The sequence below is a fragment of the Mustelus asterias genome, chromosome 3, assembly GCF_964213995.1.
Source record: "Mustelus asterias chromosome 3, sMusAst1.hap1.1, whole genome shotgun sequence".
In the NCBI taxonomy this organism is placed as follows: domain Eukaryota; kingdom Metazoa; phylum Chordata; class Chondrichthyes; order Carcharhiniformes; family Triakidae; genus Mustelus; species Mustelus asterias.
The window spans coordinates 23,534,792-23,678,970 of record NC_135803.1 but is presented as its reverse complement, the minus strand read 5'-3'; the positions used below and the strand labels follow the sequence as shown (position 1 = coordinate 23,678,970).

Below are 144,179 nucleotides of genomic sequence, written 5' to 3'. Positions count from 1 at the left end.
CGATGGATCTGTTCTGGAACCCGGGACCTTCCTGATTTGTACGGATCAGTGACACAGGGTAGGATCTTCTGATCCCGCCAGCGGGAGGAAGCTTGGCAGGCGGGGGGGGTGAAAAATGAGTTTCCCGACAGCAGAATAAACTTCAGCGATTATATTCTCTGTGCTCTAAAGGCAGGTTAAAGGTGGTAGACCTTCCCAACAAACAATGTCAGGAAGCCTTTTTGCATGTACTGGCATGGCATGTATGCTCATTAAAAGGCCACCTCACCACAGTTAAGCACCACCTCCAAATTAAGTTCCCCGCCAGTGAAAAAATTAGAACGTTCGCATTTACAACAGCACAGCTGAGACCAAAACGTTGTCTGATTTCAAGAAATTAGATATAGCTCTTGGGGCTAAAGGGGTCAAGGGATTTGGGAGGGATCCGGATATTGAATTTGATGATCAGCCATGATCAAAATGAATGGCTCGAAGGGATGAATGGCCTACTCCTGCTTCTAGTTTCAATGTTTCTATAACAGGCGTGCACCCGGCACTGCAGACTCTCTTCCATGTGTAATGGTGAGTTGCTGTCCTTAATAGGCAGCATCTGTAAATGCCAGCATATGCATGAGACTGGGTGGTGGCAGTGCTGTTGGCAGGGAAGAGTGGAACAGTTGCTGGGCAAAGGTGGAAGGGATAGTGCGCACTGTGCCGGTGACCTTTAGATTAGGACCTTTGACCCTATGAGGTTGTGGTGAACCACTGTTACTACATGTATGTGCCTGGACACACCCATGCTGCACCTGGCCCGAGACTCCTCCCTTTCCACCTGAGACACCTCCCTTTCCACCCAGGGTGGGGTATAAAGGTGATGGTCCCCCCTCCTCGCCTCAGTCTAGACCAGGTCAGCTACAAGGGTGTGCTCCTGTTCTCTGTGAATAATAGCCTATTATTTTCCCTCACTCACAGGAGTCTTCGTGTCGTAATTGATAGTGCATCAGAGGCAACGTAGGGGACAGCGGTTTCCTGCTTGCCAGGGCCATAAGAAATGGCGATGTCCTGGTGGGCTGCTTATTTAATGATCTGAACAGTGCAAGACTGTGTGCAGTCGGCCATTTCTCCCCATCCTCCCCAAACCCCTCCCCCCCCCCCCCCCCCCACTGCCCCCCTCCCCCCCACAACAGAAATCACTCCTACCCTCACACCTGCCACGAAACCTAGACTCCAGAACGGAAGATCCCATAGTTGAAAGTGACGCTGTCTTCTTACTGAACCATCAGGCAAGTAGAGATTATTCAGGCAACATGTGGCTCCATCACAATACTCCAGCTGCTGACCTCCTTCGCCATCTGTAACTATGGGTGGGATTTTCTGGCCACGCTCGCCCCAAAACCCGAAAATCCCACCCAAGGTCGACGGACCGTTGCATGGTCCGCCCCTCCACCCACTACGATTCCCGTGGCGGGCAGGATCCCTTGTCTTTGTGGTGACAGTAACAGGTTCCCGCTTGCCATTGCTTGCAAAAAAAATGCCTCCGCACTGCTCCTAACGGCAGCCAGCTAATCATCAAGTAAGATAGTGTTGAATGGTCTTTTGTATTTTAACTTTTTGTATTTTACAATTTTGTCTTTTAAAAAGCATTTAGACAGATGGGTACAGAGGGATAAGGGCCAAATGCGGACAACTGGGACTAGCTTAGTGGTTAAAAAAAAAGGGCGGCTTGAACAAGTTGGGCCAAAGGGCCTGTTTCCATGCTGTAATCCTCCATGACTCTATGGTAGCACAGCCTCTGACCCTCAAAGGTTTTCAGTTGTTTAAAGTTAAAGTTTATTTACCAGTGTCACAAGTAGGATTACATTAACACTGCAATGACGTTACTGTGAAAGTCCCCTCGTCGCCACACTCCAGCGCCTGTTCGGGTACACTGAGGGAGAATTTAGCATGGCCAATGCACCTTACCAGCACATCTTTCGGAAAGACGGAAGGAAACTGGAGCACCCAGAGGAAACCCACATAGACACGGGGAGGACGTGCAGACTCCACACAGCCAGTGACCCAAGCCGGGAATGGAAACCTGGTCCCTGGCGCTGTGAGGCAGCAGTACTAACCACTGTGCCACCGTGTCGCCCTGGTACTCGCACATCGGACAATGCTGGCTAATTCAATTGCCATCCTCCCTCAGAAAGACAGCAAGCAGAATGTCAGTTTGATAATGGGGATCTCTGTCCTTCAAATAGGTGTTTGGAGACAGGGGTCTCCCTACACCAGAGTTGCACCTGCCACGTGTTCTGACAGCGAGCCAGTGTCACACATGTTCATGAGCTTTCTGCCATGGTTCAGGTGACCAGCTCCTTCCCACACCCGATTCCCAACTTCTTCTGGATCCGCAAACCGATTTATCAATTGCAGGACCAAAATCCAGCCCAATGTTTCAGACAAAATGAAGGCGCTATATGTATGATGCCTCTAACGTAGCAAGGCAAATGTCCAGCGTCAATTCCCAACCATTCACAAGAAAGCTTGGCCTCAGTCTTTCCCCTGGATACCAATAGAGGGTCATTGTTTATCATGTAGTTGTTTACACTTTGTCACTTCCTGGTTGTTTTTAGTGCCAGTTTCCTTTCCATTGCCACAGCGAGCTGTTTCTTATCTGGTTACACACATGGGCCCCAGTAATAACATTAGCTGCCAGGAGTTTGTAATAAGGATCAGCAGTCTGCTGGAACACTGGCCACACTAAATATTAAGCAATGTGAAAAATTAAATCAGAAGGAAAATGAACTGCTCAAGGAAGTTAATAATCCAACAATAAGTTACCACAGTTTTTGAGGATGTAATAAATCTCAGGCTTTAAATAACAGACACAAATTTCCAAGGTCAAACTTGATTTAATAAGCTGAAACGAATTTGCGTAGTAATTTAATGAATAAAATTTTTTGCATCATTTTATTTATAGAAACAAATGTAAAAATAGACAGAAGGAAAATTGAATTAGTACAATCCAGTTTTAGAAAATGTGAGCTTTTGCCGTTAACCAATTGCTAAATCGTCGCACTAAATCTGTCCAGCAACTTTTATCGTGAGCAATGAACATTTTTTACGCTCCCCGTCCTCGATAACACAGGCTACTCAGACAGAAAACCACCATCTGCACCCACAATGACCCAAAGCAATGTTGCTTCTGCAATGTGTAGACTCTGCCCTTTTTAAATTGAAACAATAAAACAAGGGTCTGAGTGATTTAGTCAGTTAGCTCTTTGTTTTTCCACCTCTGGGACCTGGGCTCAAATCCAGCTCAGATCAGTAGGCTGAAAGGCTCTTTCTATCTGCTCTAAGAGTCCTGAATGATATGAGTTCACCTCGGCAGTTTCAACCCAATCCAGCACAAAACCACCTAGAATTCTCCATTCATCTGTGCAAAGTCAGTCATTTCACTTAAAAGCATCATTAGAATGGTTTGTGCGGTAAATGGAAATAGTTTGAGATATGCCAACACCGGCTCTTTAGAATGAATGATCCTGTAGTTTGTCTTTATTAGCACAAAATATTGCCAATGAAATGGTGACGATTGGCTAAAATACTAGTTTATTTATTAGTGTCTCGAGTAGGCTTACATTAACACTGCAGTGAAGTTACTGCAAAAATCCCCTAGTCGCCACACTCCGGTGCCTGTTCGGGTACACTGAGGGAGAATTTAGCATGGCAAATGCATCTAACCAGCATGCCTTTCAGACTGTGGCAGGAAACCCAAGCACCCGCAGGAAACCCATGCAGACATAGGGAGAATATGCAAACTCCACACAGACAGCGCTGGGAATTGAACCCGGGTCCGGCGCTGTGAGGCAGCAGTGCTAAACCACTTTGCCAACAAATAGCTATTAAGAGACCTTGGAGCTAAATTTGTTCTGTTCAATTTTACTGGATTTACGATTTAATAGTTTCAATTTAAAATGTTACACAGAGATTTTTCTTGTTTATTTTCACAATAGTACAAATTTTAGGTTTCCCTGTAGGATGTCATTACCTTTTCACTTCAAGAAAATGCTGACAACTTGCTAAGATGCAGCATCTAATCGAGGCAGTAGGAATCATGAAGGTATCACATAGAAAGTTTATCTTTCCGCTCTGAGAGGATTCTACTGGATCTGTGCAGTGTGTTTCAGATGCTGACCTTTTGGAACATCACAGACACAAATTCACACCTCAAAATCCTTCTGTGACAAAACTAAAGGTTTATTCATTAGTGTCACAAGTAGGCTTACATCAACACTGCAATGAAGTTGCTGTGTAAATCCCCTAGTCGCCACACTCCGACACCTGTTTGGGCACACTGAGGGAGAATTTAGCATGGCCAATGCTCCTAACTACCACGTTCTGAAAGAACGTGGAAGGAAACCAGAGCACCCAAAGGAAACCCACACAGACACGGGGAGAATGTACAAACTCCACACAGACAGTGACCCGAGGCTGGAATTGAACCCGGGTCCCTGGCACTATGAGGCAGCAGTGCTAACCACTGTGCCACCTTCACATGATACATCTGTGAGTATCATAAACTGTGGTGGTTCAGTCGACCCAGGATATAAGATGACACCATTTCTCCATCTTGAAAAATCTTGTTTTTGTAAATACTGGGCGTATAAGCCCACCCCCTACCTGTCAAAGCCAAAACGTAGTCATTAGTACTCAGCCTCAATTTTTCACCTCAAAAATGAAAGTTTTAGTTGTTCCTAAACAACAAGTACAAGGAATCAAAGAGGTGCTGCAAAAATATTGTGAAGATGTGTGGGGAGTTTAAGACATGCCCACTCTTTGTGTCAGATACCGATGGCATTTCAATATAGCGACCACCCACATCAGTGGTTCAATTTTATACACATCGTGTAAGTTGACCCCATTTTTGGAGCTATTTTGCGAGGCTTCAAATGTTGACTTATAGGCAGGCAATTCAGGAGTGGGAAGAATGACAATTCCACATTATAATTATTAGAGAAACTACTTCTCACTACACTTATATGCACGAGTTTCTGTATATGTGCATATTATATGTGTGTATGTACATAGATGTGAGTGTGCGTGTGTGGGTGTGAATACAGAGCACCAAAGAGTTCACTCCAGGTAAAATTTAAAACTTCCCTTCATGGGGTGAGTCAGAGCACGAGTATTCCTCCAGTACCATATGTAAATGCTGCCCAGTTGACCTCTTTTTCATACCTGTATCTCCCCTCCTCTCCTCTGGAACAATCATTTCCTTTCGCCCGTCCCTCCATTTACATTGGATCTGATGAAAGTCACAGGGTTATTTGAGTTTGAATCATTTCCTGCTAACAGCAGCCTATTGGTGAGGCCCAGTCTTTGAAATCAACTGGGGTTCTCCTTAGCACTCCCAGATGTGTCATCTGCTCACTCGGCCACTTTTGCAACCAGGGTCTAAACTTCACACCCAAGTCTTTTAGTTATAGAGGTTTACAGCTTGGAAACAGGCCCTTTGGCCCAACTTGTCCATGCCGCCCATTTACCGTTAAGCTAGTCCCAATTGCCTGCGTTTAGCCCATACCCCTCTATACCAATCTTACCCATGTAACTGTCAAATCAAATCAAATCAAATCAAAGTCTAAATGCTTTTAAAAAGACAAAATTGTACCCGTCTCTACTACTACCTCTGGTAGCTTGTTCCAGAAACTCACCACCCTCTGTGTGAAAAAATTGTCCCTTTGGACCCTTTTATCATCTCTCACCTCTCATGCCCTCTAGTTTTAGACTCCCCTACCTTTGGCAAAAGATGTTGACTATCTACCCTATCTATGCCCTTCATTATATTATAGACCTCTATAAGGTCTAAGCCTAAGCCTCCTATGCTCCAGGGAAAAAAGTTCCAGTCTATCCAGCCTCTCCTTATAACTCAAACCATCAAGTCCTGGTATCCTCCTGGTAAATCTTTTCTGCACTCTTTCTCGTTTAATAATATCCTTTCTGTAATAGGGTGAGCAGAACAGTATTCCAAGTATGGCCTTACCAATGTCTTGTACAACTTCAACAAGACGTCCCAACTCCTGTATTCAATGTTCTGACCAATGAAACCAAGCATGCTGAATGCCTTCTTCACCACCCTGTCCACCTGTGCTTCCACTTTCAAGGAGCTATGAACCTGTACCCCTGCACATGTATTATTTCAATCTCTCTGACAACGGATTGACATTAAAAAAAAAGATAAACTTTGATCTGATCTATAAAATTGTTTTATCCCAGGATATGATAAGAGTGATCAGGCAGGATCAGAGTTGCTTTGTTCAACTGGGAACATTCATATCATTGACATAAAATAAATCTAACATAAAGCTGTCCTATTTTGGTGGGTCACTTTGAATAGGATCATTTCCCTTGTATTGTCTCCCACAGCCCATGGCAGAACCTTCCACCCTGAACCGAAGGTTGCCAGCTCTGGTTGAACGCATTCCTGGAGATCTCATCGTGTAACTTCCAATCCCCAAGAGTCCTGCCCTCACACTCCTATTATCAATCACCTAAAATGTCCATTTTACCCTTTCCCCTACCAATTGGAAAACAAACATAGAACATAGAATAGTACAGCACAGGGGCAGGCCCTTCGGCCCCCAATGCTGTGCCAAATATGATGCCAATTTGAGCTAATCCCTTCTGCCTGCCCTTGGTCTATATCCCTCTATTCCTTGCATATTCATATGCATATCTAAAAGCCCCTTAGACGCCCCTATCGTATCTGCCTGCACCACCATCCCTAGCAGCATGTTCCAGACACCTACCACTCTCTGTGTAAAAAACTTACCCCTCACATCTCCTTTGAACTTTCCCCCTCTCACCTAAAGTGCATGCCCTTAAGTATTAGGCATTTCACTTCCTGATTTGCTGATTCTTCACTGACTGTTCAAAATGTCATTTTTTAAAAAACAATATCCAACATTTTTACAGCCAATAAACGAACTGTGACAAAAATTGATCCTCTGTTCCTGGCTGTTTTAATGCTTCTATGATATTCCTCCTGGCTTACTCACTGCACTGTTCCCGAGATGAGGGGAATGTGAATCTCCAGATAAAGCTTCAGTTTGGCTGTTGAGATCAATATTTTGATTAAGATTGTTAATTCAAGAATCCAACCCTCCAGCACCCTCACTCCCCTAAACCTTCCATTAAAAATCAACAAAACGCTTCCTGAATATTATATTAAGTGCTCCTACTGTCTTATTCTATTATTGGTCAATGTGTGCAGACTGTAATGGATTCCCATTCTCTTTTTGAACTGTTTTCCTGCCCTTTTATGTCCCTCTTTTATTTGCAAGCACTTTGAAACCAAATGAATCTCACCAACTTCCCTTGTTCCAGCGATAGAGCGTAATTTTAAGTTATTTAATTTTAAATATATTTCTTTACATGTTTCAGAACTTTAGTTTCAAATCCTGAAGTGTTGCATTCAGATAACAATGTTAAAGAAAAAGTAATGTAAGTTCCTTAGTTATTAATCCTGAACTTGTCTCAGTGTGTGGCCTTTAAAATTAGTTATCTTGATGGAAGGATGAATAATGTTTAATAAATTCTCTTTTCAGTTCTGTTTTCTGTACATCAAACAGCAATAAACAAGCAATGTTTTTAGGAATGTGTAGCCTATTACTGGAGCTATTGCCTCTGATATGTTAGCTAATGGGGATTGCAGACTGGAAGGTAACAGTTAAGTAAGCAGTGCCCTGATAAACCTGTAATAAAATCACAATAAGGATGTGATATGTTAACATACAGCAAGGTTAGTTTGTTGGAATTAGAGGCGGGATTTTATGACCTCATTCATCCCAAAACTGTAAAATCCCGCCGGAAGTCAATGGACCTTTCCGTAGTCCGCCCCCTTGCCTGCTCCAATTCCCGTGGCGGGCCAGTAAAATTCCGGCCATTATTTTCTCTCAGGATGTAGGCAATGCGAGGAAAGCAGGGTTTATTAAATATTTTTAATCACCCCAAGAAGGTGATGATGGACCTTCTTGAATTGCTACAGTCTTGGCAGTGATGATCCTCCCATTATATCCTGGTGAGAGAGGAAAGATTTGAAAGGGGCCTGAGGGGCAACTTTTTCACACAGAAGGTGGTGCATTTATGGAATAAGCTGCCTGAGGAGGTGGTAGAGGCGGGTACAATTACAACATTTAAAAGACAGGTGCATGGATAGGAAACATTTAGAGGGGTATGGGCCAAACATAGGCAAATGGGACTAGTTTAGTTGAGGAAACCTGGTTGGCATGGAGGACTATATTTCCATGCTATATATCTTGGACTTTATGAAGCAGAGGATTCCAGGACTTTAATACAGTCACATCCAGTTGTGAACAGCGGTTGACAATTAAACAACTAATCAGAGAAGGAGGCCCCTCCACAAACATTCCCAAACACAAAGATAGGGGGGAGGAGTCCAACACATCAGTGCAAAAGATGGCCCTGAAGCAATTGCAACCACCTTCAGCCAGAAGTGTTGAGTGGATGATCCACCTTGGCTTCCTCTTGAGGCCCCCAACATCATGGCCGTACCCTCAGCCCCTGGACATGCTGTCAAATATGAAACTATCTGGAGATGACCAAGACCCAGTGCCAGCAGATGGTCACTGACATCTATACCCTCATCGCCAAAGACCTTGCACCTCACAGCACTGCTCACTATGCCCTCCCAGTAGCTTTCAAAGTTACTGTGGCCTTGAACTTCTTTGCTGCTGGGTCCTTCCAAGGATCATCTGCAGATCATAGTGGCATCTCAAAAACACCTTCATCTCACCAATCCCGTTGCCAGATCTGGAGAGCGCATTCATGGAATAACAGAAATGACTTCACCAAGACAGAGGGTTTCGCTTCCTTCATTGGCTTACCCCACGGTGCACCCACATGGTCATCAAGGCACCTTGCAAATGGCCAGTGAGGTCCATCAACAGGAAGGGCTTTCACTCGTTCAATGGAGTAACCAAGTTTCATTATGTATTCTTGGCTGAGAGCCCATTAGAATATTAGAACGCTAGAACCGCTGCTCCCCAAAGGAAACATGCTTTGATTGACAGATCAGGTGCTCTGATCTGTGCGGGTCCATTTCACAATGTTTGTTTACACGTGTTAAGTGGTTTCAAGGGTTTCTAGTTTTTGAGATTTCAAAGAATCTGAATGATTTGCATTTTTATTAGCTTGTACTTCAGCTTATTTTCCAATAGGAGAAACTTCTCAATTAATGACTTTTTTCAAGGGTTTTTTAATATATTCTACTTTACTCAGCAGGATTCATTAATTCTGGATAATGTACAATGGTTCAATGGAGAGAGAAGTACTAGAAGTGCCATAGCTTGACATTGAGGGCATGAGGGAGTGGAAGGAAAAAGATGGACATCGCTGCATAAGGAACCTGAGGAGTGGGTAGAGAAACATGGGGGGGATGAAGGGCCATAGTGGGTGGGTGGACAAGCAAAGATTCATGAAGGGCTGTGGGATACTTGGAAGAGCAGAGGTTAGAATGGGGCATTCAGGGTGGTTAGGGTGTAACTTGGCAAAGGGGCATGAGGGGAATGTTTTAAACTTTCAAAAGGTCGCTGCTTGCAGACTTGGGTTCTTGACTCCTCTCAGAGTCAATGAACCACGACTGTTTAAAAATCTGGACCGACTCCATGCAAATGGAGGAGGAGTGAGAGATACCTATGTCTGCAGTGAAGATGGCCAGTTCAGGGGTGCAGGACGTGGGCTTCTGACAGAAAACAGCTGCGACCTTTAAATGTCTCCCGAAAATCATAGAGTCTTTAATGGGGTCAGGTCTCCTCAAATGGTGGCCCACCCACCATTTCTAAAGGGTTCCCGAGATGACTCGGTGAAAATCCAGGCCTAAATGTATCCACACTTCAGCTGAACCACCTCTGTCCCCACTAGCTCTGTGAACAGGATATCTGTCTCCACATCCATTAAGGGCTTCCCTATGCAGTAATCTGAACTCCAACGAGCTTCCCCGCGGAGAGCAGGGTCCAATATCAGAACCAGTTTCTGTTTCCTGCCTGATTGGTAAAAAATCAACCCAGACTATTAGAAGCTCCAAGAGACAGAGGCCCTGCTGAGAAAAGAGACACACTATCAAAGCTTTTCATGTTGTCGTCATCAGGACAAAGAGGCAAGGTAAAGGGAACAACAATTTTTACTGCAAGTGGACTCTGATTGGTAGAGGCGTTGCCATGGAGAATGCAGCAGAAAACAGTTAACTGTTAATTGCCAGCTTCTGTTTCAAATTCAAACTAGGCAGGTTGACTCTGATTGGTCAAGGCATTGCCATGGGGAATGAACCAGGGAAAGGCTGTTCCTGAAGCTTCTGTTTAGTTGGAAAAAGTATAATGTGTGGACGTACTCCTTCCCTCTGCAAAGGAGAGGGCCCCGTGTGTGAATATATCTGGCTTCTAGAATGTACAAGTGAGCCATACTGTGAGCCTGACTGACAATCTTAAATTGTTTTTCACTGTAATCCTTAGCACAATCAGGATTGTTTAGCAAATGTTGTCCAATCAGAGTCCAGTTGCCAATCAATTAGCACTCTCTTCTCATGAAATATAAATTGTTGTTTCCTTTACTGTTGGTTTATCTTGAGAAGCTGCCCTGATGAGTGCAAGATGAAAAGCTTTGATAGCATGTCCCTTTTTTCAGTAATACTCAAGTTCTATACTACCAAATCATAGAAACTCTACAGTGCAGAAGGAGGCCATTCGGCCCATCGAGTCTGCACCGATCACAATCCCACCCAGGCCCTACCCCCATATCCACCTGCTAATCCCTCTAACCTACACATCTCAGGACACTCAGGGGCAATTTTAGCATAGCCAAACAACCTAATCCACACATCTTTGGACTGTGGGAGGAAACCAGAGCACCCGGAGGAAACCCACGCAGACACGAGGAGAATGTGCAAACTCCACACAGACAGTGACACAAGCCAGGAATCGAACCCAGGTCCCTGGAGCTGTGAAGCAGCAGTGCTAACCACTGTGCTACCGTGCTGTCCTTAATGACTTATTAACTTAGGGAATAGTAAAAGGGGAGAGATTGATAGGTCAGGGGAAATAATTAATTGAGTGATGTTAAAGCCAATGTTAAGTCCAATGTTCAATGATGACAAATTGAATTCAATCCTTTATCCTGGTGCTCCAAGACATGTATATATTATCTCCCCTGTACAATAATAAAGTCAATATAGGATTTTATAGTGTAATAGGCTGTTTGCAGATAGTTGCCTCCCTATATGTGATTCTAGATCATGTGGTACCAGTGGCTTAATTAACTGCTGAGCTCAGCATGGAATTTCACCTGCTTACAACAACACAGACTTACTGGTGTGGCACCAAATTCAGAGCACACGGTAGGATAGAGTATAAAGGAAGAAATAAAGGGAGCTTGTCAGAAAGGAATAGCATTAATCATAGAAGATTTTAACTTGCTGATAGAGTGAAAACATCAGGGCGGCACGGTAGCACAGTGGTTAGCACTGCTGCTTCACAGCTCCAGGGACCTGGGTTCGATTCCCGGCTTGGGTCACTGTCTGTGTGGAGTTTGCACATTCTCCTCGTGTCTGCTTGGGTTTCCTCCGGGTGCTCCTGTTTCCTCCCACAGTCCAAAGATGTGTGGGTTAGGTTGATTGGCCATGCTAAAATTGCCCCTTAGTGTCCTGAGATGTGTAGGTTAGAGGGATTAGCGGGTAAATATGTAGGGATATGGGCGTAGGGCCTGGGTGGGATTGTGGTCGGTGCAGACTCGATGGGCCGAATGGCCTCCTTCTGCACTGTAGGGTTTCTATCTATGATCAGCTGGTCAAAGGTGGCATAGATGAGGATGATGTGGCGATGCCGGCGTTGGACTAGGGTAAGCACAGTAATTCACGGGCATTCAGCCTCTGATCTTCGGGTAAGCGTTCTCCAAGGCAGCCTTCACGATACACAACAACGCAGAATCACTGAGCAGAAACTAATAGCCAAGTTCCGCACACATGAGGACGGCCTCAACCGTTCATGTCACACTATCTGTAACCCCCACGACTTGCCTGGGCTTGCAAAATCTCGCTAACTGTCCTGGCTGGAGACAATACATACTTCTTTAACCTGTGCTTAACCCTCTCTCCACTCACATTGTCTGTACCTTTATGACTTGATTACCTGTAAAAACTCGCATTCCAACCATTATCTTGTAAATTGAGTTTGTGTCTATATATGCCCTGTTTGTGAACACAACTCTCACTCACCTGATGAAGGGGCAGTGCTCCAAAAGCTGGTGCTACCAAATAAACCTGTTGGACTTAAACCTGGTGCTGCGAGACTCCTTACTATAGATGAGGATATCATAGAATGTTTTGGGATAGTAAGAAGTGACTTAATTGCAGCCTTTGCGATCCTGAGGGGTCTTGACAAGATGTTTTCTCTTGAGGAAGAATCTGGAACTAGCAATCATGATTTAAAAATAAATGTCACTCATTTAAGGCAGATATGGGGAGAATTTTTTTTTCCCCAGAGGGTGATGAGTCTTTGGAACTCTTTCCTCGAAAAGCAGTGGAAACAGAGTCCTTGAATATTTTGAAGGCAGAGCTGGATAAATCCTTGGGGAACAAGGGGGTGGAAGGTGATCGGGGGTAGGCAGGAATGTGGGGTTGCGGTTACAATCAGATCAGCCATGTTCTTATTGAATGACAGAACAGGCTTGAGGGGCCGAGTGGCCTACTCCTGCTCCTAATTCATGTGTCCGTATGTAACACATGGATCTCTCCAACCTAAATGTTTTTCTATCTGGAACTTATTCTTTCTCTGAGGCTCCATCATTTACTCATTACAGCTGCGTGCACATTGCAGGTACTTTACCTTTTCTGATGGACTGTTATGGTTCTGTCGGCAGTGAGCCCAGAACAAAAGCCAATTTATTTTTGGATAGTTAAATCCAATTGATAAATGGAAAGAAATGTTAAACTAATTTATTTGTAATCTAATTTGGCAAACAAGTTTTTTGTGGCAGTAAAGGTTTTGCAAGTATCCTGGAATTCCCTGACATCTGGTGTAAACATACATTTCATTAATCACAAAATACTGGAAAGGTATATTACCCACTAACTACTGGGGATCTGGCGTCCCATTAGCTAGTGATTAATAAGAAGTCGGACTCTAACAGAACAAAGAATCGTTAATATTAGCACGAAATGTACATATTGGCAAAGAATGGAAGAACATCAGTAGAAAGTGCAAACATAATACAAGTTCATTACCTCAAATCCGGCTATCTGAAAACCGGCAGTGTCCAAACACCGGACATTTTTTTAGGCAGCTATGTAAGAATTTTAAGTGCTATTAAGTGAGTGAGGAAACTGACTGGCTTGTTCAGGGAGTCACTGCATTGGCGTAGCGGCATGCCAGGGCGTTATCCGCTTTGCGCGTTGTCCCTTGACCTCAACCAACCCAGCTCAGAAAAGTTTGGGAGTTGCCTTTCCCTGCACAACTTCCATCTCCAGTGTTTCTCTAGCGCTCCAGTGACCCGAAATTACCGCAATTTTAATTTGAGGCCTTACCAAAGCACTATCCAGCTTCAGTGTGACTGCCTTAGACTTTATCTCATTGCAGCACAGTTATTGTGAAATGCCTGCAGACCTATTTCCAGTTGTATCCTGCTTGTTATAGCTCCTGCCCTGACCAAGTATGCAAGAAAGTACAAAGGGTTGTGAATATAGCCCAGTCCATCACGCAAACCAGCCTCCTATCCATTGACTCCGTCTACACATCCTGCTATCTCGGAAAAGCAGCTAGCAAAATCAAGGACCCCATGCACCCAGACATTCTCTCTTCCACCTACTTCTGTCAGGATAAAGATAAAAAATTCTGAGGTCACGTACCAACCGGCTCAAGAACAGCTTCTTCCCTGCTGCTTTCAGACTTTTGAATGGACCTACCTTGCATTAAGTTGATCTTTCTCTACACCCCAGCTATGACTGTAACACTACATTCTGCAGTCTCTCCTTTCCTTCTCCCCCTATGTACTCTATGAACGGTATGCTTGTCTGTTTTGCGTGCAAGAAACAATACTTTTTACTGTATACCAATACATGTGACAATAATAAATCAAATCAAATTAAAAACCGGCAAGATCCAAAATCCAGAGCACACAGAGTCCTGAAGTTGCCAGGTTTGAGACACTCTAGTTCTACTCTGAGGATTCCTAATGGTCCAAATAAGGAGAAATACAAAAAGTTAGAAAAAAGAAACAAATAAACAATTTTCACCAACTAAAATAAAAGTAAATTACTGTGGATGCTGGAATCAGAACTCTGAACAAGAGTAATCCAGACTCGAAACGTTGGCTCTATTCTCTCTCCACAGATGCTGTCAGACATTTTCTGTTTTTTTCACTGACTAAGACCTAGTTGTTGATGATGAATTGTTGCAGTTTAACTATCAAGTGTGACTCTTTCACTCTGGGTGAGACTTGGTGTTAATAGATTTACCCAAAGGGGAAGATGCTTGAACCATGACTTTGAGCTAAGCAAACAGCACAGAGGGATATAGTGCCTGGGATTATGGATGCAGTGGTCATTGGTTGGTGGTCATCGAGTCATAGAGATTTACAGTACGGAAACAGGCTCTTCAGCCCAACACGTCCATCTTTTCTGCACTGTTTCTAGTTTAATAATATCCTTTCTATAATAGGGCGATCAGAACTGTACACAGTATTCCAAGTGTGGCCTTACCAATGTCTTGTACAACTTCAACAAGGCGTCCCATCTCCTGTATTCAATGTATTCAATGTTATTCTGAAATGTCACTGAATGTCACAAATATCACGAACCCATTCTGAAATGTAGCAGGAGATAGTGGAGGAAGGGAACTGCAGTATCATCAAGGGCAGAGCAAGTTCACAATTGGCAGTAGATATTGCATCTAACAGTAGGTGCGCCTGGGCATGGTGAAGGAGTGGTGAATAAGGAACACAGTGCCATCAGGGAGCATGTGGCTTGGGTACACTATCTAATCCAGAAAGATTTGTAACTATCAGGTGCCCTGCATGACCAGTGACAGCACAGATCATTGCCCTGAGTTTTTGTAACAGAGAATCACTTCAAGATCCAGAGAGGGCAACACAGGAGGCAACTGAGTTAATTGTTTGACTTTTTTTTTATTAGTGTCAGAAGCAGGCTTACATAACACTGCAATGAAGTTACTGTGAAAATCCCCTGGAAGCTACACTCCGGTGCGTGTTCGGGTACACTGAGGAAGAATTTTTAGCATGGCCAATCCACCTAACCAGCACGTCTTTCGTACTATGGGAGGAAACCGGAGCACCCGGAAGAAACCCGCGGAGACACAGGGAGAACATGCAAACTCTGCATAGACCCAAGCCGGGAATTGAACCCAGGTCCCTGGTGCTGTGAGGCAGCAGTGCTAACAATTGTGCCACCATGCCAACTTTGGAATATTTCCTGCACAAAGTATATTAGATTTCAAAGTATGTAATTTTTAAAATTGGTTTTCAGTTTTAATAACTTGTTTAGCATGATTTGCCTCTTGTATGCCATTATAACCTCTGTTTTATAGATATTTATGCCTTTTTTTATACTTTCCTTTAAGGTGTGCAGTTTCATCTGGAGCACTCAGTGAGTTCCTCTGAGCAGCTGGCACAGTGCTGTGAGTGGTTAGAGTACTCATCGTTCTTCCAATGATCGATTGCCATACCTCTAAGCATATTTGGGGATTATTTTGCCACAAGGAATCTATTCCTGATGTTCTATTATGGAGATTTTTGGTACTTGTAGAATTCACTCTGTTCAATCGTTCTCTGATGACTCCAAACTCTGCGATCCCACTAATATCACACAATCCAAAACCACATTAGCAAAATTCTGACATTTATTCTCTGGCTTCTTCACCGTTTGAGAAGGGGTCAATATTGGATAAATAATTTTACATTACTACATATCAGATTGTATTCTAAAGTGACGCTACTTAAAAAATTGTTATTTTCAAACATGCCTCTTGTTTTTTTTAAGGAAAGTTTGACCCTTCAGTTACTTTTTAGTAACTGTGGTCCAGCAATGTAAAACAAACACTTTTAAGTGGCATTTTTAAAATTTGTTCATGGGGTGTAGGTGTCATTGGTAAGACCCACATTTATTGTCAATTCCTGATCGCCCTTGAGAAGGTTGCAGTGAGGTGACATTTTGAATTATTGCAGTTGTAGGTACATCCACAGTGCTATTTATTGTGTTTTGTACCTCAGAGATACGCAGAGGTGACATTTACCAGGCTCTGTGTGTGCACAAGAGATTTATTACATTGTTTTAAATGTGTCCACTTTCTCATTGAGTAATCCCACCATTAACATTGTAGTTATGTTCCTGGCAATTGCAACTTTAAATGAACCAATGTTAAGCAAATCAAATTTTCCCATTACGACCTATGGAAAAGCTGCAATTAGGTTTAGTAGGACCATTCTCATCAGAAAAAAAACATTAAAACCCAACCATGTGGGCGGCACAGGGACCCAGGTTCGATTCCTGGCTTGGGTCACTGTGTGGAGTTTGCACGTTCTCCCTGTGTCTATGTGGGTTTCTTCCGGGTGCTCCGGTTTCCTCCCACAGTCTGAAAGACATGCTGGTTAGGTGCATTGGCCATGCTAAATTCTCCCCCAGTGTACCCAAACAGGTGCCAGAGTGTGGTGACCAGGGGAATTTCACAGTAACTTCACTACAGTGTTAATGTAAGTCTACTTGTGACTAATAAATAAACTTACAATTTTAAACAACCCTCCCACTCCCCAACCCTCTCACTTGCTGACCCTCCCACTCACTGTCCCTCCCACTCCCTGCCCCTCCCACTCCCCAACGCTCACATTCCCCAACCAGCCTCCCATCCATTGACTCTGTCTACACTTCCCGCTGCCTCGGCAAAGCAGCCAGCATAATTAAGGACCCCACGCACCCGGGACATTCCACCTTATTCTTTCGGGAAAAAGATACAAAAGTCTGAGGTCACGTACCAACTGACTCAAGAACAATTCTTCCCTGCTGCTGTCAGACTTTTGAATGGACTTAACTTGCATTAAGTTGATCTTTCTCTACACCCCAGCTTTGACTGAAACACTACATTCTGCACTCTCTCATTTCCTTCTCTATGAAAGGTATGCTTTGTCTGTATAGCGCGCAAGAAACAATACTTTTCACTGTATACTAATACATGTGACAATAATAAATCAAATCAAAATCAAATTTTAAAAAATCACTCCCTGACCCTCCCACTCGCTGACCCTCCCACTCACTGACCCTCCCACTCACTGACCCTCCCACTAACTGACCCTCCCATTCACTGACCCTCCCACTCGCTGACCCTCCCACTCACTGACCCTCCCACTCACTGACCCTCCCACTCACTGACCCTCCCACTCACTGACCCTCCCACTCTGACCCTCTCACTCACTGACCCTCCCACTCACTGACCCTCCTGATCCTCTCACATGCCTCCTCTTGTTCTTCCTGGACCTCTTGCTCACTTTCTCTCTCCTGACTGCCTCCCTCCTGCTCTCTGCTTTCCCCCTCAGTCTGACGAGTTGCTCCCTTGCTTCCTTTCTCTCACTGCCATTTTCTCAAGCCCTTTCTCGCAGTAAAGCTCTGAAAGGGAAGTAACAAGTGAACGATGGAAGCTGTGAGTGTGAGGAATAGTGAGTGCGAGGGTTGGGGAGTGCGAGGGTCAGTGAGTGGGAGGGACAGTGAGTGGAAGGGTCAGTGAGTGGGAGGGTCAGCGAGTGGGAGGGTCAGTGAGTGGGAGGGTCAGTGAGTGGGAGGGTCAGTGAGTGGGAGGGTCAGTGAGTGAAGGGTCAGTGAGTGGAAGGGTCAGTGAGTGGGAGGGTCAGCGAATGGGAGGGTCAGTGAGTGAAGGGTCAGTGAGTGGGAGGGTCAGAGTGGGAGGGTCAGTGAGTGGGAGGGTCAGTGAGTGGGAGGGTCAGTGAGTGGGAGGGTCAGTGAGTGGGAGGATCAGTGAGTGGGAGGGTCAGTGAATGGGGGGGTCGGTGAGTGGGAGGGTCAGTGAGTGGGAGGGTCAGTGTGTGGGAGGGTCAGGGAGTGGGAGGGTCAGTGAGTGGGAGGGTCAGGGAGTGGGAGGGTCAGTGAGTGGGAGGGTCAGTGAATGGGGGGGTCGGTGAGTGGGAGGGTCAGTGAGTGGGAGGGTCAGTGAGTGGGAGGGTCAGTGAGTGGGAGGGTCAGTGAGTGGGAGGGTCAGTGAGTGGGAGGGTCAGTGAGTGAAGGGTCAGTGAGTGGAAGGGTCAGTGAGTGGGAGGGTCAGCGAATGGGAGGGTCAGTGAGTGAAGGGTCAGTGAGTGGGAAGGTCAGAGTGGGAGGGTCAGTGAGTGGGAGGGTCAGTGAGTGGGAGGGTCAGTGAGTGGGAGGATCAGTGAGTGGGAGGGTCAGTGAATGGGGGGGTCGGTGAGTGGGAGGGTCAGTGAGTGGGAGGGTCAGTGTGTGGGAGGGTCAGGGAGTGGGAGGGTCAGTGAGTGGGAGGGTCAGGGAGTGGGAGGGTTGGTGAGTGGGAGGGTCAGTGAGTGGGAGGGTCAGCAAGTGGAAGAGTCAGCGAGTGGGAGGGTCAGTGAGTGGGAGGGTCAGCAAGTGGGAAAGTCAGCGAGTGGGAGGGTCAGTGAGTGGGAGGGTCAGGGAGTGGGAGGGTCAGTGAGTGGGAGGGTCAGTGAATGGGGGGGTCGGTGAGTGGGAGGGTCAGTGAGTGGGAGGGTCAGGGAGTGGGAGGGTCAGTGAGTGGGAGGGTCAGTGAGTGAAGGGTCAGTGAGTGGGAGGGTTGGTGAGTGGGAGGGTCAGTGAGTGGGAGGGTCAGTGAGTGGGAGGGTCAGCAAGTGGGAGAGTCTGTCCCAAAATGGCACTGATCAAGGCACACACTACATCAACCCAGCATGAAATGATGCCTCCCAGCCCTGTATACCACTGCAGTAAATTGGAACAACTTAAAATGGTGCAATTAAAAACGGGGGCTTACTGTACTTACTGCTGTTTCAGTTCTGCTGTAGTCACAGCACAGTAAGTCTCACAACACCAGGTTAAAGTCACAGCACACAGCACAGTGAGAAGTCAACACTGAACAATTGAACAGGGCACTGTTAGGGAGTCCCAGGATTTGAATTTCTGTTTTTACGTTAGAGATTGGAACAGCACTGGCAGAAAGGGAGGAGTAATAATTCTCATGAAGTTCTTGCACTGGGGAGAATGGTGCCCGACACTGGAGTTGTCAGGTGGAGAGTGCAACACTCTTCTAAACCTCCAATTGATTTGACGAAACATTATTCTCCTTTCCAGCAGTTTGATTATTAAACAAATCTCCACCTTCCCCGCCCCTCCCTGTCCAATCAATCCAAAAAACTGAGCTCCAATTCCGGATTTTGGGATTCCTGGAAATGAAACAATCATTACATAACCTGTAAAAAATCCAGCCAAGACTTTGCTCAGAGTGTGTAACTAAATTAGGGAAGTAAAATGCTGTGAAATACCCATAAAATACTTTGCAGGTTGATGAATATTCCAAAAATGTTATAAATGCATTGAAACTCAACAGTCTCACTTTAGCAATAGAACCTTTAGTTCGGATTCTCCAGTGTATCTCTGAGTACAGGAATGATCTGGTTAGCTTTTCTTACCGTTCCTGGCTTGGGTCACTGTCTGTGCAGAATCTGCACAGAGTCTGTGCGGAGTTCTCCCCTTCTCTGTGTGGGTTCCTCCGGGTGCTCCGGTTTCCTCCCATAGTCCGAAAGATGTGCTGGTTAGGTGCATTGGCCATGCTAAATTCTCCCTCAGTGTACGCGAACAGGCGCCGGAGTGTGACAACTAGGAGACTTTCACAGTAACTCCATTGCAGTGTTAATGCAAGCCTACTTGTGACACAAATAAATCAACTTTATACTTTAAACACATTGCTTGCATAGTAAGCCTGTTAGCTATTCATCTTATAGAACACAACTGAAAAGTTACCTGTACAATGGGTTTTGGTGAGACAGAGGGTTTTTTTAATATACTGTAGGCTAAAGATGTGGATGATTCATAGTGAGTAACCTGACAACACCCATCTTCAGTCCATCTGCCTCATTCCCCCTCCAGAATCAACGCTTTGCTTCCCACTCAATCCCGACAACTTTGTCCTCTCCCATTCCACCAACACTTCCTGGAGGGCATACCGTCAACCAGGAACACCATATTGTGGGAATTCTGATTGGCTTCTGCTCTGTATGACTGCTGTGAGCATTGCTTTCCAATCTTGAAGTTCTGAAACTATGTAATGAGGTTCACAACAGTAGCTGAGATTTCTTGCTGGTTATAATCTCTTCAGATAGATTCTGGAGTTAAGGAAAGAATTTCCTTTTGGGTAGATGTTAGCCTGACCTGCACTCAGGTCCAGCCTTGACGCAGTGCCAGCAATGAGCCCATGAACCAAGTGGTCCGAAGATCGATCGAGTTTGGTCCTCAGGCCTCACCTGTGATCTGCAGCTTGTTCCAGCAGTTTCTTTCCCATGATTCAGTTGTGGTCTAACTATGGGGTACACAAATGGGAGTCATTATGAAACCCCCCACCCTCACACACACACCCAATGAAATTATACACAGTAAGATGATAAAAACAAATGTGAGATAAGATAAGAAATCCCTAGAACGCAAAATGTCTGACAAAATAACACATAATCACTTTTCAGCTTTGAAACATCACTGGTGAACTCTTTTGCTGATGCAGTGCATGATGCCATATTGAGCCTGCCATACATTGCAGCCTTGAAACACACTCCAGATGACGTATTATCATAGAATCCCTACAGTGCAGGATGAGGCCATTTGGCCCATCAGGCCTGCACCAACAACAATTCCATCCAGGCCCTATCCCCGTAACCTCACATATTTACCCCTGGACATTAAGGGTCAGCTTAGCATGGCCAATGCACCTAACCTGCACATCTTTGGACTGTGGGAGGAAACCGGAGCACCTGGAGGAAACCCATACAAGACACGGGGAAAATGTGCGAACTCCACACACGAGTAACCTGAGGCTGGAATTGAACCCCGGTCCCTGGCGATGTGAGGAGGCAATGCTAGCCACTGTGCCACCGTGCTGCCCCTTCAATCCAAAGGGTTCTTTTAACCAGAGCAGTAGCAAGTCATTTAAATGTAGAATTGATGATCCAGGTATTACACTCATCACATTGTTTTGCAAGTAAGTCAAGGTTTGTATATATAGGCATGTCAGTTTGTACAGTTGTAAACCTTTGTACTGAAAAAATATTTATATCCATCTTCACGTCAAGTGGTCATTGTTTTGTGATGATGCTTTTGGTTAAGCTGCTGATACTCTTTGTAGCGGCTCGTACATGAATAGTACCCACTAGGGCAAGATACCAGAGATTGAATGCTTGGTTGTGGAACAGAACATCAGTGTGAGGCGTAGGGAACAAAGTGAAGAAAATACAAGATTTATTTTGAAAGGATACAGGGGAATTGCAATTACTCTATGAATAGACGTGAGGAATGATAGAATTTTGGTCTGCTGATATACTGAATGGGAAAAATATGCAAATTTCCTTAAGTCACTCAAATCACTCTAAATATTAAATTATTGCGGTAATTTTGGGTACATTGGATTACCACATTAATTAGGCTCAGGCCCAGCCTGTTATTTCAAAAAAAAAATCCATGGAACAGAATTGGAAACAAACAGACAGAATGCTGCCAAGTCTGTAAAGAGCTGTTGAACAGTTGGGATGTATCTGCAAGCAACTGGAGATATCTCTGTTCTTAAAAGCCTCTTCATCCTCCAGAGCTTCTGAATGATGTTGCCAGTGGGACTGGTGCAGTATAATCAGCAACTATAAAACTTCCGTCACAAAACTGGGAGTTTTCCATGTTGAATGTGGATGGGGATCACTCTTAGCATCGATCACCACTTTGCGGAGAAGACCCCAAAGGACTTGCAGGGTCAGTAGATTTTTGTCCACCTGCTTTCTGCATGTTATCATAGAATCATAGGATCCCTACAGCGCAGGAGGAGGCCATTCGGCCCATCGAGTCTGCACTGCCCAAAATCCCACCCGGGCCCTATTCCTGTAACCCCACATATTTACCCTGCTAATCCCCCTGACACTGAGGGTCAATTTACCGTGGCCGATCAACTTAACCCACGCACCTTTGGACTGTGGGAGGAAACCAGAGCACCCGGAGGAAACCCACGCAGACACGGGGAGAATGTGCAAACTCCACACAGACTGTGACCTGAGGCCAGAATTGAACCCGGGTCCCTGACGCTGTGCCACCGTACCACCCCATTATTCTTGTTTATATTTTGTGGCGGCACGGCGGTTGGCACTGCTGCCTCACAGCGCCAGGGACCCCAGTTCAATTCCGGTTTCGGGTCACTGTCTGTGTGGAGTTTGCACATTCTCCCCGTGTCTGCGTGGGTTTCCTTCAGGTGCTCCAGTTTCCTCCCACCATCCAATGATGTGCCGTTTAGGTGGATTGGCCATGGAAAATTGCCCCTTAGTGTCCTCCTAGGTTAGGAGGATTAGTTACATAAAAAAACATAGAAACATAGAAAATAGGTGCAGCAGTCAGCCATTTGGTATTTCAAGCCTGCAGCACCATTCAATGTGATCATGGTTGATCATGCACTTTCAGTATCCCACTTCCACTTTGTCCCCATACCCTTTGATCCCTTTAGCCACAAGGGCCATGTCATGATAAATGTGCACGGATAGGAAGGTGTGCCTGGGTAGGAGCCAGTGCAGACTCGATGGGCCAAAAGGCCTCCTTCTGCACTGTAGGGATTCTATGAGTCTTGTACTTACGTACTATTTAATGAGAGCTGTCCACAAAAAAGCATGGAGGCACAATCCGGCCAATTATGCCAGGCATGCGCTCATTGTAGGAGTATTCCGCCAACCTCACCAAAGTCTGAGGGGGTCAGGCAGAGAAGCCCATTAGAGCAAACCTTCAGCAGGATAGACTGAATATGTGCTACCTCCACACAGGAGAGCTCAGATACGCCTGTATTCAATGTCGGTGCTGGGAAAGGCAGTAGGGAGTCCCCACTTTGGGAAAGTGGTCACTGGTGCCAAGAATAACCCCTGTCTGCAACTCCAATCAAGGCCACTGGAAGATCCTGTGTAAGGCCAGGAGCAAGCGTATCTGGTTCCAGCACGATTTCTGGCTCTTCCACTGGACTCAGCAAGGTCTTGGCGGTATAGTCCGCCAGAGCAGCTGTGTTAATTCGGGGCCAGCAATCTCGATGATGATAGAGCTACTTTGGTAGCTGACCCTGTTTTATTGGAAATTAGAGTCAAACATTCGGAGAAATGTGTCTGTATTTTCAGAGAGTGCAAGGAAAGGGGTCAGTTTTTGCAATTGGACTCTCACACAAATAAATGGTAACCACTGTCTTCCAGTCTGAATTAAGAGGGTCACGTAGAGAAATGGAAGAACGTCTCTCTCTTTGATCTGATAGCTGCAGACAAAGCTTGGCCTAGGAAACAAGAGAAAGGAATAATGTTTAGGTCTGATCAGATAACTTCAGTAAATCTGCTTCTCCACAAGAGCGTAGCTTATTACTCCATCCTAGCATTGATTGTAGACTAATAATTGTGGCCAGATCATAGAATCCTTACAGGAGACCATTCACCCCATTGAGTCTGCACCAAACACAATCCCACCCAGGCCCTACCCCCGTAACACCACATATTTAGCCTGCTAATCCCCCCTGACACTAGGGTCAATTTAGCATGGCCAAGCCACCTAATCTGCACATCTTTGGACTGTGGGAGGAAACCGGAGCACCCAGAGGAAACCCACACAGGGAACATGCAGACTCCACACAGACAGTGACCCGAGGCCAGAATCGAACCCGGGTCCCTGGTGCTGTGAGGCAGCAGTGCTAACTACTGTGCCACCGTGCCACCCCAATTTTGTTTTTCTTTTATTGTCCCTGGAAAACAGAGGCAAATGGAATTCAGTTTCTTATATTCTACTTGGAATTTTTTATAAAGCTGTAAGCCAGTAGAGGCAATTAAAATCAATCATTCATAAAGTATTTTGCACTGTGCATTAGCATTTCTGATCTTTAGCTGAAAAACAAGGCCCATTATTCCTACATGTAACATATCAGATAGAGTTTGTCACTTATAATTTCAAAATAATTCACTTATCTTAATCTACATTATAATGGCCTAGGATGTTATTAAACTGGAAAGGGTGCCATAAAGATTTACAAGGATGTTACCAGAACTGGAAGGTTTGAATTACAAGGAGAGGCTGGATAGGCTGGGACTTTTTCCCCTGGAGCATAGGAGGTGAGGGGTGACCTTATAGAGGTTAATAAAATCATGAGGGGCATAGATAAGGTGAATAGCCAAGGTCTTTTCCCTGGAGCAGGGGAGTCCAAAACTAGAGGGCATAGGTTTAAGGTGAGAGGGGAAAGATTTAAAAGGGACCTGAGGGGCAACTTTTTTCACAGAGAGGGTAGTGCATGTATGGAATGAGCTGCCAGAGGAGGTGGCAAAGGTGGGTATAATTATAATGTTTAAAAGATATTTGGACAGGTGCATGGATAGGAAATGTTTAGAGGGATATGGGCCAAGCACAGGCAAATGGGACTAGTTTGGTTTAGGAAACCTGGTCGGCATGGACAAATTGGGCCGAAGGGCCTGTTTCCGTGCTATAAATCTCTATAAATCTCTATGACTCTCTATGAAACCTGAGTAAAAAGTGATTGAAAGTAGATAGAAAGCATTAAGGCTCTTTTCATCTATTTTTAGCATTGCCTTGGTCACAAGAACACACAAAAGATAGAAGCAAGACTAGACCACATGACTCGTTCTGCCTGCTCCACCTTTGAATAGGATCGTGACTGATCTTCGATGCCACTTACACGCCCACTCATCATATCCTTTGATTCCCAGAGAGGCATAAAATCCGTCTATCACAGCCTTCAGTATGGTCAACAAAGGAACATTCGCAATACTCCAGGGTAGAACATTCCAAAGATTCACAATCCTTCGAGTGAAGAAATCTCTCCTCATCTCAGTCCTAAAAGAGCGATTCCTCATCCTGAGACTGTGCCAATGTTCTAGATTCCCCAGTCAATGGAAACAATTTTATTACTACTTTCTATACATGTTGCTATATTTCCTCTGGCACAAAACACTTGAAACTAACAAACCTCTTGTGATTCAACTCCTCAAAAGCCTTCTGAACATCCAATGATAATATTACCGACTCCATCCCCTTTATCTAATCAATTTGCTCTTCTCAAGTTTCTATTAAATTTGTCAAACAAAACTTGCCTTTTACAAATCTGTCCTGGCCCAGAACATACTTTGAACTAACTATTATCCTCTCCCTTCTTGAAAAATGCATTAAGGTGGCCACTTTCCAATCCCGGATGAAGAAGTAAGGATAATTGAGCATTGTGGTCAGTTTCTTCTATCACCTCCTGGCTTCACTCAGAAGATAAGAGTGAACGCTGTCAAGGATCACTAACTTGCCCATTTCGAAGTTCTCTTAAAGCTTTCAAAACTAATCCCTTTACCGTCAGCCTATAGGTTAGTCCAGATCTCCTCCAGTGCATCCACGTCCTCACTTTGACCATAATTTACTGCAAAATATCCATTCAATATTTTGGTTGTTCCTCCATCTTATGAAAGTACTATCTTTTTAGGTACTTTTTATAGGCTGATAAAACCCTGATGGAATCATAAGCCAGAATCTTGTCCTTGTGCTCGGTCCTGTGAATGGGGCTGGAAGCAACCCCACTCTGGCAGTTTTCAGAACCTGGGGCCGCATTTTATTGGCAGCAGGCAACAAATTGGGAGCAGTAGCCACTGCTGGGCCTGTACCTGGAAGAAAAGAATGTCATGGAAGGAGGGAAGGATCTGGGGCACCAAGGTCATCCAGGGTTGGCAAGGGGTTGGGAGGAGGGGGCTGGGCGAGGTATTGGTGAGGGCACATGGCACCATTGGGCACCACTGGAAGGCCACCTGGCAGTTTCCCCACATGGCAGAAGTCCTAGCCGCTGTTGGCAAAATATCAGTGGTGAGTGGGGGAACGGGAGAGGGGGCGGGGACTGCCCATTGATTGGCCCTTTAAATGGCTCAATCGACCCCCAAGCTGGCCATCCACCCTATCTCTATAAAATGATACGACTGCAGGGAGATGACAGACATAACATCTTCTGATTTCCCACGCCATTTTACAAGATCTCCCCACCTCCCCCCGCCCCCCCCCCCCCCGCACCCACCCACCTCCCCTTCCCCCCCCTTCCCCCCCCCCCCCCCCCCCCCCCCCCCCCCGCCCTCCAGGCCCAGGATCACAGAATGATGTAGTACAGAAGGATGCCATTCAGCCCATTATGACTGTGGCAGCTCTTTGAAGGAGCTCTCCAATTAATCCCACTCCTCTGCTCTGTGTCCAGATTCTTGAAAATCATTTCACTTATCAAAGTTCCTTTTGGAAGTTGTGATTGAATCTGCTTCTTTCAGGCATTGCGTTCCAGATCACAACAGCCTGCTGTGTAAGAAAATGTTTCCTCATGTCACCTCTGGTTCTTGCGCCAATTACCTTCATTCTGTGTCCTCTGCTTACTGACCCTCCTGCAAGTGGAAACAGTTACTCTTTATTTATTCTATCAAAACCAATAATGATTTTAAACACCTCTAATTAAACCTCCCTTAATCTTCTCTGCTCTGAGGAGAGCAACTCAGTGTGTCCACGTATTGAATTCCTGCACCCCTAGTAGATCCAAGTAAATCTCCCTTGCAAACCATCTGAGGCTTTGACATCTCCCAGATATCTAGTATTGAATGTAGCACCACAGTGGGGGCTGAACCACTATAAAAGTTTAGAACAACTTATTTTCTTTTGTACCCTATGCCTTTGTTTATAAAGCCAAGGATCTCATATCTCTTTATAATGGCCTCCTCAACCTCTCTTGCCACTTTCAAGAATTTGTGTACCTATACCCTCTGTTCCTGCACCCCATTTAATATTGCAGCACGGTGGCACAGTGGTTGGCACTGCTGCCTCATATGCCAGGGACCCAGGTTCAATTCCTGCTTTGGGTGAAAGTCTGTGTGGAGTTTGCACGTTCTCCCCGGGTCTGCGTGGGGTTCCTCCGGGTGCTCCGGTTTCCCCACACAGTCCAAAGATGTGCAAGTTAGGTGGATTGGCCATGCTAAATTGCCCCTTAGTGTCCCAAGATGTGTAGGTTAGTAGGGTTTTGGAGATAGGTAAGATGCTTTATTGGAAAATCGGTGCACACTCGATGGGCCAAATGGCCTCCTTCTGCATTGTACAGATTCTATGAACAATACTGTTTACAGGCTAGGGGGCAATGTGTGCAGTGGTGGCCCACAGGTATTAGTGTTGGGACCGCTGCTCTTCTTGATATATATTAATGATCTAGCACACATGGCATCATTTTAGAGTTTGCAGATGATATCAAATTCAGAAATGTAATAACCAGTGAGAAGGATAGTGACAGACTTCAGGGAGAGTTGGACAGACTGATGAAATGGACAGAAACATGGAAGATAAAATCTACTGCGGAGAAGTGTGAAGTGATCATTTGTGGTATGGAGAATGAGAGGGAATATAAACTACATCATAGAATCAAAGAATTCCCACAGTGCAGAAGGAGACCATTCGGCCCATTGAGTCTACACTGACCCTCTGACAGAGCATCCTATCCAGGCCCTACTCCTGTAACCCCACGTATTTACCCCACACATCCTGGGACACTAAGGGTCACTACACAGTGCAAGGACACTACATTCTGCACCCTCTCCTTTCCTTCACCCCTATGTATCTATGGATGGTACACTTTATCTGTACGGCGCGCAAGAAACCATACTTTTCATTGTATACCAATATGTGTGACAATAATAAATCAAATCAATTTAGCATGGCCAATCCACCTAGCCTGCACATCTTTCGGACTGTTGGAGGAAACTGGAACACCCTGAGGAAACCCATGCAGACATGGGGAGAATGTGCAAACTCCACACAGTCACCAAAGTTCGGAATTGAACCTGAATCCCTGGCGCTATGAGGCAACACTGCTAACCACTGTGTCACTGTGCCACCCTTCATCCAGCACTACTCCCTGCCTTTTTTAGCTCATTCCATATCCACTCTGCCGCTGTCCTGTGTGCCATCGGCTTCAGTTTTTCTAGACACTCCATTATGCAGTATTTTAAATGCCTTTTATAAGTTATCAACCATATTATCCTTATCAATCCTCTCTGTTATTTCACCAAATAACTTGATTAAGTTAATTAAACTTAAGTTAAGTTAGTTATAACTGTAGAGGACATGGTTAAAAATACCTTTCTTAAAGGCACAGTACCATCACAAAATGGATTGCATTTTTGTTACATGCACCGAAGAGGAGAAGAAACTGAAGACTATGATTTCCATGTTCCAGGAGCACCATTCCTATTTCGTTCTGTTAGGTCCAACTTTAGCTTTTTTAAAGTTCTTTTTATTTTTAGTCTCCCCATCTATCTCATCTTTAGTGTACTGTAGCCAGTAATGCACACCATTTCCCTTCTTATTTCTTAATTGTATCCATATGGATTCTGTCTTTGTGCAATCCCCTAGGACGCACTTGCATTCTAGCACTATGATAGAATCTTTCACTAAAGCTGCTGCCCCTCCTTTCCCCCACCGCTCCCACACCCCCCTTCTCGCCCAAAAATGTTATAAACAGGAATATTAAGTTCCCTGTTCTATCCAAACAAAAACCTGTTATAGCTACTACATCACATCTGTCCATAGTTATTAATGCTCCTCATGCTCCCATGTTGTTTTGAATGCATTGTGCATGCCACTCAATACTGATTCCAGTTTGTCAGAGTGATTCTTATTCCTGGTTTTCCACTCTTTTTTAGCTATTCCCTGTCCCTTTTACAACATTTCGATCTCCTACTGCTGCAAAGCCTGCTTCTTTCTCTTCAGCTGTTGCTAGCATTTCCACACCATTTATTTAACTGGACCTTCTGTTCCAATAATATGCTTGAATCTACTCTCCCTCAAAAGGTTCAAACAGGATGACATGGTGGCACAGTGGTTAGCACTGCTGCCTCACAATGCCAGGGACCTGGGTTCAATTTCCAGCTTGGGTCACTGTCTGTGTGGAGTTTGCACGTTCTCCCCGTGTCTGTGTGGGTTTTCTCCGGGTGCTCCGGTTTCCTCCCAGAATCCAAAGATGTGGGGGTTAGGTGGATTGGTCATGGTATTGTCCCTTAGTGTCAGGGAGACGAGCTAGGGTAAATGCATGGGGCTACGGGGATAAGGCCTGGGCGATATTGTGCAGACTTGATAGGCCGAATGGCCTCCTTCTGCACTGTAGGGATTCTGTGATTTTAAACTTTTCCCAACCCTTGACATTTTTGAGGTTTTTTTTCTGTACTATGAGAAGGTTCACTGGAGTGAAGTCAAAGTGAAGTGAAACTGTAACTGTACATTCACAAACAGATTTTTAAAAAATTCATTCGTGGGACATGGACGTTGCTGGCTGGGCCAGCATTTATTGCCCATCCCTAGTTACCTGAAGGCAGTTGAGAGTCCACCACATTGCTGTGGCTCTGGAGGCCAGACCAAGGTAAGGACAACAGATTTCCTTCCCTACATTAGTGACCCAGATGGGTTTTTCCAACAATCGAAAATGGTCATCAGTAGATTCTTAATTCCAGATTTTAAAAAAAATTGAATTCAAATTCCACCATGGATTTGAACCCAGGTCCCCAGAACATTAGCTGAGTTTCTAGATTAAAAGTCTGGCGATAATACCACGAGGCCATCGCCTCCTCTTGGATCTCTGAAATCTCTGATCCCATATGCCCCGCCACTTCCCCCAACGAGAACGGAGAATTTGCCGCTCAACCAGATCTCCATTCACAGCAGCGGGACTGGAAAATCCCAGCCGTGGGCGTGGTCGCAGAATTCTGGCCAATGAGACAGCTTCATGATTCATTAGCAGCATCATCGGAACACAGTGATAATTAGTCCACCATTTGGAAGATTGGGGAGGTGCATGTGACCCCACATGTGAGAGATTACAGCATACAGTTGATGTGACATGGCGCCTTTAATGTTATGCCATCATATATTGAGATATTAATGATTTAGATGAGGGAACTAAATGGAACATCTCAAAGTTTGCAGATGATACCAAATTGGGTGGGAGGGTGAACTGTGACGAGGATGCAGGGATCCTTCAGAATGATCTGGACACGTTGGGTGAGTGGGCTAATCAATGGCAGATGCAGTATAATTTGTATAAGTGTGAGGTTATTCACTTTGGAAGCAAAAACAAGAAGGCAGATTACTACCTGAATGGCTGTAAATTGGAAGAGGGGAGTGTGCAGTGGGACTTGGGTGTCCTTGTGCAACAGTCACTGAAGGTAAGCATGCAGGTGCAGCAGGCAGTAAAGAAGGCAAATGGCATGTGAGAGGTTTTGAGTACAGGAGCAGGGATGTGTTGTTGAAATTATACAGGGCCTTGGTGAGGCCACACCTCGAGTATTGTGTGCAGTTTTGGTCTCCTTTTCTGAGGAAGGATGTTCTTGCTCTCGAGGGAGTGCAGCGACGGTTTACCAGGCTGATTCCGGGGATGGCGGGACTGATGTATGAGGAGAGAGTGACTTGGTTAGGATTGTTTTCGCTGGAGTTCAGACAAATGAGGGGGGATCTCATAGAGACTTATAAAATTCTACCAGGACTAAACAGGGTAGATGCAGGATGTTCCCAATGGTGGGGGAGTCCAGAACCAGGGATCACAGTCTGAGGATTCAGGGTAGACCATTTAGGACGGAGGTGAGGAGACATTTCTTCACCCAAAGAGTGGTGAGCCTGTGGAATTCATTACCACAGGAAATAGTTGATGCCAAAACATTGAATTTATTCAAAAGGCGGCTGGATGTAGCACTTGGGGCAAATGAGATCAAAGGTTATGGGGAAGAAGTAGGATTAGGCTATTGAGTTGGATGATCAGCCATGATCATACTGAACGGCCGAGCAGGCTCAAAGGGCCAAATGGCTTCCTCCTGCTCCTATCTTCTATGTTTCTATACTGGGTGAGACTGCGGATAGTTGGGAACCTGTCTCGGGGGCAGGGGATTCATATGGTGTTCGTGGAAGTGGAAATGACTAGGGTTGGGAAGCATTTTCCGATCGGGGCCATTGTGATCTCCTGGACTCGTTTCGATCGCCTCAGGGGGTCGGAGAGGAATTTCCCAGATTTTTGTTTCCCCATATTGGCCCTGGGGTTTTTCACTCTGGGTTTTCGCCTCTCCCTGGAGATCACATGGTCTGGAATGGGGGGGTGGGGGTAAGTTAATAGGTTGTAATGAACAAAGCATCGTAGCTGTGAGGGACAGCTCGGTGGATAGGATATTGGTATGTAGATAGGCTGGAAAATTGGGTGGGGATCCTGGATTCAGGATTCAATCCTGGACCGGGGAGCGGCGCGGGCTTGGAGGGCCGAAGGGCCTGTTCCTGTGCTGTATTGTTCTTTGTTCTTTGTTCTTTGGGCAGTAAATGGCATACTCTCACTCCTTAGATAAAGGTAAACTGTGAGAGACACAGATGGACATTCTTATGGAAGAGACCAGTCCTGTTGGACTGATAGAATATCTGGAGCATATCCAAATCTTTTAACAATAACCAAAAACATTCAGAGAGATTTAACATATATTTTTATTTTGTTGTAAATACATTAAGCACATTCTAAAATTAACATTCAAAACATGACGGGACAAAGTTGGTCTTCAGGAAGTAGCAAGCCTGTTTTACACCCATGAAAGTCAATGGAAAAGAAAACCATGCAGGATGTAAAATGGGTTACCAATTCACAATTGGATACTTTGTGCTTGCGGCAAAGACCAATTTCACCCCTGACGTAATACTGCTGTAATAAACCTGCAAACAGTGACAAAAATGAACATCTTGATGTTGTACTTCAAACCATTCTTGAGCAGCAACACCAAGACTAACCCTCTTGTTCTTATAACACACACTGTGCCTTGTGTTGATGACAATTTTCGCTGTTGGCACTCATTTACTTTCAACTCACTACACATTTTACATTCAGATGAATGGCCTTTACAGTTTATACCAATTAACTGGCTCCTTCACTGCCTGAGAAGCATTAAAGAGTCATTATAGCAGGAACATTCTGAATACTTGGTGTATATTTATATATATATATATTGTTTGAACCTCTCGGTTACTGTGGAGTAAAGGAGACATGAGTTCTTCATTAAGTAATTTTATTTCTTTAATCCAACTTCACACACATTTCTCCACCAACAAAATAGTGCCGCTTGTGATGCCTTTCTATATCAGTGACTTCTCTTGAATAATTGACATCAAATTAAGACTTAACTGGAAGGCCTGTTAAGCCATTCCTAACATATATGTGTGTATATATATTACTGCTCCCAAAATAATTTTCTCAGGAATTGCCCATTTAAAGAGTCAAAGATGACTAAGCTGGAAAACAAGCACAGGGTTTGCGATGGATCATTATATCTTATCCACTCAGTGTGAAGCAGGCAGCCAGACAACGTAATGGGTATTAAAGGTGCTGCCACTTCAGCAAAGGGGATCAAAATCCTGAGAAGTTAGCATGATGGAAAAGAAACTTGCACAACTTAAATCCAGCCTGCGCTCTCACGTGGGCTGTACTGAGGCTGGAGTTGGTGGGGGGAGTTCCTGTACAAGTCACTCTGACATTGAAAAAAATTGAGTAATGGCACAATGTGGGAGAAAACATGCTCCAAAGTCTGCACTGGAGGCCAGAGGGTGAAATGACATAAAAGTTCCACTGCCAAGGATTTGGACAAGCATTTCCAAGGATTTGAATGAGCAATTCCATGGATTCGCATGAGCATTTCCATGGACAGACTACAGGAAAAGCGTATGCACAGTGAAATGTTTGATCTTGACAGGCCTGCCAGAAAGCATGCATGCAACATTAAGGATCATGGAGGAGTCTGACACCAACTTTGCCCAAGGCTTTACACAGAGCTTGAAGCCCATGGGTGGCACAGTGGTTAGCACTGCTGCCTCAGAGCGCCAGGGACCTGGGTTCGATTTCAGCCTTGGGTGACTGTCTGTGTGGAGTTTGTTCTCCCCATGTTTGTATGGGTTTCCTCCGGGTGCTCCAGTTTCCTGCCACAATCCAAAGATGTGCAGGTTAGGTGGATTGGCCATGCTAAATTGACACTTGGTGTCTTAAGATGTGTAGGTTTGGGGGATTACCAGGGTAAATACGTGGGGTTACAGGGATGGAGCCTGGATAAGATGCTCTGTTGGAGAGTTTGTGCAGACTCAATGGGCTGAATGGCCACTGTAAGAATTCTTTAGTTCCAGCATGGTAATGGTAGCCAACGCAATTGGCACACTCGACCCAACCATGATGGAGCATCTGATGGCCAATGCCTCAGCTTCCATTGCAGCACAAGTAGCAGCCATCCAATGGCTGGGTGCTCAATATTCTGTCAGTCAATCTTAGACTACTGCCATCACAGCTGCAGATACCACCATTGAAAGGGACTTATAGGCTGAACAACAATCTGTCCTCCAAAACATTGCTAGGATTGCTGAGGTGCCGCTCTGTGAAAGTGGCAGTAACAGCATGGGACACAACCTAGCACTTTCTCTCAGAATGATGGAATTCATCCTTTCGTCACTGCTCCTTCACTGGTGCTCCTGCTGATGCCGTATATACAAGTCAGAGCTTTCTGGCAGGGTTCTGGCGAAGGGTCACCCAGACTCGAAACGTTGGCTCTATTCTCTCTCCAGTGATGCTGTCAGACTTGCTGAGATTTTCCAGCGTTTTCTGTTTATGTTTCAGATTCCAGCATCTGCAGTATTTTACCTCTTCGCTGAGTTGTTTGCCATTCAAGAGCTTGAACATCTGGATATGGGAAAACAAGGGCAGAAAGTATGGATACAAAATCAGAAACAGAACATTGAAATGGATAAAATTCTGACAGGGCTGGACAGACTGGATGCAGGGATGATGTTTCCTTGCTGGTTGGGAGGTCTAGAACTAGGGTCAAGGCCTCAGAATGTGGGATAGGCCATTTAGGACTGAGATTAGGAGAAATTTCTACACACAGTAGAACCTGTGGAATTCTCTACCACAGAAGGTTGGAGACGCCAAGTCACTGAATATATTTAAGAAGGAAAGAGATTTCTCATCTCAAGGGATATGGGGAGAGTGTGGAGGAATGGTGTTGGGATAGAGGATCAGCAATGATCAGACTGAATGGGGGAGCAGGTTTAAAGGGTTGAATGGCCTATTCCTGCTTCGATTTCTTGTGTTCTTGTGATACTACCTAAGAGGTGGAATACTCTGACGCTGTGCAGATTTAGAATTACTTTGCACCACTCAAAAAACATAATAGGCGAGATTCTCTAGCCTTCCAGCCCCGTGTTTACCACAGGCGGGAGGTGGCGCTTTGTTTGCTAGCGGCAGGATTCCCTTCGATGTCACTCCCACACCGACAGGAAACTCATGGGCAGGACTGCACTGCTGGCGGGACCGTAGAATCCCGCCAGCATGAACGGCCAGAGAATTCTGGCCAATAGCTTGATACCACATGAGAGTTGGAACTCTTTGGTACAATTAGGTGATGGAAAACTTTGTTATCAGATGGGCAATAGCATCAATTGAAATCTTCCTAATGATGAAGAATTCTGCTCGGGTAAAAAGTGAAAAGTTATCTCTTCTTATTGATGAGTCGATGATGAGGGCTCTGCAATTCCAAACTAATTTAAGAGTGAGAGGAAAAGTCTGGAAACACATTTTTCATACAATGGGTTGTAGGAACATTGACTACTTTGCCACAGGGACTAGTTCAGCAAAACGCTTTGTACCATTTAAAGGAATATTTGATAGCTATTTCAAGGAGGGGATGAAGTCTTAGGACAGTGGGGCAGTGGGATTAGATTAGGATTACTCGAGCAAAGAACAGGTACAATGAGCCAAATAAGCTGCTTGTGTTCTATAACCCTCTCCAACTTTACTGAACACATGGTACATCATGGTGCACAGTATTCTATGCATTTTGATATTCCCCTGATATTATCTCATGGTTTCCACTCCCTGCCAAGTTAGTTTAAAGCCTTCCCACTGACACGAGCAAATTGCCCTTGCAAGGAACTCAGTCCTGCCTCTATTTAGGTGCAACCCACCTGGCCTTTCAGGACCCATCTTCCCCAAATGTTCCAGGAATCTAAAGCCCTCCCTTTATTCTAATACCTTATTTTACTTTTAGTTGGCTTTAATGCTTTGTTTTATTTTAATGATTGTCTGTATCTGTGTTATGAATTATAATCATTTGTTTTATTCATATTGTCCCACAATTCAACACTGGCTTCAATGGTGACTTTTCAATAAACAATCTATCTTTTAAGTTTGTTTATTAGTGTCACAAGTAGGCTTACATTAACACTGCAATGAAGTTACGTGAAAATCCTCCAATCGCCACACTCTGGCGCCTGTTTGGGTGCACTGAGGGAGAATTTAGCATGGCCAAAACACCTAATCAGCACGCATTTCAGACTGTGGGAGAAAACCGGAGCACCCGGAGGAAACCCACGCAGACACAGGGAGAATGTGCCGACTCCGCACAGACAGTGACCCAAGCCAGGAATCGAACCCAGGTCCCTGGCCCTGTGAGGCAGCAGTGCTAACCACTGTGCCACTGTGCCATAATCTATCTAATAAAGATTTAAAGTGGTTTGAAAAAGAAGCAAATATAATGAGAGAAAAAACTTTCTTCACACAACGAGTGGTTCGGGTCTGGAATGCACTGCCTGGAAGTATGGTGGAGGCAGGTTCAATAGTGGCATTCAAACAAAGAACAAAGAACAAAGAAAATTACAGCATGGGAACAGGCCCTTCGGCCCTCCAAACCTGCACCGACCATGCTGCCCGACTTAACTAAAACCTCCTACCCTTCCAGGGACCCTGTCCTCTATTCCCATCCTATTCATGTACTTGTCAAGACGCCCCTTAAAAGTCACTACCGTATCCGCTTCCACTACCTCCCCCGGCAACGAGTTCTAGGCACCCAGTACTCTCTGTGTAAAAAAATCTGCCTCGTACATCTCCTTTAAACCTTTCCCGTTGCACCTTAAACCTATGCCCCCTAGTAATTGACTCTTCCACCCTGGGCAAAAGCTTCTGACAATCCATTCTGTCCATGCCTCTCATAATCTTGTAGAGTTCTATCAGGTCACCCCTCAACCTCCGTCGCTCAAGTGAGAACAAACCAAGTTTCTCCAACCTCTCCTCATAGCTAATGCCCTCCATACCAGGCAACATCCTGGTAAATCTCTTCTGTACCCTCTCCAAAGCCTCCACATCCTTCTGGTAGTGTGGCGACCAGAATTGAACACTATATTCCAAGTGCGGCCTAACTAAGGTTCTATAAAGCTGCAACATGATTTGCCAATTTTTAAACTCAACACCCCAGCCGATGAAGGCAAGCATGCCGTATGCCTTCTTGACTACCTTCTCCACCTGCATTGCCACTTTCAGTGACCTGTGTACCTGTACACCCAGATCCCTTTGCCTAACAATACTCTTAAGGGTTCTGCCATTTACTGTATATTTCCTGTCTGTATTAAACCTTCCAAAATGCATTACCTCACATTTGTCCGGATTAAACTCCATCTGCCATCTCTGCGCCCAAGTCTCCAACTGATCTATATCCTGCTGTATCCTCTGATGTTCCTCATCGTTATCCACAAATCCACCAACCTTTGTGTCGTCCACAAACTTACTAATCAATCCAGTTACATTTTCCTCCAAATCATTTATATATATTACAAACAGCAAAGGTCCCAGCACTGATCCCTGAGGAACACCACTTGTCACAGCCCTCCATTCAGAAACGCACCCTTCCACTGCTACCCTCTGTCTTCTTTAACCAATGATGTGGAGGCGTTGGACTGGGGTAATTACAGTAAGAAATCTCACAACACCAGGTTAAAGTCCAACAGGTTTATTTTCGTGGCTTGTGCTACCAAATAAGCCTGTTGGACTTTAAACTGGTGTTGTGAGATTTCTTACTACGTTCTTTGACTGAGCCAGTTCTGTATCCACCTTGCCAGCTCACCTCTGGTCCCATGCGACTCAATGCGATTCGAGAGGCATTAGTTGGTTACTTGAATGAAACTAATGTGCAGGGGTACGGGGAACAGGTAGGGGAATGGCACTAAGTCACAAAACTTGTTTGGGGAGCCAGTGCAGACCTGATGGGCTGAATGGCCTCCTTCTGCACCATAACAATTCTGTGATTTATTTTTATGCTGGTTATAATTAATATGCTGCATTCGATCTATAAATGGTATTCTCCTGAACATAATTTTTATTTATTATCCAGCTGAAACAGAGCTACAATAGTTTTATATGTATACTCACTACTACACTGTACCTTGCTCTAATATGGTGTGTATCCTAATTAACATTATCATCCTGCATAATTACTATAATAGTGTCTAACTAAAATTAGCTTATACTGTACTCTAGCTTGCAAATATTGAAACCTGTGTGTAATTAACATTGTACATTACAATGGTTACAGTTATTACATTGCATCCTGTCTATTAAAACGAAACCTGAACCATAATTAATTTAGTTTCTAATTTAAATTATTATGCCAAGTCCTTATCATTACATAATTATCATATTTAAATGGAACTCTTTTCTTGACCTGGAGAGAGTGGTGGATGTCTGACACAGAGAAAAGGATTTCAGAATGTTAGAAAGTTTTGGAAGTGAAGTTGCAATTTAAGAATCATCTTAACCAGTATCCGTACTGCTCACAGGCTGTGTGTAAGTTACACTGTCGTGAGCTTTCTCACTGCTGTTAATCACCTGATGCAAATGAATAATCACAAGAAAAGCTTCCATGAAAGATAAACTCTATCCAATTTGGATAAACGGAAAGGTAATGGAGCTACACTTCCAGGAATTAGAATTCCTGCCATTTTTCCATGATTTTTTTACTGCAGTTGCGGAAGCAGATCTCGAGGATATCTGTGGTAATCTTTCCCAGGGATCAGTTAGTAATATCCACCGCTGATTCATTTAACACCACAGATGATGTTGGACTGGTGCAGAGGAGATTTACAAGGATGTTGCCTGGATTGAGTGGCATGCCTTATGAGGATAGGCTGAGGGAGCTCGGTCTTTTCTCCTTGGAGAGACGTAGGATGAGAGGAGACTGATGTGCGTCTGGTAAATAGACAAAGCTGATGTTGCCAGAAACAGAAGGCTTTTATTCGCTAAAAAAGGAACGATGTGGAACAGACAATAAACAGACAATACTGAGCATGTGGACCTCCCGACTGAAGGCCGGAGGGGGAGGGCTGCAGCCTTTATACCCTGAGGGCGGAGCCTCCAGTTAAAGGTGCAGCCGAATTAAAGGTGTCAGGGAGTGTCTCATATATGAACAGTAGTGGCAACAATATATACAGCTGAACCGTGCCAAAGGCACGACAGTGGTTTACCACAGAGACCTAATAGAGGTATACAAGATGTTGAGAGGCATAGATCGAGTGGACTCTTGGAGGCTTTTTCCCAGGATGGAAATGGCTGATACGAGAGGACACAGGCTTAAAGTGCTGGGGGTAGGGACAGGGGAAATGTTCGGGGGAAGTTTTTCACACAGAGGGTGGTGGGCGAGTGGAATCGGCTGCCGTCAGTGGTGGTGGAGGCAAACTCAATAGGGCCTTTTAAGAGACTCCTGGATGAGTACATGGGACTTAATAGGATGGAGGGTTATAGGTAGGCCTAAAAGGTAGGGATATGTTCGGCACAACTTGTGGGGCTGAAGGGCCTGTTTTATGCTGTAGTTTATCTATGTTTCTATGTTTCTATGATCATTTAGTGATCCAAAGACTGGAGCCAAGGTCTTTCATCATTTCTCTCTCTGCTCTCCCAGTTCAATAATGGACTGTCGATTCTTTATTGCCTGGTTTGTGTTGTCATCAAAGATCCAGTTTTCTCAGTCTCTCTTCATAGGACAACGCTCTGATCCCAGGAACCAATCTAACGAACCTTTGCTGTACTGCCTCCAATGCAAATATGTCCTTTCTCTAGTGTGGAGGTCAAAACTGCACACAGTACTCCAGATAGGGGCTGGAATTTTACCTGCCTGTCCGCCACGTGAACCAGAGCGGGCAAGGGGCGGAGCAAGGGAAGGTTCATACGGGATTTTACGGTTTCAGGACGAGTGAAGCCAGAAAATCCTGCCCATGGTCTTTTGAAAACCCTGTACAACCTTATCAAAAGTTTGTTATTCCTGTACTCTAATCCCCTTGCAATAAAGGTTAACATGTCATTTACCTTCCTAATTGCTTGCTGTATCTGTCTGATAACATCTTGTGTTCCTTGTACCAGCGCACCTGAGTGTCTTTGAACATCAACACTTACAAAGTTCCCATCATATAAAAAATATTCAGCTTTTTTAACCAAAGTGAATAACTTCGCACTTACCTTCATTATACTCCTACTGCTATCTTGTTACCCACTCACTTAACCTATCTACATCTCATCCCAGCCTCTCTGAGGCATCCTCGTAATTAATCTTTGCATCTAGATTTGTATAATCTACAAATGCAAGATAGATGGCAATACAGAGAATAGTCTAAGTCATTAATATAGATCATACGTTGTTGAAGCCCCAGCACTGACCCTTGTGGCACTCCAGTATTCACTACTTGCCAAACTGAAAATTCCCATCTATGCCCACTCTCTGCTTCCTATCTCTTAACCAATCCTCTATCCATGCTAAGATATTGCCTCCAACTCCATGCACACATTTCTTGCCTATTAAACTTTTATGTGGCAGCTTGCTGAAAGTCTGAAATTCAGCTATATTACATCTACTGGTTCCTCATTGTCTACCTTAGAATCATAGAAACCCTACAGTACAGAAAGAGGCCATTCTTACTAATTCTTACCTTACTAGTTACATCAGCAAAATCTCCAATAAATTTGTTCAACACCATTTCCCTTTAGGAAAACCATGTTGACACGTTCTGGTCATTCCATACATTCCAAAATGTGCTGTTAACACTTCCTTAATATTCCAACTTTGAAAATGTTTGGCCCCAAGTTAACCTGTCATACAGGTCTTCAATCCGGGGCATGGAGTATCTGTCAAGATTAGAAAGCCTAGTGACCGTAAGCCTAGAGTCTCCACAAAGTCGGGTCGACTAATCCGGCTTAAGGACAGGAACAACAGGTGCAGCCCACTCTGCAAATCGTACGGGTGTTATTATGCCCAACTTTTCCAGGCGTTCCAGTTGCAACTCTACTTTTCCCAACAGGGAATACGGAACTGGTCTCAGTCTAAAATACTTTGGTGTAGCACTGGGGTCAGCATAGATCTTAGCTTTGGATCCCTTTATTTTTCCAAGCCCTTCCTTGAAAACTTTGCCGTACTTATTGATGACTTTGTGCAATCCTACCCTCATCACCAATGTAATAATCTTATCGAGGCCAGTCTGAACGCCTGGAAAAACTGGGCATAATATTTACAATGTGCTCAAAATGCCACTCAGTGGCTGCAGTGGACAGGTCAGCCCCAAAGTCTTTCAACAGCTGGCCTGAGTGGAGACAGCTGGTTTTAAACCACCCCCCCCCCCCCCCCCCACCCCCCGCTTCCCTGTTGCTCCTTTCCTATTGGAGAGCCTCCACTCGCCTCATAGGGGAGTTTGTATTTTTTGAAGCCCAGCGGGAGATCCACTGACAATCCCTCGTGGCCATCATAACAATCAGGAAACCTGGAAGCAAATGCTAAACCCACGACTCAGTTAAAGAGCCATGGCAAAGCCAGTTTCTTTGGCAGCTTGGGTTACTCACCCACAAATGTGGAGATGCCGGCGTTAACTCACCCACAGCCAGCCTCCCCACTGAATGCGACTCAGTCGAAACAAAATCTTGCCCAATACAACCGGGCTGATTAGCGTTAACTATTCCTTCCTAGCTTTACTGTACCACACCTATAATTAACAGTATACTACACTATGACCATAATTAGTATAACAAGGCTATAATTAATATTATGTTGGTGTTTCCCTATAATTACTCGACTGTACATACCCATTATTAATGGAATAATGTACCTTATCTATAATATAATACCCAGGCAATGATTGTTTTGCCATGTGTGCCACTTAAAGTCCTTGTAGAATAGAAAACGTCAATAATAATATCTCCTCAATGCTGCTTACTAGATGACCATATAGTATTTTTGAGTGAAGCATAGTTATCCTTCTTCATCCCCCACCCCCCCCAAGTTACGATTGACCATCTATGATATAATTTAGCCAAGATAGATTAACTCATCCTGTTTGGGAAAGGCACAGGACAATTTGAGAATTAAACTAAATGTTTCTTTTATTTCTTCAAACATTTTCTTTCCTTTATCCTCTCCAGAAGAGTTTGATTCTTGGTGGGTGACAATTTCTCACCCAAATGCCCTGTATTTGTGTATCAGCCTTGACCATGAAGGTTGACTGCTTATTTAACCACTGGATTATCTTGCAAACCTGGCCATCTCCTCACCTGATACCTCCACTCATCTCCATCAGGCTTCGCTAGATAATGTTTGGGAGCAGGTAGTTTCATCTGCTCCCTAACCCAGGCTCACTACAGTTAAATAAACTGGTTTAATTGTAACCATGGCTGAAAGTAGCTGAGTTAATCATAGAATCCCTACAGTGCAGAAGGAGGCCATTCAGCCCATTGGGTCTGCACCGACAACAATCACACTAAGCCCTATCCCCGTAACCCCAATTATTTACCCAGGTAATCCCTCTAACCTACACATCCTGGGACACAAAGGGGCAATTTAGCATGGTCAATGGGGAGGAAACTGGAGCACCCGGAGGAAGCCCACACAGACACAGGGAGAACGTGCAAACTCCACACAGACAGTGACCCACGGCCAGGAATTGAACCCAGGTCCCTGGAGCTGTGAGGCAGCAGTGCTAACCACTGTGCCACTGTGCCACCCCATTGGTGCTGCTAACCAAGAACAATCCAGGAATCAAAACCAGAGCCTGCTGGATCTGTGTTGCTTGATGCATCACTGAGTGCATGTGTGAAATCATCAAGAGAATTGTTAAACTAACTGATTTCATATGTCCTACATCTACCAATCTGAGAGGGGGGCAGTCTGACAAATCTTATCAAGCCCCATTCTTACAACTGGCATTTGGAAGCAAAGATGTTTTTCCCTCTTGGTTGATGTGTGTGTCTGGTGTGTGTTTATGTGTGTATGCATGTCTTTGTATATGTTTGTACATATGTGTGTGTACAGTGCGTGTTTGTGTGTGCCACTGTCTCCCCATATATGTGTATGTGTGTACAGTGTGCATGTATGTGTGTGTTTGTATGTGTCTGTGTGTGTTTGTATGTGTGTGTATATGTTTGTATGTGTCTGTGTGTGTTTGTATGTGTGTGTATATGTTTGTGTATATGTTGGGGTGTACACGTGTACATGTATGTGTGCATATGCAGAGGTGGGGGGTGTTAGTGTGTAAATGTTTGTATATATGGCATGGGGGTGTATGTATATATATTGGTATGGATGTGTGTGTATGTTTGTGTGTGTATATGTTTGTGCGTGTATATGTTTGTGTATGTGTGTATATATTTTTGTGTGTGTTTATGTTTGTCTATATATATGTTTGTGTGTGTATATGTTTGTGTATGTGTGTATATATTTTTGTGTGTGTTTATGTTTGTCTATATATATGTTTGTGTGTGTATATGTGTGTGTTTAGGTGTGTGGTTGAATGGTATAATGGAGATATCGGAGCATACTCTGTCCCTGTAATACAGCTGTAGATTAGGTGCAGATATTATTGAATGCTTAAGGTCTGAGGCCCTGAATCCTCACTGAGATGAAAGGTTGTGCATTCAACTCCTACTCCAGAGACTTGAGCACAAAAATCCAGGCTGGCACTCCAATATAGTAGAGTCATAAAGGTTTACAGCATGGGAACAGGCCTTTTGGCCCAACTTGTCCATGACGCCCCAGTGCAGTACAGTACTGAGAGAATACTTTACTGCATTATTGTTAATGCCTCCTATTAGATGAGAATTTAAACTGGGGCCCTGTCTTCTCTCTTGGGCAGATGCTAAAGATCCCAGGACACCATTTTGTGCTGGTGGATATCTATCCCTCAATAACCACCATTAAAACAGATTATCTGGTCATTAGCTCATTGTTGCTTGCAGAAGCTTACTTTGTGCAAATTGGTTGCTGTGTTCCTGACAGCGGGCTTGAAGCAGCCAAATCAGAGACCGTCCCTGAGAAAATGGCTCACCCTGTCTCTCGCTCAGGGCAAGGGCGAGTATCGAAGCTCCTTTGGACTCGATGTCAGAGTTCCGAAGACGATGGGAAAATGCTGCTCTTGAACTGCAAAGAATTTGCCCAGACAAACCAATCATATTTACTCCCATCGCCGGCTTCCCAATCACTGGCTTCCCCGATTTGTTCAGGTAAATACGACCAAAAAACAGGCAGGAAATTCTCCCCTTTTCCCACCCGTTGGGCACTTTGTTATGTTTTGGGAGAATCCTGGCCAATTTTGCCCTCAGAAGAGAAGCCCAAATGAAAAAGTGGCACTGAAGCTATTACTGTTCATGTTACCATTCCCTGATTCATTCCCTAGAAGCCCCCGGTCGCCGGCTTCCCGACCACCGACACCTCCCCCCGCCAATCACTGGCTGACCGGATTCCCCCCGCTCCCCCCCCTCCCCCCACCACCCAGCCCCGACCACCATCCACCCCACCAATGGCCAGCACCAATCACTCCCTCCTCCACCGATCCCACTTGTAGAGTGGCAGCGGGTCCCCACCATCACCAATCACCCCAATAGGCCCCATCCCCAGCATGCCCCACCCCCTCTGGCCCCACCCTCTTTGCACTGCCTGGTGGGCAGTGCCACTGTGCCCAGTGAGCAGTGCCAGTGTGTTCCTTGGGCAGTGCCAGGGTGCCAGGCCTCAATGGCCTCTGTCTACACCAGCGGAGTGAGGATGCCTGTGGGAACCAGCCCCAGTGGCGGGGGAGATGTTATCAATTTCCATATCATAATCAGCTCTGTGCCGAATTCCAGCGTGGAGCTGATTGCACGAGAAAAAAGGGCCTTGGAGACTCGCGATCGGCCGGATGCCGGTCACAAATCTTGTGTGAGGCTGATGTCCCCGGCCTGCTGTGCTATTGGAGCAGTGCAGCAGGCTGGGAGAATCCTGGCCATGCGTTTAAGATTTGTTGCGGTTGCAGCAGAGAGATCATAACCGTGAAACTCTCCTGCACCTGTAGCTGAGACTACAACACGAATTTGTATTTATATAGCACCTTTGACGTTTAAACTGTTCCAAGGCACTTCATAGAACTGCTATCAAATAAACATTTGGCACTGAGTTTTAAGTTGGCGGTCTTGGTGATTGGATGTGGTTGGAAGCTCATCTCAGGGTTAAGTATGACTCTAAAGTTAAATACAGTCTGGTCCAGCTTCAGTTGGCAGTGAGAGGGATGGAATCAGTGCCTAGGGTGCAGAGATTGTGACAGGGACTGAAAACAACAATGGCTTTGGTCTTCCAAATATTGAGTTGGAGGAAATGTTGGCTGTTCCAGTGCTGGAAGTTGGATAAGCAGTCTGACAGTTCAGTGATAGAAGAGGGGTGAAAAGTCAAAGCAGATTTATTTCCATGACATAGTGCTGCCCGGCAGTTCAGAGGGTAATGTGTTGCACAGAGAATAGGAGCATGAATAAGCCATTCAACCCTTCAAGCCTGCTCCGCCATTCAGTATGATCATGGCTGATGATCCAACTCAATAACGCGTTCCCACTTTCCCCCCCATATCCTTTGATCCCTCTTGCCCCAACAGCTATATCTAACTCCTTCTTGAAAACATTTATCCACATCATACAGCACCTGCCATGCATTTGCCCACTCACTCAACGTAACCAAACCACACTGACGCATCTCTGCATCCTCCTCACAGCTCACCCTCCCACCCAGCTTTGTGTCATCTGCAACTTGTTGACTGGGCCACCACGGAACCAAATTGAACAGAAAGCTTTAAACTTGAATGTTGGTCTAATTATCTAATCTCAGGCTCAGACACAGGAAAAGATACAATTGACTTCATTGTCACATGGCCAAGAAAGGAAAACATTAAGCCAGCGTTTCCTATTCCTGATGTAATCTAATAATAATTTGAAAGCCCGAGCTTGACTATTCCACTTCCTGTTCCTAGATCAAGAATAGCACAACAAAGCACTGAAAGCTCAGTGTACATCTCAGAAAACCAGCCCCTGCTGCATTATCTGGAACTTGTGTTGCTGACATTCCCAGCCGTTATTCAACATAAAGAATGGGACTTTATAGAATCTTGCAATCTTACAGAACAGAGGAGATCATTTGGTCCATCATACCTGTGCTGGGTCATTGAAGGAGCACTCCAATAAGACATAGGAACAGGAGTAGGCCATTCGGCCCATCGAGTCTGCTCCACGATTCAATGGGGTCATGACTGATCTGAATCCTCAACTCAACTTTCCCTCCTTATCCCCATAACCCTTGATTCCCTTACTGATTAAAAATCTCAGCCTTGAACATACTTAATAACCTAGTCTCTATAGTCCTGTGTGGTAAAGAAATCCACAGAATCACTACCCTCTAAGAGAAGATGATGTGAAGTTGCTGGCGTTGGACTGGGGTAGCCACAGTAAGAAGTCTCACAACACCAGGTTAAAGTCCAACAAGTCTATTTGGTAGCACAAACTTTCGGAGCGCTGCTCTTTCATCAGGTGAGTGCAAGATTTGTTTCACAAACAGGGCATATATAGACACAAACTCAATTACAAGATAATGGTTGGAATGCGAGTCTTAACAGGTGATCAAGTCTTTACAGGTGCAGACACTGCAAGTGGAGAGAGTGTTAAGCACAGGTTAAAGAGGTGTGAATTGTCTCAAGCCAGGACAGTTAGTGAGATTTTGTAAGTGCAGGCAAGTCGTGGGGGTTACAGATAGTGTGACATGAACCCAAGATCCCGGTTGAGGCCGTCCTCATGTGTGCGGAACTTGGCTATCAGTTTCTGCTCGGCGATTCTGCGTTGTCGTGTATCGTAAAGGCCACCTTGGAGAACGCTTACCCAAAGATCAAAGGCTGAATGCCCTTGACTGCTGAAGTGTTCCCCGACAGGAAGGGGATACTCCTGCCTGGTGATTGTCAAGCGGTGTCCATTCATCCATTGTCGTAGGGTCTGCATGGTCTCCCCAATGCACCATGCCTCGGGTCATCCTTTCCTACAGTATCTCAGGTAGACAACGTTGGCCGAGTCACAAGAGTATGTACCGTGTACCTGGTGGATGGTGTTCCCACGTGAACATCATCTGTTCCCCTGTTTGTGAAACAAATCCTGCACTCACCTGATGAAGGAGCAGCGATTCGAAAGCTCGTGCTACCAAATAAACCTGTTGGACTTTAACCTGGTGTTGTGAGACTACTTACTGTGCCTCTGAGAGAAGAAATTCCTCTTCATCTTTGTCTTAAATGGGCGACCCCTTACTCTGAGATTATGCCCTCTGGTTCTAGACTCTCCCACTAAGGGAAACAACCTCTCAGCATCTACGCTGTCAAACCCCTTGAGAATCTGAAATGTCTCAATAAGGTCACCTCTCATTCTTCCAAACTCCAATGAGTACAGGTCCAACCTACCCAACCTCTCCTCATAAGAAAATCCCTCCATACCCAGGATCAACGTAGTGATCCTTCTCTGGACTAGCTCCAATGCCAGTATATCTTTCCTTAGATAAATTCTGATGGGACTGGACAGGTTAGATGCAGAAAGAATGCTCCCGATGTTGGGGAAGTCCAGAACAGGGGTCACAGTCTAAGAATAAGGGGTAAGCCATTCAGGACTGAGATCAGGAAGAGTTCTTCACTCAGAGAGTTGTGAACCTGTGGAATTCTCTACCACAGAAAGCTGTTGGGGCCAGTTCATTAGATATGTTCAAGAGGGAGCTGGAAGTGGCCCTTGTGGCTAAAAGGATCAAGGGGTATGGAGAGAAAGCGGGAGTGGGATATTGAAAGTGCATGAACAGCCATGATCATATTGAATGGTGGTGCAGGCTTGTAGGGCTGAATGGCCTACTCCAGCACTATTTTCTTTGTTTCTATAAGGTGACCAAAACTGGTCACAGTTTTCCCCATACTCCTGCAATGGGACTTGTGAAAGGCACTGGAAACAACCAACTCTGGTGAAACTGTACTTGAGTGCCAACAGTGCATTCAGAGGGTAAAAAAATTAATAGGTTGGATCTTCTGGTCATGATAGCAGTGAATGCTGGGTAGTTTGAGGCTATTGAGTGCCACAACAGCATAGCAACATAGGGCGGGAAACTTTCTCCTGTGTCTAACCTCACTACAACTGGGATATTGTAGGGGAAACCTCAACCCGTATCCGCCCTCAACTGGGATTGTCACAACTTTACCCTGTCTCTAAATTCCCCTAGATGACGAATGTCATCCAGACTTGAAACATTGGCTCTATTCTCTCTCCACAGATGCTGTCGACCTGCTGAGATTTTCTAGCATTTTCTGTTCTTGTTTCAGATTCCAGCATCCGCAGTATTTTGCTTTTATTTTATTTTGTATCTTACCTGGGTATATGGCGGAGATCTTTACACCCTATGTAACCAATGCTGAATCTGTCAATATAGAAGGTGCTTAATCCTTTATCTAACCTCTAAACCCAGAACTATAAGGGAACTTTACTCTGTATTTAACCATTGCTGAATCTACAAATAGCAATTTATGCTTGAATCTGGAGGTTGCAGTGAATGGGCTATGGATGAATCCATGTGTAATAAGTCCTCAGATGCAGAAGTCCCTTCACCAAAATCCCTTCATTTACATGTCTGACAACAGCATACAGAGTGCTTTCAGTTAGCAGTCTACACTCGGAGTCCCAGAGGAACTGACACGCCTGGATAAGTACAAAGCAAGAGGCTCCTTGATTGGCCCATCAATTTGGAGGGAGTTCATATTCTAACAGGCCCACCTCAATTGCCTGATTAAAGACATTACACCATGCACTCACTAGAACCTGTCAGTGAGTAAACATAGGCTGATTCCCCTGCACTTACTCCAGTGTTTATGAGGATATATTTATGCTCCAAGGAGACATGGAGATGTCTCAGGAACTCCGCCATTTAAATCAACAAGAGTGTAAAAACACTCTCCCTCTCCAGGCAACTGCCCTCCCCCACCCCCCGCCCCCCATGTTCCCCCAGAACATCCCCCCAACCCCGCAAACCTGCTGCTCTCCACTCCTGCTCTTCAGTCCTGCTGATAATGGAGAACAGCCAGGGGGCCATGATGCCAGTAGGGTGGAGTGGGAAGCCGTGGATTCAGGAAGGGGAGCGGAGATGTGGGTGCTGTGGTTGGGAGGTGGGGCAGTTGGAGGTGGGCCTGCAGAGCCAGGGCGGGAATCAGGGGGGGAAGTTGGGGAGGGGGGTTGGACTGCAATTATCGCTAAATCAAAAGAAGATAGGAGGACCACTCGCCAAAGGTCTGAAGGTGGGCCATTCAGTCAGAGACTGTTATTGAGCTGAAGGCAGACCCCAAGAACCTGTCTTCTGTTCATGGCATCGGAAGAGGACTATGCCTCACTGCTGGGTCACTCCGGTAATCTCTCCAATGGATCTGTGTGTCGAGGGGAGAGGCAAATTCACTCTGCAGCCTGAGTCCAGGGTAGGTCATCGTTTTTTACGCAGTCTGTGGCATAGCCTCTGCTTCACTACTAACCTCAAGATCCGAGCCACTAAAACCATCACTGCCCCAGTCTACCAGCCAGATCCTTAGACAACACCTTCCAAACCCACAACCACTTCCATCTAGAAGGACAAGGGCAGCAGATAGATGGGAACACCGCCATCTGAAAGTTCCCCTCCAAGCCACTCACCATCCTGACTTGGAAATATATTGCTGTTCCTTCACGTTCGCCTGGTCAACATCCTGGAATTCCCTCCCTAATGGTATTGTGGGTCAACCCACAGCACATGGGCTGCAGCGATTCAAGAAGGCAGCTCACCACCACCTTCTCAAGGGCAACTAGGGATGGGCAATAAATGCTGGCCAGCCAGCGACGCCCATGTCCCACGAGTGAATAAAAAGAAACTGGGGCTTTTGGGAGTAAGTCCCTGGAGGGGCAGTTTCCCAAAGATCCATTTTCCTGGGATTTCTACAGCTTTTCAATCAAGGCAGAATCCCCCCTTGTTATCCGCACTTTGCTTGCTGAACTGCGCTTGGGTATTGCGATCTGAAACCCTTACAATGCACAACTGTGTTTAATGTTTTTCATGCACCACTTATTTTGAGACTGAGGCCCCTAATGCTTGTTTCTACCTTCCCTAATCAAACTGTGCTGACTGCTGCGCTGAACCCTTGACCCAGATCCCACTAGCCTGGATCTGATTGCAGTACAGCAGAATTCCAATGATGTCACTGAAGGAACATTCAATCCTCCAGAGACTGAGCTTATGAACTGAACCTCTGGAGGTTGTAAATGTCACACTCCAAGTTAGTGCTGGCTTTCACATGCCACAGGGTTATACAGTTCATGCCTGGAGCTGGTTGAACATCCCAAAATGGAGTTGGGAGTGTTACAGAAATAACTGGAAAAATCTTGTTACAGCAGGTGCCTAAAATGGGCCCCATTCACAAATGAAAGCAATCGCTGTGTGTACATAATATTTCTGTTTGGTGTACACTCCTGTTCAATACATATTCCTGTTTAGTGTGTGTGACCTTTCAGCATGTATAATTCTGCTTGTTTGCAGTACGCACTTTTGTAACATTAGAAATCTTCCTATGTTTCTGCAAGTGGCCTGATTCGGTTTGTGGATGGCCTTAATGCATAAGGACCTCATTTGTATTTCCCAATGTTCCCTCCTCATCTGCTAAACATTCACATTGGTTTGTTGTCTGGTGATATGAGCATTTTTCACACCTAACCTTGCCTGGCAGCTCTGGCAAGCAATGCAATATGAGGCATGTCATAACATATTTTTTAAAAATCATTCACAAGTTGCAATTTTCTCTGTTGAGATCATTGCCCATCTCTGTACAACGGAGCGGCTTGCTGCATTTCAGAGGGCAGTTTCTTTTTATTCATTCGTGCGATGTGGATGTCGGGGGTTGGCCAGTATTTAGTGCCCATCCCTCATTGCCCTTGAGCTGTGTGGTGAGCTAGGCCATTTCAGAAGTCAGTTGAGAGCCAACCACGTTGGGTGGCACGGTGGCACAGTGGTTAGCACTGCTGTCTCACAGCTCCAGGGACCCGGGTTCGATTCCTGGCTTGGGTCACTGTCTGTGCGGAGCCTGCACGTTCTCCCTGTGTCTGCGTGGGTTTCCTCCGGGTGCTCTGGTTTCCTCCCACAGTCCAAAAGATGTGTTGGTTGGGTACATTGGCCATGCTAAATTCTCCCTCAGTGTACCCAAACAGGCGTCAGAGTGTGACGACTAGAGGATTTTCACAGTAACTTCATTGCACTGTTAATGTAAGCCTACTTGTGACACGAGTAAATAAACTTTAAAATTTGCTGTGGCTCTGGAGTCACATGTAGACTAGACCATGTAAGGACAGCAGACTTCCTGTCCTAAAGGACGTTAGTGAACCAGATGTTTTTTTCCTGACAATAATTTCATGGTCATCTGTCAATTCTTATTTCCAGATATTTTTTATTGAATTCGAATTCCACCACCTGCCGTGGCAGGATTCGAACCCAGGTGTCCAGAACATTAGCTGAATTTCTAGATTAGTAGTCGAGCTATAATACCACTGGGCCATCACCTCCCCCTAAGAGCCAGGCATGTTGCTGATGGTCTGGAATCACGTAGATGATAAACTGGATAAGGACAGCAGATTTCCTTCCCTTAATGACATCTGTGAACCAAATGCATTTTATAACAATCCCCCAGTTTTGTTTTGCTTATATCTGATACCAGTTTTTTAAAATTCCAGATTTAATTAATTTACCTCAGAAAAATTCCTCGGCCTCCTTGGTGGGGTTTTAACTGAATCGCTATTCCAGAAACGTAACGACCACATCACCATACACTTAAACTGAGCCCCTCCACACCTCAAGGTGAACATACTTCCACCAGCAATTTAAACAAGGAGGCCAGAAATTCTCTGTTTGCAACTTTTCTTTGCTAGATTCTTGATTAACAAGATGGGTGGGTGGAGGAGGGGGGAGTTTATTTGGGGGGCGGGGTGGCGGAGGGGTTAGGTGACTAATGGACTGTGGTAAAGACCCATCTGGTTCACTAATGAACCAAATAGTGCACCAAATTTGCACCTCATTATGCCAACATCTTCATGCACAGGTTCGAACAAGACTTCTTCACCGCACGGGACCTTCAACCGATGCTATACACTAGATACATCGATGACATTTTCTTCCTTTGGACTCATGGTGAACAATCACTGAAACAACTCTATGATGACATCAACAAGTTCCATCCCACCATCAGGCTCACCATAGACTACTCTCCGGAATCGGTTGCATTCTTGGACACGCGCATCTCCATTAAGGACGGTCACCTCAGCACCTCACTGTACCGCAAACCCACGGATAACCTCACGATGCTCCACTTCTCCAGCTTCCACCCTAAACACGTTAAAGAAGCCATCCCCTACGGACAAGCCCTCCGTATACACAGGATCTGCTCGGATGAGGAGGATCGCAACAGACACCTCCAGACGCTGAAAGATGCCCTCATAAGAACAGGATATGGCGCTAGACTCATTGATCAACAGTTCCAACGTGCCACAGCGAAAAACCGCACCGACCTCCTCAGAAGACAAACACGGGACACAGTGGACAGAGTACCCTTCGTCGTCCAGTACTTCCCCGGAGCGGAGAAGCTACGGCATCTCCTCCGGAGCCTTCAACATGTCATTGATGAAGACGAACATCTCGCCAAGGCCATCCCCACACCCCCACTTCTTGCCTTCAAACAACCGCACAACCTCAAACAGACCATTGTCCGCAGCAAACTACCCAGCCTTCAGGAGAACAGTGACCAAGACACCACACAACCCTGCCACAGCAACCTCTGCAAGACGTGCCGGATCATCGACACAGATGCCATCATCTCACGTGAGAACACCATCCACCAGGTACACGGTACATACTCTTGCAACTCGGCCAACGTTGTCTACCTGATACGCTGCAAGAAAGGATGTCCCGAGGCATGGTACATTGGGGAAACTATGCAGACGCTGCGACAACGGATGAATGAACACCGCTCGACAATCACCAGGCAAGACTGTTCTCTTCCTGTTGGGGAGCACTTCAGCGGTCACGGGCATTCGGCCTCTGATATTCGGGTAAGCGTTCTCCAAGGCGGCCTTCGCGACACACGACAGCGCAGAGTCGCTGAGCAGAAACTGATAGCCAAGTTCCGCACACACAAGGACGGCCTCAACCGGGATATTGGGTTCATGTCACAATATTTGTAACTCCCACAGTTGCGTGGACCTGCAGAGTTTCACTGGCTGTCTTGTCTGGAGACAATACACATCTTTTTAGCCTGTCTTGATGCTCTCTCCACTCCCATTGTTTTGTTTCTTAAAGACTGGATTAGTTGTAAGTATTCGCATTCCAACCATTATTCATGTAAATTGAGTCTGTGTCTTTATAAATTCTGTTTGTGAACAGAATTCCCACTCACCTGAAGAAGGGGCTCAGAGCCTCGAAAGCTTGTGTGGCTTTTGCTACCAAATAAACCTGTTGGACTTTAACCTGGTGTTGTTAAACTTCTTACTGTGTTTACCCCAGTCCAACGCCGGCATCTCCACATCATCACTAATGTCACTCAGCTCACCACCACCTTTTCAAGGACAATTAGGAATGTGCAATAAATGCTGCCTTTGCAATCTTTTCTGTGTCTGAATAAACAAAAAACCCGTTTCCTTAAAAAAAAACATTCTTTACCTCTCACTTTGAAGATGCTATTTTACAATTGTGGTTGGGGAATTTGTGACTCATCCATTTGAAAAGTGGTCCTTCAACCAAAAATGTTCACGAATTAAAAATGCCTTAAGATATATCTCATTAAACAATAAATCTTGTCTCTAACCCTGTGTGAAGGAAAGTACAAAATGTCTGCACCTAGTTCTTGATGAATAACAAAAATCTGGTTTCAACCTTTCCCTCCACTCACCCCATTTCCACATTCCCTCTCTTTTAGTTATCCAATTCCTCCTCCTCCTCTTCCCCATTCCTCCCTCTTTTCTCCCCTCACACTCGCAGAGACTCAGCACGATGTTAACACTCACCAGAGCAGGAATTTAAATGGAATAATTCTCAGCACCGATATTCCATTTGATTGCTGCTCTTGACTGTGTCAGGAGAGTGAAAACTAGAACACCCAGCAGGCCAATGACGGACTGTCCCATGGTGGCTAAATCAAGAAGGACCCTGAAGGTTCTGGAAGAAGTCAGTATTCAACAACAGCAACAACTTGCACCTACTGTGGCGGGCTTCCCGCTGGCAGAAGCAGCTCGCCATTGGCTGGCGACGGGATCAAGATTGGGTGGCACGGTGGCACTGTGGTTAGCACTGCAGCCTCATAGCACCAGGGACCCGGGTTCGATTCCCGGCTTGGGTAACTGTCTGTGCAGAGTTTGCACGTTCTCCCCGTGTCTGCATGGGTTTCCTCTGGGTGCTCCGGTTTCCTCCCACAGTCCAAAAGATGCGCTGGTTAGGTGGATTGGCCATGCTAAATTCTCCCTCAGTGTACCCGAACAGGCGCCAGAGTGTGGCGACTAGGGGATTTTCACAGTAACTTCATTGCAGTGTTAATGTAAGCCTACTTGTGACAAATAAACTTTAACTTTATCTTCCAGTCCCGCCGACGTCAATGGCATTTTGTGTTGTTTTTTGTGTGTGCCACTGGGTAACCAGCTGTGGGGAGTTGCCATCGGTGGTACCAGATGATCCTGCTGGTGGGCAGGCTGGAAAATTCAGCCCAGTGTCTGATTCACCGAAGCATTGTGAAACAAAATGAGACTCCGGGCCACAGAAGGGGATATTGGAACAATTTGAATGAGCTGGGTCAAGGAGGTACGTCTTAAGGCAGAGAGGTACAGGAGGTAAATTCCAGAGCTTAAGGTGGCAGTTAAAGGCACAGTTACAAATGATAGAGCAATGAGAATCAGGGGTGCACAAGAGGCCACAACTAGGCAAGTGTAAAGATCTTGGAGGATTGCACAACTGGAGGAGCTTACAGAGTTAGGGAGCTGCAAGCATTTGAAAACAAGCGTATTACTGATCAAAAGCCAATGTTGGTCAACAGGCAGAGGGGTGGTGGGCGAATTGGACAGGGTGAAAGCTGAGGTTTATGTACGATGCACAATGGGAGGAAGCCATGAGGATTGAAATAGCCAAGTCTAGAGGGAAGAAAGGCATGAGTGGGTGTTTCAGTGGCAGGCAAGCTACTGAGAAGGGAAAGAGTATAAGGTGCACAAATAACCAGAGAAAGTTTTTTTATTACTGTCGCAAGTAGGCAGGGCGGCACGGTAGCACAGTGGTTAGCACTGCTGCTTCACAGCTCCAGGGGCCTGGGTTCGATTCCTGGCTTAGGTCACTGTCTGTGTGGAGTTTGCACATTCTCCTCATGTCTGAGTGGGTTTCCTCCGGGTGCTCCGGTTTCCTCCCACAGTCCAAAGATGTGCGGGTTAGGCTGATTGGCCATGCTAAAAATTGCCCCTTCGAGTCCTGAGTTGTGTAGGTTAGAGGGATTAGCGGGTAAATATGTGGGGGTAGGGCCTGGGTGGGATTTTGGTCGGTGCAGACTCAATGGGCCGAATGGCCTCCTTCTGCACTGTCGGGTTTCTAGGCTTACATTAACACTGCAATGAAGTTACTGTGAAAATTCCTAGTCACCACACTCCGACACCTATTTGGAAAACACGAAGAGAGAATTTAGCACGGCCAATGCACCTAACCAGCACCCGGAGGAAACCCACGCAGACACGGGGAGAACGTGTAGACTCCGCACAGACAGTGACCCAAGTTGGGAATCGAACCCTGGTGCCTGACACTATGAGGCAGCAGTGCTAACCACTGTGCCACCGTGCCACCCATAAAGGTTACTGATTATGTAACTGGGCTAGTAATCCAGAGGTGGATAGAGGGTGAGAGTTTATCACAGCATCACATGACAAATGCTGACATTACACTCAGAGAACACTTGGTAAATTGTGATCCAGAACTCAGAAAATAGCCATGAGAGCCATTGAATATAAAAACCCACTATACTCCATTAAACAGGGAAGGCAGTGGCGCAGTGGTATTGTCACTGGACCAGCGACCCAGAGCAAGATCTGGGGACCCAGGTTTGAATCCCACATGGCAGATAGTGAAATTTGAATTTAATAAAAATCTGGAATTAAGAATCTACTGATGACTATGAAACCATTGTCGATTGTTGTAAAAACCCATCTGGTTCACTAACGTCCTTTAGGAAAGGAAATCTGCCATCCTTACCTGGTCTGACCTACATGCGACTCCAGACCCACAGCAATGTGGTTGACTCTCAAACATCTTCTGAAATGGAGGGCAGTTAGGCTCGAGCAATACATTCTGACCCAGCCAGGTAACATCCCATAAAAGGAAATTTTTAAAAACAGCCTTGAGTTAGGGAATGGAACATTGTCCATGATTTTCTCCTTAGAACATGACCAACAACCCTTTTGGGCGGGATGGGGCAAAACGGAGTAGGGATGGGAGCGCACCAGAAAAGTCCTCCTTTTCTCATCGAGTATCTTCTCTCAAAATTATTTTTATTTGTAACTACTGATGGTTCATATTACTCTTCTGGCCCAGACAGCATAAATCAAACACTTAGAAGCGCTTAATGCAGATGTGTTATTGCAAATATAAATTATCACATTCCATATCTACTCTACGACAGCGTGTTTTAGATCTAATTTTTTTTAAAAAGTCTAACTAATTAAATAATTAAAGAAAAACAGTTCAATACTGGATTGGAATGTTTGCACAGGAAGCAAGCCTGTTACTGTTGGAGCTTTTGTGATTTTCTCAAAAATGTTGGTAGCCAAAATAAAACATAACCATCTCTGTGATCGGGCACTAGAGTTCAGGCACCAGCAAACAATATTGGAGAAAGAGTTTGATAGTGTCAGTGGGGCCCATGGCAGAGTCTCTTTGGCTGCAATTATTTTTGGTGAACAACAGGGTTGCCATCGCGAGGTCATGTTTACTATTGAAAGGAAACTCTCAGATTATTCACATGACTGATTGCAGAGGTCGTTGGGTGGTTCACACTTGTGTAGGAACAGGAAGACAGTTATTAGAGCCAATTGTTTTCCTGAATACCATTATAACTGAGTAGCAGAGGAAATATTATAGTTTGGCCTTTGTCCAGGAGCCTGGGGCTGGAGTCTATTTAGAACACTAAGTAGGAAGAGCTCTTGCAGCGATCAGGCTTTATTTAAAATTTCATTTATTCTTCATTTTGGAGGTTATTTTCACCTTGTTCCCTTGGATCTTTATCATATGTGCACTACCAAAGCCTCTATGGCTTCCCTCTAGCACTGCGTTGAGGTGGACAGGAGCCATATATAATTGTATTGATATTCTAGATTTAATAGAAATTCACCTCATAGACAATGACTAAACGTTAGAATCTACCATTTCCTACATTACAACAGTGACTGCATTAGGGGATTTTCACAGTAACTTCATTGCAGTGTTAATGTAAGCCTACTTGTGACACTAATAATGAAAGTGAAAAAAAAGTACTTCATTGGATGTAAGACATTTCTGTCCTGAGGTCATGGAAGGTGCCATATAAATATAACTCTCCTTTTGCTTTTAGCAGTGCCTATTTTCACCACTGGCCTGAATGAAAGTGAGCTACGATTTATCACACTGGAGTCTTTCTCCTACTCCTTTAGCATCTTCTCCTCCTTTATGCACGTCATTTCATTTCAGTCCTCTGCTCTCTCCTTTAAAATGCTTGTTCTCTATAGGCAGGCCAAATCTGGCCCTTTCTTTTTGAGATATCCTACAACCTTTCCTCCCTCAGACTATGCGCTGAGTGGATTATCATCCGCTGTGAATCCAGTCTGCATTTCAACTCCCTTGACCGACCCTCATGTCCTCCCTAAACCTCTCCATCCATATTCAAGGTCAGTTTCCCAACCTCACCATTTCCTGTGGCCTCTCTACTCCCATTGTCTCAATTCCTCAGTCTCCACAAAGCCTACTGCATTTAGTATTTGCCCCTGAAAAATCACTGCCAAGTTCCTGCCAAATGCGCTTTGAAATGCTGAACTACTTAACCTGTGGTCTTCCATTCAGCGTGGTACAGAGCAGCACCATTCCACCCAATGAATCTATGCAGGCTCTCTGTAGAACAACCCAATCGATCCAGCTGGGATCTTGGGCTTCATAAATAGAGTTATTCACCGGAATTCTACCGCTCCGCCCATCCTGGAATTGGAGCGGGCTAAGGACGGACAATGGAAATGCCTGTTGACCTCGGGCAGGATTTTCCAGTCTCGCTCGAACGAGGCCATAAAATTCCGCCCATTGAGTACAAAAGCAGGAATATAATGTTGACCCTTTATAGCACACTTGTTAGAGCACAACTAACATATCGTGTCCAGTTCTAATCACCACACTTAGGTTGCTGTTGATTTTCTCAACCATTCCTTCACCTTGCCTCAAACTTTGATGGCTCAGTAAAATTTTGAGGCGGGGGGGGAAGCTTCTGATACCCCTTCAAGCTCAAAAGTTGGCTAAAATGGAGTATTGAGCTGATAGACTGATTTACTCTGCAGTAAATGAAATAATTATTAGTGGAAGCGAGTGAGGAAGAGAAAAATCCTTTACCTGTAGGAGAGACTGCAAGCTCTGCCATTCTCTCTCTTGCAGCTAATGTCCTCCTTCCATTCCTCCGAGGTGTCCCCTAGCAAAATGCCCAAGATCAAGCACTTATCTTTCTCCTGGGGATTCCTATAAGGAATCCAATAATATGCAGCAGAGTACAAAGAATTTCCGGAAAGAGTTGAAACCTGTGCTAGAAATGGCCATCCAGAGCGCTATCAAGAGGGGTGGTTGCCGCTTACATTTATCATTGAGTATCTTTAAGACATAGATAGGTAGGTTCTTGGTCAATAAGGGGATTAAGGGTTACGGGGAGAAGGCAGGAGAATGGGGGGGAGAATCACATCAGCTATGATTGAATGGCAGAGCAGATGCGATGGGCTGAATGGCCTAATTCAGCTCCTATATCTTATGGTCTTATCATATTGTCTTTTATTGCTCATCAACAAGGCTGCCTGGCATTTCAATGGACAGCACACATCCTAATGTCCATTCCTAACAGTAACCAGCTGGGAGTAAACAAATGGTTGTGGAGGATTTCAAGAGCTACAAAATAGTATTTCACCTTTTACTGTTCACTTGCTCTTGGAGCTTTGAAGAGAGCACTTTTGAAACTTACTGGGAGACATTCTGGACTAGACTGGGGAACAAAAGAGCTGTCGGCCTCCGATTAGCCTCTGATGGGTGATTTTTCCCTCCTGTGCATCCTTGATCCCGGAGAAGGCCGACCAGTGGCCACTTAACAGCGGTGGACCTTCCCGAAGGAGGCAACATGGGTCTCTCATCAGCTCTCCATGCTGCCAGCAGGTGAAACCCCTCCATTTCCATAAAATCCCCCCATAATGTTCAACAAAGAAGTTCTTCTAATCAGCACCTGAGTGCACAACTTGCAGGTGTCTGCTTTAGCCTCTCCAGGCCAGGTTAGATGGTGGTGACAAAATTCATAATGCTAAAGTGCAAAGGGACTTGGGAGTCCTAGTCCAGGATTCTCTAAAGGTAAACTTGCAGGTTGAGTCCGTAATTAAGAAAGCAAATGTAATGTTGTCATTTATCTCAAGAGGCTTGGAATACAAAAGCAGGGATGTACTTCTGAGGCTTTATAAAGCACTGGTTAGGCCCCATTTGGAGTACTGTGAGCAATTTTGGGCCCCACACCTCAGGAAGGACATACTGGCACTGGAGCGGGTCCAGCGGAGATTCACACGGATGATCCCAGGAATGGTAGGCCTGACATACGATGAACGTCTGAGGATCGTGGGATTATATTCATTGGAGTTTAGGAGGTTGAGGGGAGATCTGATAGAAACTTACAAGATAATGAACGGCTTAGATAGGATGGACGTAGGGAAGTTGTTTCCATTAACAGGGGAGACTAGGACGCGGGGGCACAGCCTTAGAATAAAAGGGAGTCACTTTAGAACAGAGATGAGGAGAAATTTCTTCAGCCAGAGAGTGGTGGGTCTGTGGAATTCATTGCCACAGAGGGCTGTGGAGGCCGAGACGTTGAGCGTCTTCAAGACAGAAATTGATAAATTCTTGATTTCTCGAGGAATTAAGGGCTATGGGGAGAGAGCGGGTAAATGGAGTTGAAATCAACCATGATTGAATGGTGGAGTGGACTCGATGGGCCGAATGGCCTTACTTCCGCTCCTATGTCTTATGGTCTTATGGTCTTATGGTCGTTAACAATGATGACCAAAACTGTGCTGAAACCCTTCTTCAAAAAGACAAGTCTCATTAACACCCATTTAGTGCCTATTTTCACTCCTTCTCCAAAACAGCTCCCTTATTATCACAACAACATTTTATAGCACTTTAACAAAATGAAATGTCCCAAATGTCGTCTCAGGAGCATTCTGAAAAAGTATGGGGCTGAGCAACATAAGGTTAGGTCAGATTTGGTCAAAGAGATACGTTTCAAGGAGTGTCTTAAAGGAGGAAAGTGAAGTGTGAGGTTGGGGGAGAGAATTTCAAAGCTTGGTGTCTAGGCAACTGAAGACAAGCGCCTCCAATGGAGGAGCGAATATAATTTAGAACGCAGAAGAGGCCAGAATTGTTTGAGTTATAAGGAAAGGCTGGATAGACTGGGACTTTTTCCCTGCAGCATAGGAGGTTTAGGGGTGATCTTATAGAGGTCTATAAAATAATAAGGGGCATAGATAAGGTAGTCAACATATTTTCCCAAAGGTAGGGGAGTCTAAAACTAGAGGGCATAGATTTAAGGTGAGAGCGGAGACTTACAAAAGAATCTAGAGAGGCAATTTTTTCACATAGAGGGTGGTGAGTATCTGGAACGAGCTGCCAGAGGTAGTAGTAGAGGCGCGTACAATTTTGTCTTTTAAAAAGTATTTAGACAGTTATGTGGGTAAGATGGATAGAGGGATATGGGCCAAATGCAGGCAACTGCGACGAGCTTAGTGGTAAAAATTGGGCGGCATGGACAAGTTTGGTCCAAGGGCCTGTTTCCATGCTGTAAAACTCTAATTGGAGGGGTGCGGATATCTCAGAGGATTGAGGAGATTACAGAGATGGTGAGGGGGTGATGCCATGGAGGGATTTAAAATCAAGGCTAAGAATATTAAAATCAAGGATGAGGATGTTAAAATCAAGACCTTGCTTGAATGGGTGCTAATGTAGGTCAGCGAGCACAGGGGTGATAAAGAGACGGAATTTGCAGCGAGTTAACCAACAGGCAGCCATGTTGTGGATGACCCCCAGTTTACAGAGGGTAGAATATGGGAGGCCACTCCAGCAGGACTGTGTTGGAATAACCTAACGCAGGGGAAATGAAAGCACGAAAGGATGGCCTCAGCAACAGATGAGCTGAAACAAAGGCGAGGTCAAGGTAGAGGTAGAAATAGGCATTGGTAGTGATGGCACCAATATGAGGTCAGAAGCTTATCTCTGGATCAAATCTGACAGCAAGGTTGCGAACAGACTGGCTTAATCTCAGACTGTTGCCAGGGAATCGGCAGCTAGTGAACAGAGTTTATGGAAAGGACAGAAGTAATAACTTAAACCCAATACTCAATCAGAGGAAATCTTAGCTCGTTCAGTAGTGGATGTCAGATTAGTAGCCTGATAATTTGGTGGAGGAGATGAGAGAGGTGGTGGTGAGGGAGAGCTGGGTGTCATCAGCGTACATGTGAAAACTAACCACCATGCATTTGGATGATGTCGCTAAGGCTCAGCATGTTGTTGAGAAATAGGATAAATAAGAGAAACAGGGACATGAAAAGTAACAGTGCAGAAGCAGGAAGAGAAGCCATTGCAAGTGATTCTTCTCAAGGGCAATAAGGGTGCATGAGCATAAAAATAGGCCAAATAGCGATGCCAATAACCCATGATTTTTTTTTTAATTCTCTGACTGCAACTCTGGTTAGTGATTCTCCCATCCTGATCATCCCTCAGTGTAAGTCTCCTGTGCAATCTTTGCCTTCGTTCCCTCAAACTGAAGACACCCAGAATTGAACATAGCTTGGCACACAGCTGGTATAACCATCCAATACTAGACCTAGCTGGAACACAGTAAGACCAGTTGTAGTTTCAATGCAGGGCAGAACCCAGGTTAAACTTCTGTTTTTACAGTTCAGGCACACACCAACTGTGCCACTGAGCCATCGGGGACACTTCTGTCTGGCCTTAACACCTCTCCAGTGAATTATCTTAGAACTGTCTGAAAGGGGGGAGAAAACTACACTTGTGCTGCTATTATGCTACCAATAAATAAAAACAGCTTCCTAACTGGTTAGTTAGCCAGTTTCGAAAAAGGAAACTCCTTTTTGAGCCATGCACAGTCAGTGCCTCTGATTTAAAGTGCTCATATGTAACAACAGAGAGATTATATGGACTTGGAAAATGCATCTGTGTAATCAAAGTTTAAGCAGGGTTTCCTATGCACACAGAAATCCTTGCACATCTGGGAAATCTGATGTAAACTTTTACAACATCTCTGTTGTTACAATGGTGAGTTTGCTAATATGCAAAATATACTCCTTTAAATATATGATTATGTAAGTAGTTCTGTCATCATAGGAGTGATGCAATGTCACGTGAAAGAAACTTATAAAATTCTAACAGTGTTCGACAGGTAGATTCAGAATGAAGGATAAGGGGTAAACCTTTTAGGACTGAGGTGAGGAGAAATCTCTTCACCCAGAGATTGTGTGGAATTCACTACCACAGAATGTAGTTGAGGCCAAAACGTTGTGTAATTTCAAGAAGAAATTAGATATAGTTTTTGGGGCTAAAGGAATCAAGGGATATTGTGGGGGGGTGGGGGGAGGTGCTGGATCAGATATTCAATTTGATGATCAGCCACGATCATAATGAATGGTGGAGCAGGCTTGAAGGGCCGAATGGCCTACTCCTGCTTCTATTTTCTATGATGCGTCAGCCATCATCATGTCTGTGCGGAGTCTGCATGTTCTCCCCATGTCCACGTGGGTTTCCTCCGGGTGCTCCGGTTTCCTCCCACAGCCCGAAGACACGCTGGTTAGCTGTATTGGCCATGCTAAATTCTCCCTCAGTGTATCCGAACGGATGCTGGAGTGTGGCGACTAGGGGATTTTCACAGTAACTTCATTGCAGTGTTAATGTAAGCCTACTTGTGACACTAATAAATAAACATAAATATCAGGCAGTCCGCACAGCGAGAAGCACAGTACGAATTATTGAAAGAGAATTGGAGATATATTTGAAAAGAAAAATGTTGCAGGGTTAAAATAATACAGCCTATTCCTCAAGCATTGTTTGTACTCATCTAGAACAAGATAATCAACAGCTCTCAGCTGGTGCAGAACCTAGGGTACGGGTGACATCCTAAACTGGTTGCCATTCACCAGAGTTAGAAACAAAAGCTGTCTTCATTAAATAAAAATAAAAAGTGCTGGAAATGCTTGCAGGCTGGGTAGCATCTGTGGAGAGAAACAGAGTTAATGTTTCAGTTCGATGAGGGGGGAAGGTCCCGATGTCCGTGGGGGGAGGGTCCCGATGTCCGTGGGGGGAGGGAGGGGATCTCCTCTTGCACTCTGAGATAGGGGCAGCCTTGTGAAACGGCGCCCGAGTGCTCTGAAGCCAGGCTAACTGACGTGCTTAGGCCCCAGTTCCACTCAGTACCGGGGCGAAACCCCCAACACTCCAAAAACATGACTGAATGTGGGAGGATTGCAGTGCGGAGCGTGCCTGAGAGACCGGCACAAATCACTCCATAATTCTCACCATTATGACACTTTGGCCGGAATGTTACAGCCATTCACACCAGCGGGATTTTTCCATTTCCGTCACAGTGAACGGAGATTTGGCTGGGCTCCAAATTCTCCGATCTCGCTGCAGTGGGAGCGTGGTGTGAACGGCCGGGAAGATCGCACCCTTTTTTAGGGAGAATTCCACCCCTTGTGTGCACATAGGTACGTCAATGAACTCCACAAGGCCTTTGTGTTACTGAAGCTTTTTATTTATGCAGCTTTGAACATCCTTTAAAACCAAGATTTACAATACTGAGCAGCAGATGAGTGTCTTCTGCCTGGTGATGGACTGTAGGGAGGAAATATTTTTAAAAAACCTCAGGAGGACAATGCCCTTTCGAACTGGACTGAAATGACCTGGCATAGTTACATTCCAAAGACATTTATTTTTGCATGCTTATGGGAAAAAATTGTTTTTATGAATTTTTGGTTTACCTCATTATATGTTATTTTTGGGATGCCAAGTGTTCGACCCTCAATCTGGCCAAAAATAATATGGACTAGGTTCGCAGCACAGCTCAGAACATTTCAAAATATTCACCCATGCAGGCTGATTAAATGATAGGCAAGAGAAAACGATCTAGATATTTAATATTGTGTTCCCTCTTATGATTCTAGTAGTATTATACAAAGATGGCATGCCTTATCTCTGTATTTCCTACATTGCAACAGTGCCTACATTTCAAAAGTACTTAATTGGTTGCAAAGTTTGGGGGCAGCTGGAGATCAAGAAAGGCACAAAAAAAAGCAAGTCTTTATGCAGCTTATGTGGCCCAATCATGTCTGGTCTTAGAATCCCTACCCAGGCCCTATCCCCATAACCCCATGCATTTACCCTAGCTAGTCCCTCTGACACTAAGGGGCAATTTAGCATGGCCAATCCACCTAACACGCACATCTTTGGTCTGTGGGAGGAAACCGGAGCACACGGAGGAAAGCCACGCAGACACGGGGAGAATCTGCAAACTCCACACAGACAGTGACCGAAAGCGGGAATCGAACCCGGGTCCCTGGCGCTGTGAGACAGCAGTGCTAACCACTGTGTCATCGTGTCGCCCGTGATGATTTCCTTTTTCTTTCAGCATCAAGCCCCTGGTAATAGTTGAGTGTAGCATACTTAGGCATAGAGCTAAGACCCCTCTATTCTCCCCCCAAATAGGGCTCTGTAAATCATAGACCTGGATTTTGCGATTAAAATAATAGTAAGGTTATTGAAACACATACATGTAAATGAGGCAGCAACTTTCAGTGGCAGCACATGCACATTTATAGCTAGAAATCAGGACATTTGTGTTAGAGATCCTCTGTTTCTCCAAAAGCTGCACCATACTGGTATCCAGCTGAGAGACACATTCAAACACATGATAAACATAAGTAAACTCATAAGAAAATGTTAATGTTCGTCTATTCCAATGTAAGTAATTATTTTAGTAGTATAATAATTCATAATATTTGCCAAGCAACCCCTCTGACACGGTAAATTAATATTTACAAGTGTGGAATGTCATTCCTTCAGATTTTAATTATCGATGGCAGATTTTAAAAGAGAAAGTTTTGACATTTTTAGCACTTTTATTTTCTATCTCCCCCTCTCAATTCCATCGTTCAGTCACTCTCTTCATTTCACTTTATGTTCATGATTTGGCATTGAGTTCATTGTCCCAACTGGCACTTCCTGCTTCAGACTCATAGAATCCCTACAGTGCAGACGGAAGCCATTTGGCCCATCAAGCCTGCAACGTCATAAATCCCAGCCTGGCCCTATCCCTGTAACCCCACATATTTACCCTACACATCCCCCAACACTAAAGGGCAAATTTGCATGGCCAGTTAACCTAACTCACGCATCTTTGAACTGTGGGAGGAAACCGGAGCACCCAGAGGAAACCTATGTATCACTAACCAGTTACGCTTATTCAATCTGATTAGCAAAGGAGATACACTTGCTTGCCCAGACTCGATTTCCTCCGGGGGCTCCGGTTTCCTCCCACAATCCGAAAAATGTGCTGGTTAGGTGGATTGGCCACACTAAATTCTCCCTCAGTGTACCCAAACAGGCGACTAGGGGACTTTCACAGTAACTTCATTGCAGTGCTAATGTAAGCCTACTAATAAATTAACTTTAACTAAAGGGAAACACTAATTTAATCAGTCAGCAACATTGAAAGAAGGGATCAACAAAGAAATACTTTTAATTAGGCTGAAACTCAAGGACTCATGAGCTATAATGATAGCTTATAACAGTGATATATTGCACTGTCTTGTTACATTATGTGATTATAATAGCAATAGGCGGGGACATAACGTGCACATAGTTTTCTCATTCTTGAAATACTGATAGACATGGTGGATGCCAGGCATATCTTCATCAGGAGAGAGGGCTCACTTCACCCTCAATCAAACACGCTAGATATTGCAGGTGAACTGTGCATATGGCAAATCTGATTGGTATTATGTTAAGGATTTCGATCAAGTGAAACGATGAGAACGTCACTGCGTTGGTGACATCTGTAAGTGCCTGTGATTGACTTTCAAACCCAGGTTAGTGCCATCTTTGCAACGAGAATTACTGCTTCCTGATGTCACAAAGCATTGAGCCCTGAAAGTACATCATTGCTGTGTGATCCATGTTGTCACGGTGCAAAGTATTGCATTGTCTGCAATGGGGAATGATCAAGAAAAAGGATTTTCTCCTGTGAAAACACATTCAATAGTTAAATATCTGAAATAAGAACAGAAAACAAAGAAGCCAGATGGCACTTAGAAAGAGAAATACAGGTTATTACAATGCGGATAAGTACCTCACCAGAACAGAAAAAAATAGGGATGGCACTGTTGTCTCACAGTGCCAAAGACCTGGATTCAATTCCCGGCTTGGGTCACTGTCTGTGCGGAGTCTGCACATTCTCCCCGTGTCTGCGTGGGTTTCCTTCGGGTGCTCCGGTTTCCTCCCACAGTCTGAAAGACGTGCTGGTTAGGCGCATTGGCCATGCTAAATTCTCCTGCAGTGTATCCAAACAGGCGCCGGAGTGTGGCGACTAGGGGATTTTCACAGTAACTTCATTGCAGTGTTAACGTAAGCCTACTTGTGACACTGATAAATAAACAAAAAGTAGATGTCCACTTTAGAAAGTAAATTGTTATATTTAATTCGTCTCTGGCTCTTTATGTTTCCATCCTCTCATTAAGATATCAATATAATGGGGACAAAAACTAAAGGGAAGGAAGAAAGTAAAGGAATGCACCACCTCATTTTTTTTTTCCTTTTAGCTTTGATTCAGTTCCTGGGAATTCAAGGGCCAGAATGAACAAATGGGTAAGTCAAAGTAGCAGCTTAATGCAGTGTTCAAACTTCCGCAACATCTATTTCAAAATTAACTTGATTTTAAGAGATAGGTGTAATATAAATCATTGTGTACCATAGACACAGATCTGCCTTGATAACAATGGTAAAGCTAATAACTGTTACTACGGATAAAACCAGACAGTAATTTCTGTATCAGCACATGCAAATATAAAACATGCAATTCAGGAAGTTGCTTTCATAGATCTGAACTTTTCCCTAAGTTGTGCTGTAAACAATCCTCGTCTATAGACTCAGCACTGATAAACGGTGTGAACATGAGAACATTAGAAGTTTAGTTTTAAGGTTTATTTATTGTCACAAGTAGGCTTTCATTAACACTGCAATGAAGTTACAGTGAAAATCCCCTGGTCGCCACACTCTGGCACCTTTTCGGCTAAACTGAGGGAGAATTTAGCATGACCAATGCACCTAACTAGCACGTCTTTCAGACTGTGGGAGGAAACCGGAGCACCCAGAGGAAACCCGCACAGACACGGGGAGAATGTCCAGACTCCACACAGACAGTGATCCAAGCTGGGAATCGAACCCAGGTCCCTGGAGCTGTGAGACAGCAGTATTGTGCTACCGTGAAACAGGAGCAGAAAAAGATCAGATACCCCATTGAGCCTGCTCTGCCATTCAATGTAATCATGGCTGATCTTCAATTTAAACTCCACTTTCCTGCCTGCTCCCCACGTTCTTTGATTCCCTGACAGACCAATAAAATCTGTCTATCTCAGCCTTAAATATATTCAATGATGGAACCGCCACAACTCTTTTTGTGAAGACCATTTGGCCTCCTTCTGTACTGTAGGGATTCTATGATTCTCTGAAGTTGCAGAACTAAGCAAATAGTTACCCGCTTAACACTTAAAAGGTTAGGGTTAGTACAGTGAAAAATAAAGATTTGCATTTATGTAGCAACTTTCATGATCACCAGATTCCAAGTGCTTTGGAACCGATGAAGTGGTCACTGCTGTAATGTAAAGAGTAAATATTTTTAACAGCATAAGTGGTAATTACTGCCAAACTATATCTCTGGCCCAGAAAATATAATTTTATAAATGTGATATCTCATTCCCTCAGAACGTAATTAGTGTTGGAGCTTTTTGAAAAAAAATACACTGTTGTGACTTTTTCTGTCTCTTTTATCTTGCTTTCTTGATGTCATCTTTATTTCTCAATCTTTATTTTACTTTCTGCGCATGATTTAAATCTAATTTATTTTTTCCTTATTTAGACTTTGTGTCTCTCAATGGAGAATTATTAATCTGATTGGTTGAAGTACCATGGTGTTTCTTGTCCTGCTCACACACAACTCAGTTCCCTATAGAGGGCGGCACATTGTATCTGATGCCAGTTAGATTCCATGCAAAAGTTCATGGCGACACGATGGGTAGCTGTCAGCATTGTGAACGTCAACTGCAAAATCAAGGCTGGATTATTTTGAGTGGGGACTAAGTACATTGTTAGATTCTGAAGCAAAATCTTATGAATTTTTCACTGAAAAGTTAAATGCAGTATGCCCTTCAGAACTGCCAATCTTCTTTATTCTTTTCTAAGATAAATATACACATGACTTGACCTATTATTTGCTAAAGAATAAATCATGTTACCAACATTTTTTAAAGAATATTGCACAATCTAATTTTTGGGAATAAATTTGTACTTGCTTTGCAATCTGCTTATTTTTGTCTAACCAGGTTTTACTAAAGCTGATATTAAACTAAGAATCTTTTCTAAAACATGTATTTTCTTTTCCTTTTCCAATACTCAAATAAAAGTCCTGTTTACATTATTTGACTGGCACCGAGTTGCACTTTGTAGCTAGTTTGTTAGCTCCAGGATTAGATTTTACAATACTGTGTAGAGGTAGGGAGAACATCAAAAGCTGTTCCTACAGCATCTATTTACACAATGTTAATCATTTGTTCTACACTAACTCATAGCTCATTTCCCCTTTGTGCTACTCTTTGGTATTTACTGTCAGTCTACTTAACCAATGAATCTTTTTGTAAAACTTAACCAGATCAAGCACACTCTGATAATATGTGTGATTTACTGATATCAATTTCACAACATTGAATTAAACTTAGTAATCACAAAATTCTGGAGTATTGTGGGGAGAGGATGAGTAGCACAACGGGAATAGAGGGTAGGAATTTGGAGCAGAATTTGTTTCTACTTGAATTGTTACTTAAATTCGTCCAAACAGACATACAAACAAACAAATTAAGAGCAAGACGAGGTCACTCGAACCTACTCCGCCATTCAATAAGATCATAGCTGATCAGATTGTCACCTCCTGTCTACCCTTGATAACATCACTTCTCGGCCTTTTGGCTAAGATCAAGTGTAGCATCGATATGCCGTGCTTGGTTCAAGTCTTTAGGTTACATTTTAGCTTCATTTGAAGCAATTTTTAAAAGCGGCATCTCGGCCTTTTGGCTAAGATGCAAATGAGGTCAAGCCTTGGAGGAGGAGCTATGCCTACTCCAATCAGCTTGGATCATGTAGATCAAGCCCAAGACAGGAGGTGAGAACCCTGTCTTGTCAGCTTGGATCGGGAATGTCTCAACTTGTTGAGACTCTGAATTGGACTTGATTTGATTGAATTGGAATAAAAATACAAAAAAGCAACCCCTGATAACCTTTCACCTCCTTGGGGGGGAATCTAATGGAGGGTATGTCATCAACTCACTCCCCCTGACCCTGTCATAACATAGAAACATAGAAGATAGGAGCAGGAGGAGGCCATTTGGCCGTTCGAACCTGCTTTGCCATTCATCACGATCATGGCTGATTGTCCAACTCAATAGCCTAATCCTGCTTTTTCCCCATAGCCTTTGATCCCATTCACCCCAAGTGCTATATCCAGCCGCTCTTGAATAGATTCAATGTTTTGGCATCAACTACTTCCTGTGGGAATGAATTCCACAGGATCACCACTCTGGGTGAAGAAATGTCTCCTCACCTCCATCCTAAATGGTCTACCCTGAATCCTCAGACTGTGACCCCTGTTTCTGGACTCCCCCACCATCGGGAACATCCTCCCTGCATCTATCCTGTCTAGTCCTGTTAGAATTTTATAAGTCTCCATGAAATCCCCCCCTCATTCATCTGAACTCCAGCGAAAACAATCCTAACCTAGTCAATCTCTCCTCATACATCAGTCATACATCATGATACTTGGAAACAGGACTGGCAGAATACCAGACCACCTATTGTACTATCAGTGGTTGGTACGCCTACGTGAGACAGGCTGACTGCCACACTGGGTCTGTAGGTTACCCCTGCAATGTTGTATCAAGCCATCAATTGGTCTTAGAGAGTTGGTTGCGGGCAACATATTAAGGGAGCAACATTCAATTAAATATTGCATCCAGCATGGATAAACCACTCAACTGCTGGACAAGTTGGCACTGATTCTATAGGTATCCCAGCAGCACCATTAAAGGGAGAGGCGCCCAACTTCAACAAGTCAAATGATGCTATCTCTGGGTTTCAGGTAGTGCAAAGGTCATGTTGCATTTCTCCAAGGCTTCCGTAGTTTTGACTTGAATGGGGTTACCTTTCTGGAACTGGTGACCTGGGTGATCTTTAACCTCTCTAACTCATGTGTGCTGAGCGAATTGCTCTTGGTACTTTTCCAGCTGAGATGAGCTGACTCACAGCTACCAGGCACTGGATCTGGCTCATTCCTGGTTTTTGTGACTCATTTACTCAATGGAGAAAGCAGCTAAGTTGTTTGAAATCGCATTTCCTACATCTAGAATTATGGCTTGTGTTGGCTCCGATAGGGGAGCTACCTGCCTCGACTCTCCTCTTTTTCCCACTGTAGTAATCTTGTCATCCTACCACCGAGGCAGTCAACGCAGCAACCCCAACCGCCCCATCCTACTCCCTCGTCGAGCTGATCAGTAGATCCAACTGAAGGGTAATCTTCCGAACCTCCTTCCTCTCCAACATACTCCTCCCACCACAGATTCTCTAAACTCTCCCTGCCCCTCTCTGCATCTCCTTCCAGAATGTCCGTTCACAAACACAGCCCTTACAATCCAGGATTTTATTGTGGATTAAAGCATCAAACATCATCGCCTTGATAGGAACAAAGGGTGGTGACACCTTCCTAACTGAAGTAAACTCCCCAACTCATATTCACAACCAATCCCTCCAGCACGTCATCTTACACAGCCTCACTAGTCCCATACTATCAATCACAGGGAAGGCCATCTCTGAGCATTATTTTGTACTGTCCTCTACCCACATCCTGCTTCCCTCCCAACGCTATTTCCTTCAATATACGCCCCTGGAAAAATATTTCCCCAATTCGCTCGCAGCTACATTTTCAGAATCCCGATTGTGCAGCCTTTGGCACTCCATTCACCGTAACATTTCTGTAGCCCCCTATCTGTTCATCAACACTCTCGCCTTCACCTTCAAAGCCCATGTCTCCCTTAAAACCATTATTCTTTCTCACACTGGCTAATCCCACAGTAAAGGTTAGGCTGATTGGCTATGCTAAATTGGCATTAGTGTCAGGGGGATTAATAGGGTAAATATGTGGGGTTATAGGGATAGGGCCTGGGTGGGATTGTTATCGGCGCAGGCTCGATGGGCCAAATGGCCTCCTGTTGCACTGTACGGATTCTATAAATTTCCAATTTCTGCTCCCTCAAACCCAATGGGTGCCAACTTGAATGCAAATGACAGGCAACTGGTTTTGCAATACTCCACAAGATCTGGCTGTACCACGAAGTATTACCACATTCTGCTCCTATCTGCCAAAACTACTCATTATTCCAGGCTCATCATTCCATGGGCAAAGGGTTGGCTGTGAATATGGTTGGGGGGTTTATATCGAGGGAGAGATTAAGGGAGGGTAAGAGGGCAAAGGTAACCAGCCTGGCATCTTCCCTATATTGCAAACCATCTTCTTAAAACTCCTCTCCTCCACTCTCACCTCTAACATGTGCAAGGAACTCATGGACTTCTTGGTCACTTAAGATTTGGGACCATTCAATCAGCTGCCTATGTAATTTCCCTTCCCTTACTTCCCCCCTTGGTCCATTGAACCAAACTTCCTCCAAACTTGCCCCCTGCCTTGCACTCGTGTATCCTTTTCTAGTTTCCCCCCAATCTTTCCTTGTGCCCTCTCTAAGCTTCGCTTGTCCATGGGGCTTGGCTCCTGCTCACGACCCCATTTCCATCAAATACTGACCAACCTGCCCCTCTTCCTAGGGGTGGCACGTGGCACAGCGGTTAGCACTGCTGCCTCACAGATGCAGGTTCCCGGGTTCAATTCCGGCCTCGGATGACTGTGTGTGGAGTTTGCACAATCTCCCCGTGTCTGCGTGGGTTTCCTCCGGGCGCTCTGGTTTCCTCCCACAATCCACAGTCCCACAGATGTGCAGGTTAGGTTGATTGGCTGTGCTAAATTGACCCTAGTGTTCGGGGATTAACAGGGTAAATGTGTGGGGTTGCGGGAATAGGCCCTGGATGGGGTTGTGGTCGGTGCAGACTCGATGGGCCAAATGGCCTCCTTCTGTACTGTAGGGATTCTGTGATCCCTGGCTCCCTACTAGATGATATTATTAATGGTTCTCTCCTGCAATTTCTGTCTGTGAAAAGTACTGACCCCTCTCCAAACTCCCCGAGTGTGTTGTTGATTTTCAAATGCATGCCCATCTTTCCTGGAACTCCATGTTGAACTCCTTCAATCAGGTTTCTGCCCTGCCACAGAACAAGAACAGCTCTTATCAAAGTCACAAAGACATCCTGTGTGACTGTGACAAAGATAAACTATCTTTTCTCATTCTTCTTGACCTGTCTGCTGCCTTTGACATGGTTAACCACTCCATTGCTGTCCAGCTGGGTGGGACTGGCTGCATTCTTATTTATAAAGTTGGAGCCAGAGAATCACTTGCAATGGCTTCTCTTCCTGCTCCTGCAGTTACTAAAATGCCTTGCCCTCCAAAAATATATCCTTGGCCCCCTTCTCATCTACTTGAAGGGAAGGCAATGGGCTTAGTGGTATTATCACTAGCCTATTAATCCAGAAATTCAGTGAATGTTCTGGGGACCTGGGTTCGAATCCCACCACAGCAGATGATGGAATTTGAATTTAATAAAAAATCTGGTATTATGAATCTACTGATGACTATGAAACCGTTCCAATTGTCGGAAAAACCCATCTGGTTCACTAATGTCCTTCAAGGAAGTAAATCTGCTGTCCTACATGTGACTCCAGAGCCACAACAATGTGGTTGACTCTCAACAAGGTCACCATTGCTCTAAACTTGCCGAGATCCTTCTACATACCAGCAGGTGATGAGCCAACATTTTCCAGTGCACAGTCGCTCAATGCATCCAAGGGCAGATAGAGGTCCTGCACTGCAGGAAAGGAGACGTCATCATCTTCTCTCTAAACAGAGAGAAGAGGGAGGTTTAGGAACTAGGCTTTGTCAAGGTAACAGAATTCCCAATAGTGCAGGGAGCCACTGACTACATATGTGACTCTGTGAGCCCACATGTAAATGGGGATACATATTGGAACCACAAAAGATTGCAATCCATTAACATGCAGTTGCTTTGCGACCATCATGTCAATGAATGCTTTCTATCCTGACAGCAGCCACAATGCCTTAATACTGGGGCTGTCTGCCATTCCTGTCATCTTCAGGCCACAGAGGCTGTTTGCTTGGAGACAAGAGATACTCTTTATACAAAAGGTTCACTGCTCCCCCTCTCCACTTGGCTCATCAAGGACAACATCAAACTTTCTCTACAGGGAGCTAGTAAACCCTTTCCCCCAGGCCTGGCTGCAGCCCACTCTTGCCTGGCGTCTTAACACATGTATATCCTGACCCTACACCGACTTCTAAGGTATGTGCACAGTCAGTGCCCGAAATGGTAGTTGCAAGTGTTAGATCAAGTGAAGGTGCTTTCTCATTGGAGGTGTGGTGGAGCTTTCACCCAGCTTCCTAAAGGTGTAATGGCTGGTAAGGTGTGAAAGTGTGTGTGTCTGAAAGCTAAAATGCAAAAGGGAAAGGGCCTTGTGTTGAGGTGCAAAGCAAGAGAACCATACTCCGCGGCTTGTACATTACCATGTCATGCAAGAGAGAGAATGCCAGTATGTTGCACTGTGTTTGGGAGCTGAAGCAACGAGAAGTGGGTTTGAGGCTGCCATCACTGGGAGGAGTGTGAGAAGCTGAAGCAACGAGAAGTGGGTTTGAGGCTGCCATCACTGGGAGGAGTGTGAGAATGGGGTGGTGCACCTGAATGTTCAGGCTGAAACTTACTGTTGATGGGACTCTGGTGCATCGGGCAGCATAAGACGGTGGTGCAACAGGCAGAAGTTGTCATTTGAAAATGCAGTTACTGACCTTGACTACCCACGTGATCATTGAACTCATCACAACACTGCTGGTAGCTACCTGGGACTGGATTCTGGGAGTTGACCTCCATGCCTCCACCACCCTGGAACTTGGTCTCTTTTCTGCTGGTCCAAGGTCTCCAGTGCTGCATCAAAGAACTTCAGCATCCTCTCTCGTCTGTTGTTCTTAAGTGTCCTTCTCCTCACAACCACTTCCACGACAAGCAGTTAGCAGCAGCTTCCATCTAAAGAGTGTAGATCCCCTTAAAAATGGGTGAGATACCTTAAAGATGTGTTAGCCATGCACCAGCTGGGCACCCTATTGAGTATGCAGACCAGAGTGTTTACTTGGCTAAACACTACAATCATGGAAATGACACAGCAGCACAAAGTTTGCAAGCTGTCTGCCTCAATGTAATTGCGTATGGGTTAATTGCGAATTGTGACTCTAGCACCCACCAAAGGGAGAAAGTTTTTAGCTTATAAACTTCAATTAGTACCTAATGGGTTAAAATGCTAATATGTGAACAATTTCACATTGGGACAAATTTCCATCTCAGATTCGACACCTTACATTTGTACCAATCGAAAGCAAGTTTCTCATGCTCGAGTAACACAAGGTTTTGGCTTTTGTGTATAAATTTCACATTTTCAAGTTGCTTCTGACAATCATAGTGCAATACTTGCGATGATGTTTGTCTGATGCTATGTTGGCAATAATGGCATTTTTGCATTATTGTAGTTCCATTAATTCCCAACATAATTGTTGCACAGTTGATGCCAGTAACAAGCTTATGTTTTTAGATTTTCAACTATTCAGGATAAATGATGGATTTCAATTTTTTCCCCCAAGTCAGCTGCTTTTAAACCTTAATCGCTGGGTTGGATTCAGCGTGTCCCTGTTTTGACATTATAGCCAGGCAAGGTGTCCTGGGACGGCTCAGCATGCTCTTTCTCTTGTTTAGATTTGAAATATCTTTAATACTAACCTTTGTATCTATTGTTCTGTAGGTCAGCTTGCTGGAGGTAGGCTTAAAAATTGCCAGACCTGATATGTGCATTCTGAGACCAGGCTGCTGCTTTTTAGAATCAGCCCAGAGAAAGATGACACAGATCATTATCATGGTAGCAGAGAGGTATACAGACACTGATTTAAGGTTGCTTCCAAAATCTGATTCAAAATGTAAAATCACCTTAAGACGCACATTGACCTTCAAATGATCAATTGCTGCCAAATAGTTGGAACTGGGAAACAGCAGCTGCAGAAGAGATTCATCAAAAGCAAAGAAGGGAGAGAGCAGCATTGGCAGAAGACCTATAACCAGGTCACTTGTTCTGAGCCATAAAATAACTTTAAAAGGAGCATTTCGTCTTTAAATTAGGAGACATAAGAATCATTCACAAGAGTGAATACTTATAGTTACTGTTGGTTTAGTTCCTGATTCAATTTTATCACTTTGATTTTTGCGGGGTTTGGAAAATGCGAACAATGATAGCTTTCATGCAGAATATTGAGCACTTTACAGCTTTTTAATCTGATTCCTTATTTACAGTTAATTAACGGTTTAGTGTTCTGTACCTTTTTAATTCAATTTCCATAAAGCAATATTTTGAATCCACAAAGGCATTCATCAAACTCCAGGCCACTTAAATAATGATTTTAAAAATTAGTTGCTGAAAGACAAATGGAACAGGCTTTTGAGAAATAGTCAGGTTTGGGTTAAGTGGCAAGTAACATTTGTGCCACACACAGGGTTCAATGACATCTCCAACGAGATCATCAAAGCATTTTCCTTTGAAAGTCAATGGCATTACCACTGCTGAATCCCCAACCATACTGTATTGTGGTTTTCTATCAAGTTAGAAACCACCTGCCCCATGCTCATTATGCTTTAGACTCTCATAGCTAGCAGAGAAGCAGTCAAGCTCTAAAGATGGAAGCATTAAATGTGGAAAGTCCAAACAACCTGCAGCATAGATTGGTTAGATATAAAAACTTGTGTGTCACTGTTTCATTTTTGTTTTCATAATGAAGTTGCACATTAGAAAAAATGTGTTGGCCCTGTGTAACTCAACAGGAAGGCTGCACAATTCAACTTCAAGCTTCACCAATGCCTGCTGGCAGTACTGTTCAATACCGTTAACCACAGTGCTAATGTCCACAGGGAGACTTAACCAGTGACCATAATCTCTGATGTCCCTACAACTCAACACTACATGGTTTGTATCATCCGTCAATCATGCCAAGCATGTTAACATTTCAAGCCTTTCAGTTAAAATGGGCAATGTGGGCTCTTTTCAGAGAAAGTGCCCAGAATGCACAATCTCCTTCTGCATAATTATATGCCCCATTGACAGTGTGCAATTAGTCTTAACAACATTTCAAATTGTTTTTTTTGTGTCTGATCTGTAAATACCAGTTTGGGCAGATGCCCTCCAACCTGCCCAAAGTGTTCCTTCTGCAAAAATAGAAGCATTTTCAGTTTCTCCAGGGGAAGAGATGAATGAGAAGAATGACTGGATGCCACCCAATTTCACCAATCATTGGCCTATTCCAATATCATAAACTCTGCTTTTCATTGTTACTTAATTATGGTCCCACCAGATAATTTATTGAAATGTAATTAAAAGTTTATTTATTAGTCACAAGTAAGGCTTACATTAACACTGCAATGAAGTTACTGTGAAATTCCCCTGGAATTTTGGCGCCTGTTCGGGTCAATGCACCTAACCAGCACGTCTTTCAGAATGTGGGAGAAAATGTGGGAATTAAAATGTGGGATTAAAACTCCAAAATAAAAAAAAGGCCTCAGATTTTGAAATCCAAAGATGTACGGGTTAGGTTGATTGGCTATGCTAAAATTGCCCTTAGTGCCCTGAGATGCGTAGGTTAGAGGGATTAGTGGGTAAAATATGTAGGGATGTGGGGGTAGGGCCTAGGTGGGATTGTGGTCGGTGCAGACTCGATGGGCCGATTGGCCTCTTTCTGTACTGTAGGGTTTCTTTGATTTTATGATTTAGAAGGCAAAAGGAATCTAGTGTCCATTCTCTTAAAATGATAGCATGCCTTAACATCTGGTCACCTTGGAGGTATTTCGAACAGCTTTTGTACCTTACAGATGTGACACAACGAGACTACCCAAAAACCACTCAGCAGATTTTCCATAATCTGACTTCTGGATTTTCTGGGGTAAAAAAAGAGGAGGAAGAGGAGGAAAACACAATTTTTAAAAAATGTACTGCAGCTGAATCCCAATAGCATGGTTTGCTTACAGTCTGGTACATGGAGATGTTTAGCTGTTAACAGTCTGTTCTTTGAATGTCACCACTCAGGCAGACCTATGGCAGGTGATCTTATTTGTTCAGGTTAATTCGAAGCTAATTTTTATTTTTAAAGTTTATTTATTATTGTCACAAGTAGGCTTACATTAACACTGCAATGAAGTTACTGTGAAAATCCCCTAGTCGCCGCACTCCGGCACCTGTTCGGGTACACTGAGGGAGAATTTAGCATGGCCAATGCACCTAACCAGCATGTCTTTCGGACTGTGGGAGAAAACCGGAGCACCTGGAGGAAAGCCACACAGAAATGGGGAGAATATGCAAACTCCACACAGACAGTGACCCAAGCCAGGGATCGAATCCAGGTACCTGGCACTGAGAGGCAGCAGTGCTAACCACTGTGCCACCATGTCCCCATATTGTTGCTGCAAGTTTCACTCATTTGCTTCTCTTAGGCTCTTCATTATTTTAATAACTTCTTCAGAATATTCCTCGGGTCATGAAATGAACAAATTCCTCCTATAGAATTTATTTTTAAAAAGAGATTGTGATTCGTTGCCGTTTTATACGGGAAGACATCTGGGGGACAGACTGACAAAACTTTTACATAACTTGTTGTTTTGGCACTTTTAGTTTAAATCTCAATCTTAAACGACGCCTACAAATGTGAAATTCAGGGACCAGACATCAAATTTACAAGGAGTGCAGTCAAATGACTGGGTGGGAGACGATCACAGATGAACTGGTAGTACGTATTACCATGATAGCCAAAAGTAAAACTCAAAATAATCCATTATACCACAAAGAGCTTGATACATACATAAAATCCTACAATGCCCAAGAACAAGGATATATGCCTCCAGCAATACAGTGAAACAAAAACCGTTAACAATTGGGCCTGGTCCCTTAACAATTTGTAACGGAGCATTTTTGCAATCTTTGCAGATAATTGCACCATGTAAATATTTGAATTGAAATATTCCTTCTTATAAACCTTTTGTAATATAGGCGAGTGGGCCAAAATGAGGCAGATGGAGTTTAACATGGTAAGTGTGAGATTATCCATTTTGGGCGAGAAAACAGAAAGGCAATTTATTATCTAAATGGAGAGAAAATTCAGAGTGCTTTAGTGCAGAGCAATCTGGGTGTCCTCATGCATGAATTGCAGAAAACTAGTATACAGGTAATAAGTAAGGCAAATGGAATTTGGGCAATTATTGCAAAAGGAATAGGGTATAAAAGTGGAGAAGAGCTGCTACAACCGTACAAGGCATTAGTAAGAACGCACCTGGAATATTGTGCACAGTTTTGCACCCTTTACTTGAGGAGTAATGTAGTTGCATTAGAGGCAGTTCAGAGGTGGTTCACAAGTTTGATTCCAATGAGGAGATGTTTGTCTTATGAAGAGAGATTGAGCAGTTTAGGCCCATACTCTCTAGAGTTTAGAAGAATGAGGGGAAATCTAATTGAGGTATACAAGATGCTAAACGGGATTGATACAGTATATATAGAGACGATATTTCCTCTTGTGGGGCAACCTATAATGGGAGGTCATAGTTTTAGGATAAGGAATAGCAGATTTAAAACAGAGATAAGGAGAAGTTGCTTCTCTCAAAGAATCATGAATCTGTGGAATTCGCTATCTCAAGAGTGCAGTGTATGCCAGGACATTGAGTAAATTCGAGGAGATAGACAGATTATTAATTAGTAATGGGTTGAAGATTTATGAAGAACGGGCAGGCAAGTGGAGTTAAGGCTGAGACCAGATCAACGATGATCATACCTAATGGCAGAGCAGGCTCAAGGGGCTGAACTGCCTACTCCTAGTTTTATGTTCAGACACACTTCCCTTTTTGTTACTGGAGGTAACTATTTTTTGTAACTTACAACAAACTTATGAATGAAACTGTGAATGCGTTTTGTGAGCAGGACTAAGGATATAGTCTACCATTTAATCAAATCACCAGAGGTAAAAATGCAATCATTTTCTAATTTATTACTTACAGGGACAAGGGGTTCAGTCTCCAGAAATTAAAACACAACATTGTCCATTCCGGGGCACGTTATGTATGTATACATTGTCCAGGTACATTATATATACACAAAGAAAAGGAAGACTAAATTTGATTGTTTCTGACTAAGTCTCAAATTTCATTGACATTCATTAAGTACCATGTACAGTAATGTCAGCATCCCCTGACTGCAGTATATCTCACATAAAATGGAAGAGTATAAAATTGTGAAATCAACTCAAGACAGGAGGGCTGCATTACTAGTACTATAACCATATTGGTGAAGAGGACTATAAACCAAAGCCTGCACTTCGGGATTATGCTATGTATAAACAACAGCTTTTATCCAAGAATAGAAACATAATCCATTCTTACTGCGCATATTCACAAGTTTTAAACAAAAATTTCCCTGTTTATAACAGAACTGGAAATTTACTTCTGGACACATCAATAATGAATGTGCATCAGAAAAAAAATTACATTTTCAGTTCAAAAAGTATCAATATAAAGGAAGCAAAAAATGTTAAATATTATTCTGTATTTTTCAAACATTAGCAACTTTTTAAAAATCAATACTTCTATACTTAATAATTTACAGTGAAAACCTTAATTTTTTCAGCAGCACGTGAAAGTCAAGGTTAATGCTTGTGTGTTTCCAGTCCAGGTTAGGCATCTGAATTGCATTGCTGGCAGTCTTTCCATTTCTGTTTACGGAGATTGTTGAAGTAGAATGTGCTGATGAGGGAAGAGAGGCAGATTCGCTGTAGTGCATGTGTCACAGCGCACACTGTGCGCCTCACAGACATATACATGGGCGAAAATGCAATCCAGTCAGAAAATTATGTCCTGAGGTTTCTTGCAGCTAACTGGAGTGATTTTGATCTGTCGTACCATTCTTTATGTGAAAAGAGCATGAGGTCCTAGTTGTACTGTACAAATTATTGAAAGCCCAGGTACTCATCAAGTCCGTGCAAAGCTTGCCGAGGATTAAGGAGATGTCATTCTGAAATGCAAACAGAAAAACAAATCAAATTAGGATGTTTTCATGTCAAAAAAAAAATCAGAATATGCAACACCGCCAACTTCTGTATAAACAAAAGCGAAACACTGCTTGTGGTAGAAATCTGAAATAAAAGCAGAAATTGCTGTATATACTCAACATCTCAGGCAATATCTATGGAGAGATGAACAATAGTCTATCTGATGTTACAAGCCCTGCCGAGTATTTCCAGCATTTTCTGCTTTTATAAGTTATATATAACCAAAGTTATGCACATTCTACAGGAAGCTGAAACACTGACCGAACGAAAAAGTGAAATATTTTTAACCTTGCCTTTCAAGAGCCAATATTATTAGCAAATGAAGTCACTAATTTATTTTTATCAGGCTTTCCAAGCTACTGTACATTAAGTACACAACTGCATTTTCATAACAGTACTTAAGAAATAGGAGGACTGGGCCATTCAATAGGATTGTGGCTGACCTATGTCCTTAATTCTAATTTTCTGCCCAAAGCAAGCCCTGTGCAGCACAGCTTCTGAGTCTCACCCACAGCACTCCTGAACCTCCCTCTCGCACCCCCCCCCCCCCTTCCCCACTCTCTCATTCCCTCTCGCCCCCTTTCCTGGTCTCTCTCACTGTCCATCTCTCCCCTTCCTAACTGTCCCTCCCACTCTGTCTCTGCATCGCTCTTCCTCCTTTCCCAGTGTCTCGGTCACTACCTGACTAACAGTGGCAGTTTCCCATCCCTGCCTGCACTCCTGCTCTTGAATCGCACACCTCACTTTCTCCCCAAAGCTTGGGCTTTGGATGACTGGCGGCAGCATCAGCCTCAGAATATGATGGTAGTTGGCCCAGTATGCAGCACGAGGTGGGGGTGGGGAGGTAGAGTGCAGATGACTTATAATTGAAAATGGCAACATCGAACAAAAAAGGCTAAAACAGTAAAGGACATTAAAGAACAATGTCGTAAGTGGGGTAACTTATAGTGAGGATATACAGTTATAGCATGCAGTGTTTTTGATCCTGGTACCCTTCAAGGATTAATCAGAACCACATAGACACAGGAAGTGATTAACATGCAATTATCCTTCAGCAATTGAACGAACAGGAAAACATGGATCCTGCGATCCCATAATGCACTGGCTTGCAAAGTACAGCAAGTCAGACAAGGCATACAATACATAATATATTCCCCCAGCCTGAAAATGTCTGCTTAACAAAACATATTCTGACTCAAGACTCAGGAGGTCTTCTTTGCTCCTGGGACATCTGGTGCTTTTAGAGGAATGCTCACTGGAGACTGATGACAATTTAAGACTTGTAGCTGAATCTGAAGTTGTGTCTAATGCTGAAGATGCAATAACTTCAACTAGACTGAGGTGAGGCTGGAGTCGGCATTCCTTGACTTGGAGATCACTGGAAGTGATGAAATCAGGCTCTTCCATTAGAGGTGTATCCTTACATGGTGCTCGACTTGGCAACAGTTCGTCATCATGTCTCCACCAGGTGAGATCATCTGCTGTTTGAACAGTGGATGAAACAAATCCTGTCTAAGCAATCACAGCAGCAGGAACCCATTTAGTTCCGGTAGCATAATGATGAGCTGGATCCTCTTGTCCTGAACAGAATATTCTTGGCTTTGATCTTTGCGCTCTTCGTTCCACTTGGTCGTGCTGATGATCTTGCACAATCCGTCATGTTTTTGTAGGTTTCAACAGATCAAAGCAAGTTCCCAGTTGCCGGTCCATTAGTAGGAATGCTGGAGATGCTTTAGTTGTAGCATGTGGCATGTTTCTGTATGCTTGTGTGGCTTTTGCTACCAAATAAACCTGTTGGACTTTAACCTGGTGTTGTTAAACTTCTTACTATGTTTCTGTATGCCAGCAGAAACATGTCCAGAAGCCCTCGAATTGAGGAACGTCCTTATAATGCCCTTAAAGCATGTTTCATGGTTTGAACAAATTTCTCTGCTACTCTATAGTTGGATGGGTGGTATGGTGCTGAGGTGATGTGATGAATTCCATTACTCCATCTCAAACTCCTGAGACACAAATTGAGGTCCATTGACTGTCACAAATTCTTCTGATAACCCATGATGAGTGAACACTGCTCTTAGCCTTTGAATTGTCCTCAGCACTGAGGACATCACAGAAACTTCTGGCCATTTGCAAAAGCATCCATAACCACCATAAACATTGCTACTTCAAATGGACCAGCAAGACTGACGTGGACGCACTGCCAAGAGTTTTCCAGCCAATCCCATGGATGGAGGGATTGAACCATGTTTCTCACATTCTGACAAAGAACAGATCTTCCTTGGCTTCAATGTATTAGTCCAGGCCAGGCTAATGGAAGTAGCTTCTTGAGACTTCCTTCATGTGAACTACTCGAGTATCTCGAATGCAGTTGGTCCAACACTGGTTCCCTCAACATTGGTGGAATAACTCATGACCCAAAGCAAGTATCCTGAAGTGACTGTTAACCTCCATTTTTCTGGAAACATAAGGATGAAGGTCAGGTGACACTTGGAAGTCCAGGGAAGAGTTGCCATGCATCACAAAGTCCATTACTTTGAACAATGTTGGGTCCATTCAAATGGCCTTCTTGATTTGGACTGAAGTGATGGGTGTGTTCTCCACGTGTGCAACGTAGATGATGCTTTTTTGAGCAGTGTCCCTATGGCTGACTGGTAGGGGCAGCCTCAAAAGACCATCGGCAATGCCATGCAAGGAAGATTTTTGGTATTTGTTGTCGTGTATGAGCATTCAACATCAATGCCCAACGTTACATCCTACTTGTATCCCTTCGTTAGCTACATGCGTGTGGACCCAATATTGAGGTGAGTGGTCACTGGTCAGTCAGGAGCGTGAATTTTTACCCGAACAGGTACAGGTGAAATTTCCAGATTCTGAAAATGATCCCCATTGCTTCACCTTCTACTTATGTACATCAGCTCTCGGCTTTCCTTATAAAGTCCATTTAGCGAATGCCTTAGGCCTCTCCACACCAGAGGGCACGTTTGAGCCCTAACTTCACAATTTGCGAGTTGTAGAGCATTTCAGGATCCTGGTGGACTAACAGTCCAATCGGGACCAGCTTTCTTTCACCAGTAATTTCTTTTTCCTAACTCTTTTCTGTTATTTTTTTTGAGTGTCCCTGGGATTTTTTTTAATAACTTAAAGCAACAGCACGCCTGATGGCTCAGTAGATTTAAAAATAAAAGAAAAATGACAGTTGCAGTTCTTTACAAATTATACTGCAGTTTCATTTTAGTTTTAAAGGCTGTAGATTTCCTTTTGCTCCAAACTCTGCAGATCCCTGCATTTCACTGCTGGCCCTTTTCTACTGTGCAGTACAAATCCAACATGTGGTTCAATTGAAAAATTAAGTTTCGTTACTTTAGTTTCACTTTGAGTGGCATTACCACAAAGGTTTGTTCTGTTTTGGTCCTGGTATCCTTCAAGGATTAATCAATACCATGTAGACACAGGTGATTAACACGGCAACTATCTTTTATTGCTTTAGCAATCAAACTAAGAAAACATGGATCCTGTGATCCCATAATGCACTGGCTTGCAAAATATGGCAAGCCAGGCAAGACATACATTAATTTGACTTGCATGCTGTTATGTATTCAGCTCCACTTTCCACTTAAAAACAGAACTGAATGATCAACAATGGATATTGATCATTTTCCACTATCAAGAAACCAGAATTTATTCCTATCACTGTAAACTGTGGCAATAATGAAAGCAAAGCAAAAACCTCAGTCGTGACTCAGTTGCACTTTGTTTCTGAATCAGAAGGTTGTAGGCTCAAGTCCCACCCCAGAGCTCGAGTACAAAACAAATTTTTACGGCTGACACTTCAGTGCAGTACTAAGGAAGCTGTATTATCAGAGATACCATTTATCCAATGGAATATTAAACTGAGATTCCATCTGCCCTCAGATGGATATAAAAGGTCCCATGGCACTGTTTCAAGGTGTGGGGATGCCTGCGTTGGACTGTTTCAAGGAGCAGGGGAGTTACCTCCAGTGTCTAGCCAGTATATATCCCTCAATCAACATCACAAAAACATTATCTGTTCATTATTACATTGTAGAACCTTGCGTGAACAAATTGGCGGCTGTGTTCCTTTTATTACAAGAGTGACTATACTTCAAAAGTACTTAATTAGCTGGGAAGGACTTTGAGACTTCTGATGTTGCAAAGGCACCACGTATGTGCAAGTCTACCTTCCTTTTATTCTGACTGCAACTTCAGATCTCTTCCAGAACTGCGGTTCTCAGACCCAATAGAGTAATACTGGTCAAAAATAATTAGATCACCAGTGCACATGTGGGGCTTTATGAATTATTTTGCTCTGGGCTAGGTCTTTTGCTACTACTAAAGACAAATGCAAAAGTTTGACAATGTCAGAAAGCAGAGGCTGGAGGTAGCTATGAATATTTCTGATCCTATTTCCACCCTGTTTTTCTATTTCATTACACCTTTGCTATTGGGCTCATTTTATCAGCAGGCGATGGAACTCAGTGCAGAGCAGTTCTGAAAAGTTGCTCTATAATACAAATGAGTCTGTAGAATGAAAGAGTTTAACTAGGGTCAATAGTTATTTTAGCAGCCAAATCAGGTTGTGTCATTTCAATAATGTACCTAATTACATATAATTATAGTACTCAGGAAGGAAAGCAAATTAAATGGCAGTCAGATGCAATTTCTCAGGACGAGCCAAGACAGAATATTTACTAGAGTTTGCTTTTCCATCGGCACCTGACAACCATTATGCAGCAACTAATTTTTCAATATACAAACTGTCAAATGCAGTAGAAATAATGAGGGAAAAATGTACATGGACATCTCGATGAGGCCATACAAGATATATGCTGTCTCTTGCTAATGTTGAACAAATGGTCTTTATCCCACCACAGCACCTTTACAAAAGCTTCAAATAGTTAAGGGCATAAAAGGAGTGTTTGGAGGGAAGAGCCTGGATTGGTCCATCTAAGAAATTCAAAAATGTGGAAAGAAGGTATCTAGTGGGTCACAATGTTAATTGATCTGTTGAGGACAAAGGTACAATTGACACCAGAAATTGAAGAATAAACAGGAATAAATTGTGTATTCCGATAATATTGAGTGTGCAGCAACTTTCTGTATGATTTTGCATTGTTCACAAGATTTTCTTCAGAACACCATGGACTGCATAGTAGAGTCAGGTTTATGTAAAAGTCAGTACAGTTCACCAGAATAAAGAATACAGGATTCCAAAATATTTGGTCAAAAATCAAAGAATATGCTTGTGCATGAGAATTTTTAAAAACTTATAAAACTGTGCAAAAAGAATGATACTTTATTGTAAGAAGAGGAGAAACGTGACTGTTAGACTGAAGCACAACTACAAATACACTTTTGAATGTAAGATTCAAAGATGAAAGCAATGGGCAGCACGGTGGCACAGTGATTAGCACTGCTGCCTCACAGCGTCAGGGACCCGGGTTTGATTCCCGGCTTGGGTCAGTGTGTGTGGGGAGTTTGCACATTCTCCCCGTGTCTGCGTGGGTTTCCTCCAGGTGCTCCGGTTTCCTCCCACAGCCCAAAGATGTGCAGGTTCGGTGAACTGACCATGCCAAATTCTCCCTCAGTGTACCCAAACCAGCGCCGGAATGTGGCGACAAGGGGATTATCACAGTAACTTCATTGCAGTGTTCATGTAAGACTACTTGTGACTAATAAATAAACGTTAACTTTAAACTTTTAATCCTTCTGTGATGGTCAGCATTTAAATTAACTACAGTAAGGTCACAGGAGCTTGTTGGAATGTTAGTTTGTTTCTCTATGACTCACTAGTTCCATATATTAAACTATATGTAGTGCTCAGTCACCATAAAGGCTGGGAGAACAAAGATTTACACAATGCTAGCTGTGGTGGTCTACTCGGTCATTTGTCGTGAAGCCAACCTGGTAATTCCTCCAACACAGGATAAAGCAAGGTAATTTGAAGATTCAGAACAAAACCAGATCTATCGCGCATCTGGAGTCCCATGAGATTTCTTTTTCTTTACATAGTTACAGCTTCCTGCTTCCACAACTTTAAGTTGAAACAAAAGCAATCTCATCGTTCACCTCGTACGTTTTTGTCACCTCCAGTCTCGATTTCTCCAACTCTTCTTGCTGGATTCACACAAACGCCACATCAGGTCCCACTTTCTCTTGGTCATATATCCTCTCCAATGGATGGCACAGTGATTAGCATTGCTGTTTCAGAGCGCAAGGACCCGGGTTCAATTCTGGTCTCGGGTCACTGTCTGTGTGGAGTTTGCACATTCTCCTGCGTTTGTGTGGGTTTCCTCTGGGTGCTCCCATTTCCTCCCACGTGTCATAGATGTGCAGGTTAGGTTGACTGGCCATGCTAAATTTCCCCTTAGTATCCGGGGGATTAGCGGGATAAATAAGTGGGGTTATGGGGGTCGGGCCTGGGTGGAATTGTTGTTAGTGCAGGCTCAATGGGCCGAAAGAATCCCTACAGTGCAGACGAGACCTATGATTCTAATCTATGAAAATCTTTAATCCTTTAACAACACTTTAAAGGATGTACATTCTTTAACTTTATAAAATGATAATCCTGATTCCTAGCAGTTTCTCACCAATGGAATGCACATTTTTAGTAATTTCATAATTGCTTTTGGTTGTTTAGTTTATATCTCATCTAGCTTGAAGAGAGTACAAAGATGTGAATAACCTCCATGGGTCAAGAGGCAAACCCCAATAGGCAAAAATGCCTAACAACAAGGTTGAGCACATTCTTCAACCAAGATCTCAAAGTCAAATCAAAACTTGTGGTAATATTTAGACACAGCTCTATATAGATATAAAGAATGGCCATAATATTGTGTTAAGTTTGTGTTCATTTATCTGTATGTTTTTTCTCTAGCACTTCGGACCAGCAGATGCACTAATCAGAATATTTTTTGAAAAACACGTCGATTTAAAAATATATACTGGTCATATTATTCTATGGTGCCCAGATCCAATCCTTCAATTCTAACATGCATGTTTTCCAGAAGCACAGTATTCATGGTGGGCTGTTGTTGTAACACAGCAATTCAACTCTATATACCAGCAACAGCATGTTTTCAACCACAGGCACAGTCAATGAAGTTAAAAGCAGATTAATGACAGACCAATGACCAATTCTATCAATTAGGGAACTTTTTCAGGGAGCATTAACCGTAGTCAGAAAAAAGGCCATTTAGTCACAGTTATATCTGGTATCTGTAAGTGAATTGCAAGAATATATTTTTAATTGAACACCATCAGGCCACTAGACTTCCATAAAAATATCTCAATACAGGAAGTCATTAGGCCTATGCCTATATTAGTACTTCTGCCAGAGCACCTTCTTTAAGCCAATTTCCTTGTGAATTTCCCATGTCTTTTAGCATCTTCAAGTATTTAATTATGACTGCAGTCCAACTACTTTGGCATATCCTGTACTAGTTTTCAACCCTCTCTGGGAAATGCAATGGGAACATTGTTACTTTCCCAGGAACTCCCCGACTGAATGTTTGAAAGACATTGTGAGTTAACCAAAACAATGCTATCATTGCAAAACTAATTTTCCATTAGTATACAGTGACACAAAAAAACATTCTAGTTAGTCAGCAAATACACAAACACGTCATTTTGATGAGAAACTGACAACAATCAGGTCTTCAGTGAGCTCTCAGATGGAGGCACTTTGATTTTAAAACCCATGACCTAGAGCTGGCACCTAACACATTTTTAATTTTGATTCCAAGAGTTACTCAACAAGAAACAAACCTACCTATTATTCGTAAGAATTTAAAAGCTCAATTTATTGTTAAAGCACAATTGTGATGGAAAACCAGAAGTTTGTTATACACTGCAGAATTAAAGGTGAAACAAAGCAAGCAGAGAATTTCTTCAGAATCAAGGGAACTTAGAATAAAAGATTAGATCTGATCAGTTCCAAATTCTAAACCAGAATGATCAACAAGTTTTGAAGATAGGGTGCAGTAGAGTTAATTAAATAAGATTTTAAGTGAAGGAAAAGTTGTTCAGGGTTCATAAAGAGGACAATGTGCACAGACATTTTTCGCTCCCTTTATATTTTATATTCCAAAGATGTGTGGGTTAGGTGGATTGGCCATGCTAAATCGTCCCCGAGTGTCAGGGGGACTAGCTAGGTTAGATGTATGGGGTTATGGGGATAAGGTCTGGGTGCGATTGTGGTCAGTGCAGACTTGATGGGCCGAATGGCCTCCTTCTGCACTGTAGGATTCTATGATTTTGCCTCATCTTTACCACTGGAAGGCAATTCGTATGCAATTGCCAAAAAAATCATTTTATTAATAGCTAGCTGGTATTGGTTTTCCATTTTCACAGAAAAACCAATGGAATCCCAAAACACTGATAAAATCCCAGAATCCAATTTACTAAACAGAAGTTGACTTGCCAACATTACACCAAATGGAGTGGGTATCATCTACTTTTGACTCCACTTTGCTAAGTTTCCAACTTTCCTATATCCACAAGCAATAAATGGATACAGTGATGTGCAGGCTGCTATCTAATCTAAGGGTTGAGATAGTTAATGTAGAGAATTGGCAGATATCTAGGAGGTGGCCAATCTCAATGGAATGCACTGAATTGTGCTGAAAATAGAAGTGGGAGAGATTGCCAATAAAATTTTAACTCCCCAAGATGAGCTATTTATGAGCTGGAGCACTAAATATTGTTTTTGTAAGTAAAGATTCAGCTCAACTTTAAGTGAGCTGACAATAAAATAATCTTGTGCACAACTAGTGAAGATGCTGCATCTCTAGTGCTGACTTCTCAACAGAAAGACTGACATTTTTACAATCACGACACTATCAATTCTCAGCATTCATGTTGTATACAGTCACCAGTGTAACAGAGATATTTACCAGACTGTTCAGCAGAGACCTAGTTTTTGTGGCCATATTTGCAGTAAAACATAAAACTGCATCAGGATACAAGCAAGCAGAATATACTGAACTAGCTTACCATCTGTATGTTCTTATTTTGCTGCTTTAAAAAAAAACAGGCAATTTAAAAAGTATAGAGGTTCACAAAATTCTTTGGCTGAATTATGCCCCGTACTCCCTTTTTTATAAGAAATAGTTTCATTTCATAATTAATGTATAAGATATAGCTGGTAACACAGAATACTTTGAGTTTTCTCACTTTAGCTGCTTTTTTGGGTTTTATTATCAAGTCCAATCACAGAATTAGAACTCACTAGCTAAAGGTTCTCTCAGATCTGTTGCTGCTTTGCTACCGTTACTTTCCTGGAAGTTACAGAAGGAAAACAATTTTTCTGTTAACTGAATAAAGCAGAATAAACTGCAAATATTTGCACACTTCAACTGATATCATTGTATTATAAAGTTTATGATGATAGATAAAGGAAAATAGGCAATCCAGGGTAAAAATAATTAACTGGGAGAGAGCTGAATTCAATGGGGCAAGAATGGATCTGGGCTGGTTAGACTGGAACGTAAAGTTGGCAGGAAAAACTGTAGCTGAATAATGGGCTACCTTCAAAACAGAAATGCTCTGGACTTAGTCAAGGTATATGCCCCTAAAAGGGAAAGGTAATGCAAACAAACCCAGAACTCCCTGGATGAAAAAGGAGATAGAAATTAAGACTCAGGGGAGGTGAAGAAATACAAATGTTACGAACTTGTTCAAAAAAGATTGCAAGGATAGCCTCAGCAATTACAGGTCAGTCAGCTTAACAGTGGGCAAGCTTCGAGAAACAATTATTCAGAATAGAATTAGTTACATAGAAAATAGGTTAAATAGGAAGAGCCAAGATGGATTTCCAAAGGGGAAATTGTGTTTAACAGACTTGGAGTTTTTTTTGAGGAGGTAACAAAGGGTCGATGAGGATAATGCTGTTGATGCGGTGTACATTGACTTTCAGATGGCATTCAATACAGTGCCACACAACAGACTTGAAAAAAGTTATACAGCTCATGGAATAAAAAGGATAATAGCAAAGTGGGTCCAAGATTGGTTGAAAAATAGAAAGCAGAGAATGATGGTCAATGGATATTTTTAGGGCTGGAGGAAGGTATTTAGTGGTGTTCCCCAAGGGTTGTTATTAGCACACTTGTTTTTCATGATGTATATTAATGATCTAGATCTTGGTGTTCTGGGAATAATTTCAAAGCTTGTGAATGACACGACTTGGAAGCATTGTAAACTGTGAAGAGGACAGCGCAGGACTTCAAAAAGGACAGACAAGTTGGTGGAGTGGGCTGATAGATGGCAGATGAAGTTCAATGCGGGTGAGGTGATGCATTTTGGTAGGAAGAACATAAAGTAGTTAAGGGGTAAATTTCTTAAGGGGTTGGAGAAGCAGAGGTACCTGGCTGTATAAGTGCACAGATCATCACAGGTATGGACAGATGGGAGAGGGAAGTGAATAAAGCATATAGTATTCTGGTCTTTATTAATAGGGTAAACACAGTAAGAAGTTTAACAACACCAGGTTAACGCCGGCATCTCCACATCTTTATTAATAGGGGCATAGAGTACAAGAGCATGGAGGTTAAAAGCAAAATTACTGCTGATGGTGGAATCTGAAACAAAACAGAAAATGCTGGAAACTCTCAGCAGGTCTGACAGTGTCTGTGGAGAGAGAACAGAGCTAATGTTTCAAAGTCTGGACGACTCTTCATCACAGCCCAGAGGTTATGCTGAACTTATACAAGACACTAGTTCAACCTCAGCTGGAGTATTGTGTACAGTTCTAGGAGCCACACTACAGGTAGAATGTGAACACATTGGAGAGAGTGCAGAAGAAGTTCACAACAATGGTTCCAGCAATGAGAAACTTCAGTTATGAGGATAGATTGGAGGGTTTGAGGCTGTTCTCCTTGGCCGCCTTCTTTCCTGGAGGAGATTTGATAGAGATATTCAAAATCATGAGGGGTCTAGACAGAGTAGGAAGGGAGAAACTGTTCCTGCTCTTAAAAGGATCAAGAACAAGGCGGCACAAGATTAGTGATTGGCAAAAGATGCAAATGTGATGTGCGAAAAAAATGTTTTTCAGTGGTTTGGATCTGGAATGCACAGCCTGGAAGTGTGGTGGAGGCAGGTTCAATCGAGGCATTCAAGAGGGCATTAGATGATTATTTGAATAGAAACAATGTGCAGGGGTACGGGGAAAGGGCAGGGGAATGGCAGTAGGTTAAGTTGCTTGTTTGGAGAGCCACTGCAGGCATGTTGGGTCAAATGGCCTCCTCCTCGCCGTAACAATTCTGTGATTCTGTTAACAGAGGATGCCTGAACTGAACTGCTCAGTGGTTGGCACTGCTGCCTCACAGCGCCAGGGGCCCAGTTTCGATTCCCGGTTTGGGTCACGGATTGTACGGAGTTTGCACGTTCTCTCCGTGTCTGTACGAGTTTCCTTCAGGTGCTCCGGTTTCCTCCCACAGTCTGAGACACGTGCTGGTTAGGTGCATTGACCCGAACAGGCGCTGGAATGTGGCGACTAGGGGACTTTCACAGTAACTTCATTGCAGTGTTAATGTAAGCCTCACTTGTGACTAATAAATAAACTTTAAATTCTGAATTCGAAGCAGTCAGGAAATAGCATCAGAGAATTGAGAACCACCAATGGCCAAAATGTATATGGCGGGCATTTCCTGTTAGTGAGTTACAGCTGGTGCCAACCTCACATCCCCTAAGAAACTTGCTGCTTTGGAGATGATGCCTAGAAACTAAAATCGCTACCTAGCCCTCATTTTGGAGAGTTAAAATCAGGGTTCATATCTTAATCAAACTGGAAGGGAGTAACCTTAATGTAATTCCCATGGTTGGCAACTAATGGAATAGATTTGCTGATTGCTCTATGACAGGTCCAATTTCCTATGGCAGGTTAGGTTAAAGTTAAATTCCATGTAAATTAGCAGTACAAGTGTGCCAGCATCGGGCATTCCAATTTGTACAGTGCCATGATTTGCAATGCTTTCCAATACTATTGGCACATGCTTATTGAAACAGTCAATTTCTGGAAGCAAGCCTGTGCTTACAAACTGAAACTACCTTGTGTATCAGGCCCTAGAACAAACTGTTCCAGTATTGTACAATGCATCTGAAATTGTGTAGTGAAACTAGAGTGCCCTCCATAAGTATCCCCACCGTGGTCATAACTTATGGTTTAGCTAAAATGACTATTAATTTTATCATGTGAAGTAAAATAATACAACAAAAAAAATCAACTGATCAAAACAGGAATACAATTTCTCATTTTTAATTTACTTTTAAAACTTTCTGTAGGTACACATCATTATGTTCCCCTGCTTCCTCCATAATGGCTGACACATACAAAACTGCATAAACTGAAGAACTAATAAAAGTATTCATATTTACTCCTTTATTCAGGCAGCTGCTAGTTACAGAACTGTTAATCAAAATCAGACATAATTGTAGTATATCATGTTAATTAGCAATGATACTCAGTGCCCCTGATACCGAGCAAATGTTAATGCTGACAGTGTGCAACTACTTATCATATAAACAACTCCTTATCTGATCAATATCAAATCAAACAATGTGGCCTGCTTTTTTACAGACTGCCAGACTACTCAGCTGGTGGTCTCTAAAGAAGTCTTCATTTCAAACCTTGCAGAGTCAGGGACAAAATTAGATTCACAAAAAATGATAAAATAACAGCCTAGATTTTGATATGGGGAGTGGTGAACACTTCAAGACGCTGTGGAAGTCCTGATGCACACAAACAGTGGGAAGTTTAAACTACCGAATGCCAGTTTTAACCTGCCTGAACTACAGCACAATTCCCAATGACAGTGGGATCAGATCACTAGAACCATGGAGACTTGGGCTTTTTGCACTATACGTGCCCTGTTTTTTTTTAAAACACCAATTTGGTAAATCAGCTGGAGTTTCAAAGTACATGAATAATGGTTGGAATGCGAATACTTACAACTAATCAAGTCTTTAAGAAACAAAACAATGTGAATGGAGAGAGCATCAAGACAGGCTAAAAAGATGTGTATTGTCTAGCTCTGTTTGTGAACAGAATTCCCACTCACCTGAAGAAGGGGCTTAGAGCTCCGAAAGCTTGTGTGGCTTTTGCTACCAAATAAACCTGTTGGACTTTAACCTGGTGTTGTTAAACTTCTTACTGTGTTTACCCCAGTCCAACGCCGGCATCTCCACATCGTTTCAAAGTACAGCAGCAAACACAAACAATTCCCACCCACCCCGTTACAATGTTCACTCCCTGCTGCATAACTCATTCCGACTGACCTTCTGGAATCCCCAGCTCTTCTCCAATGGCAAGAAAGTTAGCAATGTCGAGGAGTGCACGGGAGAGTGACAGCGAACACTGCTGGGAGTGAGGCTGAACAAGTTCAGAGTCAGAGAGGGGAGGGTGAAGGAGGAGGGAGTGAACACTGTTGGGGGTCAACACTGTGACAGGGTGGCATGGGGGGAGCATTGTGGAGGAGGATTCGAGCATTGTCAATGGTTGAGGGAAGGTATGAGAACTACTGGGGAGTGAGGGAGGGTTTGAGCATTGTCAGGGGTGAGGGAGAGGGATAGGGATAAGCATTGTCCAGTCCCAGTGACAATTCTATTTAAAATAACGAAGCAAGCCGTTTGTTCATGATGACAAAAATGTGTTTCACACTCGTCATTTGACCTCCCAATTCTGTTCATCAGTTCATCACTGCAAACCAGCAGGAGCGAACACCAAAGGTGCAAAGATTCCAGCATAAAGTGTCTAGTGTGCAGATTAAATCACAATCAGCGATGGATGCATCCTTGCCGCCACTGACCAGAAGGTCTAGGCCACAGAATTTCTTCTATAGAAAAACAATGCATCTTAGAGAGTCACTAACAAAGAACATGGTACAGGTCATATGTAGTTCCACTGTTCCAAATAATTTGAGGGGATATGATGGAACAATGGTCCAAATCATACCATGGAAGTAACATAACTGGAAAACAATAGGCAAACACTTGACTGGCAGAGAACTAAGTTCACTTGGGAATCTGCAACTTCAACCAGGTATACAGATGCGATTCAAGGCTGTTACAGATCAGCAATAAATGCAGCCTTGTGAACATCTGTGAACAAAATAAATTATCCAAGCTCAGAAAAGCAAACTATACTGCACGCAGGGTCACTCCAGTCTGCTTTGAAAGACGCTAATCAAAGATATGGAATTGTTGTGTGTGACCACAAACTTTTAAACTGACTGTTCTGACTAGTATTTAAATAATAATCTAGTTCATTTGATTTACAATTATGCAAAATTATTAGTACAGTACTTTTATACTGAAGGCTACAATTTGTGTGCAGATTAATTCATTTTATCCAGGATCCCCAAAATGAGTAAGCAAATGCAACAAAGAATCCAAGGGCGATTACACAACATACTTTTTAGTAGTTAACAAATCAAGACAATACAAGTCATTATAACCACCCAGCAAACCAGCAGTTTAAGTAAATAAGTATAGCACCGGTGTATCAAAGTGAGCCACATAATCAAGAGAGTTTTGCAATGAGGTCAAGGCAGCCTTGAAAAGTCAACTTTATGCAGCCTGGGGATTACACTACATTGAAGTGAAAATGGCCGGCTGCTGTAAATATTTTTGCAGTTTAAAAAAAAATTCCAAGAAAGCGATTTAGATTTAAATAATGCAAAAGTATTACATCCCTCCTCTCCTCTACTATCAGAGTGCATACAGTCCGCAAATGGGAATGGGGATTATTGAACAATGTCACACCACTAATAAAACACCTGAACTAAAGGATAAAATATATATTACTTAAGCCAACCTTTCATCAAAATTCAATACCATCAGAATTTGAAGCAGTAATTTGAAGTGGAAGAGAAAATATACTTAGTGATTCTGCATAGCATTCAACTTTTAAAACAAGACCTCTTTCACTACATAAAGGATTAAAATGCTATGCTCTTTGCAGGTGGTTCAATAATTTGTCAATAACTATTTGTAACTAGATATAAAACATGACAGTTTTAAATGGTTATGTAATATATCTTCATCTTTTACCCAAGAACCATGCAGCACAGGAAAAATACAGAAATGGGAAAGTGGACTTCATTTAATACAAGCTATTACCTTCTATTAATCAAGGTGATGGCCTTGTGGTATTATCGTTAGACTATTAATCCAGAAACTCAGCTAATGTTCTGGGGATTCGGGTTTGAATCCCGCCATGGCAGCTGGTGGAATTTGAATTGAATTTTTTTTTTAAATCTGGAATTAAGAATCTCCTAGTGACCATGAAACCATTGTCAGAAAAAAACCCATCTGGTTCACTGATGTCCTTTAGGGAAGGAAATCCGCCGTCCTTACCTGGTCTGGCTTACATGTGACTCCAGAGCTCAGCAATGTGGTTGGCTCTCAACTGCCCTCGGGGGGCAACTAGGGATGGGCAATAAATGCTGGCCAGCCAGCGATGTCCATGTCCCACGTACGAATGAAAAAAAAACGATAAACAGTCTATGCTGCAGATCTTTTTATTACTATCTGGCGCACTGGATTTGAGACAGTGAATGGTTTATTTCCCAAAGGTGCAATGAGGTTAGTGGATTAATCTGCAATGATTGCTATGAGAAATGTTGTCCTTTTCTTTTTTCAATAGGGTATCTATAGCATAAACACTGACTGATAGCTCTATTGGAGGATTTCATTTGATAAAAAGAAACTAAATCAGATAAAGAATACTGCAGATATGAGAAACACACATTTCCCCAATTTAATCCAGGGCTATAAAATTATAGACTCCTTCAATGTTCATATTACCATAGTCCCAAATGACCTAGTATGCAGCAACAACTGTATAGAGTGGATTCAATCCTATTTTTTCTGTTGGCATTCCAGATATTTTTTAGCAATTTCCAGCTCCAACTGTGAAAGAGTCAGAGCAAATTTAAAAAGACAAATATCAGGTACGAACTAGCAGCTCAGAGGAGGAGAAAAGCAGAGAGAGAGAGCATATGAGCTAGCAAGCAAGAGAGAATGTATGCACATACGAGAAAAAGCAAGTGTGCATGAGAGATACACAATCAATGGTACAATGATGCTGACAATTAATACCACGATTCACATTAATATTTAATCTGTAACAACATTAACACCATGAATATGTTGTGGATGAAAATTACTATCCAACCGCAATGAACACAGATGTTTGACTTTGATACCACTCACGGTGGCACAGTGGTTAGTACTGCTGCCTCACATTGTCAGGGAACCAGGTTCGATTCCTGGCTTGGGTCACTGTCTGTGTGGAGTCTGCACGTTTTCCCCATGTCTGCGTGGGTTTCCTCCGGGTGCTCCGGTTTCCTCCCGCTGTCCAAAAGACATGCTAAATTCTCCCTCAGTGTACCCAAACAGGCGACTTGGGGTTTTTCACAGTAATTTCATTGCAGTGTTAATGTAAGCCTACTTGTGACACTAATAAATAAACTTAAGCTTTAAACTCTGTGGCTTATTCTGTAAAGCCAGTAATTTGAAAAGACAGCTTGGGGGTAAAACATTGACTATTCAAATATATATAGGAAATGTGTGACATCAAAGAACAAGAGCCCAACAAAGTCAGTGCTTCAGAAGGCAGGGAGGAAACTGAAATTATAATTGTTGATAGGACAGTCACCATCTTGCGCTGAGAAATGGGATAAATAGTCTATTCCATCTCCACAAGTATCACAGGCAAGCAAATGTTTCTGTTAAGTGACTAGAAAGACTAATTGGTCTTCCATCTTTGCCCACTGAATTCAATCCTGTAACATTAGATTTTTAGCTGTACGCTTCCAAGTTTAAAACTTTTGCTATCGCCTGATTAGCATCTTAAAGTCAAAAATAAATTAATTCTAACTTATCAATGTACTTATTTTAGAAGCAGAATTTTAGATTGTGCGGTTTGTCATATGGTTTTTCATCATGTGACTAGGTAGTTCTATTGAAAAACATGGTGCAAAGCCACTAACCAGAAATTCACTGATACACACCCAACCCAAGCTCAGTATTTTCCTGGAATACTTTCTATATACATTTGAGTAGGTCACCGTTTTATCCCCAAGCCTTCTTTTCAAATGACTTTTTGTTTTAAACAGAATCAGCAACATAATGGTATCAAAGTCAAACATTGAGTTGATTATTGCTGATTAGTAATTTTCATCCACAAGATATTCATGGTGTTAATACTGTTACAGATGATTAAATCTGCCAAAAAATATACCTTACCACAGATATCAGTCACTACAACAGGGATAAACTTTAAAAGTACACCATCAACTGTGAAACAACTGCATCTGCACCAACTGTCACCCAGACAAGGAGGGATACTGCACTTGCAAGTTGCCCTGCCAATCACAAACCTTGGCACCCTTCCTCAGACAAAGGATCTCGTCTGGCGACCATAATTAAATCTCATTAAAACCACTTTAACAATATCAAATAGCTCTATTCTGTCTCAAATCACAGAGACTCGAGTTATCTAAATTTTAGCTGGAAACCCAACATAAAATAATCTTCTAATATGTACATTTCCAACACAGTGCCGCTTGAATAGAATTTGGTTCTGATAGTTTGCCAACCACAGTACATTTATTAAAAAGTGTAAACTCTAATTACATTCTACTATTCATAAACATGTAGTACACATCATGCAATTTTTTTTAGGAAATACACCATTCTCAATATACATAAAGTAAGAGTGATGGATGTTGCTAAAAACCCATCTGAAGTTACTTGCAGAAGTTTAATTGAACATAAAAGATTTTTGCTTTGACTGGGGGGAAAAAAATCAATTTACCTGCCCTATTACAATCAGTGAAAGTTAAAGCTCTCTGCCTGATTGGTATGTATGTATCAGCCAGAATAAAACAACCCCCAAAAATACTGCTACTATAAATATCTAACCATTAGCCAGGTAGGGCACAACATAACAACAGCATTATTGTTCTGATATCACTGAGAAGGGTTTTCTTAATATTATTGATTTTAACAGGGACACTCTCAGCCACAGCAATGTTGCTATGAAAAGGTCAACTTGCATAGAGATTGAAATAATAGAGCTTACAGACCAGCAAATGGAATTGGCCAAGATGAAATATGACTTTTTTAAAATTGATCATTTACGGCCTGGAGAGAGAGAGAATCAAATTTATGTATACAAATATTTTAAAAACAGATTTCATCAGAAGTGATTGGGAAAAGCACACATCCTTCCTCACCTGCAGCAGAAAAATTAGAGGAACTATACAGATCATTTTTGCTAAAACATTTATTTTAAGTCCTCACTTGAAGTGAATCACTTGTTCCCACAGGAATCAATGTTAAAGCTGGATCAAGTCCCTTTGGACATTTCTTGCCCGGAAAAACCAATGTACAAGTTGCTATACTGTACTGGACATGTGCATTCCTAAACGAAATAAATTACTAATTAAAGTAAATCATAATATAAAAGTACTGCATAAATTCAAATTAGATAACACTGAATTGCCCAAACAATTCCGGCCGGAGTAGCACAGCTCCGGAGTCTCACCTACAGCACTCCTGAAGCTCAACTTTTTGCTCGTTTTCCTTTCTCACCGATTCTCTCTCTTACCTTCCCCACCCTATCTGTCCCCATCTTTCTCCTTTCCCACTCTGGCTCTCTCTCTCTCTTCTCACACCTTTCTCTCTCTCCCACTCTCTTCATCTCCAGAGCCTAGACACCTTCCCGCTAACTGAGCTGTGGGAAAGGGTGAGTGATTGAGCCGGGTGGTAAGGAGTCCTGTGGATTGAGCAAGGCGGGGCTCTCAGATTGAAGTGGGGTAGATGAGCCAGGCAGGTGCCAGCTACTCTCCAGCACCCAAACAACAGCTTTATGGTACCTCTCTACCGTCCCAGCCAAGCCTCTGGGTCAGGCTCCCTGCCCCGCACTGCTGCTCCTGGATCTCAGGCATTGCTCTCTCCCCGCAGTTTTGGTCTCCTGCTGATGGCTCCAGTATTAATGCATGGTGGCTGGCCCAGCGTGAGAATGGGAAAGGCAGGACAGAGCCAGAGTTCAAATGGCTTAAAGGCAAAAATGACGACGCAAATTGGAAAAGGAGGCCCTTTTTCACCTCACAAATAATAGACAAATCTTACATTTCGATCTGGGAACAGGCCCTCTCAGCGTCTGTTAGTGTTCTTGAAGTGAAGAATAATTCACCATCCCTAAGAATAATTTACCATCCCTAAGAATAATTTAAGTTCTGACAAGCTTCTGGGGACTGGTGTTCCCTGGATTGTCTTAACCTTTTCCACCATAGGATGCAGTCCTTGAGCATCAACCCTGAATCCCAAATATCTTTACTGCATGGATTTGGAATGTGAATTTTACTCTCAAGCCTTCTCCCTACTTCTTTTAATCTTTTCAACATGTCCTGCAAATTTGTCAAGTGTTCTTCTTCATAAGCCCCCATTATTAATGCATGGTCCAAATAGACAACTACCTTGGACAGGCCCTATAACAAGCTTTCCATAGTACATTGCAATGTGGCACACGTCAAAGATACTCCGAACTGCAGCCAGATATATTGATATACCTTTTGTGGGTGTTGACTGTTACAGATTCCCTTAGTGCCTCCTCTAACTCTGCTGATAAGTGTGACTCATGCTGAGTTTCGTATATTTCGTTAACACTCCAGCCAACCTGGCATACAGATCTTCGATTTTCAGTATAGGGTACCGATCCAGTTTTGCTGGTTGGTTGATGGTCACCTTATAAACACAATGCCGACAGTCCGTTCTGGCTTAATAACTGGGACGGTGGGGGCAGCCCACACAGAAAATTGTATAGGCTTAATTATTCCTAAATCCTCCAGCCACTTGAGCTCAGCTTCTACTTTTTTGAGTAAAGCATAGGGCACTGGGCAAGCTGTGCAAAACTTGGGTGTTGCCTCAGGATCAACGTAGATCTTTGCTTGATACCCTGTATCTTGCCCAGTTATTCTGAAATACTTCTTGGTACTTTCATCATATTCCACTGCCTTCAATAATGCTGAAAATCTCCAACCAATTCAACAGGATCTGACGGAGCCAATCTCAGCCCGAGTCTTGTCCCTTGACCACAATGATCGGTAACTGGGCTGATTGATGTTGGTAGGTTGTTGGTCCGGCTGTGGTACCAAACGTAGGTGGCCAGCCTGGCTGTTATGCTTTTAATTTAAGGTGCTGGACCCCACCTTGTAAATACCGATATGTATACTCTCATGTGACAGTGACAGAGGCTCCTGTATCCATCTCTATTTTAAGTGGGCGGCACGGTAGCACAGTGGTTAGCACTGCTGCTTCACAGCTCCAGGGACCCGAGTTTGATTCCCGGCTTGGGTCACTGTCCGTGTGGAGTTTGCACAGTCTCCTCGTGTCTGCGTGGGTTTCCTCCAGGTGCTCCAGTTTCCTCCCACAGTCCAAAGATGTGCAAGTTACTTTGATTGGCCATGCTAAAATTGCCCCTTAGTGTCCTGAGATGCGTAGGTTAGACGGATTAGCAGGTACATATGTAGGGATATGGGGGTAGGGCCTGGGTGAGATTGTGGTCGGTGCAGACTCGATGGGCCAAAAGGCCTCTTTCTGCACTGTAGGATTTCTATGATTCTAAGTGGTTGAGCATTCACCATTAACACAATTACAATTGGGGTTTACTTGTTCACTCTGTAAATTTCAGATTCTTTTTCGGAGTCGTTTTCTGAACTATGCACCAGTATTTTATATTCTTTTTGTTGGCCCTTGGTAGGCTTTGTTTTGCTCTGCTTTTAATCTTAATTGTTACAAGCAAAACAAGTTGCACCTTTAAATTGACTGCTCTCCTGGGGGTGCTTCCCAGACCAGATTTTCTGTATCTCTGTCCCATCTTGCTTGCTGCTTGCTCTTTGACTCTCAGCTGTCTGCACCCTCATCCCTGGTTCCCTGACTCCAAAATTTCCCACCTAAGTTGGTTAATCTCGCCTAGCTGCATGCTTTGCAAGTCTAATACATCTTTTTCAGTGCTTTCTGTAGCCTGAGCACTCGTCTGTCTCTGCTAATAGTTCTTTTGGTATGGGGAGGTTATTCACACCACAAACTAACCTATCTCTTAACATCTTGCTGAGTGTCGATACGAATTCACATTGTTCAGCCAACTGCCTTAACTGTGCCACGAATACTGCTAATGTCTCTCCTGGGTTTTTCATTGCAGAACTAAATTTAAACATGCATTATCACAAGATTGTTTTGGGTGATAGTGCTTTTCGACCAGTTAAAGCAGCTTGTCGAATGTTTTTGCATCTGGGGCCTCTGGAGAAGTCAGACTTCGAATTAGATGATAAGCCTGAGACCGGCAGGTTTAGAAGGATTACCTTCTGCTTTCCCTCCCCCCACTGGATTTTACTGGCCCTCAAAAACAATTGAAGACGCTCCACATATTGGTCCACTGCTCGGTTTCCGGGTCAAATGGTTCCAACTTCCCACTTACAGGCAGTTTAACATCAAGTTGTTGCAATAGTGTTTCTCACAAGGATTGTGATTCAAGGACTATTCTCCCCACTTGCAGCAGAAGACAGAAGCAAGTTTCTCTTTACCTTGTCGCCAAATGTAATAACTGAGAGGAATTGACGAACGAGGCAGATAAACGAACAGGAGATTTATTGGGAAATACAATTATAAACACAGGACAGTGATAAGAAGGACTGGAAACTCAATGATCCCCCGGACTCCAACTGCCAAACAATTGCCTCTCCACGATTGACCCAATGGGTCATGTTAACCACAATAACGTCTTCTATCCCCTCTCCCATCGAACAAAGGGGCATGTCACCACAGGTTCAATATTTCAAATCTCTCACCTCAAATAGACTGCATAGATTTTATATAATTATCATTATTACATTAGGAGACATGAAAGCCAAAAGTAAAAGTTTAAGTTCTTCTTGGTATGGAGAGAGAAAACGATGATGGGTACATGCAAACCCTCCCTGGAAATAGTCAATCTATCTTGGTTACTCTATGACAGTTACAACCACATCAATTTGTCTCATCAGCGTACTGTTCAACCTTGTAGTTTTTTGAAATATCTGTCAGAAATTTCTGCCTTTGTAGGGATACTGAGCCCAACAATGTTGAAGTGTTGAATTACCTTACGGTTAATGTTTAATTTAATGACTACCTGCCAACATTAACATAGCTCACGTGCTGTCAGGCTGTTATATTTTCAAGCCAGCACTCATTGAACAAAAATATTCAAAAATAAAAGAATCAAATTGCTAATTTTATACCCATTTGATTTTCAGAAAGGATCATTGATGAGAATCACATTGAGAAAAATGAATCTGAAAAGATGTTATGAAATATTTCTGAGAAATAATGCAGCAAACGGAAGAAACTGCATTACATTTAAACAATATGCACATTGCTGAATGTCAAAGAATGTGCTAGAAGTTTAAATTTCAATCACTTAGTCAACATTCTTTCAGATTTATGCGTCAACAAGAAATAAATCTGAAGTTTACAATTTAACATTTCAGGTAGTTTTACTTCAGTCAGATATTTGATCTGTATATAAATTAACAAGGCATTGGATTAGATACTGAAGGCGGGCTGCTCACACTCCAAGAGTAAATGAGCAATGGGGGAGGTGGGCGGGGTGGTGGTGGCACACATGTCTGCTTAGCCAGTCCATCCTGCTGTAATTTTCTGGCCAACAGCCCTTCAATTAGTATGAGACAGGACTTCTGTCCATTTCCAGGTGGAAGTCCCACCTCACAGAGTTGCCAATCGGAAGCCAGTAGTTCTGCACACCAGCAGCAGCATTGGGCACTGCTTGTGCAGCAGCTAGGCTAAGTAAGTGGCACTCAGCAATAGACACAGACATTCAGGTGTACCTGGGATCTCGCTTCACCCAATCCAATGCCTCACTTACCACTTGTAAAATCACAGCATGGGACAGTGCCGGGCTTGCATGTCACCAATGGCACATACCCTAATTTACAGGTCCACCCACCTGCTTTCCTGCCAGCGTGTGGCTCATAAATTCACCCCAAGATTGTTGTAAAGACAGATTGTAATTTATATTGCTTTTATCTGAATGTTGTATTGATTCTGATTCTAGGTGTCTGCTAGGACTGGCTACTTATAAAAATTAGTATATAAACCCTTTCCATACTCCAGTAGTACACAAGTTTGTTTTTAGTAGCTCTAAAAGTCTACCAGTATGAGGTGGTCACTGGTTTTCACAGATATCAGAAGACAGTCTCCCAGAATCTGAGCTAAAGCAGCACAAATGCAAATATCTAATCTGACAGAAATCAAATTCATTTTTCGGCAAGTGTACAGGGAATCTTCACAAAGGCGGCACGGTAGCACAGTGGTTAGCACTGCTGCTTCACAGCTCCAGGGTCCCGGGTTCAATTCCTGGCTCGGGTCACTGTCTGTGTGGAGTTTGCACATTCTCCTCGTGTCTGCGTGGGTTTCTTCCGGGTGCTCCGGTTTCCTCCCACAGTCCAAAGATGTGCGGGTTAGGTTGATTGGCCAGGTTAAAAAAAAAAATGCCCCTTAGAGTCCTGAGATGCGTAGGTTAGTGGGATTAGCGGGTAAATATGTGGGGGTAGGGCCTGGGTGGGATTGTGGTCGGTACAGACTCGATGGGCCGAATGGCCTCCTTCTGCACTGTAGGGTTTCTATGATTTCTATGAAAGCTGAGGCCACGTTCCTGAAAATCACAACTTTAAGTGAAATTACTTTAATTCAAATGATTTTAAGTGAATCACGGGTTCCCATATGAATCAATGTTAAAGCCACAGTTCAATTCAAATTCAGTTCAAAATGAAATATTGTATGATGTGTGCAGAAGTGTGAATTCTTAGTTGAAATAACTTGCAAATAAAATAAATTACATATAAAAGAAATACATTACATGATTGTAATTCTTTTTAATTATCTTACCACAGAGTAATTTTAAATTGACCAGGACACCGAGGACAAGTGTTTAGAAAACGGATACAGTATGTGCAACAACCACAGGATCAACTCACGCACAAGTAACACTTTAAATTTACCAATCTTTAAAAAGGATGTGGAGATGCTGGCGTTGGACTGGGGAGGGCACAGTAAGAGTCTCACAACACCAGGCTAAAGTCCAACAGGTTTATTTGGAATCACAAGCTTTCGGAGCGCTGCTCCTTCATCAGGTGAATATAAAAAGGACAAATAGCTGTAATACAAATGGCTTCAGTTTAGTTATATTAAAAGGAGGAAAAACAAAATCTTGTTCTGTCCAAAGACTGACTGGATTTAATGAATATATTCTAAGGCTAGCTATACTTACTCAGTGAATAATGGGGCATTACTAGACAGAATAAAACCTATTTTGGTTTCATTGGTGAAGGAAGTGGGGAGAAGTTTGCAACCTCAAAGCTTTCTTGCTGTAGCACAGGAAACTCCAAAAGATCTTTTTCTGATAGCAATTGGCAGTCCAGGAAGGAAAACCACCTACATAACTGGCAAAGTTTTGAAAGACTGCACAGAAAAATATGTAACCAAGTTAAAATGATGTTTTGAATTTGTTTGATAGATCTTAGAACTGTGTGCCAACTCTAACTTCACTCATTGCAGTAAACTTGGGATCAGTTTATCAGAAGCATAAAGTTCAATGGACAGTTGTACTAAGAGGTCAGACTCTATGTTGTGTGCCAGACAGAAGAGTCAGATATAGTAAGTAACCATTATTGGTGTCCACGAATGGAATGTGTGCCTAAGTAATGTTACATTATCTCCTTCTCACAAGGTTATTTGCACTGAAAGATCAGGAAAATAAAGAATTTAATTTGCCAGGACACAAAAACCAAATACACACAAAGACTGATAAGATTGTTTTCCCAAAAAGTATGAGGTACTATTTGGAAAATTTCTAGATCTAACACAAAAAATATAGGTTTACGTAACACAGCAAATAGTTCCTCAGTAAAGTTAACAGACACATCAATAAACATTTGGATTTTAAGCAGAAACAATGCTGGGGCTAATAATGGGAATTATATATTTGCAATAGGTATTTACATCAGCTAATTAGTGATCAACACAGTACCAATTTGACAAGTTAAATTTCAGTGGTGTAGACATGCTGAAGTAGATTTTCAAACTTACTGCCAATAGGCATGCCAGGAACATCACCAGGTGAGACGGAAAATGTGGTTCCAACCTGATGAGCTCCTTCAATGTATAAGTAGTTGTGAATGGAATGAAACATGGCATCATTGAAAAGTGAACTTCTGACTTTACAATGGAACAAAGGTCATTGGTGAAGCAGCTGAAGATGTTTGAACCCAGAAACTAGTTTGGGGAACTCCTGCAGTGACAGGACTATATGCATTTTAAAACAGAATAGCATGCTTTAGGCAGAACTAAGTGATCACATAACCAACGTTTCAGATCAAAGCTCTGGGGTCTTGCCACATCCAGGCACGAATGGTGATGTATAAACAGGAGGTGGTGTTTTACGGACATGCCCATCTTAAACAATGGTGAAACATAGTATTAGTGCATCAAACAAGGCTGTGTTTTATACAATGATTCACAGCCAGAATTGCCGAGTGGATGATACATCTCAGTCTCTTCTTGAGATCCATCTTCAGACAGTGCAATTCACACCTTATGTCATCAAGGAACAGCAGAGCACACAAAGACTATGAGCCCTGACAACACATCGGCTGTATGTTGAGGACTTGTGCTCCAGAAGTAGCCATGTCTCTAGCCATGTTGTCCCAGTACAGCTATAACAACAGTAAACCAAACAATATGGAAAATTGTTCAGGTGTATCCCATCCACAAAAATTGGGACACATCCAATCCAGCCAATTACCACAGCATCACCTACACTCAATCAACAACAAATGATGGAAGATGTCATCAGTGCTGTCAAATGGCACTTAGTCAACAATAACTTGCAAACCAATCTCAATTTAAACAAATCTCAATTTAGTTTCTGCCAGGACTACTTGGCTCCAGATCTCATTGCAGCTTGGTCCAAACATGTACAACAAAGCTGAATTCCAGCAATGAAGTGAGAGTGACCGCCCTCAACATCAGGCATTGGACCTAATAAAGTCATTACAATCAGGAGAAAACTCTGCACTTACATAGCAGAAACAAAGATGATGGTAGGTGTTGAGGGGCTAATTATCTCTCTGCCTCAGACATCACTGCAGGAGTTCCATAGGCTAGTTCCTGGGCCCAAACATCTTCAGCTATTTCACCAATGTTCTTCACTCCAATGTAAAGTCAGAAGTTCACTATTCATTAATGATCGCAGCGTCCCATTCCATTCCATTCACAACTTCTCGTATACTGAAGGAGCTCATCTTATGTTTCATCCCAAATGCAGGACGGTCTGAACAACATTCATGTCTGAACTCATAAATGACAAGTTACATTCGCAACACAGAAGTGCCAGGCAGTGACCATCTCCAACAGGAGAAATTCTAACCAACTTCCCTGACGTTCTGTATTTAAACCCCTATCGTCAACATCCTCGAGAGAAATGGAGGGTAACCAGAAATTTAACTAGACCAGCCATTTAAATATTTCTGTCTACCAAGAGCTGGTCAAAAACTGGGTATTCCACCATCTACTCAGTACAAGTCAGGAATGCAATAAAATACTCTGTACTTGTCTGGATTTGTGCAATTCCAACAACACAAGAAGCTTTGACACCATCCAGGCCAAAGCAACTTACTCGATCGCCAACTGGTCCAACACCAGGACAAAATGGCAGCAATGTATAGCAACTACAAGATGCAATTCAGCAATTAGTCAAGGATTCTTCAACAGCACACCCAAACCCGTGACCTGTACCGCCAGCTAGAAAGAGGACAGCCGGGGCATGGGAACACTATCACCACCTTCAATCCATGCACAATCCTGGCTTGGAAACATAGTTCCTTCTTTGCCGCTGAGTCAAAATCCTGGAACTCCCTAGCTAACAATATAGTGGAAGAACCTTCAAAGCACACACTAAAGTAGTTCAAGAAGACAGCTCACCACCACCTCCTCTAGGGCAATTAGGGGTGAGGCAATGAATTGTGGCCTTTCCAGTGACACCCACATCCAATGTGTGTGTGTGTATATATATATATATATATATATATATATATATTATATATATAGATATAAATAAATAAATTTTGCATATCAATTCACAATGATTTTTTCTTCCCCACTTACCTTTTGCTTTAATTACAATAAAACTTGTCCAGAAAGAAAGTTTGATGCATATGCACCAATCAAGCCATATCTGTGTTACAGCCATCTTGCCTATAGGGACAGCACAGTGGTTTTAGGATTATAGAACTGACATTTGGTTTCACTTTTGACTAAACGGGCATTCCTGGAATGCATGGGGTCTTTGGGAAGAATGCCCCAAGAAATATCTTAGGGAGTTATTATACTTATGACACACTCACTGCTTGATCGGAAATAGCTTGATGGCTGCTGTTATCAGTAATCAATTGCAAGAACATGAATTTGAAATTCAAGTGACTTTTTATAGACATAGGTACAAGCACGCTTTAACTCTATTCATGTCTTATGCAGCTGATTCTCCAATACAGAACTTTATCTCCCCTTTACTGTCAAGTTTAAAACTTGCCTCAGACATTACAAGAGCGAAATGCGGACACAATTTTCTTTATGCAAACGAAGTACTCAGAATTTGGATTCTTAGTTTTCTGAATATACACAAGTAGTATAATAACCACTTTTTCCCTCTGAAAACTGAGCAAAACTAAGGATGCACAGAAATACTAGGATGTAAAATATAGAAATCAACAAGTTTTTTCTATAAAGCCTTATCAAGCCCTCATGACATCTCAAAGACGTCACATTAAGTCAAACAGAAATGGCTACTCAAAGCTCCTTTCTCAAGTATTTACAACTTTTAGTGGTATCTACTCAAGAAACAGCTGCAGCCAAACATATGCTTTACCCTTCCATCCCAGAATCCCTTTCAGCAGCCTAGTCTAAATCAATATGATCAAGCTCTACTTACGACCATTTCAGGTAAATACTTTAATCATTTTTGTTTATGGCACATATCTGAACACAATTCCTTTTAAAACCCGTGCACTCCACTGATGCAATGCTACAGAGATTTCTGAGAAGGTATCTATTAAAGTTCAGGTATAGGAAGTCACTTTAATGCTGTGCCATTTTCATAGCATTGGATGTACATTTAATTAATACAAATAATGTTTCGCTCGTGGTCATTAAACGTATCGAGCAAACCACTTGAGCAAAATATCTTGATGCCTTGCAAAGTACTAATGTGTTTACTTCTTTCACTCAGCTCACCCAGCCGAAACGCATAGTCACTTACAACAGCAAGCATTTATGTTCCTGGAGATGCAAGCGAATCATTGAGGAATGCAATCACTCTTTTTGAACAGATAAAATAGATACATATGAAAATTGTCATTTATGACAAAGGTGGGAAGTTCTGTACTCAACCAGAAGTATTTAGATACCCAATTCGACTTCAACCTGGTTGCTAATTATCAACATTGTCCAGGAACGTAAGTGTTCAGAGCCTCAAGCAGCTGTGAATGATGTTCAACAAGTCTGCATATCAGAGATCTGATGGTAATTTTTAGTTGTTTCATTCAGCTGGACCATGCCATAACCACCAAACCACCTGTCCCTCATGGAGAGGTTTATGCAGAAAAGCAACTTGTGACCACCACAAATCCACCAGGCAGTAGTCTGCACATAACCTCCATTAACATCTGCGGGGAAAAAAGTGATCTTGTCAAATCTTTGTACAGACATCACCAGAATTTTCAAACAAGCACCAAGCCATAGCTTGGCTGGTGATGAGAAGATCCCCCACCTCCCTGTCAAATCCTTCCTGCATGCCCAGGGCTTCACCTTCGCTACACATTGCCCTCTAGATGGTTGTAGTGGGGAAGATACAACTGTCCACTTCCCTCTGGAATATGCGTCTGCAAAGCAGGTCTGCAAAAGAATGTTGTGGTTTTTGTCAAGGTTCGGCACAATGGCCAGCACTGCTGCTTTGCAGTGCCAGGGATCTGGATCCAGTTCCAGCCTTGGGTGGCTGTGTGGATTTGCAAGTTCTCCCCATGTCTGCGTGAGTTTCCTCCAGTTTCCTCCCGCAGTCCAAAGATGTGCATGTTAGGTAGATTGGCCCTTAGTGTCAGCCACGCTGAATGTGCAGGATTACGGGGATTGGATGAGTGGGGAGGGCCTGGATAATACGCACTTTCAGAAAGTCAGTGTAGACTCGATGGGCCAAATAGCCTCCTCCTGCACTACACTGCAGGAATTCTATGCAGTGTGTATCTGGGCATGCACAACTGTGCATCTTCTTATATGGTGTTCATCCAGAGAAGTTCGGTATCGCAGTACTCTGAGCTCTATAGGTTCCCAGGGACACACAAAATATCAACTGTGTCTAGAGGACCATCAGTGAAAGATGTTCTTTGGTCTGCCAGAGCAAAGACTCGTTCCTGACCAAGTTTTGCAGACCTGCATATGCCAAGTGCAGGATTATGTACGGAGGGACGCACTCAAACTTGAGGCAACTGCATGAACATTGGGGTAAGGCCACTGTCTAAGACCCTTCAGCCATAGCACACCTAGGGGCTGGAAGCTGTGGGAAACCCTTCAGACGAAATGTTTGACATGTAATGAACTTTGTAAATATTCACTGCAATTGTAAATATAGTGAACATCCAGTATTAGCGGAAATTGATGTTTTGCACTTGTATGCAATGCCAATTTTGAACAGTCATGTAATCTAAAATATATAAACTTGATAATTTTGGGGGAAAAATCGTCATAACTTTTGCCATAATAATGCTTGCAGACTATTCCTTACCCAAAAGCATCTTTAACATCAAGCGCACTGTGCAAAATCTGTTACAAAGAAAGCCTCAAATCACCATGGTCTACTTACTTGAAGTAACAAAAAATTGTGGCAGGGTCTTAGATATATATTCTGTAATTCTGTAAAAGGCAGAAATTCTAATTCATTGAATTGATTTGAACCTTACGCCTGATTAAGGTAGGGGAGGGAGGGAAATGAGAGAAATTGGCTTCTTGCTGTTAGAATAACATTTTGCTCTCCCATCGGTGTCTACTAAAATGTTACTAATGCCATTGTTTTGATGTTATGGAATATACATAAAAGAAATCCTCTGCAGGACCACTAATGTTAGTTACCTTCTACAATAAAACTTCAAATACAGCTCTAAAAATATAGCACTTGATCATAGAATCACTCAGTGCAGAAGTGGCCCTTCACCCCATCAAGTCTACAGCGATACGCGAGAAACACTTGACCTCCCACCTAACCCCATTTACCAACACTTGGCCCATTGGCTTGAATTTTATGACGTGCCAAGTGCTCATCCAGGTATTTTTAAAAGGATGCGAGGCAACTCGCCTCAACCACCCTCCTAGACAGTCACCACCCTCCGAGTTAAAATGTTTGTCCTCACCCCCCCCCCCCCCCCCCCACTCCACCCCCTCCTCCACAAAACCTCCTGCCCCATACCTTTACCTTTTGCCCCCTTCAAATAAGGGGAACAGCCATTCCTTAGCCACTCAGTTTATGCCCCTCAATCTTGTACACCTCAATCAGGTCACCCCCCAGTCTTTTCTGCTCCAACGTAAGCAACCCAAGCCTAGCCAACCTCTCTTCATAAATGTCCCATCCCAGGCAGCATCCAGGTGAATCTCCTCTGCACCTTCTCTAGTGCAATCACATCCTTCCTATAATGTGGCGACCATAACTGCACACAGTATTCTAGCCATGGCCTCACCAAAGTTCTATACAACTCCAACATGACTTCCCTGCTTTTGTAATCTATGCCTTGATTGATTAAGACAGGTGGGAAATTTCTGATATAAAAAAAAAAGTCTGAGGGTGTTGTAATACTATCAATTTTGAAGGTTTAGAAAGATAAATTACCGTTGTGCATGCATGCAAAGAGTGTCCAAAAGGATTTCATATTCTAAAACTTTTGCTGCAACAAACAAACTAAAATCAATATTGATTAAACATTACCTGGTAGCAACCAATACAGTAAATTACAGAAAAAGGGATCCACCATTAAATTCTTAACACAACCAAAAACCCCACAGCACGTTTATACATTACACTGCACTCTCTGCAGAACTGTAGCCCAGTGTCCCAAATTCCTCCTCATTTTAACAGGCTCTCCTTTCTGCTCGAGTATCTTCCAGTGTCCTTTTAAACAAAGTGCCTTCATTCAATCCTATTGAACATAATCAAATGAATTTCCAGTGGCAAAGCACATTCTGGCGACTCTTCAGTCTTCAATTCTCCAATGGCCTTGGTTCTTTGAACCTGGAATCTATCCTCACCAGCTTTCTTCTTGGTGGTTAATCTAAAATAGTCCTTTCATTCTGCCTGACATACCAGCATCTTTTCTGGATCTTCTTCCACAAAACCTTGTCTGACTGATTCAGGCCAGTTGCCGCCTCCTCTGTGTAAAGGACCCCACGCACCCCGGACATTCTCTCTTCCACCCTCTTCCGTCAGGAAAAAGATACAAAAGTCTGAGGTCACATACCAACCGACTCAAGGACGGCTTCTTCCCTGCTGTCACCAGACTTTTGAACGGACCTATCTCGGACTAATTTGATCTTTTTCTACACCCTAGCTATGACTTTAACACTACATTCTGCACTGTCTCCTTTCCTTCTTCATGAATGGTATGCCTTGTCTGTAGAGCACGCAAGAAACAATACTTTTCACTGTATACTAATACATGTGACAATAATAAGTCAATTTTTTTTTTTAAGTCTCTTTGTTGTCATCCAAGTTTATTACCACTACGTGACCAAGGACAAGAAAACATTGTAGGTTCCGGTCCAATCCATCATTTTCATGTTAACTTAAATGAAGACAAGACGAAAACATTTGTAGCCTTCTCCAGATATAAAGTCATTACCAAAGATCCTTTCATTTCTGCCACACAAGAATCAGTGTACATGTGCTCGGATGAATAGGGAAAAAGTAGGAAGTCACACTAGGTTGGTTGTATTACATAAACAAAATCAACAACCTTGAGCTCAAAAGGTTGCAGAGTTTTCTTATAGTGTTACAAGTCATTACAGCTCTCAAAATCCCATGTGTAAATGACAATTATTAATCACATTCCACTGTACAAAGCTCTTCTAGACCAGCTGCTAATATGAATTGGAATACAGCTTCTCAGTTACTAAACAGCATTCCCATGCATCACTAGGAGAGATGCTGTCTTTCCCATTTTCACAAAGGCATTATACAAAATTCAAAGCAGACCTGTTTGACCAGAAATAATCCAGAAATCAACAGGAAAACACAACATCACATTACCTCAAGAATATTTGGTTTTTGTCAATTTTCTCCATCAAATATTTATGACCCAGCACAGTTACTGTATGGGTACTTGGTAAGCAAACATCTTTAGCCAGGATTACCTTGTTTTAATGTCATATATGCAATATTGCATCATCAAATTACAGTTCAAGGGGTTACCACAAATATGCTGAATACAAATCTTTTAAAATTGTAAGGTGTAAAATGGGCATCCGACATGCTGGGTGTATTCCATTAAAATCATCTCCTCACCCCAAAACATACATACAGTGAGCTGAGTTTGTATCTACCATATATGCTTGTGTAAAAATCAAATTTTGAGGCCAACTTTTTAGGCCAAAAGTCATGGGGTTGACTTTTACACAGTTAATGTTTTTGAGGGATTGGCACACACTTCATCAAACACAAAATAAATATATAACATAACAGATTAACTAAAGCACTTCACATTGAAATCACTTTGATCATTATTTAAACCACCAAATAATTTGGCCTGATAGCCTGGCTACATAATATCATATGGACCTCTCATCATCATTGGCAGTATAACTTGGGGAGGTAGTGAATAGTGGTGTTGTTACTACACTAGTAATCCAGAGACCCAGAGTAATACTCTCGGTACCCTGGTTTAAATTCCACCAGAGCCAATGGTGGAAGTTAAATTCAGTAAAAAAATCTGGAATTTGAAACTATTGTTTAAGTTTCTTTATTAGTGTCACAAATGGGCTTACATTAACACTGCAATGAAGTTACTGTGAAAATCCCCTAGTTGCCACACTCCGGCACCTGTTCAGGTACACTGAAGGAGAATTTAGCATGGCCAGTACATCTAACCCACACATCTTTTGGATTGTGGGAGGAAACCAGAGCACCCGGAGGAAACCCATGCAGACATGGGGAGAACATGCAGACTCTGCACAGACAGTGACCCAAGCCAGGAATCGAACCTGGGTCCCTGGCGCAGTGAGGCAGTAGTGCTAACTACTGTGCCGCCCCGGCAGTTGATTGTCGTAAAAAACCCATCTGGTTCACTAATGTCCTTAAGGGAAAGAAATCTATCCTTCTTACCTGGTCTGGCCTACATGTGACTTCAGACCCTCAACAATGTGGTTGACCCTTAGCTGTCCTCTGAAATGGCCTGGTAATATTAAGATAGAGTTCATTCCACGCACCTATGACTCATTGGCACAATGTTGCTTGTGAGAGTGCTTGCATATTTCTACCTTTGGTTAATGTTTTTTTTCACCTTCTAACACCGTCTTTTGAATACTGTCCTTCAAAGGTTTATTTATACAGACATCCGAGGGCTGAACAACACTTGTGGGACCACTTGGAATAACTGCCACATCGATGTTGGTTGATGTCACATCATCAACCAGGTGGGATTTGAACAAGTGTTTTTCTTAGCATAGTCCCCCTGGTCTCAAGATCCACACTATGATCCATTTCTTGCAATCGCTATCATCCATCCAGCCTTTCTCGTAAACACGGCTGACAAAGCCCTACTGAAATTTCTCTTTGGGGAGAGGTTTGCACTCTGATATCAGCATCAGCTTTAGTTTGTGCCAACTGTCACACAAGATGGAACCACTGTGAATCACGTCTTCTCATGGCCAGTCATCTTTTTTTTATGTCAGTCTTGGTAACAGTCTTGTTTGCTAGCATGTGGATGTTTCATCCACATTTCCAGCGCAAGCCAATGGATATGCATTCTTCTCTTGATGTCAGACGGTAAATCATTGAAACTTGATCATTTTATCATTGGGTTTAGGTGACGGAAATTTTCATTTTCTGATGGAAAATCAAATCACACTTTTTCATGAATCCTGTGCGCCACCTGGCACTGACCTCGAATGCTGAAATGCCATCTTTCTTCACTTCTCTGAGGACAGAGATCAGATGACTCCATGGGTGATGACGACCATTTTGGGAATGCTCATTAACTCATTCTGCCACTTTTTTTCCTGCAAGCTGCATTCTTGTTATTCTTTCTCAAATACATTGTGATGGATCTTGTAGTACCACATTAGTTGATTGGTTGGGAGACTGCTTCTAGAATTGACAGAGGGAAAATCTAAAGATTCCTGCGCATACTTTTATATTTAATTAACAATTAAGATGTTTTGATCCCTGAAAATTTAAGTCGACTTGCACACACAGTTAATGTAAAATTACATTTTGTTGGCTAAAAGTCAAGGGGTCAACTTTTACATGAGTATATACTGTACACATGCTTGTTCATGGTGAGGCTCATGAAAGCACACAATTGTAAGTGCATACACAAAAATATACAACAACAGCAAATAATTTAGAGACACCTATTTAAGAACTGCATTCTTAAAACTACCAAAAGCATTTCTGCATAAAATTCTGTAATTTAGCCAATTTTAGGCTTAGTAAACAAACATCTTTAGCCAGGATGGCCTTGTTTTAATGCCATATATTGCATCATCAAATTACAGTTCATGGGGTTAGCACAAATACGCTGAATACAAATCTTTTAAAATTGGAAGGTGCAAAATGGGCATCTGACATGCTGGATACATTCCATTAAAATTATATCCTTACCCCAAAATGTGATATCCTGCAATAGCTTCCCTTGTTGGAGATCTTCTATCACAAAGTTATGGAAGCAAAACTTTATCTGCAAAGCTATGGACCAGGTGCTGGAGGGTGGGATTAAAATGATTGGCTAGTTTCTTTTTTTCTCTGTTTTGGCTGGCGCAGATATGATGAGCTGAATGGCCTCCATCTGTGCAGCATATCATGTCTATCTATATTAATTTAATGGCTTTAAATTCTTTGATACTGTTGGCAAGTTGAAGAAAAGCACACTTAAGACCTATTTCATCCAATTTAAGTATACTGGAAGTTTTAACTAGCTCTGTAACATCAAGAGGTTTGTCAAACTTCAGGAAATCAACACATTCTGATACTGCTGTACACAAAGCCAGAAAAACTAAAAAAGAATGGTCTGCATTGCTGTCTCGCTTAGCAACCAGTTTCTATAGTCTATCAACTGCTGAAAAAGAACACTTCCTGTTGTCAAATGTTTTAACATCTTCGGTTGGCAAGAAAGATGCAAACAGCACAAATCATCTGAAAATGTAAAACTTCTATTTTAAGACTTGAGAAAGTCTTAGAGCTATCTATAGATAACACTATTCCACTACATTCACATTATAGCTCTCAGTCCTCCCTATACGAAAAGGAAAAAGGCCTCAAGTTCACGAACTTTGGGCAACTATTGAGGTGGCTGAATAGAAATATCTGATTTGAACATCCTTCCTTTGTTGAAGAAACATCTGAAAATTTCTGTTTAACATTTTACTACACTTTGCTATGAATCTTAGATTATTGACAAGTTTTATAGTAATATAAAGGTTTACTCATCCCATGAAGACTGAAACAGCAAAAATTCTGTGCCTCACAAAAATTGGAGCTATCTAGGCTCTCTGCAGTTGAAGTTATGTACATTGCTACCACAAGAGACAGCCTGTAATATTATTTAGGAGGCCACCAGCACCTTTAGCACTGTGGAAGACAATTCAGCAGGCGATCTGTTCACTGAAGTCCAACAAAAAGGCAATCAAGTGAGAACTTGTATAAGATACCATAAACTGTCATTATGAAGTAACCGGTTACTCTGCCTATATAAGCAAAGCTTTTGCTAGGATTTTATTATTCTCCAATATAAATAGATTATTTGAAATGGTACGGCTTTCCCCACCCTCAAATAGCACATGACATTTTAATACTCTGAAATCCCTTCATTTAGTGCTATTATAATACTACACACAGACTAAAAATGGAAATAAGTGTAGGTGTTTTTTTTAAATAAAGCCCAGCTGTTATAAAATCCATGACCTCGATTTTAAGGACATTACATTCTAGCCATAATGGCCCACAGCTACTGTACCTATGCAACAAGCCAAACATGTGCAATCCAGAAGGTTATTTACAGATAAAATGCAAGCACTGAAAGCTCTGTGAAACTGATTATGGTTGACTAGGGTAAGTCGTCAAAGAATGAAAGCCAAATTATTTCAAGATTCTGAAGTTACTTTAGCTGTTAGTTTAATTACACCGTTTAAAATGTATTTTTTCTCAATTCTGTACTTTCTACTCATAATTTTACCAATTTATCTTATTGCAACCCTTGTTACTAACAAATTGGACAACCACATAACAAAAAGGTGCAAATGTACAACAGGTTGTCATTTTTTAATCCAATTAAAAGTAGGTGGAAATTTGCTTCAATAGTCAGTATTGTGCTTCAGCTGTTTAACCTAACAGAGACCTTTTAAAAGTAGGACTACCTATTTAATATTCCAATTCCTTTGGAAACACGCAACAAAATTGTCTCAATTGTTGGCCCACATCACACGGTTTACTTTCTCAATTTGTTACCAACTTTGGAATTCCCTCAGCAGCAAAGGAAATAACATAAGATGCTTCCATAATACACCTTCATTCCGAACATGGAAAAACACCCCTATTTCATCAGTTAGTTAGTTAGTATAAGTGGTAACCCAATCAAGTTGTATCCCATCTATCCTTTTTAGCATTCAGAAATAGTTTTGATGCTGTAGAATTTGTACAGCCTTTTCACACACAAGTCCCCAACAATTGAAAAAAAGTCAAATGCAGAGAAAGTTCAAGGACAATAATACAAATGTCCAAATGGAGCATGTGGAGTCTCTTGAAATATTTGAGTAAATTTTTAGCAAACCTGCAGAAAATATAGCATTTTGTGCAATTAAAATTCTGGACAATTAGGAAAACAGGTTTTCCAGATTAGAAAGCATCAGCAGTTACCGAATAATGACAACAATTACAAAATAATTACTGACATCACTATCACCCTCACTGAGTATTTGGGGAAAAACACAAGATCCAAGATGCAAACTTAATGAGCAGAAATCTTCATATACCATTCTCATCATAGAAACCTTTTTCTCCAGCTACTCAGAATGCCTGAAGTCGACAGGTGACAGGTTCCATTTTCTGTCATTAATGTTTTTTGCCTTTACTTTTAATCAAATAAGAGATATTACTTCCGAATTCAACAGTTAATTTTCCACATCCTTTCAACTAATGGTGCTATTCTATTTTTTCCACTTGCCTCAAAATCCACATTCATTCTTCAACCTTTTACTTTTCACTTACTGCATGATATACTAACCCACTCCAAGTCCCCAGTGTGTTTGTACTGGCCTTTAACCAGCACTCAATACAGTGCCAAGCAAGGCTGGGAATCAAGTTGAAACAAGGACAGCAGCAACTGACTCCAAGAGCTCTGTGAAATCAGCAGATCCTGTGTTAGAAGGGTTTCAAACCAATGGTTAGTGCAACAAACAAAAATCTAGAAAATGTGGTTTGAATTAATGAAATTAATTTGGTTCTACACAAGGTCTCTTTGACTCTAGAATCCTTCACTCATGTACAATTTGAGAAACTCTATGTACAGCACTCTGATCTGTTTTGAATTCTGGGGTGGCAGAGAGAAAACAAAACAGAAAGAGACAAGTCAGTACACAAACAGCAAAAAGGGTTTTCAGCAGCAAACCGCTCTGGAAAGTTTATTTCCAAGCCAGAACACATGCCAGGAGGCCACAGTGATGTAAACCACTAGGCTTCAATTAAATGCCACCAGTTCACTTCCTGCATGTGAAGAGAGCGCAATAAGGCTGCTGGCAGACAAATTTTAAGCAACCCTCAACTGACTGCCAGCTTCCAGGTTAATGACAGAAAGGAGGATATAACAGGGTTCTTGGGGACAGTTTCTAATATGAAGACGACTAGACTTCCTTTGGGGAGCCCCAAAGAACACTTCTGCTTCTCCTGGCCCCACAACAGAACATTTTTAACTTGACTGAAGAATCGCTTCTGTCTTCATTCAGAACAGCTGCAGATCTAATTCTTCTTAGCAGGAAAGCCCAAGCAACCCGAGTGGCTTCCCTGCTCAGGTCCTGAGTCTTAATAGCATAATAGATTTTCACAAATCAAGTCTCCCATCTGCTTTAAGATTGCAAGTTAATATCTGAAATGGTTGGGATCTCTGATGGTAATTAACCACCTTGTTTTTAACTGCCCACTTGCCTCATTCCCACCAGGCGGATATGGTTACAACTGATCTCAGAGTGGGTGACTGCAAGCTGCCACATAAAAGCAAGAATGCCAGACCATTAGAAAATATAAGCGAATATGACAGTGAATCATCATAGCAGCTGGGCAACATAGCCACGCAAGGAAGTGGGCAGCGAGTGAGCAATATCTGCTAATTTCACTCCACTTTTAAAGTGTAGAAATGCCACCTAAATATTACCCACTGCCTTACTTTTTTATTCTCAGTCATTATTAACATTTCAACAAGCACTTAAACAGTTGTTCCGATGCTATTCAACATTTCCACAGCTGGGCGAGTTTATTAAAAATTGTTGTCATTTTAGTTGAGTGACTCTCCTGTTTCATCTCTTTTACCACAGTGCAGATAATCCTTGCGTGAGCATCTCACCTGGGTCTGGATATTCATATAACATGCAATCACTGAAATGAAAAAGAAATGTATAGGAACAGAGACTACCAATATATATTTTTTTTAAATCAGATACCACACGAGAGTCTACAAATACAGCTGTCCAGCAGCAGTGCAAGCAAATTAATTTGTACTTCACATATAATTGAGGAAAGCGTTTTTTAAAAATCCTTAATACATTCAGCAAGGTGAATGTGAAGGGATTAAAATAGTTACGATTTTCCTTGTGCACTTAGCTTTTTGTTTCAATTTTGCATTACAATTTTCTCTCTAAAATTACTGCCATTTCATAATCCTAATTAGAAAAATAGGAATCTGATCCAATATGCAAGAAACAGCTACCACCATGTCGGCTGTCAAACAAAGAAAATGATGCATCAGCAAGTGTGGGAATAAACTTGGATCAGAATAAAGCAGACTTTCATCAGTATTACAAAATATATATCTGAGTAATATAAAAATATACTGTGGCCTACAAAAATGTAGTTAGCCGATAACTGCATACTGCTCGAAATATCATTTTCATCCAAATTAGTTTTGATTTGTATAAATACTAGTGTCATGGATACAATAAATGTTTAAAAGTGACATTAATTTAAAATATTAAAAATATATCTGAGACTCCTAAAGGACCTGTCATTTGCTGATGGAGCAATTCATTTTACAAATAATTCTAATGTTATGGGTCACTTACATAATGTTACAATCAACAAAATTTAGTGCCAACTGATACCAATGAAAATAAATTTATCATCTTGAAAACAACTTCACTGATTTGCTAATAAGATTTCAAGGTATAAAACCCACTCATGCACTTGCCTCGGTACAGTTACTGTGAATTTAAAAGTAAACATCCTTTAACAGAACTTCAAATAAACACCTACACAAAATAAATGTCAACACTGATCTATGTGTATGACTGGTTAATGGACCAGTAATTCTATTGTAGAACTAAACATACACTCTGCCAGTCAACATAGTTGGATAATTTCTGATGCAGAAATTCTCAAAGACCTTGTAAGTTTAGATGCTTGCTTAAATCTCTCTCTCTGGTATTGCAGTGTTTGCCATTCTTATGGCTGAGCATCATGCAACACTACATTTCATTTAGCACCTTTACAAGAATGTCCATAAGTATTGCACATGCAGTACCAAAAAAGGATAATGAACCAAAGTAGAGGGCATTAGAAGGAGCGACTAAAAAGCTTCCTTAAATAAATAGGTTTTACTGAGGATCATAAGGGGAAAAGGCAGCTGCAAAAGCAGAGGGCAAAGGAAGCAATTTCCAGAGCTGGGGTTCAGTGGATGAAGGCATTCTTACTGCCAATGGCAGAGCGAAGGCAGAACAGGATGTAGAGGAAGCCAACTCCAGAGGTGTGGATGCCCGGGAGAGATTACAAAGCTGGAGAATCTGCAGAGAAAGGGAGCAACAAAGTCACGAGGCAATTTAAACACGCAAATGTAGATCAGCACAGACATGGGTCAGCAGGCCTTGGTGCAGGATAGGATACAGGTAACAGAGTTTTAGATTTGATTAAACTTACATAGGGTAGAGAATGGGACGTCATCCGGGGGCATTTTAACAGTCTGGTCTAGAGGTGACAAAGACATGGATAATGGTTTCACTAAAACATGAGCAGAGTCAGCTTTCCAACATCATTGGGTGATGTGACAGAGGTCAAATAGCTAGGATGTAGGGTTAGAAACTTAGCTCCAGTAAATAAGACACTAAGGCTGCAAATTGTCCAAGACATCCTGAGATAATGGTTGAGAGGGGGGTTAATGAAATCCGTGTCAAGCATAATGATGCCATGATGAATAGCTAATAGTAATGGCTTTTATCTTTCAGATATTTAATGAGAACACATTGTGGTTCATCCAAACTGCACGTTAAACAAGTAGTGTTAACTACAGAGCTAATGCAGGGGTCAAGAAAAGCTGAGGGAGAGGTTGAGCTGAGTGTCGTCTGTGTAAATGTGAAAACTGATCTCATATTTGTGGATGATGTTACCAAAGGTCAGCGTGAATATTAGGATGGGGTGTAGATGCAGAAAGGAGAGATCCCTGACATACTCCAAACTTAGCAATCTGGGTTTAGGAACAAATGTCATTGCTGGAGTCGTACTAACCAAAATCACATAGGAACAAGTGGAATGAAACCAAAGTAATCCTACTGAGTTGGACAACAGAGGGGTACTGGAAGATAAGAGTGTGGTCAACTAAGTCAAAGGCTGTAGAGAGGATAAGGCAGGATAATAAACCATGGTTACAATCACAGAGGGTTAATTTGCAATTTGATTAGGGCTGTTTCAGTGTTACGACTGAGGCAGAAAGCTGCCAGGAAAGATTCAAACAGGGAGTTGCAGAAAAGTTGACATAGAATTGGGAGGTGACCGGGGTGGATAGAAAAGAGCTGCTGCAAGGATAGATGAGTCAAGGGTGTTTTCTCTTAGGATGACTGCAGCAGCTCTGAGAAAGGGCTAGACTGCACTTGAAGAGTCAAAAACATTCACAATATCAGTAAGCATAGGGGTCAGAAAGAGATGCTGGGTGGCCAACAGTTCAATGGAAATGAGTCAAGGGTGTAAGGAGGAGGTGTCATGAATGAGATAAGCTTGGAGAGGACAGGAAAGAGTCTGGGCAGAGGATTTATCTTAACCAGTGGGAAAGAGCAGAAATCAATAAAGGTATGTAATGGATGGCCTTAATTTTAATAACAAGTACCTCCAAGTTGTTGGCAGAGACGATGGAAGAATGGGGAAAAATATTTGGGAAGAAGAATGATGGTGGAACAAAGAAACAGAGGTCATCTTTGCTCTAGAGAAAGATCTTGGAGTAGACAGGAGCTAACAGTGAAGAGTGAGGACAACACACGCTTGATGTGACACAGCAAAATCTGATGATAATGAAATTAGCTGTGTGCCTGATGCTCCCAAGTCTGCGCCCTTTGGACTGGAGGAACTGAAGATGTGAACCATACAAGCAGAATGGTTGTGATGGGAGACAGCAGTTTATTATAAGTTTAGTTTATTAACGTCACAATAAAGCTTACATTAACACTGCAATGAAGTTACTATGAAAATCCCCTAGTCGCCCACACTCCGGCACCTGTTCGGGTACACGAAGGGAGAATTTAGCATGACTAATGCACCTAACCAGCACATCTTTCGGAGTGAGGGAGGAGACCGGAGCACCCGGAGGAAACCCACGCAGACGGGGAGAACGTGCAGGCTCCACACAGACAGTGACTCGAGCCAGGAATTGAATTCTGGTCCCTGGTGCTGTGAGGCAGCAGTGCTAACCACTGTGCCACCGCAAAGGGTCTGCAAAGGATAAAAGCATCAAACATGAAGATGAAGTAATTAAGCCAATCCAAGTATCACAGCAAATGGAAAGGCCAAACTCCAGTTGGCTGAGTGGTTTGGAAAGAAAATTGAAATACTTGCATTTATATAGCACCTTTGATAACCATAGGATATCTCAAAAACACTTTAAAGCCAAAGAAGTGCAGGCAATGTTGTAACATAGGAAATAAAGCAGTCAATTTGTGCACAGTATGCTCGCACAAACAGCATTGTGATAATGACCCAATAGCTTGTTCTGTAGTATTTGGGGAATAAATATCAACTAGGGCACTGGAAATAACTCCGCTGCTCTTGTTCGAATAGTGCACAAAACTGTTAAGATTTTTGTGTTCAAGACCTGAAGTGGAACTTGAACTCACAATCTTCTGACTCGTAGGTGGCAGCCTAATCATCGAGTTATGGATGTTTTATTTATGGCTGGTGGCAGCAAATTTGAAAGAGGGTGATCAGCACTTGAGGAGACTGAACCATTTACAATGTTAGTAAGCTTGGGAGCCAGAATGAAATGTTGGGTGTTAAGTAGGTTTAGAGAGAATAGGGCTGAGGGAGTAACTGATAGGTTTGATGGATGAAATAACCTTGGAGATAATAAGGAGGAGCCTGGGTAGGGAGCCTACTTTTTGATTGCCGTATTTCCTATATCACAACAGTGCTTACACTTCATTGGCTGTAAAGTGCTTTGACTTAGGAAAAGTCTCCCCATGCCCCTTCAAAGACAATGGCAGAAAAAATTGGAAGGGGAGTGTAGTGGTGGTGGATACAATAAAATGATCAGAGGTGGCTCTGGCATTGATCTAAACCATAGGAGGTGCAAGGCTGAGGGGGTTGGTCATGAATTAAATGAATTTATGAGGCAGGAGAGAAGTTTAGACAGGACACAAGGATACTGAATTCAGAAGAAGGGAGCAGGGGGAGATGTGATGACAATTGAAATCACTGAGAATGGCGAATTGCTCACTGTAGAGGCTGTAGAACAAATAGAAACATCACAACATAATGAGTACGGGGCAATTATTGATGCCTGAAACAATTTACTTATTATTTAGAGTCTATAGGGAAACAAAGCTAGCTCATTACCATTTTAATAAGCTACTATTTTAGTTCCAAATTTTTAAAACTGTGAATACACTTTGCTTTAAAAACTCCACGGGCGGAATGTTTTGGCTGTTCATGCCGACGGATCTTCTGGTCCCGCCAATTACGCACCCCGCTGCGGGCTTCCCAGCAGCGTGGAGTGTAGTCAATGAGAAAATTTCATTGACAGCAACGGAATCAGAAAATCCCACTTTAGCACCATAACAGAATCTAACAAAAAGTTGACACATGGTCCTCCTGTCCCCTGCATCTGAAATACAAGCAAGCTTTATTCCAATTACTCTGCTATTCCATTAAATTGCACATCTAGAATTCGGTTGACAGGATAAGGCAGTGAATCACAGTATTTTCTGCCAGTAGGTCCACCTTGCAAAAATGGAGCCCAATGTTCTTAAAGGGACAACTGAAGTAGACTATGAAGCCCCTCAAGCTTGCCCTGCCATTCAACGAGATCAAGGCTGATCTATATCCTAACTTCATCTCCTTAGTTCCATATTCTTTTTGATAACCCAAGGGAAAAAAGCTATCTCAGATCTAAAAATTAACCTAACTAGCATTTAACACATTTTATAGGAGAGAGTTCCACAATTCTATCTTTTGCACAAAGAAGTATTTCCTAACTTTTCTCCAGGCTCCAATTTTACATAAAAACATGCATAGAAAATAAAGCAGGAGTAGGCCAGTCAGCCCTTTGAGCCTGCTCCACTATTCATTATCATAGCTAATCATCAAATTCAATACCTTGACCCCCCCCCCCCCTATCCCTTGATCCCCGTAGCCAAGAGCTTTATCTAATTTCTTCTCGAAATCGCACAACATTTTGGTCTCAACTACTTTCTGTACTAGTGAACTCCACAGGTTCATCACTCTCTGGATGAAGAAATTTCTCCTCACCTAAGTCCTGTATTCTGCTTTTAGGACCTCATTCCTTTTTATTTTTAAAACCTATGTTGTTTGTACCAATGTGTACCACAATAGCTGGCTGTTTGCTCTCCCCCTTCAGAATATCCTGCAACCACTCTAAGACATCCTTGACCCTAGCACCAGGGAGGCAACATAGCATCCTGGAATCTCTCTTGTCCAAAGGTACCTCCAGCAACAAAAAAAAAGTTTCCCACACTCTACCCTTTCAGTTCATTTCAAATTTCTAAAACCAGCAAATCGAATCACCCATTAACCTTCTAGATTCTGGAATTAAGAATGTAAACATTGGACAACAGCACACTGACCTTACTCTCCTGGATAAAGTTGTAATGCCTAAAATGGAGCCAGAAGTGCATTATTGCAGAATTTCTTTAACTACCTCATTCTTTCATTACAACAGTCAATCAACAGTGGCTGATTTTGGATCAAAAACAGGTGTAAGAGCTCTCAAGATTTATAGCACTGAAAACTCTTCATGCTTCACACAATCAAGGAGCAGTACATATTTATTCTTCACAATATTAATTTGGACACATGATACATACATGGAAACAACATCAGTGACAGAAATACAGACATCTTTTGAGAAGTACTCAGACTCTCAATTTCCTTCTTTTTAATTAAATGAAAATCTTAAAAAACTATAAACATTGAGCTGCTTGAATAGCAGGAATGTAACGTTAATGCTTCCTCGTAAACAGAATAATTTACTGTGCCCTGGTCACACTGTGCAGCCCAATTTCTAGTGAAGAATCTATAAACATTTAGAATTACTCCTCCCGCTGTCTTGTGAGCTCCACTTGGTGGTCAAAGTAGATGCAATATGGAACATTCCAGTGGCCCCTCACCTCTTGGCTGGGCAAACAATTGGTATCCAATCAGATCAGGATGGCCAGGCAGCCAGTGTTATGCTGGCTACTGAAGGGTACTCCACAGGGACCCTACCTCAAAGACATGTGCAAAACCTGCTTTAAAAGACACAATAACATTCCTCTCCACCAGTTCAGACCCTGAGGCTTGTAGCAGCAAACAATCATTCAGTCTCTTCTCCCCAGACACATTCCTGATCCAGTTCAAAGGCTCCATGAGTCACTTCCCCCATCACACAACTAAGCACCTGCTTCAAGAAAAAGACCTTCCTGCAGAGACATGCTTGCTGTCAAGATTTTGATGTTGCAAAAATGTTTGAAACCAACTGCAAAAATAGTTCCATCATTAGCAAACTTCTCTCTTACATCATTCTCAGTTGTATACTTCTTCTTGACAATCTACCCACTACTCCTCAAGTCTTCTGTGGTCAAACTGCTTGAAAGTTTTGAGACAAAAAAAAATGATGAGATATACCTACAAACACACAAATTAGGATCAGGACTAGATATTAATGAAAACAGCTGTTCCTTTTTGAATGAGGCACAGGATACAGTCTTACAAAATAAAAAAAGTGGTTGTAACTTGACAGGTCTACACAAGGGAAGTGTATTTGACAACAAGTATTTATTTGCTTGCACATCTCAGTTTGAAAGGTCATTCATTTTCCTTTATCTCTCTTCAAAAACTACACAATTTGCCTGCACCCCTCAAACAATATGATGCTCTTGATAAGTTGTCATGCAGTGTATAACTTCATTTCATTGTCAAAGATACTTTAAAAAATGCTTAAGATTTTGTTTTTTGGGTTCTTAACTCAGAGTTTTATTGAAAATTTCTTGAAGACCAAGGTTTCCTCGTCATAATTTAAAAAATAGCAGTCAGGAGCTCTGAGAACAAGTTTCAAAATTTTCAGAAACCTACTGTACATTACAGCCATCGTCTAGTCCCTTTGGAGTGGGACTCCTTAATGGAGTGGCTTCCTTACTGTAATTCATCTTTGAATATTCCTTTCTTTTCCATCTGACTCCATTCTCTGAAGTGTACCTTATTCTTCCTCTACCACCCAGCTATATGCATATATATTCAAGTGCCCAACTGATTTAGAAGCTTTTTATCCACTTATAGAACTTACACAAGTATATATTTGTTCATAAAATATTTATTCGTTTTAAAGACAATTAAAGCAAGGACCTAAATGGAAAACAGAAGTAAATATCTGAATCCCTTGTGAAAGAGCATCTGGAAGTAGATTCATCCCCCTCCTCTGACAAAAATGTCTAATTAATCCCTGACCCCCATAATGTTCATTTATTGTGGAACAAAGAAAAATAGGCAGATGTAACACAGCTGGAAACATTTTTCTACCAAAAGAAATACCAGCTAAAGACTCACTTCACTGTTTTGAGAGCAAAATATATCTTAAAATTTCTCTGACAGCTGTATTTCACACCCTTCATACTTTTCTTCAAAAGTCGTCAGATGTACTTAGGATTTCCCCATCCGTTTTACTTCACAACTTCCCACAGACTTTATGGTTTTACTATTAATGTAATGACCTGACTACTGCTGGAACCTCTACTTAAACTATTTAGGTCAAGCTCTACACCATTTTTGGATAAAACAGCAGGCCAAGTGTTACGATGGATACAGGACTAGAGAGAAAGCACTATAGCAACAATGAGAAAATTAATTTTGAAAGTAGATATGTACAGTAATGACTGCGGATTATACATCAGTTACTAACACCCCACAAATAATCCAATTATCTTAAGTCTGGAGAAGTTTAAAATCATTGGAAGGTTAGGTATTTATGCTTGCACTGAGATTTCAGCAACAAAATGTTATATTCAAACATAATCGCATTTACTAAAAAACAATTTAATCCATGTTTTGAAATTGGGTAAGTGATGGGGGGGTTTGGTACACTGGAGAGGAGAAAAAGTTAGAAAGATAAAAAGAGGCAACTATTGTAAAGATACTATGCAATCACACAAAGAGTACTCCTGTTACATGCAGTAACCACTCCTTAAATTCAACCCCCTCCTTCGAATTAAAGTCATGTCCTCAAAGAATTCAGATAATTTCAGGAATGCAGATTTGCCTATCAAATAGCACTTGGGTTTTGCTAGGATAAAATGCCCAAACAGCATTAATAGTGAGCAGAAAAAGTGTAGCCAGGAGGTTTTTCTCTTCTGAAAACATTTTGTTGACAAAACAAAATTACATCCTCCATGAAGATGCAAGATGAAGATCTGACTATATTGATGTTAGCAATCTTGCATTAACAAACAAGCATACACGTGTACAAATGTATACAAGGTTCCTTTAGTCGCAAAATGGCAACATCTGCTACATTCACATTTATTTAAGGACTACAATTCCTCCAGAATTTTTCTATGAAGCGAATCCACATCATAAAGGGAATCACTGACCACTAATGCAATGAATATTCATGAAAGAAGTTTGTTGGACTGTTATAGTGTATACCAGTATATAAAACATATTGATTCTCATAAATACAAATCCAGTGAACAAAACAGATGTCCTTTAAACAAATCATTTTCAGGGCAAAATTAAAAAGGAAGGTGTAAATGGGGATTATTTCCTTGCAAATTTTCAAACAATAATTCCTATTACCTTCAATCTCCTTCTGATTTTAAACAAGGTATCAGAGTTATAGGATGGTATAATTGCTTCAGGACTGAAGCCTTGCTCTACAATTATAATTACAGGCACTTCTCTGAGACGATGGCCAAATTCCCAGAATATTTAAAAATATGCAAAATTCTTACCACTGAGATATTGGTTGCTTTTGCCCAAAATGATCAGTTATGTAGGTTTTTTTTATTTGTTTCATCTGCAGACAATCCTTATATCAACAGCATAATTTATGCAATACATGTGGTCTTTTTAACTTAGAACACTCACTGAAAACAAATGGGACCATAATCACACACCTGATCTTGAAGAAAACTATATAGTTTATACTCAGCTATAATTATTTAACTCCTCGCTATACAGATCTGGTTCTATTGCTTCAGACCCAGTTTGGAAACTTCTGCAGAATGCTTCGACACACATGATTTCCCTGTCCGGAAATGATATATGATCTTAATTAAAGCTTACATCTATTTAAAACATCTTCCATTATTTTCCCCATTCTAAAGCTCATTTAAGCTTTCGTTTATTCTGTACATCTTCAAAATTCTAAGAGTGAAATACCTTTCATGCAAGGTTAAACAATAAGGCCATCAAAAAACAAACACAATCAGTGTCTTTCTCTGATGCAACTCAATCTACAGTTTGCATATTGTACTGACTTCTTCACATGCATTCTTACCAGTCACCCCAGGTCACTGTTTAATGTACAAGTCACATGTACGTTTCTTCGCTCACCAACCCCTCAACAATATTTTTAGTTCATACCTACCTGTGGAAATGACAATTACGGGGCATCACAATTATATCTTGGATCTATTATTTGCCAGTAGACAGTAGCAGTTTGAGTGCATAATTTCTGCAGCACCACCAGAGAAAATCCAGTATTTGCAGACAAAAAAAATGGAGCAAATGACTGGATGACATTAACCATCCACATATGGCAGCCCCTTTCCAACTTGACATGCACGTGTTGGGGATTAACTTGATCAGAAAAGTAGTAATATTTATATTAGAGCATTTTCTGCCTGTTACCTTTCAGGAGAAACATTTATATTAAAAGATTTAAGTGTAGCAAAGGATTGGATATTTGTGGATTTGTTCCTTCTTACCATATCCCCTATTCAGATTCCCACACACACACACCCCATTGTAATTCCCTGGTACGAGGCCTTTATTTAATGCACAAGTTGGTTCACTCTTTCTCCTCAGCACCTCCGCATACTAGCTGTATCATGCTGTGCTGAAAAATTCACTTGTGTTTCCTTCTTCACAAATAACAATCTTCCTCATTAAATGTAGGCTATGTTCCACAAACATCAATATCTGTACTCTTTAGATTCCAAAAATATCCTTTGAAATCTCTCCAAAAGATGTGATTTACTCTACAAGAACTTCAACTGTGCCCCGAATCATGTTTTCAATGATACATTCTCAAAGCCTATGCTCTCCTTGATTTGTTGCATGTGAGAAATGCATAGATTTGGGAAACATCTCAATTCACATTTGCTGAACAAACAGGCGACTTATTTTGCTACAGTAATGTTGCTTCAGTTGTCAAAAAGGTTAGGTGACGTGTGTTTGTGGTGAAATAACAGTCTGCCAAACCATGAAGGCAGCTCAGTGGCTCCATGAATTTCTCCAAAATATTTAATAAATATTGCAGACATTTCACTACTTTTATAAGTATGATACAAGGAAATCTACAAGGCTCCACTGTGTTCCTGCCAAGTCACAGTGAGTGACGATTGGAACTACCAGTCTTGCTTTCTAATTATCAAAATCTTTTATAACTCCTTATAAACTCCATAGTTCTGATCATGTAGCTGAATTGATAAGTCAAGGACATTGGTCCTTAACATGACGCTGTTCCCCTTTCACGCCGGGGTGCCAAAATAGCAACTCTCATTGGAATTGACCGATTCTAAACCAACTCTGGCTGAGGACTAAAAATTCCATTAACAGACCAGACTGGAAAATGCATATTCTCAATTGCAAAACAATTCCTTCAACCAAAGCAACCAATTCCGGAAGCTCAAGTTTCTCCAGCTCAATTCAGAAGGCAGAGTTTGTACAAAAAATTCAAATCTTGGATCTTGGGAGAAATGTATCCCACAGAATTGTTATTTGGAAAATTGCTTTACTTTCCACACAAGAATTAGATGGAGCCTAACTTGCGAACAAGACTAGGGAGAATCCCAAGATATTTTATAAATATATTAGAAGGGAAGAGGTTAACCAGGGAAAGACCAGGGTCCATTAGAGACCAAGGGGGCAGTGTGTGTGTGTGAAGCCGCAGGACATTGGAAGGGTGTTAAATGAATCCATCTCATCAGTCTTCACTCAGGAAAAGGAAAACATAGGCGCAGGATTCAGGAAAAGAGACTGTGAGGACCTTAAGCAGTTTGACATAGGATGAGAATGTTGGGGGGGAAATGATAGATAAGTTTGCAGATGACACCAAGATTGGTAGGGTGGTTAATAGTAAAGCAAGTCGTAGGTTACAGGAGGTCTAAATGGGAAGAGCAGTGGCAGATGGTGTTTAACCCTAATAGTGCAAGGTGGTGCACCTTGGAAGAAGTAACAAGACAAGGGAGTATTTAATGAATGGCAGGACACTTGGAAGCTCAGGGGAACGGATGGACCTTAGGGTACAGGTCCATGAAGCAGGTGAATAGGATAGTTAAGGCAGCTTACGGGACACTTGCTTTCATCAGTCGTGGAACAGAGTATAAGAACAAGGAGGTTATGTTGGGGCTGTGTGCAGTTCTGATCACTTCACTATAGGAAGGATGTGACTACACTAGGGGAGGTACCAGGTTGTTGCCTGCGATGGAGCATTTGAGCTATAGGAGAGACTGGATAGACTTGGATTGTACTTTTTTTTAAGAGCAGAGAAGACTGAGGGGGACATGATTGAGGTGTACAAGCTTGAGGAGCATGGACAGGGTGAATAGGAAGCAGCTGTTCCCCGTGTTTGAGGTGTGAATAATGAGGGGCATAGTTTTAGGGTGAGGGGCAGGAGATTCAGAAGGGATCTGAGGAAAAGCGATTTCACTCAGGAGCGTGGCGAGAATCTGGAATGCGCTGCCTGGGAAGGTAGTCAAGGCCGGAAACCTTTCAACCTTTAAAAAGTATTTGAATGAGCACTTGAAATATCATAACATTCAAGGATATGGGACAAGTGTTGGAAAATGGGATTAGCACGACTTCAATGGTAGTTGTCAGTGTAGCTGCAATGGGCCGAAGGACCTTTTCGGCGCTGTACAACCATGACTCTATAACAGAACACTGAAATTCAATAAATAATCATCAAGATGAGTTTTTTTAAAAATATACTTCACCTTTTCTATATATTACGTAAATACAACCTAATACCCTGTTGTATGGCTGTGAAACATGGACAATGTACAGCTATCAAGAAAGGAAGCTCAACAGCTTTCACCTTCACTGTTTGCAGCACATTCTGGACATCCCACGGTAGGACAAAATCATAAATGTGGCTATCCCCTCAAAAGCAAACCTCCCAAGTACGTTGGCACTCATTAAGCAAAGACAACTTCACCACCTCAAGCAGTTCGCAAGATTGAAGGTAGCTGCGCAGCCGAAGGATTTTATATACGGTAAGGTAACTGGAGCCAGACGACCAGTAGGACACTCAAAGCTCTGCCTCAAGTGCGACATGAAGGCCCTAAACATTTATTCCCATACTTGGGAGATGCTAGCTGACAAGAGGAATATAGCGACATCACCAGTGGGCCGGCATGCGTCATCATGATGACTTGTGGCTACAGTGGCTTAATATCCGGTGTGAACACCAAAAACAACCCACAGCAGCACCTGATAACCACTTGATGTGGCACTTGTGGCAGGACCAGGCTCATAGGGATCTTCAGCCATGAGCAAAAGTGCACCATATGAAGCTACTACGCCCCAACCCCAATTGAATCTGATTTCTGCATGTCTTACATAGAAGGAAGGATGCCGACAATGATGAAATACAACCTCCGACCAGGCTCGTCCATTCAAGTGAAACTGCGCAAACTTTTCATAGATTGGACAAGAGGTGATCTTACTAAAACTGTAAATAAAGCTTTAAATTTAGGTACTCTATATGGCCATTTGAAAATTCTATATTTTCAAGGATTCTAATTTCATTAATTATTCAATCAAGTTTTCAAATTTTACAAGAAATCACAAGTTTTGGTTAATAAAGCAACTTCAGCAGCTAAAATTCTACTGTAAACATGTGTCCTCACATATAGAATGGGCGAAACATGGAATTCTGAATGCTGGATAAGGAACAAAACATTGTTTGTGAAGCAAAATATTAGCAATTAGCAAAATGACTATTAGCATTTTGATCTGTGTCCTTACCTTCCCTTTCTGTAGGCTTACTGATTTCATCTGGCTTCTGGAAGGTAATGCTTGCATATGAATTCAGATCATCATCACCACCAGAAGTACTTCCATGAGGTTGATGAGCGGTTACATGCTGAGAGGAGGTCCAGTCTTTGTTATTAAAATCGTTTACCAAGTCCAAATCGATATAATTCATACCATTTTCACAATCATTTTTCTGCACTGTGGCATCATTTGGCTGGTCTTTGGCACTTGAAGCCAGAGAATCTCCTGGTTTGTTAAGCCACACATTCTCAAAGGACACTGAACTATGTCGTTTAATGTGATCAACATAAGATAAGGTCATGCCAGTCACATTGGCTGTGGAAGTGAAAGTCTCTGAACTATGTCTTCTTCTTCCTTGAGGATCAACACGGATAACTTTGGCACCTTGGTTCCGATTGGGGACAAGATTAAGCACGGTAAAGGCACTCCTCCCAGGAATCTGGTCCATCATTGGACCAGTCACAACATCAGAAACAGTGCTCAAAGAGCTCTCTTCTGCCCGAGGTAGAACGGAAATGGAAGACGTTATACCTCCACCAACTGTCATTTCCGTATAGTTACTCACTGATGAATCTAGTAAGTCTGGGCAGGTGGTAACTAGCTGCATACTAACATAATCACAGCTCGACTGCCCTCTATCTTTTCTGCAAGTGCTGGATTTGCAGGCAGTTGCAGAGCTGGTGATGTCCACGGTGGGTTTTGATACATAGCCAAACTTGGATTCATCTATTCTTAAATTCATATTCATGTATTCAGACATGGGTGGCCTTTGTTGAACAGGATGAATGCCTCCAACTGAAGAGGACTCAACGAGAGACAATGAACTAGAAGAAAAGGTTTTGTCACTGAATTCAATATTTACATATTCGCCTGGGCTTTTTGGCTCTGGAGGAAGGGGATGCTCTCGTGTTCTGGGCAGCGTACTTGCCTTAGTATTATCAAGTGACAGCCTAGTGGGCCGCACAAGTTTACCTTTCATTGGTACATACAATTCCTTTTTAACGGGGTTAACTGTATGATGCCCGCCATCCTGTCCTCCTAAACTATCGCTGCTTGTGGATGAAGAAGAATCCTCACCATACAAGAGGCGGCCTGAATTTACAGCAATTCTTAAAGGGGACTCATCATTTTTTCTATGTACATGTTTAAAGGAGCGAGGCAATGAGAAATACGAACAAACAGGTTTATGAGGTTCTTCAACTGGATTGAAGAAGCAGTCTGGAGGAGTGCTTGTTGTTGAGCAACTTGCAGGGGACATATTTATATAATCGCTACATGACAATTTCCCATCATTGCTCTCAACAGACAGCTTAGAATTCCCTCCATTAGTCCATATTTTTCCATAGTTCACATTTTCTGGTGAGCAACTGCCACTGGGCGACATCATCATATAACCATCTTTTCGAGAGTGCTGGCGCGGGTTAATAATCTGCTGTGGGGCAGAAACACTTTTAGGGCTCATTGGCATATAGTCATTTTTACTGGGCACAGGGGCTACTCCAGGTGACATGGGCATATAACCATCATCCATTTGGCTGTAACGCCTGCCTTCCCCAATTTGCAGATCCAAACACTCCTCGGGGTACGAATGCGTAGGTACAAAAGCAGAATTTTTACTGGACGACAGACGGTTGCCGGGGTAAGAGGGTGTCATCTCTGTGTATTCCTCAAAGGAGGCAGTGGAAGTTTGAGATGGAGTCTTTTGGTGCATCACTGTGGGTGGCGAAGTACCTGATGAATGAGCCCGCTTCCTGAACCCTTTATCGGAGTCTGCATCTTCAGTTTTAGTTGGGGTCCACCTTTGAGTGCCCCTGTTCTGACAACTGGGAGCCAGGCTCGAGTGTTTGCCCATGTAGATGTAATTATTTAACTCCTGTTCCTCCCTTGCTGGAGGAGTGTGCCCCAAGGAATCTGGAGTGACACTCCTGAAGGAATTCCTGAAATCACACGGGCTGGATCCGTACTCGTCCGAGGAGATGAAGCCCCCGTCGCTGGGGGAGCCGGAGATGGAGGCGCTGGAGCGCCGGGGGAACAGGCTGTCCGAGGTGGACCCGTGGCCGCTGGTGCTGCTGGAGGACAAGCTGACGGGGCTGGTGGCCGACGGCGAGCAGTGTGTGGACGGCATGGGGATGGAGCGGCTGTGATTGAGGGGCGGGTGCAGGCGGCAGCCGCCGCCTCCTCCTCCTCCCCGGTGGCGGTGCGAGTGAGTGCGGCCGGCGCTGGGGCTGACCGGGCTGCCGTCCACCGAGGCGGGCCGGGACATGGTGCCCTCGCCGTCGCTGGAGGCCCGCACCCGGAACGAGCTGCTGCCGTGGTGATGGTGGTGGTGGTGGTGCTTGGCGGCCGGCGAGGTGGCCGTGATGCTCTCGGTGCGGGGCCGGCGGCTCAGGCCCACCTGGCTGGGCGGCGGGTTGTTGAGGTGCCGCCGCGGGGGCACCGAGATGGGGTTGGAGCTGGACGAGGCCGACTGGCTCTTGCTGCGGGGCCGGAACTCCTCGCTCATGGCCTTCATGGCCTCCAGGATGGTCTCGTGCATGTTCTGCGCCACCACCGAGTCGTCGACCTGCATCCAGAACTCGCCGGGCCCGGTGACCGCCGAGCGGCCCACCTCGATGAAGAAGAAGTTCTCCGAGTGCCCGCAGCGCCGGATGTTCATCAGCTGCAGCACCACGGCGGCCGCCTCCGAGTTCAGCTTGACCAGGCTGATGGTCTTGCTGGTCAGGCACAGGCGGTAGATGCCCACCAGGTTCTTGGTGTGCCCCAGGCCCTTGGGCTTCAGCACCACCTGCCACACCTCCTTGAACGCCGGCCCCGGGCTGCCCTCCGGGTAGTTCTCCTCAGCCGGGGCCGGGCTGGCCGAGGCGGTGACCGAGGTGGTGGTGGTGCTGGTGGTGGCTGGCATGCCGTCGCCGCCGCGCTCCGCCCCGGCCCGCTCCTCGGCCACCTTGGCGCGGTTGTGCAGCTCCAGCAGCGCCTGGTACCAGCCCTCCTGCTCGCTCTCGCACTCGGCCGCCACGGCGAAGTACTCGTCGCGGGTGTAGAGGGCCACCAGGTGCTTGTTCTTGGAGTCGGCCCGCTTGTTGATGTTGAAGCAGCTCTCCAGCTGCACCGAGCGCTTGGGAGCGCCCGCCTTGTGCCTCCATTTCTTCTCGTTCTCGTAGTACTCGAGGCGGGCCGGCCCCAGCTCGCTGGCCGCCCGCAGCACGAAGAAGCGCCGGTGCATGCTCTTGGGCTTCCGCAGGTAGCCCACCTTCCGCACGTCCGAGAAGCTGTCGGCGCTCGGCGAGCTGGGCTCAGGCGGACTCGCCATCGTGCCGTGTGTGTGAGGAGACAGAGAGCGGACAACCCTGACAGAAAAAAATTAAATTAAATTACAAAAACAAATTAAAAAAACAACCTCCGAGCGACGGAGAGAAATAATTTTTTTTTAAAAAAACCCCACACACTCGGGGCGACTTTTACCGAGTTCTCCCTATTAATATAAATATATATATATTTGGAAAAACCGCCTGTTAATTTTTCCGCCTCCAATAACCCAGCCACAAGAAGCGCGCAGCCCGATGTGAGTAAAAAAAAACTCTATCTCCCCCCCTCCTCTTCCACGCGCGGCTCGTTCCCGCTCTGCGCTGCACCGCGCGCGCCCTGCCCCTCTTACTCCCTCTCCCCCTCCCCTCACACACACACTCTCACTGTGTGTATGTACGTCCCGCGCGAGCGATCCGGGGCCGCGGGAGGAGTGGGGGGGTGCACGCGGGAGGAGTGGGGGGTGCACGCGGGAGGACTGACTGAGCGCTCTCTCTCTCGCCCCGCATCCCCGGATCGCGCGCACGGACCCCGCCCCCCTCCCGTCCCCTGCCGATCATTGGCCGCCGACTCTCTTGTTTACGTTCTATTTTGGAATGTTGTTGCCTCCTCCTCCTCCTCCCCCCCCCCCCCCCGCTTCTCCCACTCTCCCCCTGGATAAGGTGTCAATCATTCCTCCCCCTTACCCCCACCTCTTCTCCCAGGCTGGGTTCCTCTCCAGACTCTCACTCCACTCCCACTCCCCTTGTCCACTCACTCACTCACTGCCTTGCCTCTCCTTAGATAGCCAAGCGAGTCCCCCCTCCACTGGCTGCGCAACGTAGTAAAGGAGAGATGTCGCCGCCATTCATTACTATTCGCACAGCCCGCACCGTGTCCCCCCCTCCACCGCCCTTTGTATTTTCTTTCTCTGCACATCATAATGCATTTCTTTAACATGCTTCTCCAGTTGTACTTTATTTTTTTCTCTGCACATCATGCATTTCTTTAACATGCATCCCCCCCCCCTCACTTTAATTTTTCTCTGCACATAATGCATTTCTTTAACATGCATTTGCGCCCCCCTGCCCTCCAGTTGTACTTTATTTTTTTCTCTGCGGAATCATAACGCATTTCTTTTAAGATGCCTTCTTCCCTTGCAAGGACATGCCATGTAGCTAAATTTAAGACCATTTACAAAATCTGTCTCAAAATAAACCAAAGTAGTTGGACTCAATTTTTATTTAAAAAATAAGGAACTGCCCAGAATAGATTTGCCTGTGTGTAAAATAAATAGATGGATATAACTTTCAGTGTTTAGAGGGGCGGGGAGGGGGAGATGATGAGAAGCAAAATGTTCCAAATCACCTCGCAAGTTCAGACGATGCAGTCTTGCCTCATTTATTGATATTATTCCCAATAATGTTTCCACGTTGCTATCTCTTGAGAGAGACAAAAAAAAAGCAATGCTGCAAGTTTGTGATGCACAACTGCGGGGTTTAACATTCAAATCCCAACCTCCGCATTTTTCTCTGCATTGCACGTACCCCAGGTGTCATCACGATGTTCTTGAAATTCGCAAAAAAAACAACACGTTACCCCGTACGTATGTTTTTTTGGGGGGAACTATTCCGTAAATATCACATATTTCACACTCAGGTGTAAATGTTCAGCTGCTGGAGCAGGAAACCGCATGGAAAAGGCGAGCGGGCATGTTTACAAGTAATTAAATTCCAACACTCTTGCCTCGATTGAGGGGGAAGGGGCTGAATTGCATCAAATAATTTATTCAGAACTGATTTGGAATTCAGAAACGTACAGTGATTGTAGGAAGCACAGACTCAGCATGTTTCGTCCATCCGTGAATCGTTGTAAACAACATCTGTGCTGACAAGCAGGAGTCCCTGGATTATTCTGTTTGATGGCCAGCGATAGAGGGTGGGGGGCATTCTTTACAATTAGCTGGGATGCAGAAAAGCACCAGTGATATTTTAAACTTTCTGAAACATCGATGCCAATTGTAGATTTTTAAATTAACAGCTTAAAATAATAATCACCCGCGCTATTGTCCTCGACCCCACAACCCCTTCCCCACCCTCCCACCATCATCAATGCCAACACATCGTCTCGACGACCACATCCAGAGTCAACGCGAAAACAGTGAATAGAAAATAATAAATAAGAAAAATCAAGCCAGTTTCCATTTGGTTGTTTTTTTTAAAGTGATGCAGTGCTCGACTTGCCATGTTGCTGCGGCTGAAGTGTAATGTTACCATGCTACTGCCACCTACCGAGAATCATTAAAGACCCAGTCTCATTGAAACTACAGAATCCACAGAATACACGGACTGGCAATTTCCAAGGTGTCCAATTTTTATGGTTAAAATATCCGACGAAGTTGTGAAAATATTTTAACTCGTTCTATTCTGTCAGTTTCCCCCCAGAGGGATTGGGGTTCTGCCCCTTGGAATAAAATGAATTTAACAATAATCTGGCATCTGCACTTGCGCAACTTCTAATATTCCGATACTATTTGCGATTGTGCTCTCCATAAACTCGAGTACGTATTTCAGAAAGTGGGTGAACGTGGACGTGTGCAGAAGTTCTATGGCGTCCCTTTAAAGTTTGAACAATGTGGCATGGTGCAATCCACTATCTTATCCAAAGATGTGCAGGTTAGGTTGATAGGCCATGCTAAAAATTGCCCTTAGTGTCCTGAGATGCATAGGTTAGAAGGATTAGTGGGTAAATATGTAGGAATATGGGGGTAGGGCCTGGGTGGGAATGTGGTCGGTGCAGACTCGACGGGCCGAATGGCCTCCTTCTGTACTGTAGGGTTTCTATGATTCTATGATTCTAATAGCATGTGGGATAGAACATGCAAACTGCAGTTGTTGAAGATGGTTCACCATAACCATCTCAGGATATTTAAGGATGGGCAATTAATTGACAACCAGGTCTGATTTATCTGGCAATATCTGCACCTTCACAATTCATTAAAAATTAACTTTCCAGCTGAATTTCACATCACATCTAATCTGATTTGAACTCCAGTTCTACTTGCTTTGTAATGAATGGCCTGTGATATAATTTCTGGGAGGAAAAACGTAATCATAAAATCTCTATAGTGCAGAAGGAGGCCATTCGGCCCATCAAGTCTGCACCGACAACAATCCCATTCAAGCCCTATCCCCGTAACCCCATGTTTACCCTGCTAATCTGCACATCCCAGGACACTAAGGGGCAATTTAGCATAGCCAATCAACCTAACCCACACATCTTTGGAATGTGGGAGGAAACCGGAGCACCCAGAAGGAACCCATGCAGACACACGGAGAACATGCAAACTCCACACAGTGAACCAAGGTCGAACCCAGGTCCTTGGAGCTGTGAGGCAGCAGTGCTAACCGCTGTGCCACCATGCCACCCAGAATACAATTATAGTTGTCATTCCTACCATTATTGGAAATCACACTGTACGGAATTTTATAAAGATCTCTGAAATGCAGGACAAAGAAAAAAACAAATTAATGTCACATAATCAACTTCACATTAGTCATCTTAAAGATTAAATTTCAACAGAATTAATTTTCAAACCAATTACAAATAATTTTCACTTTCATTTATGATGTTTAAAGTAACTGTAATGTTGAGATGATAATGTACGGTCATTTTAATTTAAAATTCTCAATCTGTTTTTCTGAACAGCCCCCCTCCTTGAAATCAATCACGCCTGAACACTTCCTAAAAAGTAACAGGTCCACAAAATAGAATTGCAGTAAATGTATCTGTCGCTGATTAACTCCCCGAAATAAGACCAATATCTTTTTAACAATGAGATTGAAATTTATACGGATTAAGCTAGGCACTGAGGATCAATTACAGTATACATGGTCATGTGCTACTGTGACCATGAATGTCTCACCTGAGCAATATAATAGGTCAGATCAGGTTGCAAGTTTGGATTAATATTCTGGAGTTTTGCTTGATTATTTATCGTAATAAGGTAGCTTCATTTTCTCTGCGGTTTAAGGTTGTTTTCCTCAATGGGTAGAGTATATTTTACATGATTAATGAAGGAAATTGTTTTATTGTGAATGAGCTTTTTATCTTTTCAGTTTGCAACCTTTCACTGACCAGCCAGCCAGTTGTTGCTTTTTGGACTATTTCTAATTAACACTTCTTATTTTGTTACATAAGTTTACTTGCTTACTTGGCTGTAAAGGAAAGCCCAGAGGTTGTGAAAGATGCCTTATTTTATGCATTCCTGGGATGTGGGCATTGCTGGCTGGGCCAGCATTTATTGCCCATTCCTAATTGCCTTTGAACTGACTGGCTTGCTGGCTTTCAGAGGGCATGTAAAAATCAACCACGTTGCTATGGATTTGGAGTCACATTTAGACCAGATTAGGTGAGGATGGCAGATTTCCACGAACCAGATGGATTTTCATGACAATGGTTTCATGGTCATCTTTTAATTCCAGTTTTTTAAAATACAAATTTCACCATCTGCTATGGTGGGTTTCAAACCCAGGTCCCCAGAGCATTACCCTGGGATTACTAGTTCAGCAATAATGCCACTACATCATTGCCTGCCAGTATAAACCACTGAAAGCAATTGAAGCTAAGAAGATTGCCAAAAAATAGATATAGAAACAAAATACAATGTAATTCAAGGATATAGATGAAATAGTTCCTTGTGCAATTGCTCCTCTAGATATTGTGCCTACATTCAATAAAGTGCCTCATATGCAAGAATGTATGATTAAAGATATTGTTTGGAGGTGAAATAATCCTGCCAGCAGCTTCTATTAGTTACTCCAAACCATTCACCGTCATGACATAAGACCAGTTGGTACCAGTCAGCTCATTATCATTCTATTCAAGCAATAAAAATAATAGCTCATTTACATCCACAGTTTATTAGCAATAACCTATATTAATTTTGTAGAAAATTACAAATGTAAACAGAGCAGCACTTCTTAGGCAGTACGTATCACCAGAATAGGTGATTTTGAAATGGACATCTAATGGCAGCAGTGCCTCCAATGACATCAAACAACCTCCACTCCTGTCACTATTGTCAGCACCATCCCAAGAACACAACACAAGAAATAGAAGGAGGAGCAGGCCACCAGGCCCATCAATTTAATATGATCATGGCTGATCTATGCTAGCCTCAACTCCTTTTCTGTGTCATTTCCCCATAGCCCTCTCTTTATTCCTCAATCTATCAAATATTTATCCACCTCCACTTTGAATATTTCTAATGTTCCAGCCTCTTATGCAGCACCTTGTCAAATGCCTTTAGGAAATCTAAATAGACTACATCTATAGGCTCCCCTCTATCTACTCACACTGTTTCATCCTCAAAGAATTTGAGCAAATTTGTCAAGCTTGATTTTCCTTTCATAAAATTATGTTGACTAGGTTTGATTATATTCAGCTATTTCCTCTTTGATTATTGATTCCAATGTCTTGCCAATAATAGCTGTTAAAGTATAGCAGAGAACAATAGAAGGCCTATAGTTCACTGCCTTCTGCCTTTCTTTCTTTTTGAAGTAGGGAGTTACATTGGCTGTTTTTCAATCTTCTGGTACCCTCCTGGAATTTAGTAAGTTTTGAAAAATTTCAACCAATGGGACTACTGTCTCTGCAGCCACTTCCGTGCAGTTCATCAGGTCCTGGTAACTTGTTCACCTTTAGCCCCTTGTGTTTCTCCAATGTTCTATCCTTTGTGACTGGGATTTTTGAAAATTCTACCATGTTATTTGAAATCAGGCCATCTGATATCTTAGGGAGATTTGCAATGTCTTCCACGGTGAAGATTGATGCAAAAAAATTAATTTAGCATATCCACCATTTCTTTGTTTGCTGTTATCAATTCACCAGCCTCATTCAGTAGAGGTCCCACATTTACCCGAGCTGCCCGCTTCCTATTTATATATCCACAGAAACTCTTACTGTTTGTATTTATGCTGCATGCAAGTTTTCTGTCAAAATTCATTTTCTCCCTTCTTATGAGCTCATAATGTTAAAGCACTCTATCGGGTCACCTCTCAATCTCCCCTTCTTTAGAGGAAAAGAGTCTGCTCACTGTTTCCTGAGAGTTGTACCCTATTAGTTCTGGTGTCGAAAGAAATACCCTATTAGTTCTGGTAAAATTCTTCCAATTATTTTGCAACATCTCCTTTTCTTCTATATCCTTTGAATAATATGGAAAGAAACATTTTACACAGCACTCTCAAAGCGTGTTCTAACTGATTTAGCATTAGATTGCTAAACAATTCTTGCTTTGGATATATCTATATCATAGAGTACAATTTAATAAATATAGAAAAATGTTAATGCAGTTTAATGCTAAGCATGTTCAAGTGTTACTCTCTCATATGATTCATTTCACAAGAAGATATTTTGCATGTAGATATTTGAATTAAAAGACACAGTTCAGTAATAAACTGAATAATGCATTACACAACAATTGAAAATAACATTTTCTGTTGTCACACTGCTCTCCAGTTCTGTGTCACGGTTATTTTCAAAGCAAAAGAAACCACACAAATAATTACATGAGGCTAAATGGTTTTCACCAGCTGATTTAGACCAACATGCCACTGTTGCCACATTGGAAGTGGTGCAGAATGCTTCTGGTTTGTCCTCCGTGTTGCATTCTCTAGCCTTTAGACAAATACCACATATTTAATTTCAAATGTTCTTAGGCTGGAGGGGCAATAGTGAGAACAGCATTATAAAAATCATGTAAAATACAAAAGAAAATAAGTATGAAGAAAGAAAAGAACATTGAGACTCTCGAGCCTGTGCCATATATGATGACCCATATGCTGGGAAAAGCGTGTATTTTTCTTTTGTGCAATGTCCCTTTAAGAACAAAATGTGCCAGGGTGTATTTTGCAAAAGGGTTAATTGGCTTCCTGATTATTACATCAATTGGTTTTAAGAAATTTCCATGTGACTTGGGGGTTGCCCTGGAGAGAAACAGCTAAGAAGCAAAGGGTAAATAGAAAGCCAATTGCACTAGGGTTGGGTGTCAGCCTGCATTTCTCTGTTCAACAGTTCAGAAGATTGGGAACTAATGCAAAGAAAAAACAAACAAGGCTCACTCTGAATTGATCAATTTCCTGTTTGGCAGACTTTAGACAGATCCTGGTGAAGCAGTCTCTGATTAGAGAGCAGAGATTGTTTTACTGTGTGTTATACAATTGGAAAGGACAGAACACTGAAGACAGGAAGAGTGTGGGAGTGTGAATTGGACCATGCACGTTGCTGCTGTTAAAATATTGCCAGAGACCACCTGATCCCAGTACAAACTGTTTGAATGGTTCCGAGAGGGGAATCTCTAGGAATTCAGTGCCATCAGGACTGCTATAACACAAGTGAGAGAGGATTTGTTGACATGTGCCTTGTCAGTGGTAACCATTCCAGGGGGCTTTGGATGGAATATGGCTGCGAGCGAATGCAACGTAAGGGCTGAAGCAATTTGATGGAAAGTGAGAGATCCTACAAAACAAAGGTCGAGTTGGAAAGACTGTGATACAACATCTGTGCAGGAAATAAAGTGAGTGCTGTAAGTGTGGCCTTCCTTTTGCCTTCCTGTTACAATTCCCGTTGATACTACTGGATGGGAAGATTCCAGAATGGAACACTGGCTCAAAAGATGTAACTTTTTTTTAGAAAATGTGGAGGAACAGAGTCATACAAATGCCAATTAGCTTTTAACAAAAATAATTGAACATGAACATTTTGACTATAATACAATACTCCTTCACTCCCCCTTATCTTCACAGTACCCTTTCCCTGGTGATTGTAATTGTTTTAATTTCCTTAATTAGCCACAGATGGTGCGTTCTTCCTCTCGACTCTTTCTCACTAGCTGAGTGAGTGTCATGAAATATCTCCTTCATTATTAGCCACTGCATCTCTGTTGACCTATCCCATAACTTAATTTCTAAGTTCATTCTAGTTAGCTCTGTCTTCATTTCCTCATAATTGCCCTTATTTAAGATTTAAATATTTGTCTTAGATCCACCCTTCTTTCCCTCAAATTGAATGTGAAATTGAATCATGTTATGATCTTTGCTACCTAGTAGCACCTTTACCATGAGTTCATTAATTAATTAAAATCATAGACCTTCGTAAGCTCTTTCCAACATGGGTGGCACGGTGGCACAGTGGTCAGGGACCCGGCTTGGGTCACTGTCTGTGCGGAGTCTGCACATTCTCCCCGAGTCTGCATAGGTTTCCTCCAGATGCTCCAGTTTCCTCCCACAGTCTGA

At 42.9% G+C, this 144,179-nt stretch overlaps 1 protein-coding gene and 1 non-coding gene across 2 annotated transcripts; one reads left to right on the top strand and one right to left on the bottom strand.

Annotated features, from left to right (window-relative positions):
• The first annotated feature begins 68,941 nt into the window (after window positions 1-68,941).
• LOC144492024 (U2 spliceosomal RNA) lies at window positions 68,942-69,140 on the top strand. Its single transcript, XR_013497568.1, has one exon. It is a non-coding gene; the product is annotated as a U2 spliceosomal RNA (small nuclear RNA).
• A 10,049-nt stretch (window positions 69,141-79,189) lies between these two features.
• Window positions 79,190-136,159, bottom strand: irs1 (insulin receptor substrate 1). The gene is made up of 3 exons (XM_078206179.1): window positions 136,066-136,159; window positions 132,574-135,950; window positions 79,190-80,290 (listed from the first exon to the last, which is right to left on the bottom strand). Exons 2-3 carry the CDS (start codon window positions 135,911-135,913, stop codon window positions 80,286-80,288), a joined length of 3,345 nt encoding a protein of 1,114 aa, XP_078062305.1. The 5' UTR covers window positions 135,914-135,950; window positions 136,066-136,159; the 3' UTR covers window positions 79,190-80,285.
• Between the last annotated feature and the right edge of the window lie 8,020 nt (window positions 136,160-144,179).

What these genes read in the sequence shown, in the direction of transcription:
- irs1 (XM_078206179.1), bottom strand. Translation starts at nt 135,913, where the DNA reads ATGGCGAGTCCGCCTGAGCCCAGCTCGCCGAGCGCCGACAGCTTCTCG.